This window comes from Doryrhamphus excisus, linkage group LG13 (genome assembly GCF_037039965.1).
Source record: "Doryrhamphus excisus strain RoL-2023G ecotype Guam linkage group LG13, RoL_Dexc_Guam_v1.1, whole genome shotgun sequence".
Lineage (NCBI taxonomy): Eukaryota > Metazoa > Chordata > Actinopteri > Syngnathiformes > Syngnathidae > Doryrhamphus > Doryrhamphus excisus.
Window position 1 is genome coordinate 4,859,068 of NC_136369.1, and position 144,179 is coordinate 5,003,246.

At 43.8% G+C, this 144,179-nt stretch overlaps 1 protein-coding gene across 12 annotated transcripts; it reads left to right on the plus strand.

Moving 5' to 3' along the window:
* Window positions 1–8,022: 8,022 nt before the first annotated feature.
* Window positions 8,023–72,131, plus strand: trip4 (thyroid hormone receptor interactor 4). Of its 12 annotated transcripts, none has more exons than XR_013629696.1 (14): window positions 8,024–8,224; window positions 17,201–17,382; window positions 17,453–17,583; window positions 20,886–21,101; window positions 21,183–21,261; window positions 27,226–27,331; window positions 27,423–27,638; window positions 27,730–27,853; window positions 41,277–41,470; window positions 41,581–41,705; window positions 44,696–44,787; window positions 48,241–48,343; window positions 49,960–50,058; window positions 65,262–66,570. XR_013629696.1 is itself a non-coding variant. In XM_078795799.1 (14 exons), exons 1-13 carry the CDS (start codon window positions 8,145–8,147, stop codon window positions 65,324–65,326), a joined length of 1,713 nt encoding a protein of 570 aa, XP_078651925.1. In that variant the 5' UTR covers window positions 8,025–8,144; the 3' UTR covers window positions 65,327–65,371; window positions 71,724–71,837. The 12 variants fall into 12 exon arrangements, 11 of the variants coding, with proteins under 11 accessions (XP_078651923.1, XP_078651928.1, XP_057945727.2 ...); XM_078795799.1 differs by lacking the exon at window positions 49,960–50,058 and adding an exon at window positions 71,724–71,837 and having other exon boundaries at window positions 8,025–8,224; window positions 65,262–65,371; XM_078795800.1 differs by lacking the exon at window positions 49,960–50,058 and adding an exon at window positions 71,727–71,810 and having other exon boundaries at window positions 8,025–8,224; window positions 65,262–65,371.
* Window positions 72,132–144,179: the final 72,048 nt, after the last annotated feature.

Here is a 144,179-nt window from a genome sequence, read left to right on the forward strand (position 1 = left end):
CAGCCACCACGGCGCAGCAACCCCAAGCCACCACCGTAGACTTCAGGCCACCAGCAGCGCGGACCCCACTGCCTGGAGGCTCGCGAATGCCCTCTCAAGGGCACGTTGGTGCCCGCGACCCAGGCCAGATCGAGGGAGGTAGCGCCAACCGTGTCCCTAGTGCAAGCCCTGGCGTCAGCTGGTTCCAGCGGGACCCCCAGGAAGGCTAGGCAGACCAGACCAAAATATCCTGCCAGCGGCCAATCGCAGGGGTAGGCAGAAGGCTCTCCGGTCCAGCCCGCTACGCTTGTGTGTGTAATGATGGTATTGTGTAGATTGTGCAATTAAAAATAGGCCTGCCCCCATAGGGCTGCCCCCGAGGCAGCTCCTACAACTGCCATAACAGCAGGGACCGCACCCCGGCAACACATCAGTCACCATGGCAGCCCAGGGCACCACAGAGACTGCAGGAGAACCGGGACCCGCATGGGGCAGAGCACAACCACGCCCCCAGGGCACGTGCCAAGAGTGCCAGGGCGGGACAGAGACACCCACACCACACAGCAGAGCCCACAAGAAAAACGACACCCCAACAGCCGTAAAAAGTGAAAGCCCCACCCTCCGCCCCAGCGCCGGCCCGTCTCCACCACATCTCCCATCCGCCCACCGACCCGCCGAGTAGGACACCCTGGAGGCGTTTACGTAACAAACCCTTTACATAAGGGTTACATAACAAACATCATATCAGTTCGCAGACACACACACACTCCCGAGTGGCACTTCAGGAGCCTCTCCTCGGGATTACACAGTTTGCATGACGAAAGAAACACTTCACCTCTTTGCAATGCACCCTTGCAATGCGGGAATTCGGAGCGGAGTTACAAGTTACAAGTTAGAGTTTTGTAATCCGCAAAAATGAATTCCGTAACAGATACTCGCTACTAACGAGTATCTGACTCATCACGTTATGAAAGTTTCCTTTCACAGCAGCAATTTTTTTTACTGGCAATTAACATGGTTTGACCCTCGGCCCACACCACAGTTTGATTAGTTTTGATTGAAGCACGGTAACCAGCCACAAGCTGGAACAAATATTCAGCAGAAATGGAAGTAAGAAAATAGTATTTTGATTGGTAAAGTTAGCATCAAAGCCCTGGCAGATGGCTCTTGTAGTAAGACCAAAGTTATTTGTTATTTACTGTCGCTGTGTTTGATGCCAGAGACTGGAGCAGTGCAAGTATTGTTTTTATTGTCATACACAGTGGTACCTTGGCATAAGAGTGTCCCAACCAGTGTTTTTGACATTTTCACATGTCTCTGTTGATTTTTGCATTGAACTGACAGCTAAAATTGGAGTTACAGCTACTATTGACAAGCTGTCAATGTGATGATCGTGGCTGAAGTCCAGTGTTGTGCGAGCATTAGCAATTTAGCACACGATTATGAACATTGCACTCAAAGTCATCAAATCTTACCTTTCGGGATTCCAACATAGTATCAGCATTTGGGAGAAAGTATGAGGTGATAAAAAAGGGGAAAATACAACCAATTACATCCATACAAATTTCTGTGCATCAGAGGTGCATGGGTGCGTTCAATGAGCGTCAAAACAGTAGGACAAATTGCAGCCTATATTAAACATTCAAAAAATGTGGGATTTCTAATTAATAGTTACGTTATTGTAATAAAATAATATGTACTAAAATATAATGATTAGTTTCTATGTATTTTAATGTGTTTTAAAGGAGTAATTAAATGACATTGACTTTGCAATTGTGATGAAATGTTTTATGACTATTACCCAGTGTTTTAGGTATTTTCAATTGTATTATTTTCTTTTTTTGTATACTATTTTCTTTAATCTCTGTGATTACTTTGATAATGAGTTTGTGCACAGTATCATAAGTTGATCATTGTTTTTCTTCACTAAAAGGTTAAACTTGTTTTTTGTATCTCTGTTCGGCGCATCAGACAAAGGAAAGGCCTGGCTTCTGCCTCTCAGCGACTGTTTTGCTTGGTTAAATCACTACAGGGGTCACAGTCCTCAGCCTCGCTGGGAAAGTCTATTCCAGGGTGCTGGAGAGAAGGGTACGACCGTTGGTCGAACCTTTGCTACAAGAGGTCCTGGTCGCAAAACTTTGGACCAGCTCTACACCCTCACGAGGGTGCTTGAGGGTGCATGGGAGTTTGCCCAACCGGCGTACGTGTGCTTTGTAGACTTGGAAAAGGCATTTGACCATGTCACCCATGGCGTCCTTTGGGGGGTGTTCTGGAAGAATTGGTCACACGCTATTACGTGCTATCCGGTACTTGTACAAACGGGGCCGGAGCTTAGTTTGCATTGCCAGTAGTAAGTCGAGCCAGTTTACGGTAAACGTTGGCCTCCGCTAAGGCAGCCCTTTGTCACCGATTCTGCTCATAATTGTCATGGACAGAATTTCTAGGTGCAGCCAAGGTGTTGAGGTGTCATGTTCAAACTCCTGTGACACTTGTAAAAACACTTAATTACAGAAGGGACAGAAACAAAATTCAAAGTTTCTCGCAGCGAGAAGAGTGAAACAACATACTCAGTGACATGCCGCTCCACTCTGAATATGCCATTCATGCTCCTCTCTTTTTACTTTCTTTAGGAGGCCCCTAATACATTGTTGTGCAACTCTAAGGGGAGGGGCAAGCAAGCAGTTTCGCAAACTGTACTTGTTGTCTCTGTGTGTGTGTGTGTATGTGAGAGTAATTACTTTTTGTGCATGTGTTCTTATCTTGGCACATTTTTCCATGATGAACAGGAACATCTTCAAGGTCACTGCTGGCGCTCCTAGGCACTTCCAAGACCAGTGGCGCTGGGAGTAGCTGTTCAGGGTCAAAGAATGTTCCTGCTTCAAAACACTCAAAACTCTCTTTCTATTGTCTAAGCAAACGGATATAAGGGTGATAACTAACACCATAATAAGTGTATTTGCATTTAATTCTAACATTAACTAGCACTATAATAATTGTATTTACATTTTATTCTAACATGAGGGAGTCCGGTTGGGGGGCTTTAGGTGCTTTAGTGGTGCTGATGGCCTCTTCGGGCTGCGACCTTCAGCGTTCACTGGGACGGTTTGCATCTGAGTGTGAAGCTTCTGGGATTCAGCACCTCCAAATCAGAGGCCATGAATCTCAGTCGGATAAGGGTGGAGTGCTCCCTCTGGGTTGGGAATGGTGGAGTTTAAGTATCTCGGGGTCTTGTTCATGAGTGAGGGAAGGTGGGAGGGTGAGGTCGACAGACGGATCGGCGCAGCCTCTGCAGTAATGTGGGTCGCTGTACCGGACTGTCGTGGTGAAAAGACAGTTGAGCCGGAAGGCAAAGCTCTCAATTTATCAGTCAATCTATGTTCCCACCCTCACCTATGGTCATGAGCTCTGGAAGAATGAGATCGCGGATACAGGCGGCTGAAATGAGTTTCCTCCATAGGGTAGCTGGACTCACCCTAAGAGATAGGGAGGGGCTCAGAGTAGAGCCGCTTCTCCTTCACATCGAGAGGAGTCAGTTGAGGTGGCTCAGGCATCTAGTTTGGATGCCTTCTGGACGCCTCCCTGGCGAGGAGGGAATATGTCCACGGCCGGCCTGGGAACACCTTGGTGTCCTCCCGGTGGAGCTGGAGGAGGTGGCCGGGGACCGTGAAGTCTGGGCTTCCCTACTGAGACTGTTGTCCCCGCGACATAAGTGGAGAAAAATGGATGGATGAGTTAAACGCTAACTTCATAAGGGTGTTATGGTTGCTAAAGCAGACCTATTATGTTTTTCCCACCTTTCTGACCTATAAAGGTTGTTTTGTTAAACGATACCAAAGTTTCCGATAAGGAGGTTTTGGCATTTGATAGTGAGCCCTGCAAACATTTTCGTAATGGCTCTGAACGCTCGGTTTCAGTTTTTTCTAAAACCGGCTTGCACTGTGGGCCAGATACGCTGAAGGCCTTTCCACCCCCAAGATCTGCTTCTCTCTCTACGGTGTTAGCAATGTCTTCCAGGAAATGTTTTTGTTCAGGTGTAAGGGAAAGCTAAATTTGTTCAGGTTTTTCCTGAAGAGGCACACATCAGGGGAAAGTGGTTGCAGTTTCTGATTTCCTGCCAGCAAGAGAGAAATCTTTTTATTTTTCAACGGCATTTCAAACGGGACTGTTCATGAACATGGGCCCTTAGACACTCAGTTCTGGGGGGGGGGGGGTGGGTCTGGGCAGGTATGGGACCCACCATTGCTCAGCTTCCCTCCATTTTTAATTACTCCATATAATACATACACACACATACACCACACATCGGCCAGCCCTTTGGTGCAGGCCTGTTTTTAATTGCACGATCTACACAATACCATCATTACACATGCAGGCGTGGCGGGCTGGACCGGAGAGCTTTCTGCCTACCCCCGCGATTGGTCCGAGGCTGCTGGGGCGTGGCAGCTCGCTCGGGGTGCCCTGGGCTACAGGATGTTTTTGTCTGGTTTGCCTAGCCTTCCTGGAGGTCCCGCTGGAACCAGCTGACGCTGGGGCTTACCCTGGGGTACCGTGCCCTTGAGGGGGGCATTCAGCAGTCTCCGGGCAGTGGGGTCCATGCTGGTGACCTGAAGTCTGCGGTGGTGGCCTGGGATTGCTGCGCTGTGGTGGCTGCTGTGGGGACCGGGCTGTGTGTTGGGATGGGGCCTGATCTCGCTCGTGGGGACCTGGGTGGCCTGTGTGGGTGGGGGCATGTGCCTCGGAGTCGGCCTGCTGGGGGGACAATAGATTGTCCTTGAACCCAAGTAAAACTAAAATCATGCTGTTTGGTAACAGCAGAAAGGACACGTACCAGCAAATACAAATAGACGGTGTAGATATTGAAAGGGTGAAGAAAAGTGAATTTCTGGGGATCACTATAGATGAAAATATGAGCTGGAAACCTCATATTACAAATATACGACATAAGGTGGCCAGAAATATTTCAATATTGAACAAAGCAATTCTCAATCAGAAATCACTCCACACTCTTTATTGCTCTCTGGTTCTACCATATCTTACTTATTGTGTGGAAATATGGGGTAATAACTATAAATGCAATCTTCACTCGCTAAATGTACTGCAAAAAAGGTCAGTAAGGATAATTCATAATGCCGCCTACAGAGAACATACTAACTCCTTATTTCTAAAATCACAAATACTTCAACTTGCTGATATAGTTCATCTTCAAACAGCTAAAATAATGCATAAGGCTAAAAATAACTAATTAGCTAAAAATGTCATCCAATACTTATCTACAAGAGAGGAGAAATATGATCTCAGGGAAGAACTACATTTGTGTCCTAACACTTATATGTTAGGACTATGTTAAAAAGCCATAGCATTTCAGTATGTGGAATCAAACTATGGAATGGATTGAGTAAGGACCTCAAACAATACACAACGATGAGCGAATTCAAGAAACAGTACAAGCAGTTGATGTTTGCTAAATACAAGGATGAAGAGTTTTGAACCAGTCATAATGTGCTATATGTATCACTATATTGACACTTACTATGGTACCCATTATGTCATTGAGTGGTCATTTCACCTCTACTTCAGTACGTGACAAAAATAAAATAAAAAAAACAAAACTATATTAGGAAAGCAGGAAGTGAACACAGGTAACAGTTACTGGTTGTAAAAGTACCAAATAGAGGGGTAGGATTTAATAAGCTTGTGCCCACAGGTGTGTGGCCCTCGATGCCCTTCTGCCCTAGTGGGGTGTGGTCTCCCGCCGGTCTCGGGGGTGTGGCTCTCATCTGGCCTGCTGGCGCCCTGTTGCTGGTTGGGATTGCTTCTCAATGGCCCTTTGCTGGTCTCTCCGGGGGGAGGCTTCGGGAGTGGGTCTTGGGGAGTCGGCCCTGGCTTTACCCGCACCCACGGGGCCGGTGGATCTCTAGCGGTGAGGGCTTGACCTGGCTGCGCGGGGCGGGGTTTACTGGGTGATAGAAGGCAGTCTCTCTTTCTCAGTGACAATTACACATTCACACACACGCATTCACGCATATGAGCACACTTACACACATATATATGAATATGCACACCAACAGAAGTACACACCTCCATATGGGCACTCACAGCACATGGGTGCTTCTCTACACAATCTACCATCTTATCCTTGATGTCTTTATGCTATTGGTATGCTATTATTACAGTAATAATGATGTCAAGCAGTGAGATTTTAATTACTGCAACTGTATGCTGTTTACTATCACGGTTCATGTCTTCATTGTTACTATTGCCACTGGTAAGTTTGACTGTTTCATTTCAGTGATATCATCTCCATTGTGACATTGTGCTAATAGTCTTTTTCCACCACAATGAGGGGCTCAACTCAAGTTTTTTTTTTAAAACACGGGCAATCCCCCAAACAACGTGTAATGACCATAATTCTACTACCGATGTTGTAGAAATGTTTGAGGTCATACACGGTAAGTCAGGGGTTGTTCCGAACCACTTCATTTATTGGGGGAATCTTCCAGTATGAAATGATAAATTGTAAAAATGAAGCTGGCTTGTCCAAATGTGCTTTAGCATCCCTCAAGCGACTCAGTTTGTGGCATGTGTGCTGTTACGGCCCTGGGGGCTGTTGTCTAGGAAGAGAGGGACACGCAACATAAAGGGACGGACATGATGGACGATTAAATTTGGCTGTTTTTATATTATAAACAATCTACGTCTGATGCTTGGCAACAGACGGAACACAAACTCAAAAGGCCAACACGGCCAAGGTCCTCCAAATAATAAGGAGAATGCAAGTGTAATATTCTCATGGAATATTTTGAAATCTACACATTGACTGCCTTGTGATACCACCTAGTGTCCGTCCTGTAAAGTACTTGTGATTGGTAGATACAACGGACTATGGGGCGGGTCTTCCGTTACAGGTTAGTTTAGTGAAGTTCACCTTCCTGTTAGCATGTGTGCCGCAGCCTGAAATAAATAAGTATCTACTTATACATGTTGTCATCCTGCACTTGCTTGTACACATTGTACAACACAAGACAGCGAGCAAGGCTCGGCAGGTGCGGCACGCACTTGGAGTCGTGGAGAGTGTGTGTCGAAGGAGTGAGAGAGAGAGCGCGACGTCACCTTTGCTGCTTTATCCTCTGGCTCGGCCCCTGGCTGGCCAATCCGGACCTGCAAAGAAATTAGGGGGCCGGGCCGCACGCGCATGGCACGTAACATGCACAGAAAAGGCTTCTTCCATGACTCTCCCAGAATAAGTGAAAAGTTGAATGATGCACAGTGACACCATCTGCAGCAAGATCATGTTGCAGGTCTTTGGAGCTGGTCTGTGGGTTGAGTTTGATTGTTCTCACCATCCTTCTCTGAAAGGAAATCTCTGACCTACCTTTTGTATCTTGCCTCTAAACCATGATGTTAAACAATCTTTGCGCTCAGGTTATTTGAATATTGAATATTGCTACTCTTCACAGAAGATGCAAAGAGGAGAACAACTTGCAATTGGCCACCTCAAATACCCTCGCTCATTATTGGCTTCACCTTGTGTATGTAGGCAAGGGTCAGTGAGCTTACCAAACAAATTTTGTGTTCCAATAATTAGGGCTAAAGGTATTCAATTCAATAAAACAACAAGGGTGCCCAAATTTAAGGCACCTGCCTACTTTTGTTTAAATAACTATTCCACACTTTCTGTAAATCCTCTAAACTTCATTTCACTTCTCAACTATAGTTTTTGTATGCTATATGATATATTTACTGAAATTGCTGATCCCAACAACCGGTGAGTTGTGTAAGTTGTGTGCAAGAAGTGCTGGTGTCCCCTTTCAACTGTAGTGCGCAGTTGCGTTGTGCAGTATTGTTCAATCACATGTGATAATGCAATAAAGATGATGGCTACCGCCTAAACCCACGCAAGTCGTGCAATCTGTAATGCACATTATTTTACAGAATATGCCAACGTGTCTATTTTTCAAAGTCATACCTTATATCGTGTGATTAATTGGCGTTTTAAAATGTATCGGAACGAATCTTATGTTAGAGCAGTTTCGTCAGGAAGACATTCTTTGCAGCACCAGAGTTTTCCGTGTGTTGGTCTGTTATGCAACCGTCTGGCAACAAAGCCATGCTACGAGATATAACGAACAAGCTACCTTGACGTGAATTCATTTTTTGTGTTTAAAATGTCAGACCATTTGCTGCAGTGGTGCTTGGAGCAGTTACAGCGCAACTTTGATTTGGAGGCATCCGAAGACATTGTCAAGTAAGAAAGCGATAAGCTGTATTTTTTCCTGTGAAAATGTAGTTTACAGCAAGTGTTTATGGCACTGGCTTGGTAGGCCAGAACTGTGATAAAAGAAAATATCGACAATATTTTAATATAGTTGTTTCTCTTAGCGATTTTCTTTTTTGTACAATCTTACTGTATTAGCAAGTCGGTTGGTTAGAGTATAGTATATAACAATTACCATAGTTTTTGTTCATACAGTTCATCACTCAATGACAACAGGAAATGACAACAGGCTTTCTAAGAAATGTCCTGGTTCACTTAGAATTGGTATTGAAACAGTCGTTCTTTTTTATGCTGTCCATGCTTGATCATGCTACACTGCAGTGTTACAGAACCTCTATTTTAGCAATGAAAAAATATGACAGTGAGCGTGTGTGCTCTGTTGGAGAGTCCTTGCGGATGTCTTTAAAATGCATTTTTTCACATCTTATCGGTTTATTTTCATTTGTACACATGTTTGCCAGGTAGGTTACTTCTTCATCTACCATTTTGTATTGCATTTATATTGAGTGTTGGACCACACATCATGTCAATTGGTGCTTGGAAAATGAAGTAGAACTTTTCACACTTATGGACTGGATCTATGGAAGAAGATTCATTTACTGTTAATTTACTTCAACATCTACCTGCAGATGAAATTTCATTAAAATTGAATTGGCAGTTTTGTTTTATATTTTTTTTTTCTACCTGGAAATACTAAGAAACTGATATTTGGAGCCGTTATTCATTTGCAGTTGTTCGTGTAAAAATGCTGAGTAATACAAACACTTAACTTGGTTTACGGGGCTTAAAGTATTCCTGCACCCTGCTGGATCTCCAGCCCCTCTCCCCCAAACTGCTATTGTCCAATCCTATGATTATGCTGCGTTCAAGACAACTCGAGCAGCTAAATTTATGAAACCGGGGGAAGACGTCTTAGGGAGGGATGGAGGAAAAGGGAGGAGATGGCAAACCATTCCGGAGTTGGTGCCAGAAGTTACGGGAGCCAGGTGTATGTTTTTGTGTGCTGTGCTCCAAGAAGGTAGTGTACACGATAAGGGTGGTATTCGGAATGGCACGAATAATGACTTTTTTTAGGAATAATTAATTTGAACTAGGGCTGCACGATATTGGTAATTATTGCGATATGGGTGTCTAATTTTTCGATAACGATATTATTTCGATATCTTTTTCTTCCCCCCCAAAAATATAATATACATGAATCATATTTTTTTTAAAATCTATCTAAAAAACAGAAAACAAGCAATTAAGCTCACAACTCAACTACTTTCAAATGTAAAAGAACTAATGTTTACATTTATGTTGACCTAAAGTCTTGCCCAAAGTTGCTTATTCTATTATTTTGCAGACAAACTAAAAATGACTCAAGCATTTAAAACGCTGCATTTACTTGCATTAAAACACATGAATATGTTCATGTGTATTTTTCATGCAAACTGGAAACAATTTGATGCAAAAACCTTAACATCTACATTCAGTTTTTGTACCTGGAAAAATACTATGTGCAGTCTGCAAACATTTTGAAGCAGGAGCTTTGCCGTTTTGTTCCTATAATATAAACATTTTTAAACTTCCCATTCACCAAATTGTACACAATCATGGATAAATTATTTGACCAGTCTTGTTTCTTCAGTTTATTGCTGAATTTTAATACCTGGTACAACCATAGGTGCATTTGTTTGGACAGATATGATGATGATAAAAATAGCTTATAAGAGTTTAATTTAAGTAATGATATCTAGCAACCTCCATGACGTTCTTACATCGATAGCCATAGCATTATACTGGCAAAAAGGAAAGTTTGATGAGCTATTCGTGTTGTGCCACACCGTGTCATAAGTTGCCATTTACCCAGTAAGGCTCATATAGGACTCACTGGTTGAACTGGACTACATGTCGGTGGTGCTAGCATAAAAATCCACTTCACCAGGTTCTGCCTTTAAGGACCTCACACATTTTACATCTCAGCAATAGCGACTTGGGAGAACTATGTTCGTGATGGCACCTGATATCTTTGGTAAACTCCTTTACCAGTTCCAATAAGCCCTCTTTACACACAACATGAACGGAGCGTTTACATCTGGCGATACATCGGGTAATGGCTGTAGTTAAAAACTTTGTGTCGCTTCGAAGTTTTGTCATAATATGTGACAGAAGCGAAACTTTCATTAATGCTCATTTCAGAATTTGCCTTTGGTTTACCTGCAGTTTTAGATTACACACTGTGAAACCTGACAAGTTAGTTGAACTCAAATGGTTTGAGGAAACCGATTGCCTTAAATCAGGGGTGCTCACACTTTTTCAGCATGCGAGCTACTTTTAAAATGACCGAGTCAAAATGATCTACCCACTACAAAAATGCAAAACATCTATTTATTTTCAAATGTATTGAGGATTATTTGTACGTACAATGTATGTTGATGTACCTTACATAACCAAATGAGCCAATATTGCAAAACACACATAATTAACTATTAACATTTTTTGTAATTACCTGAGTTTACTTTGATGACTGAATTGAATCAGCCAGGGATGCAAAGTCCGGACGGTAGCTGCTGATAGCCAGGTTAGCCAGGCAAACGCACTTCGAAAAAGACATTGTGAAAAAAAAAGTCCACCTCCCATTCCGTATGGAAGTGATATGTTTTTGCCTTTTTACTTGGTCCAGCTACTTCACTCATTTTAGTGACCATAAACTTTAGCGAGGGCTTAAAATCTGACGCAATTCGCCGACTAGCTTAGCACTTTGCATCGTTGTTTACGCATGAGCGGTGACCTAAAGGTAAAAATTCAGTTGTCATCTGACTGGTTGTCCTGTATGTCAATCAAGTAACGGGGATGGATGATAGGCTGACATCGTAAGTTCTGCTGCACTTAGAGACGTTGTTTGATTTGATTGGTCACCTGAAAGGCAACCAGGGCTCGACAATAACGATGTACCGATGGCCTGGGGCAAGTTAAAACAAAATTCGGGCAAGTAAATCTAATCAGTGATATTCCCGTCGGACAAGTGCACTTTGGCATGCCATACTGCCAAGAGTTTTTTTTAAAGCGGTTCTTGTTGGGTGTTGGTAAAACACGGACTGCGTAATTCCGGTAGTAATTTGCAAAGCAATCCTTGCAATGGACCAATCAGAATCGTTTATTTAGACCGCGGTCCGTAATCCACAATCCGTGTTTTACCCACACCCGTTGTTCGCGATCAACCAATCAGCGATCGTTTGACTACGAAAACATCCATCATGGCGTCGCTGTCAACATCGTCTAATTCTGAAGGAAACAGCAAAAAGTGATGAACCAGTGCCTCCAAAACAAGTATTTTATTAGCGGCAAATCAAATGATGGCACAGGTGAGTGAATCACAATGCTGTGACAATTTGAAGTGGTCACAATGAAACACCACTGATTAGATCCAATACCAAGTGCTGATTTTGCACAAGCTACAAAATCTAGCGCTTCCATTTCTCTGTGTGTTTTTCTCACCTTTGCTTCACAAATTATTGTTTGATCATTGAGCATTTTTTTCTGGATTAAAAACACATTACTAGTACACAAATGTGTCTATTCAATAATGTTTCATTGTGGTGCACAACTTATAAATATCACTGCTTACTACGACTACGATGTGTAAGGTATTATTTATTTTATTATTTTATTTATTTGAGATTCTCATGTGATGCCACAAAAAATTACATGATATCATTATGGCAGTCTTTTCATTTTACATGGGGCAAGTTCGGGCAAGTAGTTCTCACCTTAAGGATTCCCTATGGGCAAGTCATTTTGGTTTTTAATATAGAGCCCTGGCAACATTCAGTTGTCATCTGAATGGCTGCCCTTTATATCAATCAAGTGACGGCATTGATGCTAGGATGATATTTTTTTAATGTCACGCTGCGATCGACCAGTACCACCTCCGCGATCAACCGGTAGATCGCGATCAACTTAATGAGCACCCCTGCCTTAAATCATTTAAGTTTATTAACTCAAACATTATAAGTAGAACATTGTTTTTCAGTTAAGTCAAAGCAACCCTTATTGTTTAAGCTACAAAGACTCAATTTAAAGTTAGAATTACTAAAGCTAAATAAATAATTCAGATAGTATCGTTTCAGTACTAGAAACTCAAACATGTCTCATTAACTCTAATGGTATAAACTTAATGTTTTGCAGTAGTGATTACTCACTTCATTTAAGGAAACCGAATGCCTTAAACTGTTTAAGTTATATGAACACAAATGAGACAATTATTTAAAACAAATTTGTCATTTATTTAAAAACAATACAAGCATTATTTATTGAACATTGTTCAATAGGCTGTTTAAGTCTACAAGACTTTAAGAATTAAGGGAGGCAGCAACACACTTAAAATGCAAAATCAAGCAGAAAAAAACTGCTTGATTTCTCACCCTCAAAAGTATGCTGATCCACACAAAACTACCAAACTGAGTAATTCTATATTACTAAAGACATTTCCAGAAATTTCAATGCTTTTCTATGTTACCTTGTGTAGACTTCTCAACTGAAATTACAAGACCATATTTTCAAGAATACAAACTTGAAACTCAAACATACAACTTAGATTGTTGTCACAACGAGACTGACGATGGAAGTTTGAAAATGTAGAAATGTACTGAAATATCTTTTTTCAAATTGGAAAAGCATAATATTCAAAACAACAGCTACTCAACGCTACGCTTGATTCAACATACAGGTACAGCTTTTACCAAGTTAGCTCATTTTTTTTAAGGCCTGCAACTTTGGTTTCAGCTACTTTCTACCATCATCAAGGTTTAAGAGGACAACCTGGATAAACTCAAAAAACCCATTCAGCTTCTCAGGGTAGTTCAATGGAGAGCATAAATCAGTCCAAATAAATTTGCAACTGCATCAGGCCAAGATCTGTAAGACATTACAACCTGACCCTCGAGGACGATGGACACATGGTGTGTTTCAAAAGGTATTCCAGTTGGCACCTCATCCTCACTGACCACAGTCAGCAGAGCCACTGCTTTACCGTGGGGTGCCTCTTCATCCTGAAGCTTACATCTGCTTCAAGACAGGATTTCTGTAAGGATTTTATTTCTTAGAATATGTGATTACCAATGACATGTGATCAACTTTGATTAAAGAAATCCCAAATTTATATGAGAAAAATACCTGGCAAGTTTTGAAGACACCAGAAGAATCCTCCTTTAGGTACAGCGGGAGGCCGGCCAGGGCAGCTGTCCTCGCTGCAGTAATGTTGTTCTTGTCATAAAGTACACAAAAAGGACAACATGTGAACATGTGAAGTTAGACTGAATGCAATAATCAGATTTTATCATTGATTTATTGTATGGGAGTAGTTGTACCTGGTCGCCATATAAGAGCTTGTAACCTTTCACCGAAACTTCAGATTTTCTTCATTTGGTAGAGCTTTAAAAGCTGAGGTGTGTGCTTGTCGAGTGCAGCAAAGAAGGAGTAGCGAAGACTCTGATTGGTGATGTGATGGAATTCACAGTAATGGAATACAAAAAGAGACTGGCTTTTTTTTTTTACCCATTACACAATGAAAAAGTCCTGCATCTCAATTTTAAACTTATGATGGACTTATGTAGACAAAATAGACAGTTATTTTTACATTACATGTGCTCTTATATTTTTACCCACCTGGGCTTTACAGAAGAGTGCAGGCCATCTTGCAACAACATCAACCATGGGAGGGTCTGAATGTACTATTTCTTCCCGTCTCAGTGCGAAGGTCTGCTGCATATGTCGATGAATGAGAACCATATCTTTCTCCATGGACATCTTCTTAAACTGCTCCACCATCTCGAGTCTCTGTGTCTCCAGTGTGTCCTTAGTCTGTCCTTGAGGGTAATCTGAAAGAAAGTTGAAGACGCAAGTCATAGGTCAAGTTCAACATGTATTTAACGTCATATATTAACTAACATTAGCTACGACGAACGTTTGCTAGCGATACCAGTGAACAACTTCATTTATCAGGCAACATTTTTATTTGGCAATGTGACACGGTTTGGAGTTTTCTGTTCTGAGATATGTTAATTGGCTAACTTACCCTTAAAAGCGAACGTAAGCAAAGGGTGAACGACAAAGCGGGGGGACATAGACAAGACATCAAGGTCCATTCGCCGCTGGCGAAATGAAGAGGTCGTTTCAGATCGCCTTCTGATTTCTTGATAAAACTGAAATAATTCAGCTGTGCTCCCCATGTGGGTACCGTGCTGCTGAAGATGTGAGGTTGAACAGGTGCAAACAGGTTCCAGCAGGTTTCACAAAACTCGCTCAAAAATTTAAATCAAATCAGAGAAGATGAGTTTATCTAACTAAATAGGTTTGTTAACATCTACTTGAAACCTTCTGTAACTTTAAATGCACTAAAAATGAAAGAGTTATTAAAACAATTATCGTTTAAGTATATTCATTTTAAGTAAGTGAGTGTAATGTTTTTCAAGAATCAAGTCTAATTAACTTAAGTGGTTTAAAAATATGTGCTATTAGGTTTTACAGTGCAAATACACATCGTAAAGGCCCTTGTTGTTGTGTTGTAGGTGGCTGTGGAGATGTGTCGTGTTTCCCCTCGATGGAGCCACTGTTTTACGGCATGACTTGCAAATAACTTCGTCCTGTGTTGTAAAACCAAAGTAGTCCCAAATTCCGGCGGTGTAGTGTCTTTTAGGAACAAGCTGCTCTCTGCTTTGGTCTCCATCCATATCTTTGTTAAACCTTCAGGTCCTCCGCCGAGAACGAGAGAATGGCTCGCTCTGGCCAATAGAAAAGCGGCATCTTAAGGCTGCGCTCGTATAAAGTAGCACGGGATTGGCCAAAGTGTGCATGGAAGAAATGTGTTGCTTATGCCTTCATTAAATAGAATTTATCGCGCATCTTTTTGATATGGATAGGTTGCAGATATCGCGATGACGATATCGTGCAGGCCTAATTTGAACAAATACTTGTTAAATGTGAATGAGTGACTGGGTGTTCAGCAGTCAGGGGCGGGCAGACTGCTCTGTGTTGCTCTGTCCCCGCCCCTGACTGCTGAACACCCATTCACCCAGTCACTCATTCGCTGATCCGGGCATGTACTGCGGTCTCATGAAGAAACGCAACTTTCTAATGTTTTAATTGTTCCCGAATACAAACATTTTAGTATCACAACATTTAACAAGTTGCGGAGGAGGAGACAGAGGAGGCTGAAGTTAGTTGCATCCATATTTTGCTTTGTAAACACACCACCTTTCACCTGAGTTTCAGATGCTGTTTTCAACTATCATTAATAGTGGAGCTTGACCGGTAGATTATTCTGTTGCGCTGGGAGGCGCTGCATTTACTTCTGCGGTTGGTCATTCTTCTGCTCGCTCTGTTAGCATTAGGTCGGTAACGTTAAGGGTGTTGACAGTGTAACGTTGACATTGGCTTTAAACGGTTGAGTAAGTAAGGCTTGTGAACATGTGTAGAATTGTATGTACTTTTGGGTGGTATTTGGTAAGTTTAAGTTTGTGCTGGTTCTTGTCACCGAAATGGTTCCCATGAAGAACTTGATTGTAATTCAGAACTGTCTCTGTGAATATTTCCAGGTCCTGATTTTCAAAGAGGTGCCAGTCTGTGGATTGGAAGCAGTCCTGTAATTCACTTAAAAGTTGTTATAGTCTTTGTTGCAGGGAAAGATGGTCTGACTGTCCGAGGTGGGGCAGGGGCATTGCTCTGTATCCGTGTTTGATGTTGGAGTATACTTGATCTGGAGTCCTTTCCCTCTTGTTGGGCATTTAACATGCTGGTAGAACTTTGGGAGTACAGTCTTAAGATCTGTTCTATTGAAGTCGCCAGCAATGATGTGGACACCCTCGGCGGGGCCTGTTGTTGTGCATTGATGGTGTTTAGCAGGAGAAAGAGTGCCGTGTTAGCGTTAGCGTCTGGGGGGATATAAACGGCAGTGACGATCACCACTGTGATCTCTCTTGGCAGAAAGTAAGCCCAGCATATCACGGACATGTACCAGTTTTCATGCACGTAAATACAGAGTCCCCCACCTCTCTCTTTTTCCCTGAGTCCGCAGTCCGATCCCAGTGATCCCCACGCTAGTGTCGGGGATCTTTGAAGTGAACCATGTTTCCGTGATGATGAGGGCACAATAATCCCGAACGTAGCGGTTTCCAACGAGCTGTACTTCAAGGTCATCCGTCTTGTAGGTGAGAGACCTGGCGTTGTATCTGGTGAGATACAACCTCGGGAGGGGTGGTTTGTGTGGTTGTTGCTTTAGCTTTAGCTTTAGCCGTAAGCCGGCTCTACAACCTCACTTCTGCTTCCTCTCCCTCCTTCGTTTGCGCCACTTCCCAGACCCGACAACAATCCACAGGGAGTCCGGCGGTCCAGCTAGTTCGCATGGGATGTTGTGGCTGGTATTAAAGTCGAAACAGGCATTTTATGTCGGTATCCAATGTCTATCAGGTCGGCTGTAGTGGTGTATAGCCGAGGCGGTGAAGCAAAAAGTCCACAAATAAACATATAGTAGTTGTAGAAACACACACTGAATAGGAGAGCCATGAGCCGCTGCGTCTGAGCGCACCGCCATCTTGGAAAAAAAAAAATATATATTGATGGAAGAATTATTGCAGTAGTTGTGAGCTGTAGAGTTTTTCATGTAGCTTTCATGCAAACACACACTAGTCTCCATTAGATACATTCTTCCCATTGCTCATGCATAGTTTGCTGAGCGTGTAGAAAAAAAAAAAAGGTCAGATGAACACATGTTATGGTACGCTAACCAGCCTCCACCTTGGTGAGTTTCCTTCCAATAAATCAAGCGAAATGAGTTTTTTTTTGTGCTCTCTCTAAATCACACATGTTTTTGTGTCACTTGAATTTGATAATCTTTTTAAATAATACAAAGTATGAGCAACCCCCCCCCCCCCCCCCCAAAAAAAAAGATAACATGTTGTTTTTTAGATACATTATTTCCATTGAAAAAGCTGAGGAGATTGAGGAGTATGTGGGCGACCTACTCCAGGGCACAGATGGACGAAAAGGACAATTCATTCAAGAGTTCCTCTGCAGATGGAAGAAGACTCAAAGACAGGCAGGAGATACTTCTGGGCTTTTTCTGTTGAAAGAGTCAACATCAACAGCAGGTGGGAAGGCTTTTGGAGAATGGCAAAGCATTTCTAAACTTGTCCATTTACAATATTCTTCTTGAATTAGACTCACAGGACATAACCAAGGACTTCCAAAAGAAGTCTAAACGTAAGGGTCGGAACAAACAGGAGGTATGGACTGTGAGTCAAACAGAACCCGAGCCAGAGGCAGTCAAAACCCCCATTGATGTTATGAAGGTGAGTTCACAACAGGCTCAGTTTTTTCTTGATCTAATACAGAGGTGGGCAAACTGCGGCCGGCCAAGTGTTTGAGTCCGGCCCGGCAGTAGCTTCTATATAAAAGCTTGTATTTAAAAATGTAACATACTGGGAAGATGATTTGTAAGTAACAGTCAGTCAATCTGAGACAACCTTTTGATGGTTTAAGTAGCTTTTCTAATGCAGCGATCCAGACTACCTCACCTATGGTGCCAACTAACACAAGTCAACAACTATGTGACACACAACTTAACTTTCCCACTGCACACTCTGGGAAGCAAAAAAAGAAAAAGAAAAAAGGATTGACGTTCACATACTCTTTAACAGTCAGTGTTTTATTGTTCATAGTTCATATTATATATATCACATACACTACTCACAAAAAGTTAGGGATATTTGGCTTTCAGATGACATCTTCATCATCATGAAGGAGAAGGATGGACTGGTGATTTCCTCATCTCAAACAAATTATTGGAACAAAAGGTAACAACAATGGTAGTTACACCACAACAAAAAAATCCAACGTCTCCATCATCATCAGCAGCTTGACAACAATGTCTCATGTTGTTCACAAGGCAACCTACTGTCTGCTGAGGCATGGCATCCCACTTTTCTTGAAGGGCAGCCCTCAGTTCTTTGAGGTACTGGGGTGCAGGGCTTCGAGCCTCTACACGGCGACTCAGCTGATCCCACAGGTTTTCAGTGGCATTCAGGTCTGGACAAAGTGCAGGCCATTCCATTTGAGGCACACCAGTCTCCAACAGCGGTTCCCTGATGATGCCACCTTGATGAGAAGGAGCATTGTCGTCCAAGAAGAGGAAATTAGGCCTGTGTTGTTCATGTAGGGGCACAATCACTGGATTAATGGTGTTATTCAGGTAGTATGGGCTTGTCACAAAGTATAGGGCAGTTCTGTACCAGCTGGACACCCCTGCCCACTCTGTAACACCACCACCACCAAAAGCTCGCCTGGTGACAACAGTGGCTGATGCATAGTGCTCTCACTGACATCTTTAACATCGTTGTCGGCCATAATTTCTGCTCAATGTGAATCAAATTTAATCAGATAACAGCACTGAGGTCCACTGGTCCCTCGTCCAGCGTAAATGCTCCCTGTCACATGCGAGACGATGATGCCTGTGCCTGATGGTGTGGTCAGGTACCGTGCAGGTCGTCTAGCTTGCAGACCACGCTAATGTAAACGATTTTGGATGGTCTGACGTGACACTTGTATGCCTCTCACCTCCCTTAAACGTGCCTGGAGTTGAGCTTGTTGGCTTTCATCATCCAGTTTCTCAGGGCAGTGTTTACAATGTAGCGGTCATCAGCACGGGATGTGGCCAAAGGACGTCTACGCCTTTCTGTGATTCTTCCAGTCTCTCGATATCTTTGTTGCAACCTGCTGATGACACTCTGTGACACTCAAAGCTCAGTGGCCACTCCCATCAGAGAACGTCCTGTTTGAAGCATCCCAATGGCAAGAGACTATTGATCCATTGTTAGGTGTTGTCTTGGTCCCATTATGGTTTCACACTTAACAGTTGGACGTGTGCATTCAAAAGCTTAGAGAAGGTCACATTAAGTTCACCTGTAAAGGTTTTAATGCATTTTAGGCTTGTCCTGAAATTTCACCCAAAAGCCGAATATCCCTAACTTTTTGTGGGTAGTGTATCTTTTACTCAGGTACATTCCGGGTGTCTTATTCATGAAAAAAAGCACATACAGCAAATTGTATGTTCACGTTTACAGATAAAATAAGACTTATAATTCCAGGTGGACTGAATTATACAGTTCTATGGAAACGTTTGAGCAGCCCTGATCATTTTCAAGATTTTCCTTTTATAACATTGTTTTTTCGGAACAGCAATCCACCCATTTTCTATGACGCTTATCTATACTAGGGTCGCGGGTATGCTGGAGCCTATCCCAGCTGTCTTCGGACGAGAGGTGGGGTACAACCTGGACGAGTCGCCAGCCAATCGCAGGGCACATATAGACAAACAGTCACACTCACATTCATACTTATGGGCAATTTGGAGTTTACAATTAACAATGTGCATGTTTTTGGAATGTGGGAGGAAACCGGAGTACCCGGAGAAAAACATGCAAACTCCACACAAGAGATACCAAGTGGAGAATCTAACCTAGGTCTTCCAAATCTCCTGACTGTGTTTTAACCACTAGATCACCGTGCGGCCCCTCAGATCAGCAAATTCAGTTAAATATATCATATAGCATAAAAACACAGTAATAATTGAGAATATAATGAAGTTAACAAGATTTACAGAAACTGTGCAATAATTACCTAAGCAAAAGTAGGCAGGCGCATACATTTGGGCACCCCAACAGTACATCAATATATAGTAGATCCTCCTTTTGCAGCCACAACAGCCTCTAAACGCTTTCTATAGCTTACAATAAGGGTCCGGTTTCTGGTTGAAGGTATTTTTGACCATCCTTCTTTACAAAACATCTCAGTTTTAGTCAGTACAATTTGAGCAATGTTTAGGGTCATTGCTTTGTAGTATCCAGTCCCGGCTCAACTTCAACTCGGTCACTGATTCTTGACTATAGTTAGCAATAATCTGCTGATACTGACTGGAGTCCATGCAGCCTTCAACTTCAACAAGCTTTCCAGTACCTGCACTGGCCACACAGCCCCAAAGCATGATGGAACCACCACCAAATGTTACTGAATGTTTGTCTTGAAATGCTGTGTTCTTCTTCTGCCATGCATACCACCACTTGTTATGTTCAAATAACTCAATTTTAGTTTATTCAGTCCACAGCACCCTATTCCAAAATGTGCTTGAGCATACCTCAAGCGACTCTTTGCGTCATGTGCGCAAAAAAATCTTCTGCCGCATTACTCTCCCATACAGCATCTCCTTGTGCAAAGTGTGCTGTATAGTTGAACAATGCACAATGACACCATCTGCACCAAGATCATGTTGTAGGTTTTTGTAGCTGGGTTGTCTGTTGTCTGTGGGTTGAGTTTGAATGTTCTCACCATCTTTTGCCTGTTTATCTGAGATTTTTTTTCTTGGCCTGCCTTAACTAGAAATTGCTTCTCCGAACAACCAATGATTTATAAAGGAAAATCTTGAAAATTATCAGGAGTGCCCAAACTTTTTCATACGACTGTAAGTGTGAAATAGTGTGCATGCATCAGATATATAGTCTTCCCCCCTCTCCCTCACCCCATTTTGTTGCCTGTGAATCAAAATGTTTGTCTAACGTGTATTTTAATGACATTGCATTATTACCTTTCTTAACTACAGGTTCAAGAAAATAGTGCTTATTTAACAAAGAAGAAAAACAAGTTTACAAGCCTATATTGCAAAGAGGGACAGGACAAGCTGACGGTGATTCTCCCTGGCCGACATAGCTGTGAGTGCCTGGCTCAGAAGCACAGACTTATCAACAACTGCATCAGCTGTGGTCGCATTGTATGTGAGCAAGAAGGATCTGGGCCCTGCCTCTTTTGCAGTAAACTGGTAATAGAGTTTTATTAATCAATTTATTTTTACAATTAAATTGAAAGCCAATCGTTACTTATATGTTTTTTGCATCTCCAGGTTTGCACCAAAGAGGAGGAGGAGATCCTACTGCGTGACTCAAACAAAAGTCAGAAATTAAGAAAGAAGCTGATGGGAGGTGAGAATCAGTAATTAGTGGTATTCCAAGTAAAGCATAAAAATTGAACCATCATTTGAATCAGTTCAGGAGTTGGATTACAGTTGGGTTGGACATCATTTGAATTTCAGCGAATACGATTCGGATTGCAATTCCTTGTTTTGATTCCAGTTGCTAACAATTCCGATTCTTAGGTAGGGCCTTAAAAGTTTGCATGGTTTAAATGATTGCTTCAACCAAAGTTCTTGAATGAAATGAATGTCTCCAGGGTTGTTCGTTCATTCATTTTCTACCGCTTATCCTCACGAGGGTCGTGGGGGTGCTGGAGCCTATCCAATCACAGGGTACATACAGACAAACAACCATTCACACTCACATTTATACCTATGGACAATTTGGAGTCGCCAATTAACTAGCATGTTTGAATGTGGGAGCAAACCGGAGTACCCGAGAAAACCCACGCATGCATGGGCAAGACGTGCAATCCACACAGAGATGGCCGAGGGTGGGATATAACTCTTTGCTGTGAGGCCTACGCGCTAACCACTCAAGTGCCGTGTTTTTCATTCATTCATTCATTCATTCATTTTCTACCATTTATGCTCACAAGTTTTGTGGGGATGCTGGAGCCTATCCCAGCTGTCTTAAAATAAAATTATAACTCAGTATTATAAATTATTTAGCTTTAAATTTCTCACAGGTCTATTTTCAACCAGTATATATTGAAAATATTATATATATATATAATATAATATGTACATATATATATACATATATATATTAGGGTGCATCAAATTTGAATGGGAAATTTTAATTTGATAATATCAATTTGGCTGGCATTTTATTTTTTTCTAATGAACATAAAAATGTTTTGAGGAAACCCATTGAGATTTAGGGGTGCCACCTCACACATAAACTTTTGTAAAATTTCGGAAAATGTGCAATTTCTAGTCTAATTGCCAAAAAGTTGACCTGGAAATGTTGAGTACAATGAACTTCTATACAGCATACATCAGGATTATCAAAGTAAATATATCATTTTTCTCTTTGGTTTGGGTATTCCTCAGAATTCAACTTTCAAGATTCTCCATTCATTTGTTCTATTGACAAAATGAATGGCGGTAAATGGGACATGTTCACATGGCCTTACCCTGAATTTTATGTAGCAGTGATGGATATTTGACATACATATAAAGTTTAAACACTTTGTTTTTTATTTTATTTGTATTTTATTGTAAACACAAGGCGCAATAGTAACACATTTAAATAACAAACTCTCTCTACTGGCAAACTCACTAGAAACTCACAGGGATAAGAACATTAACTAAACTTCAAACTTAATTGCTCAGTCTATTGTGCCAGAGTCCTCTCCACTGAGGAACATCACAAGGGAGAGATTAAATCTGAACTGAACCTCACCAGTGCATCTAACCCCAGATTTTTCATCCCACCTGCCACCCAGGAGTAACCCTCCTATTCAGGGATCAGCTTGCGTTTGCAGCGACGAATGTTTGGCTGTTGGCTGTGGTCATGTTCAACTACCTGCAGCACATTCTGCAGGTGCTTCTCCTTCCTGGCCATTGCGACAAATTCGGATGTGAGTTTGACGCCACGCTCGGCACAGTCATTCACCACATTCATCACACAGACATTGACCGGACTTATTTTGAACGCAGAATTGATAGCCCATTCTATTCTCGATCAGCTGTTGCATAGGAGGCAGAGAATATGAGGCATCAGTAATACTGTCTACTCTATATTACTGTTGTTGATGTTAGGCTAATGCTCAGCTTACTGTCATTAGCAAACTGTAGCTAGCTGATGTTAGCTACAGTAGAGGCAGTGAGCACTAAATACCTATAAATATGACTACAAATCATTCAAATTACAAAGACAAAACCACAACAAAAACATCAAAGATCACTGCAGTTCTTGAGTTGGAGTCTTTGCTGACCTCAAATCTCCATGGCAACCAGTGAGCACTGTTCACCCCTTTATTCCACAAAAACAGATGTACAGTGCAACCGGAAAGTATTCACAGCGCTTCACTTTTTCTACATTTTGTCATGTTACAGCCTCATTCCAAACTGTATTAAATTAATCTCTTACCTCAAAATACTCCATTATGACAATGTGAAAAAAGTTTTTTTTGACATGTTTTGAATTTATTAAAAATAGAAAACAAAAAAATCACATTTACATAAGTATTCACAGCCTTTGCTTAATACTTTGTTGATCCACCTTTGGCAGCAATTACAGCCTCAAGTCTTTTTGAATATGATCCAACAAGTTTAGCACACCTATCTTTAGGCAGTTTTGCCCATTCTTCTTTGCAATAAGTCTCAAGCTCCATCAGGTTGGATGGGAGACGTCTGTGCACAGCCATTTTCAGATCTCTCCAGAGATGTTCGATCGGATTCAAGTCTGGACTCTGGCTGGGCCACTCCAGGACATTCACGGAGTGGTTTTGAAGCCAATCTTTTGAGATCTTGGCTGTGTGCTAATGTCTACTGTCTATATGGTCAAGGTACATGACCAGTCTACTGAGGTCAAGAGCGCTCTGGAGCAGGTTTTCATCCAGGATATCTCTATATATTGCTGCATTCATTTTCCTTCTATCCTGACTAGTCTGCCAGTTCCTGCTGCTGAAAAACATCCCCACAGCATGATGCTGCCACCACCATGCTTCACTGTAGGGATGGTATTGGCCTGGTGATGAGCAGTGCCTGGTGTCCTCCAAACATGGCGCCTGGAATTCACACCAAAGAGTTCAATCTTTGTCTCATCAGACCAGAGAATTTTGTTTCTCATGGTCTGAGAGTCATTCAGGTGCTTTTTGGCAAATTCCAGACAGGCTGCCATGTTCCTTTTACTAAGGAGTGGCTTTCGTCTGGCCACTCTACCATACAGGCCTGATTGGTGGATTGCTGCAGAGATGGTTGTCCTTCTGGAAGGCTCTCCTCTCTCCACAGAGGAACGCTGGAGCTCTGACAGAGTGACCATCGGGGCCTTGGTCACCTCCCTGACTAAGGCCCTTCTTCCCCGATCGCTCAGTTTAGAAGGCCGGCCAGCTCTAGGAAGAGTCCTGGTGGTTCCAAACGTCTTCCATTTATGAATAATGGAGGCCACTGTGCTCATTGTGACCTTCAAAGCAGCAGAAATTTTTCTGTATCCTTCCCCAGATTTGTGCCTCAAGACAATCCTGTCTCGCAGGTCTACAGACAGTTCTTTTGACTTCATGCTTGGTGTTTGTGCTCTGACATGCACAGTCAACTGTGGGACCTTATATAGACAGTTATTATATTTCCAAATCATGTCCAATCAACTGAATTTACTGCAGGTGGACTCCAATTAAGCTGTAGAAAGATCTCAAGGATGATCAGTGGAAAAAAGATGCACCTGAGCTCAATTTTGAGCTTCATGGCAAAGGCTGTGAATACTTATGTAAATGTGATTTTTTTGTTTTCTATTTTTAATGAATTCAAAACATGTCAAAAAAACTTTTTTCACATTGTCATAATGGAGTATTTTGTGTAGAATTTTGAGGTAAGAGATTAATTTAATTCAGTTTGGAATGAGGCTGTAACATGACAAAATGTAGAAAAAGTGAAGCGCTGTGAATACTTTCCGGGTGCACTGTATGGTGGCACCCCTAAATAATCATGTATTGGAAAAATATTTTGTATGTGTTGTTTCCACTTATATTGGAACACTTTTAGTACCCAATTTTCTGGTTGGTTAAGCAGCTGGGGGCCTTGTTAATCAATTTCAGCTGTATTGGTGTTCATAGAATTAACAACAGGTCCACTTCAGTGGCAACAATTAGAAAACCCCCAAAACAGAACTGGATTTACATGTGGAGGTCATTTCAAGTTTCTCCCTCTTGATCTTTTTTGGCTGGTTTTCCACTAGTGCTGATTTTGGCTTGCATAATCATCTCTACTGGCAGTATGAAGCCATTCCTTAACCCTACAGAAGTTGCACAGGTTGCCCAACTTCTCCAGGATGGCACATCCACACATGCTGCAGCAAGAAGGTTTAATGTGTCTCCCAGCACAATCTCCAGAACATGGAGGAGATTTCAGGAGACTGGTGGTTATTCTCGGAGAGCTGGACAGGGTCGTAGAAGGTCCTCAACCCCACAGCAGGACTGATACCTGCTCCTTTGTGCAAGACGGAACAGGCTGAGCACTGCTCGTGCCCTACAGAATTACCTCCAGAGGACCACTGGTGTGAATGTGTCTACCCAAACAATCAGGAACAGACTTCATGAAGGTGGCCTGAGGGCCCAACGTCCTGTAGTGGGCCCTGTGCTCAGTGCCCAGCACCGTGGAGCTCCACTGGCATTTGCTCAAGAACACCAGAATTGGCAAGTCCGCCACTGGCGCCCTGTACTTTTCACACACGAGAGCAGGTTCACCCTGAGCACCTGTGATAGAAGTGAAAGAGTCTGGAGAAGACAAGGAGAACATTATGCTGCCTGCAACGTCGTTCAACATGACAGACCTCTACTGCCTAGGAAATGGTGCTCTGACTGCCATAAGGTATCGAGATGAAATCCTTGAACCCATTGTCAGACCCTACGCTGGTGCAGTAGGTCCTGGTTTCATCCCAATGCATGACAATGCCCGGCCTCACGTGGCAAGAGTACGCAGGCAGTACCTGGAGGTTGGAGGAATTGAAACAATTGAATGGCCTTCACGATCCCCTGACTTAAACCCAATAGAACATCTCTGGGACATTATGTTTGGGTCCATTAGGCGCCGCCAGGTTGCTCCTCAGACTGTACAAGAGCTCAGGGATGCCCTCACACAGATCTGGGAGGAAATGCCACAAGACACGATCCGTCGTCTCATTAGGAGCATGCCGCGACGTTGTCAAGCATGCATACAAGCTCGTGGGGGCCACACAAGATACAGAAAAGCATTTTGAGTTGCAGAAATTAAGTTTTGGAACAAATGGACTGGCCTGCCACATCTTCATTTCACTCTGATTTTATGGTGTCTACACAATTGAGCCCTCTGTAGGCTGAAAACTTTTATTTCCATTAAAAGACTTGGCATCCTTTTGTTCCTAAGACTGCCCTGTCATTATTTGTATAGATATCCAACTTCACATTGAGATCTGATGTATCTAATGTGTTTCTTTAAAGTGCTCCTTTAATTTTTGTGAGCAGTGTATATATATATTGAAAAAAGCCATTGAACTAGAATGTATATGTTTTGAAGTCTCTTTCCATAGAACATGTTCACAAATGATTTTATTTTTGAAAATCTCATGAAAAAAAAAATACACAGCACGTGTTGGTGAGTATTTTATGGTGCTGAATAGACAAAGTGTAACTGTTACTGAGTTCCTGTTAACCTGTGTGCAGAATATCAAACAAGTGCGGCGAATGGACTAACACTTCACGGGGTCTGCCTACTTGCTGGCTCAAGCTAGTGTTAATGTCACATCGTTTGTCTATGAAAAAGTACACAGCCTTATTTTAGCTGGATATTTGAGTATATGTACATTTTTTGCTGCTTTGTTGGCGCAAGATTAATGCAATTTATTGTTTTATTTAACTGACTGGTTGGAAGAAGTCCAGCGTAGCGCGTGAAAAACAAAATACTCTGTACACGGGAATTCCGCGGTGTTTAATCTTGTTAAGAGTGCAGCCTCTTTTGCATTATATGATGGTGTTGCGAATGTTGCACTGCGCCAAATGTGTTTTTATTTTTATTTTTTATACAGAATTTCAGGCAAACTTTTGAGCACTGTCGCACACTGTCCACGGTTGAAATGGATGAACACAAATGCTTCCTGCCACTTATTTGTTGGTGTTCACCGTCTTCTATGTTGGGGCCGGTCAATCATCGGAAATGGGAATCAAAATAAAATTATAAAAACACCAATGATTCTGGGAGAATTGGACTGTTAGTCTCGGTTCCCATTGATGCTTGATGCCCAACCCTACATGTGAATGTATTTTTTTTGGGACAGATTGTGGCGAAAGGGATTACCCGGCACTTCAAGAATCTAAGATGAAGGCTGGCTTGGAGAAGGCTGTCCAGCACAAAGAAAAACTATTAGAATATGACAGAAATAGGTACGCTTTACTAAGTGACTCATTTGATGTTTAACAACCATGCTAATGTTTCAAAGAGCATTTCACATATCATTTTTGCTTGTATTTTCAGTGTGAAGAGAACTCAGGTATTAGATGACGAGTCAGACTACTTTGCGACTGAATCCAACCAGTGGTTGTCTGCTACTGAGCGAGATAAACTCAGAAAAAAGGAAGAGGAGCTGAGAGAGCTTCGTCATGCATCTCGTAAAGACCGAAAGATCACCTTGGACTTTGCTGGCAGACAAGTAATTGAGGAGAGAAGCAACCTGAACAATTACTACAACGAGTGAGCAAGATGATATGCCATCATCTCATGGTGTAATGGTGTATGCCTATACCCTATGCCTATAACCTACTATTTTATATTAATTATGCAGATTAGATGAGACCCTCAAAGCAATGAACTCTACTCTACAATTCCCTGTGTATTCTGAACGACAAGGTGGAAAACAGAGCCTCAGAGAACTGCTCAACCCAAACATAAAGCAAAGTGCACCAGAAGTAAGTCACTTTTTACATACTGCACTCACCTCTGTGTTCGTCTCTTGGTTTGAGCATCTAATCCAGTAGTTACAGTCACGTACCCCTTCAGACATTTGACATGAAGCCATTTACCCCCTACTGCTGCACACTTTAAAACCTTATTATGTAAATTAACTTGAAATATTGACGATAATTCATTGTTTCATTCATTTTATAGTAATTCCGGGTAAAAATGTGCATTTTGCATGGTGACATTAGGACGTCTAAATAGATACTTTATCATCCTACATACCTTTTTTCCACTCTGATGTTGGCATCATTCCCTTTGAATCTATTTCATTTGAATGATTTCATTTGAGCTTCACTTTTTTTCCCACTCAGGATGGCTACGGTTTAAGTCTGTATATTAATTTCATCACAAATTGAAGGGAAAGTCGATATAAATTAAATCTTCAAGATGAAATGAGTCTTAATGCATAAAGTAATCATTCAGACTTATTTGTTGATATAATGCACACAGAATAGATGGGAATAACGGCATTTAAATAAACGGCGTTATGGCATTAAAAAACTTTGTCCATGTCTTGTGTGAGTAACTCAAACCTACAGAAACCTAATGGTACGGGGGAGGGAGTGTAGCAGTAGTTACTAGTAGTAAATGCAATAGTTACTTTTACTGGTAACTAGTTACTTTTGTATTGGAGAATCTCACTTTATTTGAGAAGTAACTAGTAACTATAACTAATTACTTTTTTAAAGTAACGTGCCCAACACTGATTGCATGGCATTGAAAAAAAGGTGGCGTCTTATTGTAGACTGACAGATGATGCAAATGCACTTTGAAAATGACATTGTGAAAAAGAAGTCCTCCTCCCACTCCGTATGGTAGTGGTAGGTCTTTGGCTTTTTACTTGGTCCAGCTTTTCCACTTATTTTTATCCCCTTTCTTACTCGCTAGCTTGCTTGAGTTTTGCAGTACTTCGCAGTTGTATGCGCATGCGCATGTGCAGTGACGCGTGCGTCAGAGATATGTGTTTTGTATTTTTATTAGGTGGTAGATCATTTTGACGTGGTCATGTCATAAGTAGCTCTCAGGCTGAAAAAGTGTGTGCACCCCTGCCCTATGGCAATTGAGATACCCCACTTTGGGAACCACTGAGTTAATTTCTGAGTTAAAATTTTTTTTTGTCATGCATGATAAAAGAAACACTTCCTACTTTCCACTTTAATTTTGTACTGCATGGGAATCCAGAGTGGAGTTTTGCGTACCGCCATCTTTCAAATTGTGGCGGTCAAGTTATTCGTTACGGGCTGCCTCATTTAAATTACTTAGTGGGAAACACTGCCTTGGTTTTTCCTAAAAGTGGACCTGCCAATTTTTAACCCTTTGTATTGAGTTGGATAATCACCACAGAAAGCTTTCTATATCTTCCAGAATCTGCACCTATTCTGCGGTATTTCATGGTTCCCGCATGGTTTCATGGTTTTCTTTTGTGCCCCTAACTTCATAGGAGTTGATAAACGGTATAAGAGTTGATAATAAATGATGATTTGTCTTTTAAAATGTCCACTTTTGACATACAGCCATATATGTTGGATCCGAATCCGATCCAGAAGTAGAGACTGGGCAGTCCAAAGTTTCTCTAGAAAAGGGGTTGTTTCGAAGATGTCTCTCAATAGTAGATAGCTTTAGCATGTGGTTTTCTACAGAATCAGTAACGTGGAATGTGTTTTGCGAGACTGTGTCACTTTAGAAATTGTAAAAAAAAATGTGGCTTTCCTTTATGAGCCACATTGCTAGCAACGTAAATAGAGAAGGAGAGCATGGGGAAGCTTGGGGGGCTGCGGCGCTTGTCTGGCTTATAGCCACGCCCTTATACAGAGGGGACAACAATGAATTAGATACACTTGCCGATTTTCCCGCTTGCAAAGCATGTAGAGGTCTGTAATTTGTATCAAAAGTGCTCTTCAACTGTGAGGGGTGGAATCTAAAACAAAAATCCAGAAAATCACATTGTATGATTTTTACAGATTGATTACAGATATCAGACGTTGCCTGTAGTGTTCTTCACAAGGTTTGCTCACACTGCAGCAGGGATTTTGGCCCACTCCTCGATATGCTTTGGGTCGTTGTCGTTCTGGAAGACCCAGCCACCACCCATCTTCAGGGCTCTTACTGAAGGAAGGAGGTTGTCGGATTTGGCGATACATGGCCCCCATTCATCCTCCCCTCAATACGGTGTCATCCCATTCCCCTTCAGAGAAAAGCATCCCCCATGATGTTTCCACCTCTGTGTTTCACAGTTGGGATGGTGTTCTCCTTCCTCTAAATACAGCAAGTCGAGTTTAGACCAGAAAGTTACATTTTTTACTCCTCCAACCACGTGACCTTCTCCCATTCCTCCTTTGGATCACCAAGATGGACACTGGCAAACTTCAGACGGGCCTGGACATGCACTGGCTTGAGCAGTGGGACCTTGCGTGCGCTGTAGGATTTTAATTTCTTTGGGACTATGGTCCCAGCTCTCTTCAGGTCATTGACCAGGTCCTGCCGTGTGGTTCTGGGCTGATCCTTCACCAACCTCATGATCACTGATGCCCATGGAGCCCCAGAACGAAGGAGATTGACCGTCATCTTGAACTTCTTCCATTTTATAATAATCACTCCAACGGTTGTTACCTTCTCACCAAGCTGCTTGCTTATTTTCCTGTAGCCCATCCCCACCTTGTACAGGTTTACAATTTTATCCCTAATGTCCTTAAACAGCTCTTTGGTCTTGGCCATTGTGGAGAGGCTGGAGTTTGTTTGTTTGAGCATGTCGTTTATACAGGTAACAAGTTCAAACTGGTGCTGTTAATAGAGGTAATGAGGCTTATGCAGCTAAGGGCTTCTTAAAACAGGTCTGTGAGAGCTGAAATTTTCACTGGTTGGTAGGTGATCAAATACTAATTTCATGCACGTAAATGCAAATGTATTATTTAAAAATCATGCAATGTGATTTTCTGGAATTTTGTTTTAGATTCCGTCCCTCACAGTTGAAGAGCACTTATGATACTAATTACAGACATCTACATACAGCAAAATCAGCAAAATCGGCACTGTCTCAAAGGTGTTTTACCACACCTTCTGAAACGAGTATTTTGAGCCAGCCCAACCGTCTTTCAACCTCCTTCCAAATGCACAAACCTCATTATCTGAAACTTTGGCATTGTTTAACACGAGAACACAACATTCTAACTACATTTATACAGTAGGTCAGAAAACCTATGTTTTTTTAATGTAAGCAATTGTCTCCATGTTTCCAACTTAATTGAGCTTGCATGTTGGCAGAGTACTCACTTTGCAGCGATACTATCTAATGAAAAATGAACAAACAATAAATCTCCAACACACCACTAGTACTTTTTTGAACCACCTCTGGCTTTTATAACAGCTTGCAGTCTCTGAGGCATAGACTTTACGAGTGACAAACAGTGTTCTTCATCAATCTGGCTCCAACTTTCTCTGATTGCTGTTCCCAGATCAGCTTTGCAGATTGCAGCCTTGTCATGAACCATTTTCTTCAGTTTCCACTACAAATTTTCAATTGGATTGAGATCCGGACTATTTGCAGGCCATGACATTGACCTTACATGTCTTTCTTCAAGGAAAGTTGTCACAGTTTTTGCTCTATGGCAAGATACATTATCATCTTGAAAAATGATGTCATCATCCCCAAACATCCTTTCAATTGATGGAATAAGAGAAGTGTCCAACATGTCAACATAAACTTTTATTGAAGATGTAATGACAGCCATCTCCCCAGTGCCTTTACCTGACATGCAGCCCCTGACTGTGGAAATTTGCAGGTTTTCTTCAGGCAGTCGTCTTCATAAATCTCATTGGAACGGCACCAAACAAAAGTTCCAGCATCATCCCCTTACCTAATGCAGATTCCCGATTTGTCACTGAATACGACTTTCATCCAGTCATCCACAGTCCACGATTGCTTTTCCTTAGCCCATTGAAGTCTTGTTTGTTTTCTGTTGGTGGTTAATGATGGCTTTCTTTTAGCTTTTCTGTATGTAAATCCCATTTCCTTTAGACCGTTTCTTACAGTTCGGTCACAGACATTGACTCCACTTTCTGCCCATTTGTTCCTCATTTGTTTTGTTGTGCATTTTCTGTTTTCAAGACATATTGCGTTAAGTTTTCTGTCTTGACCCTTGATGTCTTCCTTGGTCTGCCAGTATGCTTGCCTTCCCATGTTGTTTGTACTTGGTCCAGATTTTAGACACAGCTGACTGTGAACAACCAACATCCGTGATGATTTACCTTCATTAAGAAGTTTGATAATCCTCTCCTTTGTTTCAATTGACATATCTTGTGTTGGAGCCATGATTAATGTCAGTCCTCATGGTACAACAGCTCTCCAAGGTGTGAGCACTCTTTCTTAACTGCAAACTAATGAGCAGATTTAATCTGATGCAGGTGTTCGTTTTGGAAATAGAAATTTACAGGGTGATTCCATAATTTTTTCCTCAGAATTGAGTGATTCCATATTGTTTTCCTAGTGCTTGATCTAAAAAATGTGTTTTTGACAATAACTTTTTTTCTTGATTTCTTTTAGTGTTTCTTAAAGCCAGAAAGTTGCAGTTTTAAATGACTTTAGCTTTGTGGCATTTCATCCTCCAAGACTGGTGATTCCATAATTTTTGCCAGGGGTTGTATTATTATGGACTGGCCCAGTAGCCAGCCCATAGACTGCTACTAGCAGTAGCAGTCTATGGGCTGGCTACTGAGCCAGCCCATATTGTTATTGCTGTTTAGTTATTATTATTCCGTATATCTTAATCTTCCCTTTTTTGCGCGCGTAATGCGGCCAAAACCGCAAGAAGGACCCCCACACATGTTACACCGCCGGAATCGTGGCGCTCGGGACTACAGCGGTATTTAGTTTTTGGAACATTTTGTGTAACCATGGCGACGCTATTAACCGAAACGTTAAAAAATGGGCCACTAGATTAGGTATACCCTTTCTATTTTTAGAACAGCACATGGCAGAGAAAAACTGAGAATTTACAGACATTTCACAGCCTTGTAGCTCAGCCATACGGCCGCGCAGAAACGTGATTGATGGCTAATTTTTTAGATAAACTTCTGAACTCTCTGTGTGGCTAAATGCTAATTGCTAGCATGTTAGCATGTTAACAATTAAGCTAATTTACTCATGTCTAAAGGCAAATACACACATGACATCATGTGGGGAGGTTATAGGACAACCTTGGCACTTTCTAAACTTGAGGCTCTCTTGCTAGGTGCTAGCATGATGACTGTTAGCATGTTAGCATTTAAGCTAATTTACTCATGTCTAAAGGCAAATACACACATGGCATGATGTTGGGAGGTTATAGGACAACCTTGGCACTTTCTAAACTAGAGGCTTTCTTGCTAGGTGCTAGTATAATGACTGTTAGCATGTTAGCGTTTAAGCTAATTTACTCATGTCTAAAGGCAAATACACACATGGCATGATGCAGGAAGGTTATAGGACAACCTCGGCAGTTTCTGAACTTGAAGCCCTCTTGCTAGGTGCTAGCATGGTAGCCGTTAGCATGTTAGCATTTAAGCTAATTTACTCATGTCTAAAGGATAATACACACATGGCATGGTGTAGGGAGGTTATAGGACAACCTTGGCACTTTCTAACCTCGAGGCTCTCTTGCTAGGAGCTAGCATGACTGTTAGCATGTTAGCATTTAAGCTAATTTACTCATGTCTAAAGCCAAATGCACACATTGTATGATGTAGGGAGGTTATAGGACAACCATGGTACGTTCTAAACTTGAGGCCCTCTTGCTAGGTGCTAGCATGATGACTGTTAGCATGTTAGCATTTAAGCTAAATTACTCATGTTTAAAGGCAAATACACCCATGGCATGATGCAGGGAGGTTATAGGACAACCATGGCACTTTCTAAACTTGGGAATTTCTTGCTAGGTGCTAGCATGTTAGCCGTTAGCATGTCAGCATTTTAGCTAATTTACTCATGTCTAAAGGCAAATACACACATGGCATGATGTAGGGAGGTTATAGGACAACCTTGGCACTTTCCAAACTTGAGGCCCTCTTGCTAGGTGCTAGCATGACGACTGTTAGCATGTTAGCATTTAAGCTAATTTACTCATGTTTAAAGGCAAATACACCCATGGCATGATGCAGGGAGGTTATAGGACAACCTTGGCACTTTCTTAAGTTGAGGCTCTCTTGCTAGGTGCTAGCATGGTAGCCGTTAGCATGTTAGCATTTAAGCTAATTTACTCATGTCTAAAGGCATATAAACACATGGCATGATGTAGGGAGGTTATAGGATAACTTTGGCACTTTCTAAAGTTGAGGCTCTCTTGCTAGGTGCTAGCATGATGACTGTTCCCATGTTAGCATTTAAGCTAATTTACTCACGTTTAAAGGCAAATGCACACATGGCATGATGTAGGGAGGTTATAGGACAACCTTGGCACTTTCTAAACTTGAGGCTCTCTTGCTAGGTGCTAGCATGGTAGCCGTTAGCATGTTAGCATTTAAGCTAATTTACTCACATTTAAAGGCATATACACACATGGCATGATGTAGGGAGGTTATAGGACAACCTTGGCAGTTTCTAAACTTGAGGCCCTCTTGCTAGGTGCTAGCATGTTAGCCGTTAGCATGTCAGCATTTTAGCTAATTTACTCATGTCTAAATGCAAATACACACATGGCATGATGTAGGGAGGTTATAGGACAACCTTGGCAGTTTCTAAACTTGAGGCTGTCTCGCTAGGTGCTAGCATGTTAGCCGTTAGCATGTTAGCATTTAAGCTAATTTGCTCATGTCTAAAGGCAAATACACACATGGCATGATGTAGGGGGGTTATAGGACAACCTTGGCACTTTCTAAACTTGGGACTCTCTTATTAGGTGCTAGCATGATGACGGTTAGCACGTTAGCATTTAAGCTAATTTGCTCATGTTTTAAAGGCAAATACACACATGCATGATGCAGGGACGTTATAGGACATACTTGGCAGTTTCTAAACTTGAGGCTGTCTTGCTAGGTGCTAGCATGTTAGCCGTTAGCATGTTAGCATTTAAGCTAATTTACTCATGTCTAAATGCAAATAGACACATGGCATGATGTAGGGAGGTTATAGCACAACCTTGGCCCTTTCTAAACGTGGGACTCTCTTGCTAGGATCTAGCATGATGACCGTTAGCATGTTAGCATTTAAGCTAATTTGCTCATGTTTAAAGGCAAATACACACATGCATGATGCAGGGACGTTATAGGACATCCTTGGCAGTTTCTAAACTTGAGGCTGTCTTGCTAGGTGCTAGCATGTTAGCCGTTAGCATGTTAGCATTTAAGCTAATTTACTCATGTCTAAAGGCAAATACACACATGGCATGATGTAGGGAGGTTATAGGACAACCTTGGCAGTTTCTAAACTTGAAACCCTCTTGCTAGTTGCTAGCATGGTAGCCGTTAGCATGTTAGCATTTAAGCTAATTTTCTTATGTCTACAGGCAAATTCACACATGGCATGATGTAGGGAGGTTATAGGACAACCTTGGCACTTTCTAAACTTGAGGCTCTCTTGCTAGGTGCTAGCATGATGACTGTTAGCATGTTAGCATTTAAGCTACTTTGCTCATGTTTAAAGGCAAATACACACATGCATGATGCGGGGACGTTATAGGACATCCTTGGCACTTTCTAAACTTGAGGCTCTCTTGCTAGGTGCTAGCATAATGACTGTTAGCATGTTAGCATTTAAGCTAATTTACTCACGTTTAAAGGCAAATACACACATGCACACTGGTCCAGATTCACGAAAAAGTCGATCAAAACTAATTTTTGAGTGAATTCATTGTAAATCAGCATGAAAATGATCTATAAGCAAAAACATGACCGTATCTCTTCATTTTACCTCAAAAACCGAAAATAACGAATGACTTTAGTTGGCCAACTTTCACAAAAACACTGACTTGTACCAAAACTTTATAAGTCACATCATAAAACACACTGAAAGTTGGTAACTTAACGCCTTCCACTTCACATCATATCACACACTAAAAGTTTATCCCCCGCGACCTGAAAGACAACCACCACCATCACCCAGGGTCTACAGCTCTACCGATGGAGCTCGAAGGAGGGCCAGGACCTCTGGCGGAAACTGGTCCGTGGCCTTGTTCGTCTGAGTCTTCAGCTTCCGCATCCGGAGGGGGCTGATCAAGGGGTCAGAACTCTCAAGAAGACGGTGGAACAGGTCGGTGTTCGACTGAACCCGGGACATCTGGCGCAAATGGTGCTCCCGGATGGCCTTGAAGTCCTTGTTTCTTGCTTCTTGGGCTTCCTCTGACATCGCCCCCAGGGGAAGGAGCATGCCGGCGGAGACAGCGGGAGCATGGATCAGGAGCTTGTGGACCGACTGTGGCATCCTGAACCACCCATATAGGCTGACCAACATCCTGGCCGTCTCAACCGCGTACACGCCGAACCGCTCCTCGTCGAGGTTGAAGTTGGAGGACGCAGCGCGGAGGAGGTGGCTGAAGCGGCGGATCAGGGTGGAATCAAGGCCCAGAATGTCCGCAGACGTTTCGTGCTCCAAGAAGAAGCGGCGGGCAGAGTTCCCATCGTTGGTTGTTCCAGATCCGCCAGGAAGGGGTTGGTCGATTAGGAGCCCCAAACGCTGACGAAACTCGGTCTTGATCCGCTGCTTCTGTTCCTTGACAATCCGCTGCTTCTCCTCTCCACGGGCCTGCCACTCGCAGAACGGGAGTCTGTATGCGATGTGAAGGAGCATCTCCATCGACCGGATCCAGCAGTGGAGGGTGGAGATTCCGTGCTGGGTCCGGTCTCCAGTGGGCCGGGCCAGAACTCCGTCGATATCGTTCATCTCGGTAGGCTTGGCCAGGCAGATGCTGCAGACCTGTTGCGACCGGATGTCCTGGATGGCGTTGTGGACCTTGCCGTCAATCATGGTTAATGCCATGTCGTGGCGGACGGAGATGGTGGCGTCGTTGGTGAGTTGGACGGTTGACGGCGTGAGTGACTCCACCTCCTGCTTGAGTTGGACGTAGGTGGAGGTGGTCAACTCCCTGGACTCCTTTTCGAAGATGAAGCTGATCGGACGACAGAAGAAAGTGGAGTTTGGCTTCGGGTTTGCCCAGATCACTCGGCCATCCTCGGTCCGGAGCCGCAGAGGGACCATACTCGCCAGGAACATGGTAGAGTCGTCGACGTCCGTTGACTGTCGATGGCGGTAGACTTGTTGACCGGTAGCACCGTCAAACCCGTACTTAGAGGTCAGGATCAAGGAGCCTTGAGCTGCCGACGATTGGATGACCGACGCCTGGAGCGTGCACAGCCTTGACGCCGTGTGGTCAACCAACTGCTGCACGGGGACAGAAGCGCCACGGTCGTCGACAGCAACTCCAGCCGGATGGCATCGTTTCTTGGCATCCAATACGAAGTTGTACGGCGGGAAGATGTCGGCGACGTGGTCCTTCGATGTCTCACGGACCACTTGGTACGCAGCTCGCGTCATGTTGGTGTTGAAGAGCAACACGAGAGCTTCGTCGGCCGACAGCATTTTCGGAAGCGATGGAGGGGGTGCGCGGTACGATGCCTGCACCACTGTAGGGTCCGGGCCATCTGCTGCCATCACTTTCTTGATGATGTCGGCTTCGGTGTGCCTCCCCTCCTTCCTCAGAGTCATCTGAGACGCGTACGCCAGCTGCTCGCCGGTAAATCCTTGGTCGAGGAGCTGGGACACGCTGCGGCGCCGGGTGGGGGAGGAGACGAGGGAGAAGGCAGCCGGCATCTGCGACGGTCGTCCGCCCCTGCGGCCATCCATCGTGTTGTCCTGCTCGGGAGCTGGAGGTTCCAGGCTCGCCACTGGAACAGATTCGCGAAGCCAGACTTCATGTTTGTTGAGCATCTTCGCGAATGACCGTCGAATTCCTGGAGCATCCCAGCGTTGAAGTATCATCTTCCGTTGATAAAGAACGACGTCCCGGATGACGGATCGGTCAGGCACACGTCCAGGAGGAACCGAGAGACACAGGAACTCGACACCAGCTTTCAATGCCGCGTCCGACATCAGGAAACCGGCTCCCAGCATCGCCTCCAGAAGCCCCCGACGGGTGGGGGACGTCATCTCATGGAGTGGATATGAAACGGGAAAATCCAGTTTACTCCTAAAGTTGCAAAAAGTGGCAAAACCTTTTCCAACCAAGTAAAGAGTGATGTCGTAGGTATCACATGATGTTGATTTGAGTCTGTGCTTGGCCCTTCTTCTGTATTATATGACCCATTGAACAAACACTAAATGACTGCTCGACAACATGTGATTCAAACCAAAGGGAATTCTCCCAGTATTGGCTCAAAAGGAGAAACGACCACCTGGTTGGGCAGTTGCCATCCTTGGGTGACTGGAGGTACCACAAAAACTTGGAAACACGCACGTTCACTAGTGAGCACAAGTGCCCAACATTTCACTTGCTGGGAAGCGGTACAAAGAGGAAACTGAAAACCTTACTTTTGAACGCGCACTGCTCCTAATCAGGGGGCTCGGGGACCAAAGTAAAAGCACACCCCAGTTCCTCATGAACTAAAAAAAGGAAAAATACCCCTTTTTTCGAAAATCGGAGAGATCAGTTTTGATCGACTTTTTCGTGATTCTGGACCAGTGTGACATGGCATGATGTGGGGAGGTTATGGGACAACCTCGGCAGTTTCTAAACTTGAGGCCCTCTTGTTAGGTGCTAGCATGGTAGCCGTTAGCATATTAATATTTAAGCTAATTTACTCATGTCTACAGGCAAATACACACATGGCATGGTGTAGGGATGTTACAGGACAACCTTGGCACTTTCTAAACTTGAGGCTCTCTTGCTAGGTGCTAGCATGATAACTGTTAGCATGTTAGCATTTAAGGTAATTTACTCATGTTTAAAGGCAAATACATACATGGCATGATACAGGGAGGTTATAGGACAACCTTGGCAGTTTCTAAACTTGAGGCCCTCTTACTAGGTGCTGGCATGGTAGCCGTTAGCATGTTAGCATTTGAGCTAATTTACTCACATTTAAAGGCCAATACACACATGGCATGATGTAGGGAGGTTATAGGACAACCTTGGCACTTTCTAAACTTGAGACTCTCTTGCTTGGTGCTAGCATGATGACTGTTAGCATGTTAGCATTTTAGCCAATTTACTCAAGTTTAAAGGCAAATACACACATGGCATGATGCAGGAAGATTATAGGACAACCTTGGCAGTTTCTGAACTTGAGGCCCTCTTGCTTGGTGCTAGCATGGTAGCCGTTAGCATGTTAGCATTTAAGCTAATTTACTCATGTCTAAAGGCAAATACACACATGGCATGATGTAGGGAGGTTATAGGACAACCTTGGCAGTTTCTAAACTTGAGGCCCTCTTGCTAGGTGCTACCGTGGTAGCCGTTAGCATGCTAGCATTTAAGCTAATTTACTCATGTCAAAAGGCAAATACACACATGGCATGATGCAGGGAGGTTATAGGACAACCTTGGCACTTTCTAAACTTGAGGCCCTCTTGCTAGGTGCTAGCATAATGATTGTTAGCATGTTAGCATTTCAGCTAATTTACTCACGTGTAAAGGCAAATACACACATGACATGATGTGGGGAGGTTATAGGACAACCTTGGCAGTTTCTAAACTTGAGGCTGTCTTGCTTTGTGCTAGCATGTTAGGCGTTAGCATGTTAGCATTTAAGCTAATTGACTCATGTCTAAAGGCAAATACACACATGGCATGATGTAGGGAGGTTACAGGACAACCTTGGCACTTTTTCAACTTGATGCTCTCTTGCTAGGTGCTAGCATGATGACTGTTAGCTTGTTAGCATTTAAGCTAATTTACTCACATTTAAAGGCAAATACACACATGGCATGATGTAGGGAGGTTATAGGACAACCTTGGCACTTTTTAAACTTCAGGCTCTCTTGCTAGGTGCTAGCATGATACTGTTAGCATGTTACAATTTAAGCTAAATTGCTCATGTTTAAAGGCAAATACACACATGGCATGATGTAGGGAGGTTATAGGACAACCTTGGCACTTTCTAAAGTTGAGGCGCTCTTGCTAGGTGCTAGCATGATGACTGTTAGCATGTTAGCATTTAAGCTAATTTACTAACATTTAAAGGCAAATACACACATGGCAGGATGTAGGGAGGTTATAGGACAACCTTGGCACTTTCTAAACTTGAGGGCCTCTTGCTAGGTGCTAGCATGATGACTGTTAGCAATTTAGCATTTAAGCTAATTTACTCTATTCTAAAGGCAAATACACACGTGTAGGGAGGTTATAGGACAACCTTGGCACTTTTTAAACTTGAGGCTCTCTTGCTAGGTGCTAGCATGATAACTGTTAGCATGTTAGCATTTAAGCTAATTTACTCATGTCTAAAGGCAAATACACACATGGCATGATGTAGGGAGGTTATAGGACAACCTTGGCACTTTCTAAACTTGAGGCCCTCTTGCTAGGTGCTAGCATGGTAGCCGTTAGCATGTTAGCATTTAAGCTACTTTACTCATGTCTAATGGATAATACACACATGGCATGATGTAGGGAGGTTATAGGACAACCTTGGCACTTTCTAAACTTGAGGCTCTCTTGCTAGGTGCTAGCATGACGACTGTTAGCATGTTAGCATTTAAGCTAATTTATTCATGTCTACAGGCAAATAGACACATGGCTTGATGTAGGGAGGTTATAGGACAACCTTGGCACTTTCTAAACTTGAGGCTCTCTTGCTAGGTGCTAGCATGGTAGCCGTTAGCATGTTAGCATTTAAGCTAATTTACTCATGTCTACAGGCAAATACACACATGGCAAGGTGTAGGGATGTTACAGGACAACCTTGGCACTTTCTAAACTTGAGACTCTCTTGCTAGGTGCTAGCATGATGACTGTTAGCATGCTAGCATTTTAGCTAATTTACTCATGTGTAAAGGCAAATACACACGTGGCATGATGTGGGGACACTGTAGGACTGCCCCAAACTTTTCAGGACCTGAGGCTGTTTTCCTACGTGTTAGCACGGTAGCCGTTAGCATGTTAGCATTTTAGCTACTTTACTCAAGTTTAAAGGCAAATACACACTTGATGTGTGATGCATGATGTGGGGACACTATGGGACTGCATCAACCTTTTCCGTACTTGAGGCTTTCTTGCTAGGTGCTACCGCGGTAGCCGTTGGCACACCGGGCCCGAGGTTCACAGCACAGGTGGCCAGTCCATCAAAATTTCCGCGGGAATTTTCTAGTTCTCCCCTTAATGTTACACACATGACACCATATGCTATTCTGTATGTGTTTATGTAACACTGATTTTGCAATAATTATCTACATTTTGTTTATATTTGTAGTGGGTAGATGTACTTAGCGATGCGAACAACAGAAGGAACATGCAGGAAGGACAGAGTTTGGCACAGGACAAAAACGAAGATCAACGGTCCCGTTTGCGGCTCCAAGACAAAGAATTGCAAGAGATGACTGATGGAGGCTGGTGTCTCAGCATGCACCAACCATGGGCATCACTCCTTGTCAAAGGCATCAAGAGGTTAAGAAGTTCACACATTGAAAGTCATAACTTTATATATATCCAGTAGTCATAAATACATATTGATAATGTTTGTGCAGCTTATGAAATGAAGAACTGTTTGTGTATAGAGTCGAGGGGCGGACTTGGTACACAGCCCACCGTGGCCGTCTTTGGATTTCTGCTGCAGCCAAGAAGCCCACCCCTCAGGAGATTGCTGAGGTGGAGGCCATGTACCGCTGCATCTACCAAAAAGGTACACTTGAATAATTGAAGCCGTAAGGTTTGAATGTACTTTTTCCTCCTCACTATATAATTCAATCCAAATGGTGGAAAAACTGAATAGAAGGGGATTGAAAGATACAGACTTTTTCCTGCTTTTTCAGCGTTTTTTATCTCAGCGATAATATTTTAATATGGCCAAAAGGGCTACATTAGCAAATGCTTTAAGCCAATTTCACCTCCACGTATGTGCTCATTAATCTCCAACTATGAGAAAAGAAAGATGAGTTTATGAATTGTATTGACAATAAATCAGACGGAGTTGCTTTCAGCGCTCTGTGCCAATGTCTTTTCACCCAACCACCGCGCTTGCAGTCTTCAGTGATGTGTGTGATAACAGCTGAGAATTGTGTCTTTCGCTGAGGTGGTAGTCTTTCATTTTGTTGCCCATATCAGACTGCTGACCCCAGCTGTTGCCAGCTGATTTATCTTTGTGTTGCTTACTGCCCTTTCACCTACATAAATCAGTGTTCATTTGTTCAGCGAAAGGTCGAACAAAGCATTATTTATTTAACTTACTGGTAGTCACTCACTCAGTTTAAAGATTATAATGTACTTATATTATAAGTCAATCAATAAATGAGTTGTTCTAAAATTGACTTTTTTTGTGTGTCACGTACCGGAGTACGGGGTGATATGACCATACAATGACATAATGGGTACTAGGGATCGACGCTATGTTTTTTTTTCCGGCCGATGCCGTACCGATTTTTTTCATCACCCTTAGCCGATGGCCGATTTTGCTTGGCCGAAATTTGTGGCCAATACTGCTTTTGCTCCCTCAATTTATATAAAAAATTACAATGATAACAAATATTACAGGTCTCGTTTATACAAATATTTATTGAAATGTACACACTGAACACAATAGGATTCTGCTTTCTTAAACACACATTTAAACAATCATTCATTCATTTTCTACCGCTTTTTCCTCATGAGGGTCGCGGGGGTGCTGGAGCCTATCCCAGCTGTCTTTGGGCGAGAGGCGGTGTACACCCTGGACTGGTCCACATTTAAACAGCATTATCAATTTTAAAAGCAGTAAATATTCAACCATGTGCAAAACATTTCTGAATTGATTATGTGATGCATTCCATTGTAACCTGATGCATGTTCAAATAAAATCAAACCATTACCTTTACAGTGAAGAAAATAAGTATTTGAACACCCTGCTATTTTGCTATTTCTCCCACTTAGAAATCATGGAGGGGTCTGAAATTTTCATCGTAGGTGCATGTCCACTGTGAGAGAGATAAACTAAAAAGAAAAATCCAGAAATCACAATGCATGATTTTTTAACAATTTATTTGTGTGATACAGCTGCAAATAAGTATTTGAACACCTGTGTATCATCTAGAATTCTGACCCTGAAAGACCTGTTAGTCTGCCCATTAGAAGTCCACCTGCACTCCATGTATCATCCTGAATCAGATGCACCTGTTTGAGGTCGTTAGCTGCATAAAGACACCTGTCCACCCCATACAATCAGTAAGACTTTAACTTGTAACATGGCGAAGACCAAAGAGCTGTCCAAAGACACCAGAGACAAAATTGTACACCTCCACAAGGCTGGAAAGGGCTACGGAGCAATTACCAAGCAGCTTGGTGAAAACAGGTCCACTGTTGGAGCTATCATTAGAAAATGGAAGAAGCTAAACATGACGGTCAATCTCAATCGGAGTGGAGCCCCATGCAAGATATCACCTCGTGGGGTCTCAATGATTCTAAGAAAGGTGAGGAATCAGCCCAGAACTACACGACAGGACTTGGTCAATGACCTGAAAAGAGCTGGGACCACCGTTTCCAAGGTTACTGTAGGTAATACACTAAGACGTCATGATGTGAAATCATGCATGGCACGAAAGGTTCCCCTGCTTAAACCAGCACATGTCAAGGCCCGTCTTAAGTTTGCATATGACCATTTGGATGATACAGAGGAGTCATGGGAGAAAGTTTTATGGTCAGATGAGACCAAAATAGAACTTTTTGGTCATAATTCCAATAAGCGTGTTTGGAGGAAGAAGAATGAAGAGTACAATCCGAAGAACACCATCCCTACTGTGAAGCATGGGGGTGGTAGCATCATGCTTTGGGGGTGTTTTTCTGCACATGGGACAGGACGAGTGCACTGCATTAAAGAGAGGATGACTGGGGCCGTGTATTGTGAGATTTTGGGGAACAACCTCCTTCCCTCTGTCAGAGCATTGAAGATGGGTCGTGGCTGGGTCTTCCAACACGACAACGACCCGAAGCACACAGCCAGGAAAACCAAGGAGTGGCTCCGTAAGAAGCATATCAAGGTTCTAGCATGGCCCAGCCAGTCTCCAGACCTGAACCCAATCGAAAATCTTTGGAGGGAGCTCAAACTCCGTGTTTCTCAGCGACAGCCCAGAAACCTGACTGATCTAGAGAAGATCTGTGTGGAGGAGTGGGCCAAGATCCCTCCTGCAGTGTGTGCAAACCTGGTGAAAAACTACAGGAAACGTTTGACCTCTGTAATAGCAAACAAAGGCTACTGTACCAAATATTAACATTCATTTTCTCAGGTGTTCAAATACTTATTAGCAGCTGTATCACACAAATAAATTGTTAAAAACTCATGCATTGTGATTTCTGGATTTTTCTTTTTAGTTTATCTCTCTCACAGTGGACATGCACCTACGATGAAAATTTCAGACCCCTCCATGATTTCTAAGTGGGAGAAATAGCAAAATAGCAGGGTGTTCAAATACTTATTTTCTTCACTGTACAATCATTTCCAGAGTGCCTGTATTTTAAGGGGCTCAAAACATAGTTCAAATTACTGGTAAAATACTGTATATACAACAGGGACCAAGGTTAGACCAGAAAAAATTTTAAAAAAATAGCTACCACTGTGAATGACAGTATTTGATATTGTTAAATTGCTAGATGATACTTGTACTTATTCACGTTGGTGCTGCGTTTCCCTTTTTGTCTGTGCAGAGCCCACGTTTCCTTCTACCTACCCTACTGGCTGCCTGTTGGGCTGTGTCAATGTCAGTGATTGCCTTTCTCAGGAGGAGTTCAAAGAGCAGGTTCGTGACACATTCTTTTAAAAGCTTGCTTTTGTTTAAACTCTTGTCTTTGTTTGACAACAGTGGTACAGGTGTGTAATTTCACTTTGCAATACAATGAAAAATCCCAGAGAGTGCCTCTTAAAATACAGTATTTACATATTTCTTAGCCTTGGGGTAATGGGGTGAACAACCACATTTGTGGACATTGCATAATTTACCGGTATTTAGTATATTATCCATTACCCTTCCATCTGTTTTTTTGCATATATTAGTTATGTGTCTTTCTGATTTTCTTGCACTGTTGATGCTATATCTTTTTCTGCCAAAAGAGGTCAGGCTGCACCTCTTCATCAGTAACAATGACGGTGTAGTTCCACCCCACACAGTACACACCATATCATTCAATCTGACACTAAATCAAGGAGTATCGCAGTTAACAAAATGTAGTGCATACCATGCATTATCAAAAGTGAATTGTTTGCTACATAATGACTCTGATGAGATATACAGTTCTAGTCTGGGTTGTCTTTATACATACTACGTATGTTGTGGCAGCAGTCATGCTTCCTCACAAAATTTCCTCCATGAACATGTAAAATCCAGTCTGAGACAAACTTAAATGAGGACTCTTTCTCATCTCCAAGTCATCTCATGAATACAATATCAATAGCTCATTTGTTGCCAAGGTATAACACTACCGCTCCCTCTGAGCTCAGCAGGCCCTTAATCGGCATATACAAAAATCAGCTTCTAACACACGGCTTAAAGTATTCTGACACCGTGCTGGATCTCCGGCGTTTCAAAATGACGGGGAAAAAAAAGAATCTGCCGGACCCAGAAAAACAAACTCATTGTAGCCATGCAGGAGGGCTCTGAATGCAGCAACAACCCCCCCCAAAGCACTACTGTCCAATCTACTCTACTCTATGCTCTACTATTATGCTGCGTTCAACACAACTCGTGGAAAGGTGTATGTATGGCTATATATGTATGTATGTGTATGTATATATACAGTGCATCCGGAAAGTATCAGTCTCAAGCTCCATCAGGTTGGATGGGAGACGTCTGTTTTCAGATCTCTCCAGAGATGTTCGATCGGATTCAAGTCTGGACTCTGGCTGGGCCACTCCAGGACATTCACGGAGTGGTTCTGAAGCCAATCTTTTGAGATCTTGGCTGTGTGCTAATGTCTACTATCAATTTGGTCAAGGTGCATGTCAGAGCACAAACACCAAGCATGAAGTCAAAAGAACTGTCTGTAGACCTGCGAGACAGGATTGTCTTGAGACACAAATCTGGGGAAGGATACAGAAAAATGTCTGCTGCTTTGAAGGTCCCAATGAGCACATTGGCCTCCATTATTCGTAAATGGAAGACGTTTGGAACCACCAGGACTCTTCCTAGAGCTGGCCGGCCTTCTAAACTGAGCGATCGGGGAAGAAGGGCCTTAGTCAGGGAGGTGACCAAGGCCCCGATGGTCACTCTGTCAGAGCTCCAGCGTTCCTCTGTGGAGAGAGGAGAGCCTTCCAGAAGGACAACCATCTCTGCAGCAATCCACCAATCAGGCCGGTATGATAGAGTGGCCAGACGAAAGCCACTCCTTAGTAAAAGGAACATGGCAGGCCGTCTGGAATTTGCCAAAAAGCACCTGAATGACTCTCAGACCATGAGAAACAAAATTCTCTGGTCTGATGGCTTTCGTCTGGCCACTCTACCATACAGGCCTGATTGGTGGATTGCTGCAGAGATGGTTGTCCTTCTGGAAGGCTCTCCTCTCTCCACAGAGGAACGCTGGAGCTCTGACAGAGTGACCATCAGGGCCTTGGTCACCTCCCTGACTAAGGCCCTTCTTCCCCGATCGCTCAGTTTAGAAGGCCGGCCAGCTCTAGGAAGAGTCCTGGTGGTTCCAAACGTCTTCCATTTACGAATAATGGAGGCCACTGTGCTCATTGGGACCTTCAAAGCAGCAGAAATTTTTCTGTATCCTTCCCCAGATTTGTGCCTCAAGACAATCCTGTCTCGCAGGTCTACAGACAGTTCTTTTGACTTCATGCTTGGTGTTTGTGCTCTGACATGCACAGTCAACTGTGGGACCTTATATAGACAGTTATTATATTTCCAAATCATGTCCAATCAACTGAATTTACTGCAGGCGGACTCCAATTAAGCTGTAGAAAGATCTCAAGGATGATCAGTGGAAAAAAGATGCACCTGAGCTCAATTTTGAGCTTCATGGCAAAGGCTGTGAATACTTATGTAAATGTGATTTTTTTATTTTCTATTTTTAATAATTTAAAAAAAAAGTAAAAAAAAAAACTTTTTCACATTGTCATAATGGAGTATTTTGTGTAGAATTTTGAGGTAAGAGATTAATTTAATACAATTTGGAATGAGGCTGTAACATGACAAAATGTAGAAAAAGTGAAGCGCTGTGAATACTTTCCGGATGCACTGTAATAACAGACACAAAAGAAGATAAGTAATAATAATAAATAATAATAATAATAATAATAATGTGGAGAATAAATAGATAGAATAGACACCAATTATGAACAACATAATGTAAAGTGCAGCGTGAACAGTAAATTGCCCAAATAATTTAAATAAATAATAATAATGTAAGTAAATTAATACAATTTGGAATGAGGCTGTAACATGACAAAATGTGGAAAAAGTGAAGCCCTGTGAATACTTCCCGGATGCACTGTATATGTATATGTGTATATGTTTATATATGTATATATATGTGTGTATATATATGTATATATGTATATTTATATATATGTATGTAGTATGTATGTGTGTGTATGTGTGTGTATATATATATATATATATATATATATATGTGTGTGTGTGTGTGTGTGTGTGTGTGTTTGTATGTGTGTGTGCATGTGTGTGTGTGTGTGTATATGTGTGTGTATATACATGTGTGTGTATATATATGTGTGTGTGTGTATTAGGGTGCATCAAAAACACAATTATTTAATTTTGATATGGCTGTGTACTAAAAGTGTTCCAATATATGTAGAAACAACACATACAAAATATTTTTCCAATACATGATTACTTAGGGGGGCCACCATACATCTGTTTTTGTGGAATAAAGTGAACAGTGCTCACTGGTCGCCATGGAGAACTCTCAGGTGATCTTTAGGTTTTTTTTGGTATTTTATACTCCTATTACATATTACTACCAAATTTGTGGTTTTGTCTTTGTAATCTGAATGATTTGTATATATACACACACGTGTGTGTGTGTAAATTGTGATGGAAAAAATACGGTAAATACTCAATCGGCACCCCAATAAAACCTGACCCAGACCTTGTTTTGAGATCTTTTTTTGGGGAATGACTGTAGTACGGTGATATAGTCCATGACAAGAATTCACAATCTATAAACTATGTCGAATGGTCATGCTTGGTCAGTGGGATGCTTAATGATTTTTACCCCATGTCTGTCCTTCCCCACAGTTCCCGAGTGCATGTGAGGAGTCTGCATCGCCATTTGTCTTTGTCTGCTCCAGTCCTCAGGAGCTCCTGGTAAAATTCCCAATGAAGGGGAAGCACAAAATTTGTAAGTCCTCCTTTGAATATTAAGACAAAATGCGTGCATTGGAATAGCCTCAGACACCATTACATCATAATTTTGTTCATTGTCTATGCTCACTTACACAAATACATTAAATGAGCATGCAAAATGTTGAATGTTCACCAGAGGTCTTCATAACTGTTTTGCAACTGGTATACACAAAGCATTATCTTGCAATCTCCAAGACAGATCTGTAAATATGATTTTGTGTCTGGTTTCCTGGGGACAAGCTGTGTGTGAAATGTTGCTGTGTCGAGTGATTTATAATAGTACCCACACATGCTAGTATCTCTCCAAATTCAGTACACTCTCACATTTCTTAAAGGGTTTTTCCACTTTTCTGACCTATGAATGTAGTTGGAATGTTGTATTATTGTGTTTATTTTTTGTTGTATTATTGCAAAAATCTAAAAAGCTGTCTGTGCGAATTTTTGTGCATAGCTACTCTATAAGAGACCACAACTCAATACAAAGGGTCGAAAAATGAGAATAATAGGTCCCCTTTCCACCACCTCTGTGATGTAGTGTAAGAGGATTTCATTCCAACCAGTGCAGCTCTGGTGGATTCCATGCCCATGGTTATGACAATGCTACATGATTCTCACACAAATTATTGACACTTGGAATACAAACACTTGGATATTTTCACTTTGTGGTGCCAGCTATTTAGACAGTAATGGCTGTGTGCCAAGTTATTTTCAGAGGGCAGTAAATCAGTACTGCTTTCCAAGTTGTGCACTGACTTGTCTAAGTTTTAACCGAGTTTAATATCTACTGTATTGTCCCTTGAGAGGCTGTAACAAAATGCTTGCTGAAATCCACTTCTACTGTCAGGTTTAAAACCCAGACGCTTGTAAAACACAGCCTGTACAAAGGAAGACACAGAGAGTTGAGTTTCTTTTTACTTGCAAGGAGAGTGATGGAGACTGCACAGTTACAATCCTCCTACCAACTCTGAGACAGTCTCATTTCTCCATGCCTTTTATTCTGTTAGGAACGCCCTAGTTACATGACGTTTCAACTGCTAAGGGGAAGGGTGCGTTTAACTATTCCAGTTGAAACCGGTTCTTTTGTACAACATGTTATTCACAGTGTGTAGGTATCTCATGCTTGGCATGTGATCCTCTGGGGACACTCACACACACACACACACACACCCTGAGCTCACATCTACTTCTGACCCGTGCAGCTATTCCCTCTCAAGGGTGCGATAAAACTGCTGAGAGAACGTCCTGTTTTCTCTAATCATGATGTACACCACATGTGCAAGTGACACAGCATTAATCTTACTTTGCTATGTGAGTGATATGAAATGTATGTAGGTTATAAGAATATAGTAAAAATAGAATAACTTTATGTACAATTCTTCCAACATCTACCTTGGCTCCCGCTGCTGCAGTTTTTTGCAGTTAATGTTTTGAGATCCTCAAAAGACCTTACAGCGATTGTTTATGTGGTTTGGCCTCTTTATAGATTGATGAATAGTCAGCATTTAAAGGGGATATATTATGCAAATTGTCCTGCTCTTTATATTGAGTTGTGGACTCCTATGGAGTTACATAAATGGCGATTTATCTTTTTAAAATGTCCGCTTTTATCAGACAACCATATGTGTTGGATGCCAAATCCGATCTGGATGTAGAGACTGGACAGTCCGCAGTTTCTCAAGAAAAGAGGTTTCTTCAAGACGTCTCTCAATGGTAATTAGTATAGTTTTTAGCCTTAGGTTTTCTACAGCATCAGTAAGGTGTAATGTTTGTTGCGGGACTACCAGTGTTTAAAAAAACTTGGGTACAACCACTGATTGCAACCTCGCTCCCTGTATGCACACTTTATAATGCTACACAATCACTTTTGCTCAATGACCTCCACCCAAATAAACACTTTTTAACAGCATTGCTAGCATTGTAAACACAGAAGCACAGCTGGAGGGAGGGCAGAGAGTGTATCCGGCCAACAGCCAAGCACATAAGGAAGCCCGCTCATCTGTGACATCACAAAAGGCCTTGGCAAAGGTTAAACATTTTTGCATTTGCTTTTTTATATTTTCAAATGAATTGGCCATAACGAGAATCACTAAGCACTCAAACCCATCCACTGCGAGAATGTGGCGACTTGAAGAGGACCATATGTTTTTAATTTGAAACACAATATGCAATCATTTTTTGTATTCAAACAAAGGTTGGGCGATATTTTTCATACACAGGTATTGATTCTTCCAATGACACGAAAGTGACTTATAGTCAAGTTAATTTTGTTTTTTATATAGTGCATTCTAGATCGACAAGTCTTTATTGCAGGTCTGAATGTACTGTAGCGGCAACTAACCTTCCTTTGTCGCTTCCTCTTGCAGGGCATAAAGTTTCTGACTCGTGCTTGCCGTAGCTCCGCTTCTCATAGTCCAATATAACACACAAAAAGCTGAGGTGAAAATACCAATAAAATAGCTGATTTATTTCACCTTCAGTCCTTTTGATGCACAACAAGAATAGCAAAAATGCAAAAACAATAAGGATCAAGTTTTTCCATGTCAATACAAACGCTATAATACACAGTAACACGGTGTCACGGTATCACGGTCAGAAAAGTTGTTGTTCCGTGCCTTGCTTGACCTTCCAAAAAACCCCAAAACTTTTAGGACAGCTACTTTACGTTTATGACCTAAATCTAAAGCAGGACTGCTAATGGAGCCCAGATTAATCATTATTTACAAAATACCTTATTTAACAGCAAAATATCAATACACTATTCAGTAATTCAGAAGACCCATATGAGCAAGAACGAGAGGAGACCGGGATACCGGGGCCTCACCCTGGAGCCAGGCCCGGGGGAGGGGCTCGCAGGCGCCTGGTGGTCGGGCCTTCACCCGTGGAGCCCGGCCGGGCCCAGCCCGAAGAAGCCACACGGGATCTCCCCCTCATAGACCCACCACCTACGGGGGCAAGCATAAGGGTCCGGTGCAATGTGTGTTGGGTGGCGGTCAAGGGCGGGTGCGTAGGCGACCTGGTCTTCGGTGGCCAAATCTGGTTCTTGGGACATGGAATGTCACTTCGCTGGTGGGGAAGGAACCTGAACTTGTGCGAGAGGTTGAGACATTCCGACTAGACATAGTCGGACTCACCTCGACCCACAGTTTGGGTTCCGGAACCAAACTCATCGAGAGGGGCTGGACCTTGTTCTACTCTGGAGTTGCTGCAGGGGAGAGGCGGCGAGCTAGTGTGGGCTTATTAATAGCCCCCCGGCTTGGTGCCTGTCATTTGTGCGTACGCACCAAATGGCAGTTCGGAGTACCCGGCCTTCTTGGAGTCCATCAGAGGGGTGCTGGAGAGCACCCCAGCTGGTGACTCCGTCGTTCTACTGGGAGACTTCAACGCCCATGTGGGCAATGACAGTGTGACCTGGAGGGGCGTGATTGGGAGGAACGGCCTCCCTGATCTGAACCCGTGCGGTGTGATGTTATTGGACTTCTGTGCGAACCACAGTTTGTCCATAACTAACACCATGTTTGAACATAGGGATGTCCATAAGTGCACTTGGCACCAGGACACCCTAGGCCGCAGGTCTATGATCGACTTTGTAGTCGTATCATCAGACCTGCGTCCGCATGTTCTGGACACACGGGTGAAGAGAAGGGCTGAGCTGTCAACTGATCACCACCTGGTGGTGAGTTGGATTAGATGGCGGGGGAGGATGCTGGACAGACCTGGTAGACCCAAACGAGTAGTGAGGGTGTGCTGGGAACGTCTGGCAGAGTCTCCCGTTCGTCGAGTCTTCAACTCTCACCTCCGGCAGAGCTTCACCTGCATCCCGGGGGAGGACCGGGATATTGAGTCCGAATGGGCCATATTCCGTGCCTCCATTGCTGAGGCAGCTGACCGGAGCTCCTATCGAGCCTTGATGGCTTGTGGGACTCCGGAAGCAGCTGACAGGTACCGTCAGGCCAAACGGTTTGCGGCTTCGGCGGTTGTCGAGGCAAAAACTCGGGTGTGGGAGGAATTCGGTGAGGACATGGAGCACGACTTTCGGTCGGCCTCAAAGAGGTTCTGGCAAACCATCCGGCGCCTCAGAAAAGAGAAGCAGTGCCCAGTCCACACTGTTTACAGTGGAGACGGGGGCCTGCTGACCTCGACTGGGGATGTAGTCGGGCGGTGGAAGGAATACTTTGAGGCCCTTCTCAATCCCACTGACATACCTTCCATAGAGGAAGCAGAGTCTGAGGACACATACGTGGACAGTGCCATCACTGTGGCTGAGGTATCTGGGGTCGTTAAGACGCTCCTCAGTGGCAAAGCTCCGGGGGTGGACAAGTTCCGCCCAGAATTCCTCAAGGCTCTGGATGTTGAGGGACTGTCTTGGCTGACACGTCTCTTCAACATTGCATGGAAGTCGGGAACAGTACCTTTGGATTGGCAGACCGGGGTGGTGGTCCCCCTTTTCAAGAAGGGTGACCGGAGGGTGTGTTCCAACTATAGGGGGATCACACTCCTCAGCCTCCCTGGGAAAGTCTATTCCAGGGTGCTGGAGAGAAGGGTACGACCGTTGGCCGAACCTCTGATACAGGAGGTCCAATGCGGTTTTCGTCCTGGTCATGGAACACTGGACCAGCTCTACACCCTCACGAGGGTGCTTGAGGGTGCATGGGAGTTTGCCCAACCAGTCTACATGTGCTTTGTGGACCTGGAAAAGGCATTCGACCGTGTCCCTCGTGGCGTCCTTTGGGGGGTGCTCCGGGAGTACGGGATTGGTGGTGCGCTACTACGTGCTATCCGGTCCTTGTACAAACGGGGCAGGAGTCTGGTTCGCATTGCCAGTAGTAAGTCGAGCCTGTTTCCGGTAAACGTTGGCCTCCGCCAAGGCTGCCCTTTGTCACCGATTCTGTTCACAATTTTCATGGACAGAATTTCTAGGCGCAGCCAAGGTGTTGAGGGAATCCAGTTCGAGGGCCTTAGAATCTCATCTCTGCTATTTGCAGATGATGTGGTTCTTATGGCTTCTTCGGGCTGCGACCTTCAGCGTTTACTGGGACGGTTTGCATCTGAGTGTGAAGCTTCTGGGATGAGACTCAGTACCTCCAAATCAGAGGCCATGGTTCTCAGTCGGAAAAGGGTGGAGTGCTCCCTCCGGGTTGGGAATGAGGTCCTGCCCCAGGTGGAGGAGTTTAAGTATCTCGGGGTCTTGTTCACGAGTGAGGGAAAGTGGGAGCGTGAGGTCGACAGACGGATCGGTGCAGCCTCGGCAGTTATGCGGTCGCAGTACCGGACCGTCGTGGTGAAAAGAGAGCTGAGTCGGAGGGCAAAGCTCTCAATTTACCGGTCGATCTATGTTCCCACCCTCACCTATGGTCATGAGCTTTGGGTCATGACCGAAAGAATGAGATCGCGGATACAGGCGGCTGAAAGGAGTTTCCTCCGTAGGGTAGCTGGACTCACCCTAAGAGATAGGGTGAGGAGCTCAGCCATCCGGGAGGGGCTCAGAGTAGAGCCGCTTCTCCTTCACATCGAGAGGAGTCAGTTGAGGTGGCTCGGGCATCTAGTCCGGATGCCTCCCGGACGCCTCCCTGGTGAGGTGTTCCGGGCATGCCCAGCCGGGAAAAGGCCCCGGGGCAGACCTAGTACACGCTGGAGGGACTATGTCTCACAGCTGGCCTGGGAACGCCTTGGTGTCCTCCCGGTGGAGCTGGAGGAGTTGGCCGGGGACCGGGAAGTCTGGGCTTCCCTTCTAAGACTGCTGCCCCCGCGACCCGGACCCGGATAAGCGGAGGAAAATGGATGGATGGATGGATATTCAGTAATGCAAACTAGTATTGTGGAATAAATTATTTACAAAAAAACACACTTTATAAACACATGACCTTTGTCTGTATTTTTCTGTGGCTCGAACATACCAGCCCCTAATTGTCTTTGGTCGCTACAAAACAATTACCCATTTACAATTCTTAGAGCCATGAACAAACATTTATCAAAAACTTTCAATAATGTCCATTGTTGGGTAGATCATATCACACCAGGAAAAAAAACTCCAAACTCCATTGCAGGTATGGTGTTGTGAAAGTCAAAAAAGGAGGTTGGTTGGGAGTCAGAGGTTACCAGCACATGACTCATCGGTGCAGATGAGTCTTTACCACTGTCTTGTGAATGACATGTAAAAACAAAAACTACATGTCACCTTCCACCAACAAACAAAGCTTTGATCACTGAGCACAGGAACTCACTGGAGCCGGTCTTCACGCGAGCCTGGCGAACCTGTCCTAATCACCTCAATTACACAACCCACTATCCAGGAATTTCAGGGAACTGAGTCGTTTACAATGAAGACATCTTCTTCATTATTATTCCTCTTTGAGCAGGACCACTTTTGCCTTTTCTTCAGGTCTGGCAAATACTCTTTGGTCCAGCGTCGCCAAAACAAGTCTGCCAAATATTGGACTTAGCGCCATCCATGTCTTGAGTATGTGTCGGTCCGGTCAAATAATCCAGGACTGATGATGTCTTGGACTTCATCAGCAATAGATCATTGGGGGTTAAGGCCTCAAGGTCATTTGGATCAGTAGAGACTCTTGAGATGGCCTCAACTTCACACAGGAGTGTATGTAATCCTTCTTCATCTACTGTTTGTTGGTTTAAGATGGAACTGAGAACTTTTCTTATCGTCCGTATCTGCCTTTCCCATACTCCTCCAAAATGTGAAGCAGCAGGTGGGTTGAAGATCCAGTTTTTTCCTTACATGGTACTTTGATTTTTGATTTTGATTTTTTTTGTTATCCAAAGCCTGGATTGCTTCTAGGAGCTCTCTTTCAGCACTCACAAAGTTTGTTCCATTATCAGAACGCATCAACTTGACTTGTCCTCTTCTTGCCACAAGCCTTCAGAGCGCATGAATACAAGAGTCTGTATCCAAAGAATTTGCCACTTCAATGTGCACAGCTCTCACTGTTAGGCAAGTGGAAATCACACCGTACCTTTTTTTGTGGTTCTACCTCTTGATTTCGAATGGACCAAAGTAGTCCACACCAACACTTGAGAACGGTGCAATCAGGTGCAAGTCTTTCACTGGGAAGATCTGCCATAATTTGACTTTCTGGTTTTCTTTGCTGACGTCTGCATGTTACACATCATGACAGAACCTTGTGAACAGCTGCATGGGATCTCAATATCCAGTACTTCTGCCGTACCTTTGACAAGACATGATTTCTGCCACTGTGTCCAAGTTCTTCATGAACATGCTTGAGGATAAGGGGAGTGATATGTAGATCCTTGGCCAAAATTACCAGATGCTTTGATTCCTCTTGCATTGCTGATCTGTTCAACCTGCTGTTCTGTTCTTGAGCTTTAACTGTTAAGTTTGGTACTCTCTTAGTGTTGGACATTTGCCTTTGCACCATATTAATTGAGTTGCCTCAAGCCTTTCAACACAATCCGCCGACTTTGTAGCTGCTTATTTTGCTGGGGTTGTCAAACCTTGAACTGTATCCCCAAGACATGAGACCACAGACAAAACTGAGCCTCATTTTGACTTGTTTTAAGGACATTACATCAAAATTAGATCATCCTCTAGTGTTGATAATATTAGTGTGATTTAGTTGTCAGCACATTCAACTATGCATTTAATAAGAATATTTCATTCATTCAGATTTCAGCGGTGCTCCTCCGAACTGTCGAAGCTCTGCTGTCCTCGTTTGCTTTTTATTAAGTGAAGTGGAGAGTAAAACATGTGACAAGGAGAGAAACAGTTCGTGATTACATCGTAGATAGGGTTAGTTACAGTTGAGACAGTTTAGTTTGCTTCCTGTTTCACTTCCCAGCTAGAAGGTGCTGAATATGAGTCTGGGCCTTTTACTTTTCCTGTTTCAATAAGGGTCACGGCTCGGGCGAGGTTCGCACCCTTCAAAATATGTATCTTTGGTTTGGTCAAATCGCTATCTGAATGTAGCACATTTCTTCTAACAGGGTGGTGCTCAGGTGCTCATAAATTTTCATAACAACATGTCTTGACAATACAATGGTGTAGTCCCATAACATACATTGGACTCTTCACACGTGTGTTAGTTTCATGACATAATGATATACTGGAGTCTGAGTACATTTGTTGGTTACATGAGAAACTTATATAGTGAGAGTTCACACAATAAACCGATATACTGGAGTATCTTAAATTTCTTTCACACATGTGCACACATGTTCACACATCTGATTTTGTCATGTCAGTGTGAACAGCAACTGAGGCCTCATTTGTATGTGGATAGAAATCCAATACGTACACACGTGGACAAAATTGTTGGTACCCCTCAGTTAAAGAAAGAAAATCCCACAATTCTCAGTGAAATCACTTACTTACAAAAGTAACAATATATAAAAATGTATTGAGAAGTAAACAATCAAAATCTGCCATCACTTTTGAATTGTTGATTAACATAATTATTTTAAAAAAACAAATTAATGAAACAGGATGGTACCCCTAACTTAATATTTTGTTGAACAACCTTTTGAGGAGATCACTGCAATTAAACAATTTCTGTAATGTGTCGATGAGCCTTCTGCACCTGTCAACAGGTATTTTGGCCCACTCCTCATGAGCAAACTGCTCATGCCTCAGGTTAGACGGGTGTCATGGCATGTTTCAGCTCCTTCCACAGACGTTCAATGGGATTCAGATCTGGGATCATAGAGGACCACTTCAGAATAGTCCAACGCTTTTATCTTAGCCATTCTTGGGTGCTTTTGGCTGTGTTTCGGATCGTTGTCCTGTTGAAAGACCCATGACCTGCGACTGAGATCAAGCTGTCTGACACTAGGCAGCACATTTCTCCCCAGAATGCCTTGATAGTCTCGAGATTTCATTGTACCTTGCACAACTTCAAGACACCCTATGCCAGATGCAGAAAAGCAGCCCCAAAACTTAACCGAGCCTCCACCATGTTTCACAGTAGGGACAGTAGGGCTCAGTAGGGTTCTTTTCTTCGTATGTTTGATTTTTCAGTCTATGAACATACAGTTGATGTGCCTTACCAAAAAGAGAACATTCTCCCAGAAGCTCTGTGGCTTGTCAACATGCATTTTTGCAAATTCCATTCTCAGTTTTTTATGATTAGCTTTCAACAACGGTGTCCTCTCCCATGAAGTCCACTTTGACTCAAACAACAACCAATGGTGCGATCTGACACTGATATACCATTGGCCTTGGAGTTCACCTTTAATTTCTTTGGAGATTGTTCTGGGCTCTTTGGATACAATTTGAACTATCCGTCTCTATTTGTCATCAATTTTCCTGTTGCGGCCACGTCCAGGGAGGCTACTGTCCCGTGGACCTTAGACTTCTGAATAATATATGCCACTGTTGTCACAGGAACTTCAAGCTGCTTAGAGATGGTCTTATAGCCTTTACCTTTCAGATGTGTGTCTATAATTGTCTTTCGAATGTCCTGGGACAATTCTTGCCTTCGCTTTCTGTTGTCCATGTTCAGTGTGGTACACACCACGTCATCAAACAGCACAGTGACTATTTGTCCCCCTTTAAATAGGCAGACTGACTCATTGTGAGTTTGAAGACACCTATGATGTCAATTAAAGGACACACCGGAGATAATCATATGACTCTGGTCAAATTGTTTTCAATCTTTTGAAGAGGTTCCATCATTTTACTTGATAAAAAAATCCTAAAGTAAGAGTTCTATACCTACAAGTAAACTGGATCTTTAAGCTGAAAATTCTCATTTTAAGAATGAAATACTTCATACCAATAAAAATTAAAATATGATTAAAATAAGCAAAAATGAAATGTCATATTAGTGCAACATGAATATGCAGTATGCTGAAAGTCACTGATCTTGAAATAAGCCCAAATTCATCTTCAAAGTAGGCCAAAAGCCTGTTTCCAGGAATATACAGGTACATTTTATGTCATGCTATTAAAATCACAACCAACCAGCTCATTTGATGAGATAGTAAATGGTCTTTTCACTTGAAGTCACCTCCAAGGCACTCAAAGCGCTTTGACACAGTTAGCACATTTACCTACTGATGACCCAGCATTAGGCCCAACTGGAGCTCCACTAACTTGGCCAAAGATACTGTACTTCTATGTGATCACAGGAGGACCAAACCTCCAACTTCCAGGTTGGGAGTCGACCACTCTACCGCCTGAACCACACCACCCCATCATCAGTATTTATTTTCTTGAAGCAGTTGCCAATCGGATTTCTGAAATAATGATCAGAAATATAACCATCAAAATGGTGATTAAAAAATAACATGGATAAACATAACAACGGGCCCTCCTTCCTTGCATTTTGCAAACATCGACTGCTTGTATTGTTTCTTGAATTCGGTCATCCTTGTGCATTGTCTAAGTTCCTTACTCAATCCATTCCATAGTTTGATTCCACATGATAAAATGCTATGGCTTTTTAACATTGTTCTCGCACTTAAGTGTTTCAAAAGATCATATTTGTCCCTTCTTGTAGAAAAGTATGCAAACATAGAAACTCCTCAAGTTTTCCCGATCTCCTGACTGTGTGGCCAACATGCCAGCCACTCTGTCACTTTGCAGTTGATCATCGTCTCAATCGCCGTTGATTCGTGGAAAAGCACCCGTGAGTCTTCCTGCAATTGCCAGTGTGTTACAGCTACAAAAAGACAAGACATTACAAAAACGATAGCAAATGCAGAGCCCTGCAACTACTGTATGTTCATATCCCTAATGAATGTAGAATACCAAAAGCCTTCTGTACTGCTATCCTGTGGTAATACCCACAGGGTTGCATCAGGGGCTTCTTGCTTGAGTTTGCTGCCCTTTCAGTTAAATGAGCACTTATACTTCCGCAAATGGTACGGTATGCTAATGACCATAGCTGATAGAGATTACCTTTACACCCATTACAGTCTGTAAAAACAGCTTCAGAGAGACCAAGAGATGCAGAGTGGCTGTTTCTTCCTCAGGGACATGCATGGTTAATACTGCTCCCAACCCCCTTGCAAACACAAGTCTCAAAAAGCACCTCCTCTAGCCACTTGTTAATTCACAATTCGCTCACTTTCAAGCACGGAAAGGGAATGTAAATTAGGTGTGAAAAACGACAAACTGAGAGTCCAAGCAGTGTTTTTTTTACTTCTCTCTTGCTGCTGTCCTCTAGCTATACACATCCACTTCTCTTGGTTTTACATTCTAAACTCCATTTGCTCCTCATTTGTGTGCAAATAAAGATGTGTTATGCTCCTCGAAAGTAATTACCGACAGCTGCCAACTTGAAAAATATTTACAATGAAATAAAACTGGAAATAATCCACAAAGGTAGAGATATTGCAGTAACATAGCCATGTTCAACCCTAAGGATAAGTGGTATACAAAATGGATAGATGGATGGATGGATGGATGGACAGCAGTGTACAAGTGACGGAACAAGCAAACAGGCTGAAACACAAATGCAATACCTGGGGATTTCTTCCCTAGGTTTCACTGGGGTTACATTACCATCAGAGGATGAAGAAAATCCAAGGTGCCTGGATGAGCATTTCTGTTCAAGAGTTTGTTGCATGGAGAAAAGCTGTGCTCTTATTATGGCCTTCTTCTCGAGCAATGTCCAAGCAATGCAGCAATCAATGGGAAATGATCAGCCATCCCATCAATGGGCCAACCTTTTATGTTTCACAAGAGCGCCACTCCTGTCGTCCCATCTCTAACCATTTCTTTCTCCTTCACAAGTCCCCCTGTTTGTCCTCAGCAGCTTCAGAATCATTAACAATATTCATCCTTACCTGTGTACTGACCTTGCTTGTGATTGTAAAGCAGCAGTCTTATGGGGCTTGCATGCTGAGCAAGCCCATATTGTTATTGCTGTTTAGTTATTATTCCGTATATCTTAATCTTCCCATTTTTGCGCGCGTAATGTGGCCAAAACCGCTAGAAGGACCCCCACACGTTACACCGCCAGAAACGTGGCGCTCGGGACTAGAGCGGTATTTAGTTTTTGGAACGTTTTGTGTAACCATGGCGACGCTATTAACCAAAATGTTCAAAAATGGGCCACTAGATTAGGTTCACTTTGTGCTATTTTTAGAACAGCACATGCCAGAGAAAAAAACGAGAATTTACAGACTTTTCACAGCCTTGTAGCTCAGCCATACGGCCACATAGAAACGTGATTAATGACTCATTTTTTAGATAAACTTCTCAACTCTCTCTGTGTCTAATTAGTTTTTTCGTCGGATGTTTAGTTTTCGCTCTATCTTCGTCAGAAGGAGGTGTGCGCAGGGCCATCGTCTCCCACTCTGACTTCCACTCTGGCAGGGGAGGCGAAAAGATAACTTTTGCAAACAACTCCTCTTCCTGGCCACACCGTTTTAGCTAGCTTGATTTAATGTGGTGAAAACGTAGGAATTCTTGTCCCCGTTCCAAAAATGTCACTCTTATGTCTGAGAGATGTACGGATTGCCTTCTGGGCCCTCAGAAGCGAGAAGAGCGCAAACATTTCTCCCATTCACTCCAATGTTAAAGACGCCGTCTTTTTTTTCTCCAAATCTTGAATTTTCTATGTTTTCGACATGTCCTCTTGCGGTCGTTTCTCAAACGATATGCAAAACGAGCAGATCTATGCGAAGCCCCGACCCTCGGGCCGCTCACGGTCATCTCGTGATACAGTGATACTTGATACAGTAATAAGCTGTGTTATCATCATGTCAGGAATCGATAGTTCAGTATCGACCCGCATGTCACACACTCTCTGCTCTTTAGTCCATGACAAGGCAAGTGCTGCTTTCAATTGGAAAACAACACATGACATGTACAGACACCACAGCAGTGCCTGGAAACTTTCATAACTTGAAGCTCTGTTGCTAGGTGCTAGCATGATGACTGTTAGCATGTTAGCATTTATGCAAATTTACTCATGTCTAAAGGCAAATACACACATGGCATGATGCAGGAAGGTTATCCGCCAACCTTGGCAGTTTCTAAACTTGAGGCCCTCTTGTTAGGTGCTAGCATGGTAGCCGTTAGCATGTTAGCATTTAAGCTAATTCACTCATGTGTAAAGGCAAATACCCACATGGCATGATGTAGGGAAGTTATAGGACAACTTTGGCACTTTCTAAACTTGAGGCTCTCTTGCTAGGTGCTAGCACGATGACTGTTAGCATGTTAGCATTTAAGCGAATTTACTCATGTTTAAAGGCAACTACACACATGTCATGATGTGGGGACACTGTGTGACTGCTTTAACACTTTTGGGACTTGAAGCTATCTTGCTAGGTGCTATCATGGTAGCCGTTAGCATGTTAACATTTAAGCTAATTTACTCATGTCCAAAGGAAAATACACACATGGTATGATGTGGGACACTATGGGACTGCCGCAAACTTTTGGGACCTGAGGCTGTCTTGCTAGATGCTACCATGCTAACTCTTAGCATGTTAGCATTGTGGCTAATTTACTCATTTATAAAGCCAAATACACACATGACATGATGTCGGGACACTATGGGACCACCTGAACACTTTTGGGACATGGTACCTACTTGCTAGATGCTACCAAGCTTGCTCTCAGCATGTTAGCATTTTAGCTAATTTGCCGCTCTCTAAAGGCAAATACACATTTGGCATGACGTGGGGACGCTATGGGACTGACTCTTCGCTTTTGAGACTCTGTGCTTTCTTTTTAGCCGCTACAATGCTAACTGTTAGCATGTTGGCATTTCAGCATGTCAGCTTTGTTGCTCAGTTCCTCGTCTAATGTACGCACGGCATTGCTCGGCGGCGTGGCACAGCAGACACCAAGGCCCGAGGTTCACAGCACAGGTGGCAAGCCCATCAAAATTTCCGTGGGAATTTTCTAGTGTATTTTAATGTTGTTTCATGTTGGTTATAAAACACAATGCTATGAATACCATAATTTTTCTTTTTTTACTCTTTGTACATTTTAGCATAGCTCTCAAGTTTTGCATTTTGGTGCATTTTGCCAATTTCAGTTTTTAATACATTTATCCCTCACCACATCGCGCTTCAAATTTTGAGGCCTATTATTGGTCAAACAATATGCAGGTAGTACATCAACAATCTCACAATTTATTCCTACATTCTGTGGGGGAATGAAAATTTTCCCCCCTGGAGGATTTAGATAGCGGCATAAGAAAGGAATACAGAAGATAATGGACCTGTATAAAGATATGACGCCTTGCTCGTTTTACTCCTTGTATCAGAGAATCCAAATTCTCAGAAAGCATGTTTTCAAATATATACAGTTATAAAGCTACATATTACATATAATACATATAATATTACATACAATATTATATTACATATAATTCATTGGTCAACAGGGGCTGTATCTCTAAATATTATCACTTATAGCACTGAAACAACCATAGATAAACTAAAAGCCTGGAATGCAGAACTGCAGAAGGATATTGGAGGGGAAGGACCAGGAAGCCTGTTTAAAGGCACAAAAATAAGCTATCAATACAAGGTTTAGACTACTACAATATAAATGGCTGATGATAATCAGTATAATAATATACTGCATATTATACGGTCGTGTGCAACCATATTCCAGCAAATATTCCAGATACATGTGAGAATGGAACTGCCCTTTATCAATCAAACATGTTCTGGAAGGATGACTTGAAATGTTTGGCGAGAATGTTGACAATGAATGTACCCCTGAGTGCTAGATTGTGCATACTTGGAATATACCCAAAGGACTTTATTTATATGTTAAATAAAAGAACATATACTGGACTTTGGACTTTTGCAGGCTAGAAGAGCTATTGCACTTTGTTGGATCAATATGGATACTCTGACGTTGGGACTGGGGCAGAAACTGCAGGATTTATAGGATTAATATATAATTTCTCGGGTAATTTCTAGGGTAAAGAGAAAGATTTCTATAAATTTTGGGAACCATATACACACAACACATTAAAAATTAAAATTTAAGAATGTTAAGTGCGCCTTATCGTCGTGAAAATACGGTACATCATACAGTAAAGTCTCGTTATATCGATATTCTCGGGAGTCAGAAAAAATACAGATATAACCGGACTATCCATATATCCGATCCTGCGCCGAACTGCATTAAAAGTGGGCGGATCTTTGATATGGCATGTAATTTTCTCCTTGAGTTCATGGATTGCGTATCTAGCATGCTTTTGTGCTACAATAAATTTTGTACTACAGTAAATAAAAATAAACTTACGCTGTAGTGATAGGTTACCGGGACATAATTCACCCCGGAACTATCGATAGGGAAGGTGTTGCCACCCGGAGGGGTAGGCGCGAGGGACGGGGGTTTTCCGCTTCCTGTTGTGGCTTTCATGTCTTTCATGCCTTTACGTAGCAAGAGTGTGCAAGTTAATTTTGGCAAGAAAAATAAAGTTTAAAAAAAAAGTTTTAAAAAATAAAAAATCCTCCCTTGATTTAAGCTGCTTTTGTATCGATATAAGCAGACCAAATTGGCTGGCGGGAGATGAAAAGGGCACCGTAGTAACCGGATTATCATAATATATACATACATAATGTACTAATCGTAACTAATTATATCATAAAAGACTAGAAATTTGACGGGAAATGAAAATAGTATCGTAATAAGTAGTAATTCGTTATAACCGATATCGATATAACGAGACTTTACTGTATTAATTAGGCTTCATGCCCCTTTCCACCAACAAGGTTAAACACACGTTGACAAAATTGTTGGTATCCCTTAGTTAAAGAAAGAAAATCCCACAATTCTGACTGAAATCACTTGAAACTTACAAAAGTAACAATAAATAATCTGTGAAAAATTGTTTGCCCCTTACTGATTTATTTTGTCACATTTAAATGTTTCAGATCATTAAAGAAATTAGTCAATGACAACACAACTGAACACAAAATGCACAAAAAGTTTTTAAATTCACAATCAAATTTGGTAAATTGATGCAGCCCTAAATCAAAATGTACGCCCACCCCTGTTCTAAATTATGCATATTATAGCAAAATGTTTGTATTATTCATTGTGTTTTATTATTTAATTGGGACAAAAAGGTCAGATTGTGTTTGGTCAAAAACCCCAAATCTAAGCAAGACTGCTTTCTTTGCCATTCCAGATGATTCTGTCAATTAGGTATTGGAGTCATTGCTGAGACGTATGAATTGAGTCCTCCGAGCTCGTGGAAATCACACACAATATTAATTATTCTTACCAAGGCACCACAACTTTATATGGTCTGATGTTTTTCTGGCATTTTTGCAATGTCAGTAGAAAATTCTACCGTACGCGACAAAACATTTGTCCAAGCACAATCTGACCTTTCTACCTTAATTAAAGGATAAAACTCAATGAATGCTACAAGACTTTAAACATAATAAACATAATCTTTTGCGGCTTTTGCCGTTCTTACAAGCTATTTCTGAATCCAAATGAGCAACTAAAAGTGAAGTTGTCATTTATTGTTCCGACAGTTTGGATAAGTGACAATACTTTGGTCAGGCACGATACTTTGTGATAACTGGACCTTATTTGTTGTAGCAGTCCAACCGTACATCCTTCCATGAACAAGCAGTGCCAATAGCAGTAAAGGAAAACACCTTTCCTCACGCTCAGGAGGGTGGCTTTTCCAGCCATGATATAGCAAATGGTTCTTTGTATTTCTGGTGTATGTTACCAGTGAATGGATACAAATATTACCAGATTAAAAGACATGCCACCAACAAAGACCATATTCTAATCTCTTACAGCTTTGGATTAAAGAGTCTCATTGACCTTTTCGCTCTCTCTTTCTCTTCTCAGCTCATCTCATTCCCCTCTACTCAAGGCCACCTCTAATCAGCAGGCCTTGAGCTCTCAGAAAGGTCACTCTGTCCCTTTGATGGTGTTTTGATTAATCTCTTCCTCTCCCCTCCCACACTTCCCTTTCACCCCAATTCTCTCACAGGGAAGCTGGAGAGTCACTACCACCAGGGTGCCAAGAAGGGGCTGGTCGCTTCCACCGCTGACTGACGTCTCAAGAAACACACCAGTGGGCCTAAATTGGATAATTCAGTGGTACCTTGGTTTTCATTATTAAGTTTCCAACAGTCAGACGAAAACTGAAATGTATGTTTTACCTTTATTGAAGGGGATGACGAGAAAGAAGGGGTATCCACACAAACAACTTGTCAACATCTTTTTTTGATTAGCACCTTTACACTTTTTGCAACATTAGCTTCTTCATTTCTTCTTTCTTCAGGCACACGGACACCATCTTTGTATTTCCTTCTTGAATTTAAAAGCCTTTCTCACCTTCTTGATCACATTGGTGGCACCATAGGGAGTTATTTAGCAGTCACACACAATAAAAAAAATGCATGTGAGTCAGCAATGCATTGGGTGCTTTGTTTAGAAGACACAGAACACAGATACTGAACAGGCTAGTTTTCTACATGCAATATATGAGAATTTCGGGAACATTTGGGTGAAAATTGTCATCAAAAAACAAATTATATGAAACTGGAACATTTAAAAACTGGTTTTGACTGTAAATGATTTTATAGCAGAAAAGCTAATCTATTATGTTGATCCAGCTCCTTAAAGAAATTACCCCCTCCTCATATCACATTACCCTACGAACTACTAAGGCCACATTTTTCAATTACAGGTTTTTATGCTTTTAAATGGCAAACGGTTTGAGCAGGTGCATGAAACATTCTTGGCTCCTATTGCCAAGATGACATTACAGTTTGTTCATTTTAGGCATAGACAACATTATCACATCACATGTAGATGGGTCTGGTGACTTATAGATTGCACTTTTGCAATTCCTTTCTACGGTTAATTGTTATTATGCATTTACTCACTCGTGTTAGAATGTGTACACTCTGTTTGAGTGATAAATGTTCAATCTACAGTTGGTGTCTTGTAGAGGTGAGCGATACGATCCTGTACCAAGTAAATACAGGGCCATTATCGCCTGCATTTACTTGAACCTTTTTCTCTTGAAAAAGGTTCAATCATCCAATCATCCAATACCAAAGGTTACCAAAGGTTCAATCATCCAATACTCTTGTATTGGATGATTGAGGCAAACAAGCCAAAATATTTGTATCATCACATATCTTTACACTTTTTGCATAGAATTTAACAATGTTTAATGCAACAATTCCCTGGTTTACAGCGTTCTAACTTTTGTGGTTACATACTGAAGGATTTTCTGTGTGTTTGTCTCCTATTCTTTGTGTCTCATGTGTGTTTGTCTCCTATTTTTTGTGTCTCACTCACATAACTATGCACTACATTTAATCAAGTAGAACCAAGCAGCCTTGGGCAAATCACAGGACACATAATCACTTTCAGGCACATACAGTTCCGAAACTCTCCCACACATCCACAATTTTGACTAACAACAGATAATGGGAGAACATGACGTCGGCAGCCGCGGCCTGTCGATAACGGCTGGCTCCACCGCTTCACCCCGCCCACCCTGCGTTGGTGAGAAGACGTCGGCTGAGGAGAGGAGGGGGTCCACCTGTGATGCGCCAGAGATCTGCCGACATTTCTTAGCATAATAAAAGCCGGGCAGGGACAGTTAGCTGTACTCATTTGTTCTGACCTGTAAAGTAAAGCCTACGTCTCTGCAGGTGTTAGGGGAAGACTTATGAGCCCGGAGCTCCGTGTAATCTGACTGGTCTGAGAGTAAACCATATAACTGACAAGTTCGTTGTCATCTCTTGCCTCCAACACGACACCCACAGGAATCACTGACCTAAGAACAGAAGGTCAAATTCCAACAATTTGGCGCCCAACGTGGTTGGAGGGGGAGTTGTGTTGTGTGGTTTGGTCTTACTTTCGGCTGCAGTTCGATGCTCTGGGCTTCCACTACAGGCACGCCTCTACAAATAAAAAGGTAAGCAGAAACCTGTTTATTCAAATTCTGCTATTGGTCAATAACAAATTTGGTGGAAACCTGGTAGCATTGTGTCTGTAATTATTGTCTCGCGGGAATATTACGCTAGCAGGTGTGTTGACATATTGTGTGTTTTGTGACATTATTGTGAAGTTTTGAGAAAACCGGTGTGTGTTCCAGTATACTGCGTGGTCCGGGACCACTAAGGGTCGGCGTACCCAATTGGGTGGAGGGCCGTAAATGTAATGCTCCATTCCGCTCCAGTGAAGGGCAGTACACCAGCAGGCGGTGAGGGGAACACTTCACATGGATGCTTAAAGAGACAACTGATAACTTTCATTATTGCTCAACATCCTAGCAACTATCAGTTTTGTATTTGTTTTTTGTTTTAATTGTTGTAGGAATAGAATGGAAGGTGAGTTTGACTGAGAATGTGAGGAGTGGGAAATGTGTGGGGGTCCCCCTAGGTTGTCAGAAAGTGAGTTGTTTGGTTTTGTGGAAGGTCAGGTTATGAGTGGCTTGGTAAGTCAGGATAAGAATAAAGATAAACAGATGGTATGTAAGACATGGGAAGTGTGTGATGGACAGAGTTGGGATAATATTGTGAAGGTTCAGAGTAAGTTCAGATGGGAGGAGGAAAAGATGAAAGAATAGACAGGTGGAGGAGAAAATTGAGCAGGCGTCATTCTGGCAGAAGTCAGAACTTAAAAAGACGCTGAAAAAATTGGAACATTCCAGGCGAATGATTCATTCCATGGGGATGGCAAGCTTGGCTTTGGCCGCCCCGTACATGACGCGGGAAAAACATCGGCACCCCCGCCCGATCCAAACCCTCCCAGTGGAGTCTATCCTACTCTAAGATTCCAGGGATAAGTTGACATTGATGGGGAGGAGTTAAATAGACACGTTCCGACCCTACAACAAGCAAGGCGCCATCCCTCAACAGACATGGGCGACCCCGTGCCACAAGTTGGCGACCCGTGGAGACTGGCGGTGCGACTTTCTGCACGGTTGCGGCGCAAAACATGTCCCTTATAGATTCGGCCAGACACAGTAAAAGCGTATCTAAGATTTTAAAACGAATTGACATGTCTAATGTGTTGCCAGAAGGCAGTACCAGGCGCCGATACACTGCTGAGACGGATTACGGCAGGCGCCAGCCGGCGACGTCTACGGCGGAACGGGATACCCAATCGGAAGATATAATATCCCTAACGCCGACTTCACCAGCCCCTGTGAGACGAGACAACACGGGCTCGATCTAAAACAGTTATGCCTTTAAAAGTTGACGTGGCAGGCCAGCAAACAGAATACACACCTTTTACCATAACAGACATTGACAGCATGTGTCGTAAGTTGCCTCCACTAGCCCGTGGAGCAGACCCATGGATCAATGAGGTATTGCGCCTTACAGCTGGCCTCAGTTTGGCCTGGGGAGACGTCCGCTGTCTGTGACCACACTGTTTCGAGCAGCAGTGCTCGCTGTAATGCCCTCATCAGTGGCTAATAAATTAAAAGATGTTCGTAATCTGTCAGTCGAAACAGAAAAATCATACAAAGCGATCTTGTTACACCACATGAGCAGGCACCGTGAGGAGGAGTACGAAAAAGATAAAACAAAAGGATTTAGCAGCACAACTATTGAAATTACAATTGGCTAAAGAACGAGAATTCGCCTCTGATAAAAAGAAAGATAAAAACATAATGTGGCAGGGGCGTGGTGGCATGTCTAACCGAGGTGGGAGAAGGGGTGGACCGTCTCAGGGCTACACTGGCTGTTTCATGTGCGGAGCTCCTGACCACTGGGCACGGGATTGCCTCACCTGCACTGGACAGTGGCCACCATCAGGACCACCGCAGTCGCTCCCACAACAACAGCAGCAGCAACCATGGGCTCATCAACCACAAGGCATGCAGTCACGAGGAGGCTCACGTGGGCGGAGCGGCCCATTCCACCGACCTCAGCAACAGCAACGGCTTCTCTACTACCCCCTGCTGGTCAATACTACTAAGACCAGGACGGCGGTGCCAACTGGTCTGAACTTGCTTGGACGTGACATATTGACTGCTTCTAATGCTACTATTTTGTGCACAGACTCTGGTTTAACCTTGACGTTGCCAGATGGCACGACAGTGGACTGCAACAACCAAAGTACAGGAGGACAATACCTGCTCAAAGAACTGCCGGCAACCACAACAGCCGACATTTATTGGTGCCTTCTGACTCGGACTTCGTCACCGAGCAGTGTGGTGTCAGTCTATGTGACGTGGAAACCATGGATCCTGTCCAAGGCCACGTATATGCCTCCCACCACCCCGTTACATTGCACATTGTTCTACGACACACGACAGGATATGACATATCAGGAAGAATTTGAAGACATTGAAGGTGTGTAGTGGTGGTTAAATTCTTCTCGTTTTTTCGCAGGTCCTGAGGGGGTGGTGGCCAGCGTCTATTTTGTTAAGTTGGAACAGGCCTGGTACAAAGGCACACCTGTTTCGGCGCCACACATCTCTTTGGCTGTGGCCCAAGGACATGAACAACGGTCCTTGGGTCCCATGGTGAAACGGTTGTTGGCAGCTAAAGACTGGAAGCCGCTCCCTGAGGTACCGCAGGTACAAGACTCTCCCTCGAAATCGGCGTATCGTGTGGTGTGCCAATGCACAGACGTGTCCGTTGTTCAACATCGCTTGATTGACAGGTACGAGCTAAAAACACTGACAGATCACAAACTCTCCAGACCCATGTTGGACACCATCCCGGAGGGGGTGTGTCCAATAGTCCATTTGACGTAGGCTTTTGTGAGTTGAAAGTATTTTGTTTTCACCTATCATGGCCAACGGTTCCAGTACAGGCACATACAAAAAGCTACAATGCCCCAAGGTTTCAAGAACAGCCCTGGTTTGTTCAATCATCATTTGCGCCAGGTGTTGTCAGTTTTGCAGCTTCCCGATGGATGGACGATCTCCTCTTCACCACTGACTCTGCTGATTGTTGTTTGCAGGCCACGGAAGCCGTGCTCCTGTGCCTGTACGAATTGGGTTTCAAAGTCTCACACAAAAAGCTACAATGCTGCAGGAAAACTGTCACCTTTCTGGGTCGTGTTCTCTCAGCTGCTCGCTACGCCATGTTGGACGCCCATCGTGCGTCCATCCTCAGACATCCCAAGCCTTCCATGGTGGGTGAAATGCTTTCCTTTTTGTGACTGTGTGGTTACAGTCGACAGTACATCCCCTGCTACGCGGAACGCACTGCACCCTTGCGCGCGTTGCGTGCCAAGGGCTCTACGCATGCTCACGCCAGGCTGGACTGGGACTCGGAGACTTCACAAGCCTTCGTGACCCTAGTTCAGTCGCTGGCCTCCGCCTCTGCTCTGGCTGAGCAGACAACCGCTGTGTAATGAGTACACAGCGGGGGTCGCGACTCATCCGAAAGACCGCCCTGCCCCGGAGGATGTCTCATCTCTTACGTCGCATTGGATGCAGCCCGTGAGGGGGGAGGTGGTGAAGATGCCGCTGCCCTTGGCGATATCCCGAGCCCTGGGGGCTCCTCCTCCCCAACCAACAACTGAGGCGATTTCTGGATTAACTAACGCACACACACACACACACACACACACACTGATAGTTCAGCCCCTGATTACACTGATACCGCACAACATTAATGCAAGCGGCAAACTATATTACATACCACTTATCATAAGCTTCCTGGCTTTGTTTTGACATTTTTGTTATTAGCTATACCCCTTTATCTCACTCTGTGTTCTGTTCCAGACAAATATAAATTAGTCAATCAGATTGCGGCAGGTTTTAAGTCAATTATCTCTTGGATCACCGTTAATAAAAATGTTGATTGCATCAATTATGTGCATTACAATCTACAGCGCCTCTCCAATCAAACCGAAGAAGGCTTCAAGGCGGTAAGTGAACAGTTGCGGGCCACGTCTTTGATGTCCTTTCAAAATCGTATCGCTCTCGATATGTTATTGGCAGAAAAACATGGCGTGTGTGCAATGATTGGTACGGACTGTTGCACTTTCATCCCAAACAATACGGCACCGGGTGGTCGTTTGTCTCGTGCAATTGAATAAGCTTTGAATAAACCCATGAAATCACGTCGGTGTGGACATCAGCCCGTGGGGACTCGTTGATGAGCTACTTTGGTAAGGGGAAAGCGTTGGCCTCCGGCATTATTATTGCAGTTTTAGTGTTTCTTGTTTTGGCTGGTCTTTTCGTTTGTTCGTTGTCAGTTTGCTGTTGTCTCCCGTGTTCCAAGTGCCTTTTCCAGCTCATCCTGTCCAGGGTGATGGCGGCCAATGGGCGAGGTCAATACCAGTTGGCCCACCTGCATCCACCGCTCCCACAGGGTGACCGGGTGCTTCTTCCCTAACTCTGATCCGGTATTTCACCTTTTGGCCTCTGTTGAGGCCATGAGGGGGAATGAAGGATTTTCTGTGTGTTTGTCTCCTATTTTTTGTGTCTCACTCATATAACTATGCACTACATTTAATCAAGTAGAACCAAGCAGCCTTGGGCAAATCACAGGACACATAATCGCTTTCAGGCACATACAGTTCCGAAACTCTCCCACACATCCACAATATTGACTAACAACAGATAACGGGAGAACATGACGCCGGCAGCCGCGGCCTGTCGATAACGGCTGGCTCCACCGCTCCACCCCGCCCGCCCTGCGTTGGTGAGAAGACGTCGGCCGAGGAGAGGAGGGGGTCCACCTGTGAGGCGCCAGAGATCTACCGACATTTCTTAGCATAATAAAAGCCGGGCAGGGACAGTTAGCTGTACTCATTTGTTCTGACCTGTAAAGTAAAGCCTACATCTCTGCAGGTGTTAGGGGAAGACTTGTGAGCCCGGAGCTCCGTGTAATCGGACTGGTCTGAGAGTAAACCATATAACTGACAAGTTCGTTGTCATCTCTTGCCTCCAACACGACACCCACAGGAATCACTGACCTAAGAACAGGAGGTCAAATTCCAACAATACGCAATGTTAATTATTAATACAGCAATTTCACAATCTTCATTAAGTAGGATTTCTTAATTATATCAAATCAATCAAATATTTTTGTAGTTACGAGCAAAGAGAACCTGTTTACAACCTTCAAAATATGTTGGGTTTTTTTACATTAATGGAGCCCTTGAGACATTAAATAACACTCACTTAATCCCCATTGTGACTCCTAAAAATGGAGAGGTCTGGTGGCAGCATGCAAAAGTGAAATAAGATGAACATTGGCTGCATGTCCAGTCCAAGCTGCTGAAAGGCAACGACCATCATGAAGGATAAAGATGGTATTCTGGAACATGTTTATGATCTTCTACGATGAAATGGACAGTGATAACAGCATAAATGGCAGAATGGTCACCTCTCACTTCTTGTAACACCCCCCACTGTGCAAGACACCTACGGGATGAAAGTAAGGAAATGGTTTCTTTTGTTGTGTTTCGTGTAAGGTGGAAGTGTTTTAGGAGGTAGTTTAGGTTTAATAATACAATTTAGGAGTGCTTTTTGGGACGTGGCACACATGTGCCCTAAATGGAGCCAAATTGCAGCCCACAGCGTGCTTTATACACCTTATCACGACGAGCCAAACACTTTCTCTCATTTTCCCTCTACCTCCACAGCAGTGCATCTCAGCCAGGTAAAACAAGTTCACATATCCACTTGGAATGGACCACCTGACACCTTCCGTTGGCTCGCAGTGGCCCGCCATAATGTCCTTTGCTTCAAAATGCTTTTCGGAGCGAACACAGTGCATTTGCCAACAATGCTTATGTGTGCCGGGCAATGAATCACACCACACCAAAAGTGCCCAGAACACGCTTGGAACGCCTTCCCAGCGCGAGTGGAGTGCATGTGCTATATATGGAGAAAGTTTTCACCACACAGCCTATAGCAGAGGTAGGGAACCTATGGCTCGGGAGCCAGGTAGGGCTCTTTTGATGACTGTATCTGGCTCTCAAGCATTTCTTACCACAATAAAAATTTATTTTTGCTAACATTTTAAAGTAAACATTACAGAAATGACTGTTAAAAATAATATTACAAATCAACAACTTTTTTATGCAGTTTAATTCGTCCATCTATTTTCTACTGCAATATGGCCGACCATATCTATCTTTCCTGATATTTTCCAGGTCAAACACCAAAACTCGATTATTACTGGGTAATGCTGTAGTCTACCTCGGTCATTGAGATGTCAACATGTAAATATAAACTTTTCTCCTTTAGTCAAATAGTTACCTAGCTAAAGCTGCAGAACCAAGCCTTCTGGCAAAGATGGCCAAAAGAATGAAATATACTGAGTATGGTGCAAAACTATGCAGCAGCAGAAGTTATATTAATGGCAACAAGTATTTGATTTATTATTAGACACTGCGCTGCTCACGAAAGTGTGCTGGCCACACCCCATTGGTGTGGGGTAGTGTGCCTGGTCTACACAATTAGAGCCCATTATCTAAAACTGTTGGTCTTACATAAAAATGCACACATTTTATTGCATTCAATGTTTAAAAAAATGTATATGGCTCTCACAGATACACATTTTAAAATATCTGGCCTTCATGGCTCTCTTAGCCAAAAAGGTTCCCGACCCCTGGCCTATAGCGTGCTTGAAATGCATTATCAGAGCGAGTGAAACACTTTGTCTCATTTTCGCTCTAACTCCACAGCGGTGCTTAAACATCCTTTGCTCAAAAATTTTTTCAGAGTGAATAAAGTGCATTCTTGAACAATGGTTGTGTGTGCCAAGCAATAAAGCACATCACACTAAATGTGTTCCATAAGTGCCAAAACGCCATTCGGAGGCCTTCTCTGAGCGAGTGGAGTGCTTTTTTGGACGTGGCACACATGTGCCATTTATGGAGAAAATTTAAACCACAACGCCTATAGCTTGCTTGAAATACATTATCACAGCGAGAGAAACACTTTGTCTCATTTTTGCTCTAACTCCACAGCGGTGTTTGTCAGCCACGTGAAACTGCTGCAAATATGACGGGATGCGAAGCGGCGTCAGGCACATTTGGAATGAGCCTCCTGGCACCTTCCGCTGCCTCACAATGACCCGCCGTATCATCCTTTGCTCACAATGTGTTTGAGAGCGAAAAAAGTGCATTTTCGAACAATGGTTGTGTGTGCCAAGCAATAAAGCACATCACACTAAATGTGTTCCATAAGTGCCAAAACGCTCTTCGGATATCTTCTCTGAGCGAGTGGAGTGCTTTTTTGGACGTGGCACACATGTGCCATATATGGAGAAAATTTTGACCACAAAGCCTATAGCTTGCTTGAAATACATTATACAGCGACAGAAACACTTTGTCTCATTTTCACTCTAACTCCACAGCGGTGCTTGTCAGCCACGTGAAACTGCTGCAACTATGACGGGATGCGAAGCTGTGTCAGGCACACTTGGAATGAGCCTTTTGGCACCTTCCGCTGGCTCACAATGACGCGCCGTATCATCCTTTGCTCACAATTTTTTTCAGAGTGAATAAAGTGCATTTGCGAACAATGGTTGTGTGTGTGCCAAGAAATAAAGCACATCACACTAAATGTGTTCCATAAGTGCCAAAACGCTCTTCGGAAGCCTTCTCTGAGCGAGTGGAATGCTTTTTTGGACGTGGCACACATGTGCCATATATTGAAAAAAATTTTACCACAAAGCCTATAGCTTGCTTGAAATACATTATCACAGCGAGTGAAACACTTTGTCTCATTTTCTCTTTAACTCCACAGCGGTGCTTGTCAGCAACGTGAAACTGCTGCAACTATAAGAGCAAGCGAAGCTGCATCAGGCACACTTGGAATGGTTCTCCTGGCACCTTCCGCTGGCTCGCAGTGAGCCACCTTAATATCCTTTGCTCACAATTTTTTTCAGAGTGAATAAAGTGCATTTGAGAACAATGGTTGTGTATGTCCAGCAATAAAGCACATCACACTAAATGTGTTCCATAAGTGCCAAAACACTCTTCCGAGGCCTTCTCTGAGCGAGTGGAGTGCTTTTTTGGACGTGGCACACATGTGCCATATTTGGAGAAAATTTTTACCACAAAGCCTATAAGCACTCAGAACTCAGAACGCAGGCTGCTGCAGGACAAACAAGGCCTCTCTAATCAGCTGCGTGTACAGACAGTGGTGAATCGTGAGCCAGTGAAACACTTTCTCATTTTCGCTCTATCTTCACCAGCGGTGCTTGTGCACGTGAAACTGCTGCATCTATGACTGGATGTGATGCTGCGAAAGGCACCCTTGGAATGAGCCTTCTGGCACCTTCCGCTGGCTCGTAGTGAGCCGCCGTAACATCCTTTGCTCACAATTTTTTTCAGAGTGGAAAAAGTGCATTTGCGAAAAATGGTTGTGTGTGCAGCGCTATTACGCACATCACACTAAATGTGTTCCATAAGTGCCAAAAAATACCACAAAGTGGGCATGAGATGGAAGTAGGCGAGTTATGTGGGTCCAATATGGGTAATTTGACATGAGCACCACATGAAAAACCCATGTGGCCAACTCCATGGGTCCCATAGGTGATCTAAGTGGGCAGAGTGGGCATGGGTCAGGACTGGGTATCATTTATTGGGCCCCACATTGTTGCTTCACCTGTGGCCCACATGGTTAACCCACGTGGGCATCCCATGTGGGCCCTGTAAGTGACAAGAGTGGATAAGTGGACATTGGCTGGAAGTGGGTAGGTTTTGTGGGCTTCATACGGTTTTAGTAACATGGGTCCTATATAGGAAGCCCATGTGGGCTGATCACATGGGTCCCATAGGGGATATGAGTCCACAAAGTGGGCATGAGATGGAAGTAGGCAAGTTATATGGGTCCCATATGCGTAACTTGACATGAGCCCTTCATGAAAAACCCATGTGGGCCAACTCCATGGGTCCCATAGGTGATATAAGTGGGCAGAGTGGGCATGGGTCAGGACTGGGTATCATTTCTTTGGCCCCACATTGTTGCTTCACCTGTGGCCCACATGGTTAACCCACGTGGGCATCCCATGTGGGCCCTGTAAGTGACAAGAGTGGATAAGTGGACATTGGCTGGAAGTGGGAAGGTTTTGTGGGCCTCATACGGTTTTAGTAACATGGGTCCTATATAGGAAGCCCATGTGGGCTGATCACATGGGTCCCATAGGGGATATGAGTCCACAAAGTGGGCATGAGATGGAAGTAGGCAAGTTATATGGGTCCCATATGCGTAACTTGACATGAGCCCCACATGAAAAACCCATGTGGGCAAACTCCATGGGTCTCATAACTGATATAAGTGGGCAGAGTGGGCATGGGTCAGGACTGGGTATCATTTCTTGGGCCCCACATTGTTCCTTCACCTTGGTTAACCCATACAGGCTCCCCATGCGGGCCCTGTAAGTGACAAGAGTGGGCTAAGTGGATATCGGCTTGAAGTAGGCAGGTTTGTGCAGGCCCCATATGGTTTCAGTAACACGGGTCCCACAAAGGAAGCCCATCGGGGCTGACCATATGGGACCTATAAGGGATATGTGTCCACAAAGTGGGCATGAGATGGAACTATAGATGTAAATAGATGGATTTGTATTTTTTACAATTATGCTAACTTAAGTTTGCAAAAATTGTGTCAAATTTTAAATGGCTGCAGTTCGGGCCCTCGAACACCTGGTCCCAAAGTTTGGGCACACACTCTTGGCCCCAGGATTTAGCAAACGACTATCCTCTTTTTTTTTAATAACAAAAGTGTCTCGGACTTAAACACTCCTACAAGACGCAACCTCAGAAGTGAATTTTGAGACTTAAGGATTCTGGAGGGCTGAGGCTGGCATATTTCAATTAATCCACACTTGCTTCAGGGCAGGTGTAATTTATAGTAGGCTGTGTTAAATTCTCACCTTGATCCCAAATATAAATTCTCCAGTGCTCGTTCCTGTGGCCAGAGTGCAAGCTTGGACTGCCTTCTTCCACCTCCAAAAAATCTCTGCCCATCACTGTCCAATTCAGAATCAAAATCCCGGTTAATGATTTGTTACCTGCTGCATTAAGGACTGCAATGCCTTCTTCACCCGGCTCCCTGCCAAACTCAACAGACTGCAAGTTATTCAGAACTCAGCTACATACAAATTGTTTGACGCATCTCCCCTATTCTCATCCAGCTTCAATGGCTCCCAGTACAATACAGTATCCACTATACGGAAAAAAAAACAGCCCCTTCCACAACCACTATTACACGTAGGTGCCCGAGCCTTCAGCTATCGGCACCCAGACTACACCTCCCCAAACAATCAGACTCCATCACAACATGTGCCATATATGGAGAAAATTTTTACCCCAAAGCCTATAGGTTGCTTGAAATACATTATCACAGCGAGAGAAACACATTTTCTCATTTTAGCTATAACTCCACAGCAATGCTTCTCAGCCACCTGAAACTGTTGCAGATAGAACGGGATGCGTCAGGCACACTTGGAAAGAGTCTCCTGGCACCTTCCGCTTTCTCACAATGACACGCCGCGTATTATGCTTTGCTCAAAATGAGTTTGAGAGCGAATAAAGTGCATTTTCGAACAATGGTTGTGTGTGCCAAGCAATAAAGCACATCTCACTAAATGTGTTCCATAAGTGCCAAAACCCTTAACCTAACCCTAACCCTAACCCTAACCATAACCCTAACCCTAACCCTAACCCTAACCCTAACCTTAACCCTAACCCTAAGCCTAACCCTAACCCTAACCCTAACCCTAACCCTAACTCTAAACCCTAACCCTAACCCTAACCCTAGCCCTTCTTCTCTGAGCGAGTAAAGTGCTTTTTTGGACGTGGCACACATGTGCCATATATGGAGAAAGTTTTTTACCCCAAAGCCTATAGGTTGCTTGAAATACATTATCACAGCGAGAGAAACACATTTTCTCATTTTAGCTGTAACTACACAGCAATGCTTCTCAGCCACCTGAAACTGTTGCAGATAGAACGGGATGCGAAGCTGCTTCAGGCACACTTGGAATAATCCTCCTGGCACCTTCCGCTGCCTCACAATGACACGCCGTATTATGCTTTGCTCAAAATTTGTTTGAGAGCGAATAAAGTGCATTTTCGAACAATGGTTGTGTGTGCCAAGCAATAAAGCACATCACACTAAATGTGTTCCATAATGCCAAAACGCGCTTCGGAGGCCTTCTCTGAGCGAGTGGAGTGCTTTTTTGGACGTGGCACACATGTGCCATATATGGAGAAAATTTTTACCACAAAGCCTATAGGTTGCTTGAAATACATTATCACAGCGAGAGAAACACATTTTCTCATTTTAGCGGTAACTCCACAGCAATGCTTTTCAGCCACCTGAAACTGTTGCCGATAGAACGGGATGCGAAGCTGCGTCAGGCACATTTAGAATGAGCCTCCTGGCACCTTCCGCTGCCTCACAATGACACGCCGTATAATGCTTTGCTCAAAATGTGTTTGAGAGCGAATAAAGTGCATTTTCGAAAAATGGTTGTGTGTGCCCAGCAATAAAGCACATCTCACTAAATGTGTTCCATAAGTGCCAAAACCCTAACCCTAACCCTTAACCTAACCCTAACCCTAACCCTAACCCTAACCCTAACCCTAACTCTAAACCCTAACCCTAACCCTAGCCCTTCTTCTCTGAGCGAGTAAAGTGCTTTTTTGGACGTGGCACACATGTGCCATATATGGAGAATTTTTTTACCACAAAGCCTATAGGTTGCTTGAAATACATTATCACAGCGAGAGAAACACATTTTCTCATTTTAGCTGTAACTCCACAGCAGTGCTTCTCAGCCACCTGAAACTGTTGCAGATAGAACGGGATGTGAAGCTGCGTCAGGCACACTTGAAATAATCCTCCTGGCACCTTCCGCTGGCTCACAATGACAAGCCGTATCATGCTTTGCGCAAAATGTGTTTGAGAGCGAATAAAGTGCATTTGCGAACAATGGATGTGTGTGCCAAGCAATAAAGCACATCACACTAAATGTGTTCCATAAGTGCCAAAACGCGCTTCGGAGGCCTTCTCTTAGCGAGTGGAGTGCTTTTTTGGACGTGGCACACATGTGCCATATTTGGAGAAAATGTTTACCACAAAGCCTATAGGTTGCTTGAAATACATTATCACAGCGAGAGAAACACATTTTCTCATTTTAGTTGTAACCCCACAGCAGTGCTTCACAGCCACCTGAAACTGTTGCAGATAGAACGGGATGCGAAGCTGCGTCAGGCACATTTAGAATGAGCCTCCTGGCACCTTCCGCTGCCTCACAATGACACGCCGTATTATGCTTTGCTCAAAATATGTTTGAGAGTGAATAAAGTGCATTTTCGAACAATGGTTGTGTGTGCCAAGCAATAAAGCACATCTCACTAAATTTGTTCCATAAGTGCCAAAACCCTAACCCTAACCCTTAACCTAACCCTAACCCTAACCCTAACCCTAACCCTAACCCTAACCCTAACCCTAACCCTAACCCTAACCCTAACCCTAACCCTAACCCTAACCCTAACCCTAACTCTAAACCCTAACCCTAACCCTAACCCTAGCCCTTCTTCTCTGAGCGAGTGGAGTGCTTTTTTGGACGTGGCACACATGTGCCATATATGGAGAAAATTTTTGCCACAAAGCCTATAGGTTGCTTGAAATACATTATCACAGCGAGAGAAACACATTTTCTCAATTTAGTTGTAACTCCACAGCAGTGCTTCTCAGCCACCTGAAACTGTTGCAGATAGAACGGGATGCGAAGCTGCGTCAGGCACATTTAGAATGAGCCTCCTGGCACCTTCCGCTGCCTCAAAATGACACGCCGTATTATGCTTTGCTCAAAATGTGTTTGAGAGCGAATAAAGTGCATTTTCGAACAATGGTTGTGTGTGCGAAGCAATAAAGCAGATCACACTACATGTGTTCCATAAGTGCCAAAACGCGCTTAGGAGGCCTTCTCTTAGCGAGTGGAGTGCTTTTTTGGATGTGGCACACATGTGCCATATATGGAGAAAATGTTTACCACAAAGCCTATACGTTGCTTGAAATACATTATCACAGCGAGAGAAACACATTTTCTCATTTTAGCTGTAACTCCACAGCAATGCTTCTCAGGCACCTGAAACTGTTGCAGATAGAACGGGATGCGAAGCTGCGTCAGGCACACTTGGAATAATCCTCATGGCACCTTCCGCTTGCCCACAATGACAAGCCATATCATGCTTTGCGCACAATGTGTTTGAGAGCGAATAAAGTGCATTTTCGAACAATGGATGTGTGTGCCAAGCAATAAAGCACATCACACTAAATGTGTTCCATAAGTGCCAAAACGCGCTTCGGAGGCCTTCTCTGAGCGAGTGGAGTGCTTTTTGGACGTGGCACACATGTGCCATATATGGAGAAAATTTTTACCACAAGGCTATAGGTTGCTTGAAATACATTATCACAGCGAGAGAAACACATTTTCTCATTTTAGTTGTAACCCCACAGCAGTGCTTCACAGCCACCTGAAACTGTTGCAGATAGAACGGGATGCGAAGCTGCGTCAGGCACACTTGGAATAATCCTCCTGGCACCTTCCGCTTGCCCACAATGACAAGCCGTATCATGCTTTGCGCACAATGTGTTTGAGAGCGAATAAAGTGCATTTTCGAACAATGGTTGTGTGTGCCAAGCAATAAAGCACATCACACTAAATGTGTTCCATAAGGGCCAAAACACGCTTCGGAGGCCTTCTCTGAGCGAATAAAGTGCATTTTCGAACAATGGTTGTGTGTGCCAAGCAATAAAGCACATCTCACTAAATGTGTTCCATAAGTGCCAAAACCCTAACCCTAACCCTTAACCGAACCCTAACCCTATCCCTAACCCTAACCCTAACCCTAACCCTAACCCTAACCCTAACCTTAACCCTAACCCTAACCCTAACCCTAACCCTAACCCTAACCCTAACCTTAACCCTAAACCTAACCCTAATCCTAACCCTAACCCTAACTCTAAACCCTAACCTTAACCCTAACCCTAACCCTAGCCCTTCTTCTCTGAGCGAGTAAAGTGCTTTTTTGGACGTGGCACACATGTGCCATATATGGAGAAATTTTTTACCACAAAGCTATAGGTTGCTTGAAATACATTATCACAGCGAGAGAAACACATTTTCTCATTTTAGTTGAAACCCCACAGCAGTGCTTCACAGCCACCTGAAACTGTTGCAGATAGAACGGGATGCGAAGCTGCGTCAGGCACATTTAGAATGAGCCTCCTGGCACCTTCCGCTGCCTCACAATGACACGCCGTATTATGCTTTGCTCAAAATATGTTTTGAGAGCGAATAAAGTGCATTTTTGAACAATGTATGTGTGTGCCAAGCAATAAAGCACATCTCACTAAATGTGTTCCATAAGTGCCAAAACCCTAACCCTAACCCTTAACCTAACCCTAACCCTATCCCTAAGCCTAACCCTAACCCTAACCCTAACCCTAACCCTAACCCTAACCCTAACCCTAACTCTAACCCTAACCTTAACCCTAATCCTAACTCTAAACCCTAACCCTAACCCTAACCCTAGCCCTTCTTCTCTGAGCGAGTAAAGTGCTTTTTTGGACGTGGCACACATGTGCCATATATGGAGAACATTTTTACCACAAAGCCTATAGGTTGCTTGAAATACATTATCACAGCGAGAGAAACAAATATTCTCATTTTAGCTGTAACTCCACAGCAATGCTCCCCATCCAACTGAAACTGTTGCAGATAGAACGGGATGCGAAGCTGCGTCAGGCACACTTGGAATGAGCCTCCTGGCACCTTCCGCTGCCTCACAATGACAAGCTGTATCATGCTTTGCGCAAAATGTGTTTGAGAGCGAATAAAGTGCATTTTCGAACAATAGATGTGTGTGCCAAGCAATAGAGCACATCACACTAAATGTGTTCCATAAGTTCCAAAACGCGCTTCGGAGGCCTTCTCTGAGCGAGTGGAGTGCTTTTTGGACGTGGCACACATGTGCCATATAAGGAGAAAATTTTTACCAAAAGGCTATAGGTTGCTTGAAATACATTATCACAGCGAGAGAAACACATTTTCTCATTTTAGTTGAAACCCCACAGCAGTGCTCCTCAGCCAACTGAAAAAGTTGCAGATAAAACGGGATGCGATGCTGCGTCAGCCACACTTGGAATGAGCCTCGGCACCTTCCGCTGCCTCACAATGACACGCTGTATTATGCTTTGCTCAAAATGTGTTTGAGAGCGAATAAAGTGCATTTTCGAACAATGGTTGTGTGCCAAGCAATAAAGCACATCACACTAAATGTGTTCCATAAGTGCCAAAATGCGCTTCGGAGGCCTTCTCTGAGCGAGTGGAGTGCTTTTTCGGACGTGGCACACATGTGCCATATATGGAGAAATTTTTTACCACAAAGCCTATAGGTTGCTTGAAATACATTATCACAGCGAGAGAAACAAATTTTCTCATTTTAGCTGTAACTCCATAGCAATGCTTCCCAGCCATCTGAAACTGTTGCAGATAGAACAGGATGGAAGCTGCGTCAGGCACACTTGGAATAATCCTCCTGGCACCTTCCGCTGGCCCACAATGACAAGCCGTATCATGCTTTGCGCAAAATGTGTTTGAGAGCGAATAAAGTGCACTTTCGAACAATGGATGTGTGTGCCAAGCAATAAAGCACATCACACTAAATGTGTTCCATAAGTGCCAAAACGCGCTTCGGAGGCCTTATCTGAGCGAGTGGAGTGCTTTTTTGGACCTGGCACACATGTGCCATATATGGAGAAATTTTTTATCACAAGGCTATAGGTTGCTTGAAATACATTATCACAGCGAGAGAAACACATTTTCTCATTTTAGTTGTAACCCCAAAGCAGTGCTTCACAGCCACCTGAAACTGTTGCAGATAGAACGGGATGCGAAGCTGCGTCAGGCACATTTCGAATGAGCCTCCTGGCACCTTCCGCTGCCTCACAATGACACGCCGTATTATGCTTTGCTCAAAATGTGTTTGAGAGCGAATAAAGTGCATTTTCGAACAATGGATGTGTGTGCCAAGCAATAAAGCACATCTCACTAAATGTGTTCCATAAGTGCCAAAACGCGCTTCGGAGGCCTTCTCTGAGCGAGTGGAGTGCTTTTTTGGACGTGGCACACATGTGCCATATATGGAGAACATTTTTACCACAAAGCCTATAGGTTGCTTGAAATACATTATCAAAGCGAGAGAAACACATTTTTTCATTTTAGTTGTAACTCCACAGCAGTGCTTCTCAGCCACCTGAAACTGTTGCAGCTAGAACAGGATGCGAAGCTGCGTCAGACACATTCAGAATGTGCCTCCTGGCACCTTCCGTTGCCTCAAAATGACCTGCCGTATTATGCTTTGCTCAAAATGTGTTTGACAGCGAATAAAGTGCATTTTTGAACAATGGTTGTGTGTGCCAAGCAATAAAGCACATCTCACGAAATGTGTTCCATAAGTGCCAAAACCCTAACCCTAACCTTAACCTAACCCTAACCCTAACCCTAACCCTAACCCTATCCCTATCCCTATCCCTATCCCTAAGCCTAACCCTAACTCTAAACCCTAACCCTAACCCTAACCCTAGCCCTTCTTCTCTGAGCGAGTAAAGTGCTTTTTTGGACGTGACACACATGTGCCATATATGGAGAAATTTTTTACCACAAAGCCTATAGGTTGCTTGAAATACATTATCACAACGAGAGAAACAAATATTCTCATTTTAGCTGTAACTCCACAGCAATGCTTCCCAGCCACCAGAAATTGTTGCAGATAGAACGGGATGCGAAGCTGCGTCAGGCACACTTGCAAAGAGCCTCCTGGCACCTTCCGCTGCCTCACAATGACACGCTGTATTATGCTTTGCTCAAAATGTGTTTGAGAGCGAATAAAGTGCATTTTCGAACAATGGTTGTGTGTGCCAAGCAATAAAGCACATCTCACTAAATGTGTTCCATAAGTGCCAAAACGCGCTTCGGAGGCCTTCTCTGTGCGAGTGGAGTGCTTTTTTGGACGTGGCACACATGTGCCATATATGGAGAAAATTTTTGCCACAAGGCCTAGAGGTTGCTTGAAATACATTATCACAGCGAGAGAAACACATTTTCTCATTGTAGCTGTAACTCCACAGCAATGCTTCTCAGCCACCTGAAACTGTTGCAGATAGAACGGGATGCGAAGCTGCGTCAGGCACACTTGGAATAATCCTCCTGGCACCTTCCGCTGCCTCACAATGTATTATGCTTTGCTCAAAATGTGTTTGAGAGCGAATAAAGTGCATTTTCGAACAATGGTTGTGTATGCCAAGCAATAAAGCACATCACACTAAATGTGTTCCATAAGTGCCAAAACGAGCTTCGGAGGCCTTCTCTGAGCGAGTTGAGTGCTTTTTTGGACGTGGCACACATGTGCCATATATGGAGAAATTTTTTACCACAAAGCCTATAGGTTGCTTGAAATACATTATCACAGCGAGAGAAACACATTTTCTCATTTTAGTTGTAACTCTACAGCAGTGCTCCTCAGCCAACTGAAACTGTTGCAGATAGAACGGGATGCGACGCTGCGTCAGGCACACTTGGAATGAGCCTCCTGGCACCTTCCGCTGCCTCACAATGACACGCTGTATTATGCTTTGCTCAAAATGTGTTTGAGAGCGAATAAAGTGCATTTTCGAACAATGGTTGTGTGTGCCAAGCAATAAAGCACATCACACTAAATGTGTTCCATAAGGGCCAAAACGCGCTTCGGAGGCCTTCTCTGAGCGAGTAAAGTGCTTTTTTGGACGTGGCACACATGTGCCATATATGGAGAAAATTTTTGCCACAAAGCCTATAGGTTGCTTGAATTACATTATCACAGCGAGAGAAACACATTTTCTCATTTTAGTTGTAACTCCACAGCAGTGCTTCTCAGCCACCTGAAACTGTTGCAGATAGAACGGGATGCGAAGCTGCGTCAGGCACACTTGGAATGAGCCTCCTGGCACCTTCCGCTGCCTCAAAATGACACGCCGTATTATGCTTTGCTCAAAACGTGTTTGAGAGCGAATAAAGTGCATTTTCGAACAATGGTTGTGTGTGCCAAGCAATAAAGCACATCTCACTAAATGTGTTCCATAAGTGCCAAAACCCTAACCCTAACCCGAAACCTAACCCTAACCCTAACCCTAACCCTAAACCCTAACCCTAGCTCTAAACCCTAACCCTAACCGTAACCCTAGCCCTTCTTCTCTGAGCGAGTAAAGTGCATTTTTGGACGTGGCACACATGTGCCATATATGGAGAACATTTTTACCACAAAGCCTATAGGTTGCTTGAAATACATTATCACAGCGAGAGAAACAAATATTCTCATTTTAGCTGTAACTCAACAGCAATGCTTTCCAGCCACCTGAAACTGTTGCAGATAGAACGGGATGCGAAGCTGCGTCAGGCACACTTGGAATGAGCCTCCTGGCACCTTCCGCTGCCTCACAATGACACGCTGTATTATGCTTCGCTCAAAATGTGTTTGAGATCGAATAAAGTGCATTTTCGAACAATGGTTGTGTTTGCCAAGCAATAAAGCACATCACACTAAATGTGTTCCATAAGTGCCAAAACGCGCTTCGGAGGCCTTCTCTGAGCGAGTGGAGTGCTTTTTTGGACGTGGCACACATGTGCCATATATGGAGAACATTTTTACCACAAAGCCTATAGGTTGCTTGAAATACATTATCACAGCGAGAGAAACAAATATTCTCATTTTAGCTGTAACTCCACAGCAATGCTTTCCAGCCACCTGAAACTGTTGCAGATAGAACGGGATGCGAAGCTGCGTCAGGCACACTTGGAATGAGCCTCCTGGCACCTTCCGCTGCCTCACAATGACACACTGTATTAGGCTTTGCTCAAAATGTGTTTGAGAGCCAATAAAGTGCATTTTCGAACAATGGTTGTGTGTGCCCAGCAATAAAGCACATCTCACTAAATGTGTTCCATAAGTGCCAAAACCCTAACCCTAACCCTTAACCTAACCCTAACCCTAACCCTAACCCTAAACCCTAACCCTAACTCTAAACCCTAACCCTAACCGTAACCCTAGCCCTTCTTCTCTGAGCGACTAAAGTGATTTTTTGGACGTGGCACACATGTGCCATATATGGAGAACATTTTTACCACAAAGCCTATAGGTTGCTTGAAATACATTATCACAGCGAGAGAAACAAATATTCTCATTTTAGCTGTAACTCAATAGCAATGCTTTCCAGCCACCTGAAACTGTTGCAGATAGAACGGGATGCGAAGCTGCGTCAGGCACACTTGGAATGAGCCTCCTGGCACCTTCCGCTGCCTCAAAATGACACGCCGTATTATGCTTTGCTCAAAACGTGTTTGAGAGCGAATAAAGTGCATTTTTGAACAATGGTTGTGTGTGCCAAGCAATAAAGCACATCTCACTAAATGTGTTCCATGAGTGCCAAAACCCTAACCCTAACCCTTAACCTAACCCTAACCCTAACCCTAACCCTAACCCTAACCCTAACCCTAACTCTAAACCCTAACCCTAACCGTAACCCTAGCCCTTCTTCTCTGAGCGAGTAAAGTGCTTTTTTGGACGTGGCACACATGTGCCATATATGGAGAACATTTTTACCACAAAGCCTATAGGTTGCTTGAAATACATTATCACAGCGAGAGAAACAAATATTCTCATTTTAGCTGTAACTCCACAGCAATGCTTTCCAGCCACCTAAAATGTTGCAGATAGAACGGGATGCGAAGCTGCGTCAGACACACTTAGAATGAGCCTCCTGGCACCTTCCGCTGCCTCAAAATGACACGCCGTATTATGCTTTGCTCAAAACGTGTTTGAGAGCGAATAAAGTGCATTTTTGAACAATGGTTGTGTGTGCCAAGCAATAAAGCACATCTCACTAAATGTGTTCCATAAGTGCCAAAACACGCTTCGGAGGCCTTCTCTGAGCGAGTGGAGTGCTTTTTTGGACGTGGCACACATGTGCCATATATGGAGAAAATTTTTGCCACAAGGCCTATAGGTTGCTTGAAATACATTATCACAGCGAGAGAAACACATTTTCTCATTTTAGTTGTAACTCCACAGCAGTGCTTCCCAGCCACCTGAAACTGTTGCAGATAGAACGGGATGCGAAGCTGCGTCAGGCACACTTGGAATGAGCCTCCTGGCACTTTCCGCTGCCTCAAAATGACACGCCGTATTATGCTTTGCTCAAAATGTGTTTGAGAGCGAATAAAGTGCATTTTCGAACAATGGTTGTGTGTGCCAAGCAATAAAGCACATCTCACTAAATGTGTTCCATAAGTGCCAAAACCCTAACCCTAACCCTTAACCTAACCCTAACCCTAACCCTAACCCTAACCCTAACCCTAACCCTAACCCTAACCCTAACCCTAACCCTAACCCTAACCCTAACCCTAAACCCTAACCCTAACCCTAACTCTAAACCCTAACCCTAACCGTAACCCTAGCCCTTCTTCTCTGAGCGAGTAAAGTGCTTTTTTGGACGTGGCACACATGTGCCATATATGGAGAACATTTTTACCACAAAGCCTATAGGTTGATTGAAATACATTATCACAGCGAGAGAAACAAATATTCTCATTTTAGCTGTAACTCCACAGCAATGCTTTCCAGCCACCTGAAACTGTTGCAGATAGAACGGGATGCGAAGCTGCGTCAGGCACACTTTGGAATGAGCCTCCTGGCACCTTCCGCTGCCTCACAATGACACGCTGTATTATGCTTTGCTCAAAATGTGTTTGAAAGCGAATAAAGTGCATTTTCGAACAATGGTTGTGTTTGCCAAGCAATAAAGCACATCACACTAAATGTGTTCCATAAGTGCCAAAACGCGCTTCGGAGACCTTCTCTGAGCGAGTGGAGTGCTTTTGGACGTGGCACACATGTGCCATATATGGAGAAAATTTTTGCCACAAGGCCTTTAGGTTGCTTGAAATACATTTTCAAAGCGAGAGAAACACATTTTCTCATTTTAGTTGTAACTCCACAGCAGTGCTTCTCAGCCACCTGAAACTGTTGCAGATAGAACGGGATGCGAAGCTGCGTCAAGCACATTTAGAATGAGCCTCCTGGCACCTTCCGTTGCCTCAAAATGACACGCCGTATTATGCTTTGCTCAAAATGTGTTTGAGAGCGAATAAATGCATTTTCGAACAATGGTTGTGTGTGCGAAACAATAAAGCACATCTCACTAAATGTGTTCCATAAGTGCCAAAACACGCTTCGGAGGCCTTCTCTGAGCGAGTGGAGTGCTTTTTTGGACGTGGCACACATGTGCCATATATGGAGAAATTTTTTACCACAAAGCCTATAGGTTGCTTGAAATACATTATCACAGCGAGAGAAACACATTTTCTCATTTTAGTTGTAACTCCACAGCAGTGCTACTCAGCCACCTGAAACTGTTGCAGATAGAACGGGATGCGAAGCTGCGTCAGGCACACTTGGAATGAGCCTCCTGGCACCTTCCGCTGCCTCAAAATGACACGCTGTATTATGCTTTGCTCAAAATGTGTTTGAGAGCGAATAAAGTGCATTTTCGAACAATGGTTGTGTGTGCCAAGCAATAAAGCACATGACACTAAATGTGTTCCATAAGTGCCAAAACGCGCTTCGGAGGCCTTCTCTGAGCGAGTGGAGTGCTTTTTTGGACGTGGCACACATGTGCCATATATGGAGAAAATTTTTGTCACAAGGCCTATAGGTTGCTTGAATACATTTTCAAAGCGAGAGAAACACATTTTCTCATTTTATTTGTAACTCCACAGCAGTGCTTCTCAGCCACCTGAAACTGTTGCAGATAGAACGGGATGCGAAGCTGCGTCAAGCACATTTAGAATGAGCCTCCCGGCACCTTCCGTTGCCTCAAAATGACACGCCGTATTATGCTTTGCTCAAAATGTGTTTGAGAGCGAATAAAGTGCATTTTCGAACAATGGTTGTGTGTGCCAAGCAATAAAGCACATCTCACTAAATGTGTTCCATAAGTGCCAAAACCCTAACCCTAACCCTTAACCTAACCCTAACCCTAACCCTAACCCTAACCCTAACCCTAACCCTAACCCTAACCCTAAACCCTAACCCTAACCCTAACTCTAAACCCTAACCCTAACCGTAACCCTAGCCCTTCTTCTCTGAGCGAATAAAGTGCTTTTTTGGACGTGGCACACATGTGCCATATATGGAGAACATTTTTACCACAAAGCCTATAGGTTGATTGAAATACATTATCACAGCGAGAGAAACAAATATTCTCATTTTAGCTGTAACTCCACAGCAATGCTTTCCAGCCACCTGAAACTGTTGCAGATAGAACGGGATGCGAAGCTGCGTCAGGCACACTTTGGAATGAGCCTCCTGGCACCTTCCGCTGCCTCACAATGACACGCTGTATTATGCTTTGCTCAAAATGTGTTTGAAAGCGAATAAAGTGCATTTTCGAACAATGGTTGTGTTTGCCAAGCAATAAAGCACATGACACTAAATGTGTTCCATAAGTGCCAAAACACGCTTCGGAGGCCTTCTCTGAGCGAGTGGAGTGCTTTTTTGGACGTGGCACACATGTGCCATATATGGAGAAAATTTTTGCCACAAGGCCTATAGGTTGCTTGAAATACATTTTCAAAGCGAGAGAAACACATTTTCTCATTTTAGTTGTAACTCCACAGCAGTGCTTCTCAGCCACCTGAAACTGTTGCAGATAGAACGGGATGCGAAGCTGCGTCAAGCACATTCAGAATGAGCCTCCCGGCACCTTCCGTTGCCTCAAAATGACACGCCGTATTATGCTTTGCTCAAAATGTGTTTGAGAGCGAATAAAGTGCATTTTCGAACAATGGTTGTGTGTGCCAAGCAATAAAGCACATCTCACTAAATGTGTTCCATAAGTGCCAAAACCCTAACCCTAACCCTTAACCTAACCCTAACCCTAACCCTAACCCTAACCCTAACCCTAACCCTAACCCTAACCCTAACCCTAACCCTAAACCCTAACCCTAACCCTAACCCTAACTCTAAACCCTAACCCTAACCGTAACCCTAGCCCTTCTTCTCTGACCGAGTAAAGTGCTTTTTTGGACGTGGCACACATGTGCCATATATGGAGAACATTTTTACCACAAAGCCTATAGGTTGATTGAAATACATTATCACAGCGAGAGAAACAAATATTCTCATTTTAGCTGTAACTCCACAGCAATGCTTTCCAGCCACCTGAAACTGTTGCAGATAGAACGGGATGCGAAGCTGCGTCAGGCACACTATGGAATGAGCCTCCTGGCACCTTCCGCTGCCTCACAATGACACGCTGTATTATGCTTTGCTCAAAATGTGTTTGAAAGCGAATAAAGTGCATTTTCGAACAATGGTTGTGTTTGCCAAGCAATAAAGCACATCACACTAAATGTGTTCCATAAGTGCCAAAACGCGCTTCGGAGACCTTCTCTGAGCGAGTGGAGTGCTTTTGGACGTGGCACACATGTGCCATATATGGAGAAAATTTTTGCCACAAGGCCTTTAGGTTGCTTGAAATACATTTTCAAAGCGAGAGAAACACATTTTCTCATTTTAGTTGTAACTCCACAGCAGTGCTTCTCAGCCACCTGAAACTGTTGCAGATAGAACGGGATGCGAAGCTGCGTCAAGCACATTTAGAATGAGCCTCCTGGCACCTTCCGTTGCCTCAAAATGACACGCCGTATTATGCTTTGCTCAAAATGTGTTTGAGAGCGAATAAATGCATTTTCGAACAATGGTTGTGTGTGCGAAACGATAAAGCACATCACACTAAATGTGTTCCATAAGTGCCAAAACACGCTTCGGAGGCCTTCTCTGAGCGAGTGGAGTGCTTTTTTGGACGTGGCACACATGTGCCATATATGGAGAAATTTTTTACCACAAAGCCTATAGGTTGCTTGAAATACATTATCACAGCGAGAGAAACACATTTTCTCATTTTAGTTGTAACTCCACAGCAGTGCTACTCAGCCACCTGAAACTGTTGCAGATAGAACGGGATGCGAAGCTGCGTCAAGCACACTTGGAATGAGCCTCCTGGCACCTTCCGCTGCCTCAAAATGACACGCCGTATTATGCTTTGCTCAAAACGTGTTTGAGAGCGAATAAAGTGCATTTTCGAACAATGGTTGTGTGTGCCAAGCAATAAAGCACATCTCACTAAATGTGTTCCATGAGTGCCAAAACCCTAACCCTAACCCTTAACCTAACCCTAACCCTAACCCTAACCCTAACCCTAACCCTAACCCTAACCCTAACTCTAAACCCTAACCCTAACCGTAACCCTAGCCCTTCTTCTCTGAGCGAGTAAAGTGCTTTTTTGGACGTGGCACACATGTGCCATATATGGAGAACATTTTTACCACAAAGCCTATATGTTGCTTGAAATACATTATCACAGCGAGAGAAACAAATATTCTCATTTTAGCTGTAACTCCACAGCAATGCTTTCCAGCCACCTAAAACTGTTGCAGATAGAACGGGATGCGAAGCTGCGTCAGGCACACTTGGAATGAGCCTCCTGGCACCTTCCGCTGCCTCAAAATGACACCGCCGTATTATGCTTTGCTCAAAACGTGTTTGAGAGCGAATAAAGTGCATTTTCGAACAATGGTTGTGTGTGCCAAGCAATAAAGCACATCTCACTAAATGTGTTCCATGAGTGCCAAAACCCTAACCCTAACCCTTAACGTAACCCTAACCCTAACCCTAACCCTAATCCTAACCCTAACCCTAACCCTAACCCTAACCCTAACCCTAACCCTAACCCTAACCCTAACCCTAAACCCTAACCCTAACCCTAACCCTAACTCTAAACCCTAACCCTAACCGTAACCCTAGCCCTTCTTCTTTGAGCGAGTAAAGTGCTTTTTTGGACGTGGCACACATGTGCCATATATGGAGAACATTTTTACCACAAAGCCTATAGGTTGCTTGAAATACATTATCACAGCGAGAGAAACAAGTATTCTCATTTTAGCTGTAACTCCACAGCAATGTTTTCCAGCCACCTGAAACTGTTGCAGATAGAACGGGATGCGAAGCTGCGTCAGGCACACTTGGAATGAGCCTCCTGGCACCTTCCGCTGCCTCACAATGACACGCTGTATTATGGTTTGCTCAAAATGTGTTTGAGAGCGAATAAAGTGCATTTTCGAACAATGGTTGTGTGTGCCAAGCAATAAAGCACATGACACTAAATGTGTTCCATAAGTGCCAAAACGCGCTTCGGAGGCCTTCTCTGAGCGAGTGGAGTGCTTTTTTGGACGTGGCACACATGTGCCATATATGGAGAAAATTTTTGTCACAAGGCCTATAGGTTGCTTGAATACATTTTCAAAGCGAGAGAAACACATTTTCTCATTTTATTTGTAACTCCACAGCAGTGCTTCTCAGCCACCTGAAACTGTTGCAGATAGAACGGGATGCGAAGCTGCGTCAAGCACATTTAGAATGAGCCTCCCGGCACCTTCCGTTGCCTCAAAATGACACGCCGTATTATGCTTTGCTCAAAATGTGTTTGAGAGCGAATAAAGTGCATTTTCGAACAATGGTTGTGTGTGCCAAGCAATAAAGCACATCTCACTAAATGTGTTCCATAAGTGCCAAAACCCTAACCCTAACCCTTAACCTAACCCTAACCCTAACCCTAACCCTAACCCTAACCCTAACCCTAACCCTAACCCTAACCCTAACCCTAAACCCTAACCCTAACCCTAACTCTAAACCCTAACCCTAACCGTAACCCTAGCCCTTCTTCTCTGACCGAGTAAAGTGCTTTTTTGGACGTGGCACACATGTGCCATATATGGAGAACATTTTTACCACAAAGCCTATAGGTTGATTGAAATACATTATCACAGCGAGAGAAACAAATATTCTCATTTTAGCTGTAACTCCACAGCAATGCTTTCCAGCCACCTGAAACTGTTGCAGATAGAACGGGATGCGAAGCTGCGTCAGGCACACTATGGAATGAGCCTCCTGGCACCTTCCGCTGCCTCACAATGACACGCTGTATTATGCTTTGCTCAAAATGTGTTTGAAAGCGAATAAAGTGCATTTTCGAACAATGGTTGTGTTTGCCAAGCAATAAAGCACATCACACTAAATGTGTTCCATAAGTGCCAAAACGCGCTTCGGAGACCTTCTCTGAGCGAGTGGAGTGCTTTTGGACGTGGCACACATGTGCCATATATGGAGAAAATTTTTGCCACAAGGCCTTTAGGTTGCTTGAAATACATTTTCAAAGCGAGAGAAACACATTTTCTCATTTTAGTTGTAACTCCACAGCAGTGCTTCTCAGCCACCTGAAACTGTTGCAGATAGAACGGGATGCGAAGCTGCGTCAAGCACATTTAGAATGAGCCTCCTGGCACCTTCCGTTGCCTCAAAATGACACGCCGTATTATGCTTTGCTCAAAATGTGTTTGAGAGCGAATAAATGCATTTTCGAACAATGGTTGTGTGTGCGAAACGATAAAGCACATCACACTAAATGTGTTCCATAAGTGCCAAAACACGCTTCGGAGGCCTTCTCTGAGCGAGTGGAGTGCTTTTTTGGACGTGGCACACATGTGCCATATATGGAGAAATTTTTTACCACAAAGCCTATAGGTTGCTTGAAATACATTATCACAGCGAGAGAAACACATTTTCTCATTTTAGTTGTAACTCCACAGCAGTGCTACTCAGCCACCTGAAACTGTTGCAGATAGAACGGGATGCGAAGCTGCGTCAAGCACACTTGGAATGAGCCTCCTGGCACCTTCCGCTGCCTCAAAATGACACGCCGTATTATGCTTTGCTCAAAACGTGTTTGAGAGCGAATAAAGTGCATTTTCGAACAATGGTTGTGTGTGCCAAGCAATAAAGCACATCTCACTAAATGTGTTCCATGAGTGCCAAAACCCTAACCCTAACCCTTAACCTAACCCTAACCCTAACCCTAACCCTAACCCTAACTCTAAACCCTAACCCTAACCGTAACCCTAGCCCTTCTTCTCTGAGCGAGTAAAGTGCTTTTTTGGACGTGGCACACATGTGCCATATATGGAGAACATTTTTACCACAAAGCCTATATGTTGCTTGAAATACATTATCACAGCGAGAGAAACAAATATTCTCATTTTAGCTGTAACTCCACAGCAATGCTTTCCAGCCACCTAAAACTGTTGCAGATAGAACGGGATGCGAAGCTGCGTCAGGCACACTTGGAATGAGCCTCCTGGCACCTTCCGCTGCCTCAAAATGACACCGCCGTATTATGCTTTGCTCAAAACGTGTTTGAGAGCGAATAAAGTGCATTTTCGAACAATGGTTGTGTGTGCCAAGCAATAAAGCACATCTCACTAAATGTGTTCCATGAGTGCCAAAACCCTAACCCTAACCCTTAACGTAACCCTAACCCTAACCCTAACCCTAACCCTAACCCTAACCCTAACCCTAAACCCTAACCCTAACCCTAACTCTAAACCCTAACCCTAACCCTAACCGTAACCCTAGCCCTTCTTCTCTGAGGGAGTAAAGTGCTTTTTTGGACGTGGCACACATGTGCCATATATGGAGAACATTTTTACCACAAAGCCTATAGGTTGCTTGAAATACATTATCACAGCGAGAGACACAAATATTCTCATTTTAGCTGTAACTCCACAGCAATGCTTTCCAGCCACCTAAAACTGTTGCAGATAGAACGGGATGCGAAGCTGCGTCAGACACACTTGGAATGAGCCTCCTGGCACCTTCCGCTGCCTCAAAATGACACGCCGTATTATGCTTTGCTCAAAACGTGTTTGAGAGCGAATAAAGTGCATTTTTGAACAATGGTTGTGTGTGCCAAGCAATAAAGCACATCTCACGAAATGTGTTCCATAAGTGCCAAAACCCTAACCCTAACCCTAACCTTAACCTAACCCTAACCCTATCCCTAACCCTAACCCTAAACCTAACCCTAACCCTAACCCTAACCCTAACCCTAACCCTAACCCTAACCCTAACTCTAAACCCTAACCCTAACCCTAACCCTAACCCTAACCCTAACCCTAACCCTAACCCTAACCCTAACTCTAAACCCTAACCCTAACCGTAACCCTAGCCCTTCTTCTCTGAGCGAGTAAAATGCTTTTTTGGACGTGGCAGACATGTGCGATTTTTTTTTACCACAAAGCCTATAGGTTGCTTGAAATACATTATCACAACGAGAGAAACAAATATTCTCATTTTAGCTGTAACTCCACAGCAATGCTTTCCAGCCACCTGAAACTGTTGCAGATAGAACGGGATGCGGAGCTGCGTCAAGCACACTTGAAATAATCCTCCTGGGACCTTCCGCTTGCCCACAATGACAAGCCGTATCATGCTTTGCGCACAATGTGTTTGAGAGCGAGTAAAGTGCATTTTCGAACAATGGATGTGTGTGCCAAGCAATAAAGCACATCACACTAAATGTGTTTAATAAGTGCCAAAACGCGCTTCGGAGGCCTTCTCTGAGAGAGTGGAGTGCTTTTTTGGACGTGGCACACATGTGCCATATATGGAGAAATTTTTTTACCACAAAGCCTATAGGTTGCTTGAAATACATTATGAAAGCGAGAGAAACACATTTTCTCATTTTAGTTGTAACTCCACAGCAGTGCTTCTCAGCCACCTGAAACGGTTGCAGATAGAACAGGATGCGAAGCTGCGTCAGGCACATTTAGAATGAGCCTCCTGGCACCTTCCGTTGCCTCAAAATGACACGCCGTATTATATTTGCTCAAAATGTGTTTGACAGCGAATAAAGTGCATTTTCGAACAAAGGTTGTGTGTGCAGGGCAATAAAGCACATCTCACAAAATGTGTTCCATAAGTGCCAAAACCCTAACCCTAACCCTAACCCTAACCTTAACCTAACCCTAACCCTAACCCTATCCCTAACCCTAACCCTAACCCTAACCCTAACCCTAACCCTATAACCCTAACCCTAACCCTAACTCTAAACCCTAACCCTAACCCTAACCCTAACCCTAGCCCTTCTTCTCTGAGCGAGTGGAGTGCTTTTTTGGACGTGGCACACATGTGCCATATATGGAGAAATTTTTTACCACAAAGCCTATAGGTTGCTTGAAATACATTATCACAGCGAGAGAAACACATTTTCTCATTTTTTAGTTGTAACTCCAAGCAATGCTTCTCAGCCACCTGAAACTGTTGCAGATAGAACGGGAGGCGAAGCTGCGTCAGGCACATTTAGAATAAGCCTCCAGGCACCTTCCGCTGCCTCAAAATGACTCGCCGTATTATGCTTTGCTCAAAATGTGTTTGAGAGCGAATAAAGTGCATTTTCGAACAATGGTTGTGTGTGCGAAGCAATAAAGCACATCACACTAAATGTGTTCCATAAGTGCCAAAACGCGCTTCGGAGGCCTTCTCTTAGCGAGCGGAGAGCTTTTTTGGACGTGGCACACATGTGCCATATATGGAGAAAATGTTTACCACAAAGCCTATAGGTTGCTTGAAATACATTATCACAGCGAGAGAAACACATTTTCTCATTTTAGTTGTAACTCCACAGCAGTGCTTCTCAGCCACCTGAAACTGTTGCAGATAGAACAGGATGCGAAGCTGCGTCAGGCACACTTAGAATGAGCCTCCTGGCACCTTCCGCTGCCTCAAAATGACACGCCGTATTATGCTTTGCTCAAAACGTGTTTGAGAGCGAATAAAGTGCATTTTCGAACAATGGTTGTGTGTGCCAAGCAATAAAGCACATCTCACTAAATGTGTTCCATAAGTGCCAAAACCCTAACCCTAACCCTTAACCTAACCCTAACCCTAACCCTAACCCTAACCCTAACCCTAACCCTAACCCTAACCCTAACCCTAACTCTAAACCCTAAACCCTAACCCTAACCCGAACCCTAACCGTAACCTTAACTCTAAACCCTAATCCTAACCGTAACCCTAGCCCTTCTTCTCTGAGCGAGTAAAGTGCTTTTTTGGACGTGGCACACATGTGCCATATATGGAGAACATTTTTACCACAAACCCTATAGGTTGCTTGAAATTCATTATCACAGCGAGAGAAACAAATATTCTCATTTTAGCTGTAACTCCACAGTAATGCTTTCCAGCCACCTGAAACTGTTGCAGATAGAACGGGATGCGAAGCTGCGTCAGGCACACTTGGAATGAGCCTCCTGGCACCTTCCAGTGCCTCACAATGACACGCTGAATTATGCTTTGCTCAAAATGTGTTTGAGAGCGAATAAAGTGCATTTTCGAACAATGGTTGTGTGCGCCAAGCAATAAAGCACATGACACTAAATGTGTTCCATAAGTGCCAAAACGCGCTTCGGAGGCCTTCTCTGAGCGAGTGGAGTGCTTTTTTGGACGTGGCACACATGTGCCATATATGGAGAAAATTTTTGCCACAAGGCCTATAGGTTGCTTGAAATACATTTTCAAAGCGAGAGAAACACATTTTCTCATTTTAGTTGTAACTCCACAGCAGTGCTTCTCAGCCACCTGAAACTGTTGCAGATAGAACGGGATGCGAAGCTGCGTCAGGCACATTTTGAATGAGCCTCCTGGCACCTTCCGTTGCCTCAAAATGACACGCCGTATTATCTTTGCTCAAAATGTGTTTGACAGCGAATAAAGTGCATTTTCGAACAATGGTTGTGTGTGCCAAGCAATAAAGCACATCTCACGAAATGTGTTCCATAAGTGCCAAAACCCTAACCCTAACCTTAACCTAACCCTAACACCATCCCTAACCCTAACCCTAACCCTATCCCTAACCCTAACCCTAACCCTAACCCTAACCCTAACCCTAACCCTAACCCTAACCCTAACCCTAACCCTAACCCTAACCCTAACCCTAACCCTAACCCTAACCCTAACCCTAACCCTAACCCTAACTCTAAACCCTAACCCTAACCCTAACCCTAGCCCTTCTTCTCTTAGCGAGTAAAGTGCTTTTTTGGACGTGGCACACATGTGCCATATATGGAGAATTTTTTTTACCACAAAGCCTATAGGTTGCTTGAAATACATTATCACAACGAGAGAAACAAATATTCTCATTTTAGCTGTAACTCCACAGCAATGCTTCCCAGCCACCTGAAACTGGTGCAGATAGAACGGGATGCGAAGCTGCGTCAGGCACACTTGGAACGAGCCTCCTGGCACCTTCCGCTGCCTCACAATGACACGCTGTATTATGCTTTGCTCAAAATGTGTTTGAGGGCGAATAAAGTGCATTTTCGAACAATGGTTGTGTGCAGAGCAATAAAGCACATCACACTAAATGTGTTCCATAAGTGCCAAAACGCGCTTCGTAGGCCTTCTCTGAGAGAGTGGAGTGCTTTTTTGGACGTGGCACACATGTGCCATATATGGAGAAATTTTTACCACAAAGCCTATAGGTTGCTTGAAATACATTATCAAAGCGAGAGAAACACATTTTTTCATTTTAGTTGTAACTCCACAGCAGTGCTTCTCAGCCACCTGAAACTGTTGCAGATAGAACGGGATGCGAAGCTGCGTCAGGCACATTTAGAATGAGCCTCCTGGCACCTTCCGCTGCCTCAAAATGACACGCCGTATTATGCTTTGCTCAAAATGTGTTTGAGAGCGAATAAAGTGCATTTTCGAACAATGGTTGTGTGTGCGAAGCAATAAAGCAGATCACACTACATGTGTTCCATAAGTGCCAAAACCCTAACCCTAACCTTAACCTAACCCTAACACCATCCCTAACCCTAACCCTAACCCTAACCCAAACCCTATCCCTAACCCTAACCCTAACCCTAACCCTAACCCTAACCCTAACCCTAACCCTAACCCTAACTCTAAACCCTAACCCTAACCCTAACCCTAACCCTAACCCTAACCCTAGCCCTTCTTCTCTGAGAGAGTGGAGTGCTTTTTTGGACGTGGCACACATGTGCCATATATGGAGAAATTTTTTTACCACAAAGCCTATAGGTTGCTTGAAATACATTATGAAAGCGAGAGAAACACATTTTCTCATTTTAGTTGTAACTCCACAGTAGTGCTTCTCAGCCACCTGAAACGGTTGCAGATAGAACAGGATGCGAAGCTGCGTCAGGCACACTTGGAATGAGCCTCCTGGCACCGCTGCCTCAAAATGACACGCCGTATTATGCTTTGCTCAAAACGTGTTTGAGAGCGAATAAAGTGCATTTTCGAACAATGGTTGTGTGTGCCAAGCAATAAAGCACATCTCACGAAATGTGTTCCATAAGTGCCAAAACGCGCTTCGGAGGCCTTCTCTGAGCGAGTGGAGTGCTTTTTCGGACGTGGCACACATGTGCCATATATGGAGAAAATTTTTACCACAAAGCCTATAGGTTGCTTGAAATACATTATCAAAGCTAGAGAAACACATTTTCTATTTTTAGTTGTAACTCCACAGTAGTGCTTCTCAGCCACCTGAAACGGTTGCAGATAGAACAGGATGCGAAGCTGCGTCAGGCACACTTGGAATGAGCCTCCTGGCACCGCTGCCTCAAAATGACACGCCGTATTATGCTTTGCTCAAAACGTGTTTGAGAGCGAATAAAGTGCATTTTCGAACAATGGTTGTGTGTGCCAAGCAATAAAGCACATCTCACGAAATGTGTTCCATAAGTGCCAAAACCCTAACCCTAACCCTAACCTTAACCTAACCCTACCCCTATCCCTAACCCTAACCCTAACCCTAACCCTAAACCTAACCCTAACCCTAACCCTAACCCTACCCTAACCCTAACCCTAACCCTAACCCTAACCCTAACCCTAACCCTAACCCTAACCCTAACCCTAACCCTAACCCTAACTCTAAACCCTAACCCTAACCCTAACCCTAACCCTAACCCTAACTCTAAACCCTAACCCTAACCGTAACCCTAGCCCTTCTTCTCTGAGCGAGTAAAATGCTTTTTTGGACGTGGCAGACATGTGCGATTTTTTTTTACCACAAAGCCTATAGGTTGCTTGAAATACATTATCACAACGAGAGAAACAAATATTCTCATTTTAGCTGTAACTCCACAGCAATGCTTTCCAGCCACCTGAAACTGTTGCAGATAGAACGGGATGCGAAGCTGCGTCAGGCACACTTGGAACGAGCCTCCGGGCACCTTCCGCTGCCTCACAATGACACGCTGTATTATGCTTTGCTCAAAATGTGTTTGAGGGCAAATAAAGTGCATTTTCGAACAATGGTTGTGTGCCAAGCAATAAAGCACATGTCACTAAATGTGTTCCATAAGTGCCAAAACGCGCTTCGGAGGCCTTCTCTGAGAGAGTGGAGTGCTTTTTTGGACGTGGCACACATGTGCCATATATGGAGAAAATTTTTACCACAAAGCCTATAGGTTGCTTGAAATACATTATCAAAGCGAGAGAAACACATTTTCTCATTTTAGCTGTAACTCCACAGCAGTGCTTCTCAGCCACCTGAAACTGTTGCAGATAGAACGGGATGCAAAGCTGCGTCAGGCACATTTAGAATGAGCCTCCTGGCACGTTCCATTGCCTCAAAATGACACGCCGTATTATGCTTTGCTCAAAATGTGTTTGAGAGCGAATAAAGTGCATTTTCGAACAATGGATGTGTGTGCCAAGCAATAAAGCACATCACACTAAATGTGTTCCATAAGTGCCAAAACGCGCTTCGGAGGCCTTCTCTGAGCGAGTGGAGTGCTTTTTTGGACGTGGCACACATGTGCCATATATGGAGAAAATGTTTACCACAAAGCCTATAGGTTGCTTGAAAAACATTATCACAGCGAGAGAAACACATTTTCTCATTTTAGCTGTAACTCCACAGCAATGCTTGTCAGTCACCTGAAACTGTTGCAGATAGAACGGGATGCGGAGCTGCGTCAGGCACACTTGAAATAATCCTCCTGGGACCTTCCGCTTGCCCACAATGACAAGCCGTATCATGCTTTGCGCACAATGTGTTTGAGAGCGAGTAAAGTGCATTTTCGAACAATGGATGTGTGTGCCAAGCAATAAAGCACATCACACTAAATGTGTTTAATAAGTGCCAAAACGCGCTTCGGAGGCCTTCTCTGAGAGAGTGGAGTGCTTTTTTGGACGTGGCACACATGTGCCATATATGGAGAAATTTTTTTACCACAAAGCCTATAGGTTGCTTGAAATACATTATGAAAGCGAGAGAAACACATTTTCTCATTTTAGTTGTAACTCCACAGCAGTGCTTCTCAGCCACCTGAAACTGTTGCAGATAGAACGGGATGCAAAGCTGCGTCAGGCACATTTAGAATGAGCCTCCTGGCACGTTCCATTGCCTCAAAATGACACGCCGTATTATGCTTTGCTCAAAATGTGTTTGAGAGCGAATAAAGTGCATTTTCGAACAATGGATGTGTGTGCCAAGCAATAAAGCACATCACACTAAATGTGTTCCATAAGTGCCAAAACGCGCTTCGGAGGCCTTCTCTGAGCGAGTGGAGTGCTTTTTCGGACGTGGCACACATGTGCCATATATGGAGAAAATTTTTACCACAAAGCCTATAGGTTGGTTGAAATACATTATCAAAGCTAGAGAAACACATTTTCTCATTTTAGTTGTAACTCCACAGCAGTGCTTCTCAGCCACCTGAAACGGTTGCAGATAGAACAGGATGCGAAGCTGCGTCAGGCACATTTAGAATGAGCCTCCTGGCACCTTCCGTTGCCTCAAAATGACACGCCGTATTATATTTGCTCAAAATGTGTTTGACAGCGAATAAAGTGCATTTTCGAACAAAGGTTGTGTGTGCCAAGCAATAAAGCACATCTCACAAAATGTGTTCCATAAGTGCCAAAACCCTAACCCTAACCCTAACCCTAACCCTAACCTTAACCTAACCCGAACCCTATCCCTAACCCTAACCCTAACCCTAACCCTAACCCTAACCCTAACCCTAACCCTAACCCTAACCCTAACCCTAACCCTATAACCCTAACCCTAACCCTAACTCTAAACCCTAACCCTACCCTAACCCTAGCCCTTCTTCTCTGAGCGAGTGGAGTGCTTTTTTGGACGTGGCACACATGTGCCATATATGGAGAAATTTTTTACCACAAAGCCTATAGGTTGCTTGAAATACATTATCACAGCGAGAGAAACACATTTTGTCATTTTAGTTGTAACTCCACAGCAGTGCTTCTCAGCCAGCTGAAACTGTTGCAGATAGAACAGGATGCGAAGCTGCGTCAGGCACACTTAGAATGAGCCTCCTGGCACCTTCCGTTGCCTCAAAATGACACGCCGTATTATATTTGCTCAAAATGTGTTTGACAGCGAATAAAGTGCATTTTCGAACAAAGGTTGTGTGTGCCAAGCAATAAAGCACATCTCACAAAATGTGTTCCATAAGTGCCAAAACCCTAACCCTAACCCTAACCCTAACCCTAACCTTAACCTAACCCGAACCCTATCCCTAACCCTAACCCTAACCCTAACCCTAACCCTAACCCTAACCCTAACCCTAACCCTAACCCTAACCCTAACCCTATAACCCTAACCCTAACCCTAACCCTACCCTAACCCTAGCCCTTCTTCTCTGAGCGAGTGGAGTGCTTTTTTGGACGTGGCACACATGTGCCATATATGGAGAAATTTTTTACCACAAAGCCTATAGGTTGCTTGAAATACATTATCACAGCGAGAGAAACACATTTTCTCATTTTAGTTGTAACTCCACAGCAGTGCTTCTCAGCCAGCTGAAACTGTTGCAGATAGAACAGGATGCGAAGCTGCGTCAGGCACACTTGGAATGAGCCTCCTGGCACCTTCCGCTGCCTCAAAATGACACGCCGTATTATGCTTTGCTCAAAACGTGTTTGACAGCGAATAAAGTGCATTTTCGAACAATGGTTGTGTGTGCCAAGCAATAAAGCACATCTCACTAAATGTGTTCCATAAGTGCCAAAACCCTAACCCTAACCCTTAACCTAACCCTAACCCTAACCCTAACCCTAACCCTAACCCTAACCCTAACCCTAACCCTAACCCTAACCCTAACCCTAACCCTAACCCTAACCCTAACTCTAAACCCTAACCCTAACCCTAACCCGAACCCTAACCGTAACCCTAGCCCTTCTTCTCTGAGCGAGTAAAGTGCTTTTTTGGACGTGGCACACATGTGCCATATATGGAGAACATTTTTACCACAAAGCCTATAGGTTGCTTGAAATTCATTATCACAGCGAGAGAAACAAATATTCTCATTTTAGCTGTAACTCCACAGCAATGCTTTCCAGCCACCTGAAACTGTTGCAGATAGAACGGGATCCGAAGCTGCGTCAGGCACACTTGGAATGAGCCTCCTGGCACCTTCCACTGCCTCACAATGACACGCTCTATTATGCTTTGCTCAAAATGTGTTTGAGAGCGAATAAAGTGCATTTTCGAACAATGGTTGTGTGTGCCAAGCATAAAGCACATGACACTAAATGTGTTCCATAAGTGCCAAAACGCGCTTCGGAGGCCTTCTCTGAGCGAGTGGAGTGCTTTTTTGGACGTGGCACACATGTGCCATATATGGAGAAAATTTTTGCCACAAGGCCTATAGGTTGCTTGAAATACATTTTCAAAGCGAGAGAAACACATTTTCTCATTTTAGTTGTAACTCCACAGCAGTGCTTCTCAGCCACCTGAAACTGTTGCAGATAGAACGGGATGCGAAGCTGCGTCAGGCACATTTAAAATAAGCCTCCAGGCACCTTCCGTTGCCTCAAAATGACACGCCGTATTATGCTTTGCTCAAAATGTGTTTGAGAGCGAATAAAGTGCATTTTCGAAAAATGGATGTGTGCCAAGCAATAAAGCACATCACACTAAATGTGTTCCATAAGTGCCAAAACGCGCTTCCGAGGCCTTCTCTGAGCGAGTGGAGTGCTTTTTTGGACGTGGCACACATGTGCCATATATGGAGAAAATGTTTACCACAAAGCCTATAGGTTGCTTGAAATACATTATCACAGCGAGAGAAACACATTTTCTCATTTTAGCTGTAACTCCACAGCAATGCTTCTCAGTCATCTGAAACTGTTGCAGATAGAACGGGATGCGGAGTTGCGTCAGGCACACTTGAAATAATCCTCCTGGCACCTTCCGCTTGCCCACAATGACAAGCCGTATCATGCTTTGCGCACAATGTGTTTGAGAGGGAGTAAAGTGCATTTTCGAACAATGGATGTGTGTGCCAAGCAATAAAGCACATCGCACTAAAGGTGTTCCATAAGTGCCAAAACGCGCTTCGGAGGCCTTCTCTGAGGGAGTGGAGTGCTTTTTTGGACGTGGCACACATGTGCCATATATGGAGAAAAATTTTACCACAAAGCCTATAGGTTGCTTGAAATACATTATCAAAGCTAGAGAAACACATTTTCTCATTTTAGTTGTAACTCCACAGCAGTGCTTCCCAGCCACCTGAAACTGTTGCAGATAGAACAGGATGCGAAGCTGCGTCACGCACATTTAGAATGAGCCTCCTGGCACCTTCCGTTGCCTCAAAATGACACGCCGTATTATCTTTGCTCAAAATGTGTTTGACAGCGAATAAAGTGCATTTTCGAACAATGGTTGTGTGTGCCAAGCAATAAAGCACATCTCACGAAATGTGTTCCATAAGTGCCAAAACGCGCTTCGGAGGCCTTCTCTGAGCGAGTGGAGTGCTTTTTCGGACGTGGCACACATGTGCCATATATGGAGAAAATTTTTACCACAAAGCCTATAGGTTGCTTGAAATACATTATCAAAGCTAGAGAAACACATTTTCTATTTTTAGTTGTAACTCCACAGTAGTGCTTCTCAGCCACCTGAAACGGTTGCAGATAGAACAGGATGCGAAGCTGCGTCAGGCACACTTGGAATGAGCCTCCTGGCACCGCTGCCTCAAAATGACACGCCGTATTATGCTTTGCTCAAAACGTGTTTGAGAGCGAATAAAGTGCATTTTCGAACAATGGTTGTGTGTGCCAAGCAATAAAGCACATCTCACGAAATGTGTTCCATAAGTGCCAAAACCCTAACCCTAACCCTAACCTTAACCTAACCCTAACCCTAACCCTAAACCTAACCCTAACCCTAACCCTAACCCTAACCCTAACCCTAACCCTAACCCTAACCCTAACCCTAACTCTAAACCCTAACCCTAACCCTAACCCTAACCCTAACCCTAACCCTAACCCTAACTCTAAACCCTAACCCTAACCGTAACCCTAGCCCTTCTTCTCTGAGCGAGTAAAATGCTTTTTTGGACGTGGCAGACATGTGCGATTTTTTTTTACCACAAAGCCTATAGGTTGCTTGAAATACATTATCACAACGAGAGAAACAAATATTCTCATTTTAGCTGTAACTCCACAGCAATGCTTTCCAACCACCTGAAACTGTTGCAGATAGAACGGGATGCGAAGCTGCGTCAGGCACACTTGGAACGAGCCTCCGGGCACCTTCCGCTGCCTCACAATGACACGCTGTATTATAAAGTGCATTTTCGAACAATGGATGTGTGTGCCAAGCAATAAAGCACATCACACTAAATGTGTTCCATAAGTGCCAAAACGCGCTTCGGAGGCCTTCTCTGAGCGAGTGGAGTGCTTTTTCGGACGTGGCACACATGTGCCATATATGGAGAAAATTTTTACCACAAAGCCTATAGGTTGGTTGAAATACATTATCAAAGCTAGAGAAACACATTTTCTCATTTTAGTTGTAACTCCACAGCAGTGCTTCTCAGCCACCTGAAACGGTTGCAGATAGAACAGGATGCGAAGCTGCGTCAGGCACATTTAGAATGAGCCTCCTGGCACCTTCCGTTGCCTCAAAATGACACGCCGTATTATATTTGCTCAAAATGTGTTTGACAGCGAATAAAGTGCATTTTCGAACAAAGGTTGTGTGTGCCAAGCAATAAAGCACATCTCACAAAATGTGTTCCATAAGTGCCAAAACCCTAACCCTAACCCTAACCCTAACCTTGACCTAACCCGAACCCTATCCCTAACCCTAACCCTAACCCTAACCCTAACCCTAACCCTAACCCTATAACCCTAACCCTAACCCTAACTCTAAACGCTAACCCTACCCTAACCCTAGCCCTTCTTCTCTGAGCGAGTGGAGTGCTTTTTTGGACGTGGCACACATGTGCCATATATGGAGAAATTTTTTAACACAAAGCCTATAGGTTGCTTGAAATACATTATCACAGCGAGAGAAACACATTTTCTCATTTTAGTTGTAACTCCACAGCAGTGCTTCTCAGCCACCTGAAACTGTTGCAGATAGAACGGGAGGCGGAGTTGCGTCAGGCACACTTAAAATAAGCCTCCTGGCACCTTCCGTTGCCTCAAAATGACACGCCGTATTATGCTTTGCTCAAAATGTGTTTGACAGCGAATAAAGTGCATTTTCGAACAATGGTTGTGTGCGAAGCAATAAAGCACATCACACTAAATGTGTTCCATAAGTGCCAAAACACGCTTCGGAGGCCTTCTCTGAGAGAGTGGAGTGCTTTTTTGGACGTGGCACACATGTGCCATATATAGAGATATTTTTTACCACAAAGCCTATAGGTTGCTTGAAATACATTATCAAAGCGAGAGAAACACATTTTCTCATTTTAGTTGTAACTCCAAAGCAGTGCTTCTCAGCCACCTGAAACTGTTGCAGATAGAACGGGATGCGAAGCTGCGTCAGGCACATTTAGAATAAGCCTCCAGGCACCTTCCGCTGCCTCAAAATGACACGCCGTATTATGCTTTGCTCAAAATGTGTTTGAGAGCGAATAAAGTGCATTTTCGAACAATGGTTGTGTGTGGGAAGCAATAAAGCACATCACACTAAATGTGTTCCATAAGTGCCAAAACGCGCTTCGGAGGCCTTCTCTTAGCGAGCGGAGAGCTTTTTTGGACGTGGCACACATGTGCCATATATGGAGAAAATGTTTACCACAAAGCCTATAGGTTGCTTGAAATACATTATCACAGCGAGAGAAACACATTTTCTCATTTTAGCTGTAACTCTACAGCAATGCTTCTCAGTCATCTGAAACTGTTGCAGATAGAACGGGATGCGGAGCTGCGTCAGGCACACTTGGAATAATCCTCCTGGCACCTTCCGCTTGCCCACAATGACAAGCCGTATCATGCTTTGTGCACAATGTGTTTGAAAGGGAGTAAAGTGCATTTTCGAACAATGGATGTGTGTGCCAAGCAATAAAGCACATCACACTAAATGTGTTCCATAAGTGCCAAAACGCGCTTCGGAGGCCTTCTCTCAGCGAGTGGAGTGCTTTTTTGGACGTGGCACACATGTGCCATATATAGAGAAATTTTTTACCACAAAGCCTATAGGTTGCTTGAAATACATTATCAAAGCGAGAGAAACACATTTTCTCATTTTAGTTGTAACTCCACAGCAGTGCTTCTCAGCCACCTGAAACTGTTGCAGATAGAACGGGATGCGAAGCTGCGTCAGGCACATTTAGAATAAGCCTCCAGGCACCTTCCGCTGCCTCAAAATGACACGCCGTATTATGCTTTGCTCAAAATGTGTTTGAGAGCGAATAAAGTGCATTTTCGAACAATGGTTGTGTGTGGGAAGCAATAAAGCACATCACACTAAATGTGTTCCATAAGTGCCAAAACGCGCTTCGGAGGCCTTCTCTTAGCGAGCGGAGAGCTTTTTTGGACGTGGCACACATGTGCCATATATGGAGAAAATGTTTACCACAAAGCCTATAGGTTGCTTGAAATACATTATCACAGCGAGAGAAACACATTTTCTCATTTTAGCTGTAACTCTACAGCAATGCTTCTCAGTCATCTGAAACTGTTGCAGATAGAACGGGATGCGGAGCTGCGTCAGGCACACTTGGAATAATCCTCCTGGCACCTTCCGCTTGCCCACAATGACAAGCCGTATCATGCTTTGTGCACAATGTGTTTGAAAGGGAGTAAAGTGCATTTTCGAACAATGGATGTGTGTGCCAAGCAATAAAAGCACATCACACTAAATGTGTTCCATAAGTGCCAAAACGCGCTTCGGAGGCCTTCTCTCAGCGAGTGGAGTGCTTTTTTGGACGTGGCACACATGTGCCATATATGGAGAAAATGTTTACCACAAAGCCTATAGGTTGCTTGAAATACATTATCACAGCGGGAGAAACACATTTTCTCATTTTAGCTGTAACTCTACAGCAATGCTTCTCAGTCATCTGAAACTGTTGCAGATAGAACGGGATGCGGAGCTGCGTCAGGCACACTTGGAATAATCATCCTGGCACCTTCCGCTTGCCCACAATGACAAGCCGTATCATGCTTTGTGCACAATGTGTTTGAGAGGGAGTAAAGTGCATTTTCGAACAATGGATGTGTGTGCCAAGCAATAAAGCACATCACACTAAATGTGTTCCATAAGTGCCAAAACGCGCTTCGGAGGCCTTCTCTGAGCGAGTGGAGTGCTTTTTCGGACGTGGCACACATGTGCCATATATGGAGAAAATTTTTACCACAAAGCCTATAGGTTGGTTGAAATACATTATCAAAGCTAGAGAAACACATTTTCTCATTTTAGTTGTAACTCCACAGCAGTGCTTCTCAGCCACCTGAAACGGTTGCAGATAGAACAGGATGCGAAGCTGCGTCAGGCACATTTAGAATGAGCCTCCTGGCACCTTCCGCTGCCTCAAAATGACACGCCGTATTATATTTGCTCAAAATGTGTTTGACAGCGAATAAAGTGCATTTTCGAACAAAGGTTGTGTGTGCCAAGCAATAAAGCACATCTCACAAAATGTGTTCCATAAGTGCCAAAACCCTAACCCTAACCCTAACCCTAACCTTGACCTAACCCGAACCCTATCCCTAACCCTAACCCTAACCCTAACCCTAACCCTAACCCTAACCCTAACCCTAACCCTAACCCTATAACCCTAACCCTAACCCTAACTCTAAACCCTAACCCTACCCTAACCCTAGCCCTTCTTCTCTGAGCGAGTGGAGTGCTTTTTTGGACGTGGCACACATGTGCCATATATGGAGAAATTTTTTAACACAAAGCCTATAGGTTGCTTGAAATACATTATCACAGCGAGAGAAACACATTTTCTCATTTTAGTTGTAACTCCACAGCAGTGCTTCTCAGCCACCTGAAACTGTTGCAGATAGAACGGGAGGCGGAGTTGCGTCAGGCACACTTAAAATAATCCTCCTGGCACCTTCCGCTTGCCCACAATGACAAGCCGTATCATGCTTTGCGCACAATGTGTTTGAGAGGGAGTAAAGTGCATTTTCGAACAATGGATGTGTGTGCCAAGCAATAAAGCACATCACACTAAATGTGTTCCATAAGTGCCAAAACGCGCTTCGGAGGCCTTCTCTGAGAGAGTGGAGTGCTTTTTTGGATGTGGCACACATGTGCCATATATGGAGAAAAATTTTACCACAAAGCCTATAAGTTGCTTGAAATACATTATCAAAGCGAGAGAAACACATTTTTTCATTTTAGTTGTAACTCCACAGCAGTGCTTCTCAGCCACCTGAAACTGTTGCAGCTAGAACAGGATGCGAAGCTGCGTCAGACACATTTAGAATGTGCCTCCTGGCACCTTCCGTTGCCTCAAAATGACACGCCGTATTATGCTTTGCTCAAAATGTGTTTGACAGCGAATAAAGTGCATTTTCGAACAATGGTTGTGTGCGAAGCAATAAAGCACATCACACTAAATGTGTTCCATAAGTGCCAAAACACGCTTCGGAGGCCTTCTCTGAGAGAGTGGAGTGCTTTTTTGGACGTGGCACACATGTGCCATATATAGAGATATTTTTTACCACAAAGCCTATAGGTTGCTTGAAATACATTATCAAAGCGAGAGAAACACATTTTCTCATTTTAGTTGTAACTCCACAGCAGTGCTTCTCAGCCACCTGAAACTGTTGCAGATAGAACGGGATGCGAAGCTGCGTCAGGCACATTTAGAATAAGCCTCCAGGCACCTTCCGCTGCCTCAAAATGACACGCCGTATTATGCTTTGCTCAAAATGTGTTTGAGAGCGAATAAAGTGCATTTTCGAACAATGGTTGTGTGTGGGAAGCAATAAAGCACATCACACTAAATGTGTTCCATAAGTGCCAAAACGCGCTTCGGAGGCCTTCTCTTAGCGAGCGGAGAGCTTTTTTGGACGTGGCACACATGTGCCATATATGGAGAAAATGTTTACCACAAAGCCTATAGGTTGCTTGAAATACATTATCACAGCGAGAGAAACACATTTTCTCATTTTAGCTGTAACTCTACAGCAATGCTTCTCAGTCATCTGAAACTCTTGCAGATAGAACGGGATGCGGAGCTGCGTCAGGCACACTTGGAATAATCCTCCTGGCACCTTCCGCTTGCCCACAATGACAAGCCGTATCATGCTTTGTGCACAATGTGTTTGAAAGGGAGTAAAGTGCATTTTCGAACAATGGATGTGTGTGCCAAGCAATAAAGCACATCACACTAAATGTGTTCCATAAGTGCCAAAACGCGCTTCGGAGGCCTTCTCTCAGCGAGTGGAGTGCTTTTTTGGACGTGGCACACATGTGCCATATATGGAGAAAATGTTTACCACAAAGCCTATAGGTTGCTTGAAATACATTATCACAGCGGGAGAAACACATTTTCTCATTTTAGCTGTAACTCTACAGCAATGCTTCTCAGTCATCTGAAACTGTTGCAGATAGAACGGGATGCGGAGCTGCGTCAGGCACACTTGGAATAATCATCCTGGCACCTTCCGCTTGCCCACAATGACAAGCCGTATCATGCTTTGTGCACAATGTGTTTGAGAGGGAGTAAAGTGCATTTTCGAACAATGGATGTGTGTGCCAAGCAATAAAGCACATCACACTAAATGTGTTCCATAAGTGCCAAAACGCGCTTCGGAGGCCTTCTCTCAGCGAGTGGAGTGCTTTTTTGGACGTGGCACACATGTGCCATATATGGAGAAAATTTTTACCTCAAAGCCTATAGGTTGCTTGAAATACATTATCAAAGCGAGAGAAACACATTTTCTCATTTTAGCTGTAACTCCACAGCAGTGCTCCTCAGCCAACTGAAACTGTTGCAGATAGAACGGGATGCGAAGCTGCGTCAGGCACACTTGGAATAATCCTCCTGGCACCTTCCGCTGGCCCACAATGACAAGCCGTATCACGCTTTGCGCAAAATTTATTTGAGAGTGAATACAGTGCATTTTCGAACAATGGATGTGTGTGCCAATAAAGCACATCACACTAAATGTGTTCCATAAGTGCCAAAACGCGCTTCGGAGGCCCTCTCTAGCGAGTGGAGCTCTTTTTTGGACGTGGCACATATGTGCCATATATGGAGAAAATTTTTACCACAAAGCCTATAGGTTGCTTGAAATACATTATCACAGCGAGAGAAACACATTTTCTCATTTTAGCTGTAACTCCACAGCAGTGCTTCTCAGCCAACTGAAACTGTTGCAGATAGAATGGGATGCGAAGCTGCGTCAGGCACATTTAGAATGAGCCTCCTGGCACCTTCCGCTGCCTCACAATGACACGCCGTATTATGCTTTGCTCAAAATGTGTTTGAGAGCGAATAAAGTGCATTTTCGAACAATGGTTGTGTGTGCCAAGCAATAAAGCACATCTCACTAAATGTGTTCTATAAGTGCCAAAACCCTAACCCTAACCCTTAACCTAACCCTAACCCTAACCCTAACCCTAACCCTAACCCTAACCCTAAACCTAACCCTAACTCTAAACCCTAACCCTAACCCTAACCATAACCATAACCCTAGCCCTTCTTCTCTGAGCGAGTAAAGTGCTTTTTTGGACGAGGCACACATGTGCCATATATGGAGAATTTTTTTTACCACAAAGCCTATAGGTTGCTTGAAATACATTACCACAGCGAGAGAAACACATTTTCTCATTTTAGCTGTAACTCCACAGCAGTGCTTCTCAGCCACCTGAAACTATTGCAGATAGTACGGGATGCGAAACTGTGTCAGGCACACTTGAAATGATCCTCCTGGCACGTTCCATTGCCTCAAAATGACACGCCGTATTATGCTTTGCTCAAAATGTGTTTGAGAGCGAATAAAGTGCATTTTCGAACAATGGATGTGTGTGCCAAGCAATAAAGCACATCACACTAAATGTGTTCCATAAGTGCCAAAACGCGCTTCGGAGGCCTTCTCTGAGCGAGTGGAGTGCTTTTTCGGACGTGGCACACATGTGCCATATATGGAGAAAATTTTTACCACAAAGCCTATAGGTTGGTTGAAATACATTATCAAAGCTAGAGAAACACATTTTCTCATTTTAGTTGTAACTCCACAGCAGTGCTTCTCAGCCACCTGAAACGGTTGCAGATAGAACAGGATGCGAAGCTGCGTCAGGCACATTTAGAATGAGCCTCCTGGCACCTTCCGTTGCCTCAAAATGACACGCCGTATTATATTTGCTCAAAATGTGTTTGACAGCGAATAAAGTGCATTTTCGAACAAAGGTTGTGTGTGCCAAGCAATAAAGCACATCTCACAAAATGTGTTCCATAAGTGCCAAAACCCTAACCCTAACCCTAACCCTAACCTTAACCTAACCCGAACCCTATCCCTAACCCTAACCCTAACCCTAACCCTAACCCTAACCCTAACCCTATAACCCTAACCCTAACCCTAACTCTAAACCCTAACCCTACCCTAACCCTAGCCCTTCTTCTCTGAGCGAGTGGAGTGCTTTTTTGGACGTGGCACACATGTGCCATATATGGAGAAATTTTTTACCACAAAGCCTATAGGTTGCTTGAAATACATTATCACAGCGAGAGAAACACATTTTCTCATTTTAGTTGTAACTCCACAGCAGTGCTTCTCAGCCAGCTGAAACTGTTGCAGATAGAACAGGATGCGAAGCTGCGTCAGGCACACTTGGAATGAGCCTCCTGGCACCTTCCGCTGCCTCAAAATGACACGCCGTATTATGCTTTGCTCAAAACGTGTTTGAGAGCGAATAAAGTGCATTTTCGAACAATGGTTGTGTGTGCCAAGCAATAAAGCACATCTCACTAAATGTGTTCCATAAGTGCCAAAACCCTAACCCTAACCCTTAACCTAACCCTAACCCTAACCCTAACCCTAACCCTAACCCTAACCCTAACCCTAACCCTAACCCTAACCCTAACCCTAACCCTAACCCTAACTCTAAACCCTAACCCTAACCCTAACCCGAACCCTAACCGTAACCTTAACTCTAAACCCTAATCCTAACCGTAACCCTAGCCCTTCTTCTCTGAGCGAGTAAAGTGCTTTTTTGGACGTGGCACACATGTGCCATATATGGAGAAAATTTTTGCCACAAGGCCTATAGGTTGCTTGAAATACATTTTCAAAGCGAGAGAAACACATTTTCTCATTTTAGTTGTAACTCCACAGCAGTGCTTCTCAGCCACCTGAAACTGTTGCAGATAGAACGGGATGCGAAGCTGCGTCAGGCACATTTAAAATAAGCCTCCAGGCACCTTCCGTTGCCTCAAAATGACACGCCGTATTATGCTTTGCTCAAAATGTGTTTGAGAGCGAATAAAGTGCATTTTCGAAAAATGGATGTGTGCCAAGCAATAAAGCACATCACACTAAATGTGTTCCATAAGTGCCAAAACGCGCTTCGGAGGCCTTCTCTGAGCGAGTGGAGTGCTTTTTTGGACGTGGCACACATGTGCCATATATGGAGAAAATGTTTACCACAAAGCCTATAGGTTGCTTGAAATACATTATCACAGCGAGAGAAACACATTTTCTCATTTTAGCTGTAACTCCACAGCAATGCTTCTCAGTCATCTGAAACTGTTGCAGATAGAACGGGATGCGGAGTTGCGTCAGGCACACTTGAAATAATCCTCCTGGCACCTTCCGCTTGCCCACAATGACAAGCCGTATCATGCTTTGCGCACAATGTGTTTGAGAGGGAGTAAAGTGCATTTTCGAACAATGGATGTGTGTGCCAAGCAATAAAGCACATCGCACTAAAGGTGTTCCATAAGTGCCAAAACGCGCTTCGGAGGCCTTCTCTGAGAGAGTGGAGTGCTTTTTTGGACGTGGCACACATGTGCCATATATGGAGAAAAATTTTACCACAAAGCCTATAGGTTGCTTGAAATACATTATCAAAGCTAGAGAAACACATTTTCTCATTTTAGTTGTAACTCCACAGCAGTGCTTCCCAGCCACCTGAAACTGTTGCAGATAGAACAGGATGCGAAGCTGCGTCACGCACATTTAGAATGAGCCTCCTGGCACCTTCCGTTGCCTCAAAATGACACGCCGTATTATCTTTGCTCAAAATGTGTTTGACAGCGAATAAAGTGCATTTTCGAACAATGGTTGTGTGTGCCAAGCAATAAAGCACATCTCACGAAATGTGTTCCATAAGTGCCAAAACGCGCTTCGGAGGCCTTCTCTGAGCGAGTGGAGTGCTTTTTCGGACGTGGCACACATGTGCCATATATGGAGAAAATTTTTACCACAAAGCCTATAGGTTGCTTGAAATACATTATCAAAGCTAGAGAAACACATTTTCTATTTTTAGTTGTAACTCCACAGTAGTGCTTCTCAGCCACCTGAAACGGTTGCAGATAGAACAGGATGCGAAGCTGCGTCAGGCACACTTGGAATGAGCCTCCTGGCACCGCTGCCTCAAAATGACACGCCGTATTATGCTTTGCTCAAAACGTGTTTGAGAGCGAATAAAGTGCATTTTCGAACAATGGTTGTGTGTGCCAAGCAATAAAGCACATCTCACGAAATGTGTTCCATAAGTGCCAAAACGCGCTTCGGAGGCCTTCTCTGAGCGAGTGGAGTGCTTTTTCGGACGTGGCACACATGTGCCATATATGGAGAAAATTTTTACCACAAAGCCTATAGGTTGCTTGAAATACATTATCAAAGCTAGAGAAACACATTTTCTATTTTTAGTTGTAACTCCACAGTAGTGCTTCTCAGCCACCTGAAACGGTTGCAGATAGAACAGGATGCGAAGCTGCGTCAGGCACACTTGGAATGAGCCTCCTGGCACCGCTGCCTCAAAATGACACGCCGTATTATGCTTTGCTCAAAACGTGTTTGAGAGCGAATAAAGTGCATTTTCGAACAATGGTTGTGTGTGCCAAGCAATAAAGCACATCTCACGAAATGTGTTCCATAAGTGCCAAAACCCTATCCCTAACCCTAACCCTAAACCTAACCCTAACCCTAACCCTAACCCTAACCCTAACCCTAACCCTAACCCTAACCCTAACCCTAACTCTAAACCCTAACCCTAACCCTAACCCTAACCCTAACCCTAACCCTAACCCTAACTCTAAACCCTAACCCTAACCGTAACCCTAGCCCTTCTTCTCTGAGCGAGTAAAATGCTTTTTTGGACGTGGCAGACATGTGCGATTTTTTTTTACCACAATGCCTATAGGTTGCTTGAAATACATTATCACAACGAGAGAAACAAATATTCTCATTTTAGCTGTAACTCCACAGCAATGCTTTCCAGCCACCTGAAACTGTTGCAGATAGAACGGGATGCGAAGCTGCGTCAGGCACACTTGGAACGAGCCTCCGGGCACCTTCCGCTGCCTCACAATGACACGCTGTATTATAAAGTGCATTTTCGAACAATGGATGTGTGTGCCAAGCAATAAAGCACATCACACTAAATGTGTTCCATAAGTGCCAAAACGCGCTTCGGAGGCCTTCTCTGAGCGAGTGGAGTGCTTTTTCGGACGTGGCACACATGTGCCATATATGGAGAAAATTTTTACCACAAAGCCTATAGGTTGGTTGAAATACATTATCAAAGCTAGATAAACACATTTTCTCATTTTAGTTGTAACTCCACAGCAGTGCTTCTCAGCCACCTGAAACGGTTGCAGATAGAACAGGATGCGAAGCTGCGTCAGGCACATTTAGAATGAGCCTCCTGGCACCTTCCGTTGCCTCAAAATGACACGCCGTATTATATTTGCTCAAAATGTGTTTGACAGCGAATAAAGTGCATTTTCGAACAAAGGTTGTGTGTGCCAAGCAATAAAGCACATCTCACAAAATGTGTTCCATAAGTGCCAAAACCCTAACCCTAACCCTAACCCTAACCTTAACCTAACCCGAACCCTATCCCTAACCCTAACCCTAACCCTAACCCTAACCCTAACCCTAACCCTAACCCTAACCCTAACCCTAACCCTATAACCCTAACCCTAACCCTAACTCTAAACCCTAACCCTACCCTAACCCTAGCCCTTCTTCTCTGAGCGAGTGGAGTGCTTTTTTGGACGTGGCACACATGTGCCATATATGGAGAAAATTTTTGTCACAAGGCCTATAGGTTGCTTGAATACATTTTCAAAGCGAGAGAAACACATTTTCTCATTTTATTTGTAACTCCACAGCAGTGCTTCTCAGCCACCTGAAACTGTTGCAGATAGAACGGGATGCGAAGCTGCGTCAAGCACATTTAGAATGAGCCTCCCGGCACCTTCCGTTGCCTCAAAATGACACGCCGTATTATGCTTTGCTCAAAATGTGTTTGAGAGCGAATAAAGTGCATTTTCGAACAATGGTTGTGATTGCCAAGCAATAAAGCACATCTCACTAAATGTGTTCCATAAGTGCCAAAACCCTAACCCTAACCCTTAACCTAACCCTAACCCTAACCCTAACCCTAACCCTAACCCTAACCCTAACCCTAACCCTAACCCTAACCCTAACCCTAACCCTAACCCTAAACCCTAACCCTAACCCTAACTCTAAACCCTAACCCTAACCGTAACCCTAGCCCTTCTTCTCTGAGCAAGTAAAGTGCTTTTTTGGACGTGGCACACATGTGCCATATATGGAGAACATTTTTACCACAAAGCCTATAGGTTGCTTGAAATACATTATCACAGCGAGAGAAACAAATATTCTCATTTTAGCTGTAACTCCACAGCAATGCTTTCCAGCCACCTGAAAATGTTGCAGATAGAACGGGATGCGAAGCTGCGTCAGGCACACTTGGAATGAGCCTCCTGGCACCTTCCGCTGCCTCACAATGACACGCTGTATTATGCTTTGCTCAAAATGTGTTTGAGAGCGAATAAAGTGCATTTTCGAACAATGGTTGTGTGTGCCAAGCAATAAAGCACATGACACTAAATGTGTTCCATAAGTGCCAAAATGCGCTTCGGAGGCCTTCTCTGAGCGAGTGGAGTGCTTTTTTGGACGTGGCACACATGTGCCATATATGGAGAAAATTTTTGCCACAAGGCCTATAGGTTGCTTGAAATACATTTTCAAAGCGAGAGAAACACATTTTCTCATTTTAGTTGTAACTCCACAATAGTGCTTCTCAGCCACCTGAAACTGTTGCAGATAGAACGGGATGCAAAGCTGCGTCAAGCACATTTAGAATGAGCCTCCTGGCACCTTCCGCTGCCTCACAATGACACGCCGTATTATGCTTTGCTCAAATTGTGTCTGAGAGCGAATAAAGTGCATTTTCGAACAATGGTTGTGTTTGCCAAGCAATAAAGCACATCACACTAAATGTGTTCCATAAGTGCCAAAACGCGCTTTGGAGACCTTCTCTGAGCGAGTGGAGTGCTTTTTTGGACGTGGCACACATGTGCCATATATGGAGAAAATTTTTGCCACAAGGCCTATATGTTGCTTGAAATACATTTTCAAAGCGAGAGAAACACATTTTCTCATTTTAGTTGTAACTCCACAGCAGTGCTTCTCAGCCACCTGAAACTGTTGCAGATAGAACGGGATGCGAAGCTGCGTCAAGCACATTCAGAATGAGCCTCCTGGCACCTTCCGTTGCCTCAAAATGACACGCCGTATTATGCTTTGCTCAAAATGTGTTTGAGAGCGAATAAATATATTTTCGAACAATGGTTGTGTGTGCGAAGCAATAAAGCACATCACACTAAATGTGTTCCATAAGTGCCAAAACACGCTTCGGAGGCCTTCTCTGAGCGAGTGGAGTGCTTTTTTGGACGTGGCACACATGTGCCATATATGGAGAAATTTTTTACCACAAAGCCTATAGGTTGCTTGAAATACATTATCACAGCGAGAGAAACACATTTTCTCATTTTAGTTGTAACTCCACAGCAGTGCTACTCAGCCACCTGAAACTATTGCAGATAGAACGGGATGCGAAGCTGCGTCAGGCACACTTGGAATGAGCCTCCTGGCACCTTCCGCTGCCTCAAAATGACACGCTGTATTATGCTTTGCTCAAAATGTGTTTGAGAGCGAATAAAGTGCATTTTCGAACAATGGTTGTGTGTGCCAAGCAATAAAGCACATGACACTAAATGTGTTCCATAAGTGCAAAAACGCGCTTCGGAGGCCTTCTCTGAGCGAGTGGAGTGCTTTTTTGGACGTGGCACACATGTGCCATATATGGAGAAAATTTTTGTCACAAGGCCTATAGGTTGCTTGAATACATTTTCAAAGCGAGAGAAACACATTTTCTCATTTTATTTGTAACTCCACAGCAGTGCTTCTCAGCCACCTGAAACTGTTGCAGATAGAACGGGATGCGAAGCTGCGTCAAGCACATTTAGAATGAGCCTCCCGGCACCTTCCGTTGCCTCAAAATGACACGCCGTATTATGCTTTGCTCAAAATGTGTTTGAGAGCGAATAAAGTGCATTTTCGAACAATGGTTGTGTGTGCCAAGCAATAATGCACATCATACTAAATGTGTTCCATAAGTGCCAAAACGCTCTTCTCTGAGCGAGTGGAGTGCTTTTTTGGACGTGGCACACATGTGCCATATATGGAGAAAATTTTTACCACAAAGCCTACATGTTGCTTGAAATACATTATCACAGCGAGAGAAACAAATATTCTCATTTTAGCTGTAACTCCACAGCAATGCTTTCCAGCCACCTGAAACTGTTGCAGATAGAACGGGATGCGAATCTGCGTCAGGCACACTTGTAATGAGTCTCCTGGCACCTTCCGCTGCCTCACAATGACACGCTGTATTATGCTTTGCTCAAAATCTGTTTGAGAGCGAATAAAGTGCATTTTCGAACAACGGTTGTGTTTGCCATGCAATAAAGTACATCACACTAAATGTGTTCCATAAGTGCCAAAACACGCTTCGGAGGCCTTCTCTGAGCGAGTGGAGTGCTTTTTTGGACGTGGCACACATGTGCCATATATGGAGAACATTTTTACCACAAAGCCTATATGTTGCTTGAAATACATTATCACAGCGAAAGAAACAAATATTCTCATTTTACTGTAACTCCACAGCAATGCTTTCCAGCCACCTGAAACTGTTGCAGATAGAACGGGATGTGAAGCTGCGTCAGGCACACTTGGAATGAGCCTCCTGGGACCTTCCGCTGCCTCACAATGACACGCTGTATTATGCTTTGCTCAAAACGTGTTTGAGAGCGAATAAAGTGCATTTTCGAACAATGGTTGTGTGTGCGAAGCAATAAAGCACATCACACTAAATGTGTTCCATAAGTGCCAAAACACGCTTCGGAGGCCTTCTCTGAGCCAGTGGAGTGCTTTTTTGGACGTGGCACACATGTGCCATATATGGAGAAATTTTTTACCACAAAGCCTATAGGTTGCTTGAAATACATTATCACAGCGAGAGAAACACATTTTCTCATTTTAGTTGTAACTCCACAGCAGTGCTTCTCAGCCACCTGAAACTGGTGCAGATAGAACGGGATGCGAAGCTGCGTCAGGCACACTTGGAATGAGCCTCCTGGCACCTTCCGCAGCCTCAAAATGACACGCCGTATTATGCTTTGCTCAAAACGTGTTTGAGAGCGAATAAAGTGCATTTTCGAACAATGGTTGTGTGTGCCAAGCAATAAAGCACATCTCACTAAATGTGTTCCATAAGTGCCAAAACCCTAACCCTAACCCTAACCCTTAACCTAACCCTAACCCTAACCCTAACCCTAACCCTAACCCTAACCCTAACCCTAACCCTAACCCTAACCCTAACCCTAACCCTAACCCTAACCCTAACCCTAAACCCTAACCCTAACTCTACACCCTAACCCTAACCGTAACCGTAACCGTAACCCTAGCCCTTCTTCTCTGAGCAAGTAAAGTGCTTTTTTGGACGTGGCACACATGTGCCATATATGGAGAACATTTTTACCACAAAGCCTATAGGTTGCTTGAAATACATTATCACAGCGAGAGAAACAAATATTCTCATTTTAGCTGTAACTGCACAGCAATGCTTTCCAGCCACCTGAAACTGTTGCAGATAGAACGGGATGCGAAGCTGCGTCAGGCACACTTGGAATGAGCCTCCTGGCACCTTCCGCTGCCTCACAATGACACGCTGTATTATGCTTTGCTCAAAATGTGTTTGAGAGCGAATAAAGTGCATTTTCGAACAATGGTTGTGTGTGCCAAGCAATAAAGCACATGACACTAAATGTGTTCCATAAGTGCCAAAATGCGCTTCGGAGGCCTTCTCTGAGCGAGTGGAGTGCTTTTTTGGACGTGGCACACATGTGCCATATATGGAGAAAATTTTTGCCACAAGGCCTATAGGTTGCTTGAAATACATTTTCAAAGCGAGAGAAACACATTTTCTCATTTTAGTTGTAACTCCACAATAGTGCTTCTCAGCCACCTGAAACTGTTGCAGATAGAACGGGATGCAAAGCTGCGTCAAGCACATTTAGAATGAGCCTCCTGGCACCTTCCGCTGCCTCACAATGACACGCCGTATTATGCTTTGCTCAAATTGTGTTTGAGAGCGAATAAAGTGCATTTTCGAACAATGGTTGTGTTTGCCAAGCAATAAAGCACATCACACTAAATGTGTTCCATAAGTGCCAAAACGCGCTTCGGAGACCTTCTCTGAGCGAGTGGAGTGCTTTTTTGGACGTGGCACACATGTGCCATATATGGAGAAAATTTTTGCCACAAGGCCTATATGTTGCTTGAAATACATTTTCAAAGCGAGAGAAACACATTTTCTCATTTTAGTTGTAACTCCACAGCAGTGCTTCTCAGCCACCTGAAACTGTTGCAGATAGAACGGGATGCGAAGCTGCGTCAAGCACATTCAGAATGAGCCTCCTGGCACCTTCCGTTGCCTCAAAATGACACGCCGTATTATGCTTTGCTCAAAATGTGTTTGAGAGCGAATAAATATATTTTCGAACAATGGTTGTGTGTGCGAAGCAATAAAGCACATCACACTAAATGTGTTCCATAAGTGCCAAAACACGCTTCGGAGGCCTTCTCTGAGCGAGTGGAGTGCTTTTTTGGACGTGGCACACATGTGCCATATATGGAGAAATTTTTTACCACAAAGCCTATAGGTTGCTTGAAATACATTATCACAGCGAGAGAAACACATTTTCTCATTTTAGTTGTAACTCCACAGCAGTGCTACTCAGCCACCTGAAACTGTTGCAGATAGAACGGGATGCGAAGCTGCGTCAGGCACACTTGGAATGAGCCTCCTGGCACCTTCCGCTGCCTCAAAATGACACGCTGTATTATGCTTTGCTCAAAATGTGTTTGAGAGCGAATAAAGTGCATTTTCGAACAATGGTTGTGTGTGCCAAGCAATAAAGCACATGACACTAAATGTGTTCCATAAGTGCAAAAACGCGCTTCGGAGGCCTTCTCTGAGCGAGTGGAGTGCTTTTTTGGACGTGGCACACATGTGCCATATATGGAGAAAATTTTTGTCACAAGGCCTATAGGTTGCTTGAATACATTTTCAAAGCGAGAGAAACACATTTTCTCATTTTATTTGTAACTCCACAGCAGTGCTTCTCAGCCACCTGAAACTGTTGCAGATAGAACGGGATGCGAAGCTGCGTCAAGCACATTTAGAATGAGCCTCCCGGCACCTTCCGTTGCCTCAAAATGACACGCCGTATTATGCTTTGCTCAAAATGTGTTTGAGAGCGAATAAAGTGCATTTTCGAACAATGGTTGTGTGTGCCAAGCAATAATGCACATCATACTAAATGTGTTCCATAAGTGCCAAAACGCTCTTCTCTGAGCGAGTGGAGTGCTTTTTTGGACGTGGCACACATGTGCCATATATGGAGAAAATTTTTACCACAAAGCCTACATGTTGCTTGAAATACATTATCACAGCGAGAGAAACAAATATTCTCATTTTAGCTGTAACTCCACAGCAATGCTTTCCAGCCACCTGAAACTGTTGCAGATAGAACGGGATGCGAATCTGCGTCAGGCACACTTGTAATGAGTCTCCTGGCACCTTCCGCTGCCTCACAATGACACGCTGTATTATGCTTTGCTCAAAATCTGTTTGAGAGCGAATAAAGTGCATTTTCGAACAACGGTTGTGTTTGCCATGCAATAAAGTACATCACACTAAATGTGTTCCATAAGTGCCAAAACACGCTTCGGAGGCCTTCTCTGAGCCAGTGGAGTGCTTTTTTGGACGTGGCCCACATGTGCCATATATGGAGAAATTTTTTACCACAAAGCCTATAGGTTGCTTGAAATACATTATCACAGCGAGAGAAACACATTTTCTCATTTTAGTTGTAACTCCACAGCAGTGCTTCTCAGCCACCTGAAACTGGTGCAGATAGAACGGGATGCGAAGCTGCGTCAGGCACACTTGGAATGAGCCTCCTGGCACCTTCCGCAGCCTCAAAATGACACGCCGTATTATGCTTTGCTCAAAACGTGTTTGAGAGCGAATAAAGTGCATTTTCGAACAATGGTTGTGTGTGCCAAGCAATAAAGCACATCTCACTAAATGTGTTCCATAAGTGCCAAAACCCTAACCCTAACCCTAACCCTTAACCTAACCCTAACCCTAACCCTAACCCTAACCCTAACCCTAACCCTAACCCTAAACCCTAACCCTAACTCTACACCCTAACCCTAACCGTAACCGTAACCCTAGCCCTTCTTCTCTGAGCAAGTAAAGTGCTTTTTTGGACGTGGCACACATGTGCCATATATGGAGAACATTTTTACCACAAAGCCTATATGTTGCTTGAAATACATTATCACAGCGAAAGAAACAAATATTCTCATTTTACTGTAACTCCACAGCAATGCTTTCCAGCCACCTGAAACTGTTGCAGATAGAACGGGATGCGAAGCTGCGTCAGGCACACTTGGAATGAGCCTCCTGGGACCTTCCGCTGCCTCACAATGACACGCTGTATTATGCTTTGCTCAAAACGTGTTTGAGAGCGAATAAAGTGCATTTTCGAACAATGGTTGTGTGTGCGAAGCAATAAAGCACATCACACTAAATGTGTTCCATAAGTGCCAAAACACGCTTCGGAGGCCTTCTCTGAGCCAGTGGAGTGCTTTTTTGGACGTGGCACACATGTGCCATATATGGAGAAATTTTTTACCACAAAGCCTATAGGTTGCTTGAAATACATTATCACAGCGAGAGAAACACATTTTCTCATTTTAGTTGTAACTCCACAGCAGTGCTTCTCAGCCACCTGAAACTGGTGCAGATAGAACGGGATGCGAAGCTGCGTCAGGCACACTTGGAATGAGCCTCCTGGCACCTTCCGCAGCCTCAAAATGACACGCCGTATTATGCTTTGCTCAAAACGTGTTTGAGAGCGAATAAAGTGCATTTTCGAACAATGGTTGTGTGTGCCAAGCAATAAAGCACATCTCACTAAATGTGTTCCATAAGTGCCAAAACCCTAACCCTAACCCTTAACCTAACCCTAACCCTAACCCTAACCCTAACCCTAACCCTAACCCTAACCCTAACCCTAACCCTAAACCCTAACCCTAACTCTACACCCTAACCCTAACCGTAACCGTAACCCTAGCCCTTCTTCTCTGAGCAAGTAAAGTGCTTTTTTGGACGTGGCACACATGTGCCATATATGGAGAACATTTTTACCACAAAGCCTATAGGTTGCTTGAAATACATTATCACAGCGAGAGAAACAAATATTCTCATTTTAGCTGTAACTGCACAGCAATGCTTTCCAGCCACCTGAAAATGTTGCAGATAGAACGGGATGCGAAGCTGCGTCAGGCACACTTGGAATGAGCCTCCTGGCACCTTCCGCTGCCTCACAATGACACGCTGTATTATGCTTTGCTCAAAATGTGTTTGAGAGCGAATAAAGTGCATTTTCGAACAATGGTTGTGTGTGCCAAGCAATAAAGCACATGACACTAAATGTGTTCCATAAGTGCCAAAACGCGCTTCGGAGGCCTTCTCTGAGCGAGTGGAGTGCTTTTTTGGACCTGGCACACATGTGCCATATATGGAGAAAATTTTTGCCACAAGGCCTATAGGTTGCTTGAAATACATTTTCTAAGCGAGAGAAACACATTTTCTCGTTTTAGTTGTAACTCCACAATAGTGCTTCTCAGCCACCTGAAACTGTTGCAGATAGAACGGGATGCAAAGCTGCGTCAAGCACATTTAGAATGAGCCTCCTGGCACCTTCCGCTGCCTCACAATGACACGCCGTATTATGCTTTGCTCAAATTGTGTTTGAGAGCGAATAAAGTGCATTTTCGAAAAATGGTTGTGTGTGCCAAGCAATAAAGCACATCTCACTAAATGTGTTCCATAAGTGCCAAAACCCTATCCCTAACCCTTAACCTAACCCTAACCCTAACCCTAACCCTAACCCTAACCCTGACCCTAAACCCTAACCCTAACCCTAACCCTAACTCTAAACCCTAACCCTAACCGTAACCCTAGCCCTTCTTCTCTGAGCGACTAAAGTGCTTTTTTGGACGTGGCACACATGTGCCATATATGGAGAACATTTTTACCACAAAGCCTATAGGTTGCTTGAAATACATTATCACAGCGAGAGAAACAAATATTCTCATTTTAGCTGTAACTCCACAGCAATGCTTTCCAGCCACCTGAAACTGTTGCAGATAGAACGGGATGCGAAGCTGCGTCAGGCACACTTTGGAATGAGCCTCCTGGCACCTTCCGCTGCCTCACAATGACACGCTGTATTATGCTTTGCTCAAAATGTGTTTGAAAGCCAATAAAGTGCATTTTCGAACAATGGTTGTGTTTGCCAAGCAATAAAGCACATCACACTAAATGTGTTCCATAAGTGCCAAAACGCGCTTCGGAGACCTTCTCTGAGCGAGTGGAGTGCTTTTTTGGACGTGGCACACATGTGCCATATATGGAGAAAATTTTTGCCACAAGGCCTATATGTTGCTTGAAATACATTTTCAAAGCGAGAGAAACACATTTTCTCATTTTAGTTGTAACTCCACAGCAGTGCTTCTCAGCCACCTGAAACTGTTGCAGATAGAACGGGATGCGAAGCTGCGTCAAGCACATTCAGAATGAGCCTCCTGGCACCTTCCGTTGCCTCAAAATGACACGCCGTATTATGCTTTGCTCAAAATGTGTTTGAGAGCGAATAAATATATTTTCGAACAATGGTTGTGTGTGCGAAGCAATAAAGCACATCACACTAAATGTGTTCCATAAGTGCCAAAACACGCTTCGGAGGCCTTCTCTGAGCGAGTGGAGTGCTTTTTTGGACGTGGCACACATGTGCCATATATGGAGAAAATTTTTACCACAAAGCCTACATGTTGCTTGAAATACATTATCACAGCGAGAGAAACAAATATTCTCATTTTAGCTGTAACTCCACAGCAATGCTTTCCAGCCACCTGAAACTGTTGCAGATAGAACGGGATGCGAATCTGCGTCAGGCACACTTGTAATGAGCCTCCTGGCACCTTCCGCTGCCTCACAATGACACGCTGTATTATGCTTTGCTCAAAATCTGTTTGAGAGCGAATAAAGTGCATTTTCGAACAACGGTTGTGTTTGCCATGCAATAAAGTACATCACACTAAATGTGTTCCATAAGTGCCAAAACACGCTTCGGAGGCCTTCTCTGAGCGAGTGGAGTGCTTTTTTGGACGTGGCACACATGTGCCATATATGGAGAACATTTTTACCACAAAGCCTATATGTTGCTTGAAATACATTATCACAGCGAAAGAAACAAATATTCTCATTTTACTGTAACTCCACAGCAATGCTTTCCAGCCACCTGAAACTGTTGCAGATAGAACGGGATGCGAAGCTGCGTCAGGCACACTTGGAATGAGCCTCCTGGGACCTTCCGCTGCCTCACAATGACACGCTGTATTATGCTTTGCTCAAAACGTGTTTGAGAGCGAATAAAGTGCATTTTCGAACAATGGTTGTGTGTGCGAAGCAATAAAGCACATCACACTAAATGTGTTCCATAAGTGCCAAAACGCGCTTCGGAGGCCTTCTCTGAGCGAGTGGAGTGCTTTTTTGGACCTGGCACACATGTGCCATATATGGAGAAAATTTTTGCCACAAGGCCTATAGGTTGCTTGAAATACATTTTCTAAGCGAGAGAAACACATTTTCTCGTTTTAGTTGTAACTCCACAATAGTGCTTCTCAGCCACCTGAAACTGTTGCAGATAGAACGGGATGCAAAGCTGCGTCAAGCACATTTAGAATGAGCCTCCTGGCACCTTCCGCTGCCTCACAATGACACGCCGTATTATGCTTTGCTCAAATTGTGTTTGAGAGCGAATAAAGTGCATTTTCGAAAAATGGTTGTGTGTGCCAAGCAATAAAGCACATCTCACTAAATGTGTTCCATAAGTGCCAAAACCCTATCCCTAACCCTTAACCTAACCCTAACCCTAACCCTAACCCTAACCCTAACCCTGACCCTAAACCCTAACCCTAACCCTAACCCTAACTCTAAACCCTAACCCTAACCGTAACCCTAGCCCTTCTTCTCTGAGCGACTAAAGTGCTTTTTTGGACGTGGCACACATGTGCCATATATGGAGAACATTTTTACCACAAAGCCTATAGGTTGCTTGAAATACATTATCACAGCGAGAGAAACAAATATTCTCATTTTAGCTGTAACTCCACAGCAATGCTTTCCAGCCACCTGAAACTGTTGCAGATAGAACGGGATGCGAAGCTGCGTCAGGCACACTTTGGAATGAGCCTCCTGGCACCTTCCGCTGCCTCACAATGACACGCTGTATTATGCTTTGCTCAAAATGTGTTTGAAAGCCAATAAAGTGCATTTTCGAACAATGGTTGTGTTTGCCAAGCAATAAAGCACATCACACTAAATGTGTTCCATAAGTGCCAAAACGCGCTTCGGAGACCTTCTCTGAGCGAGTGGAGTGCTTTTTTGGACGTGGCACACATGTGCCATATATGGAGAAAATTTTTGCCACAAGGCCTATATGTTGCTTGAAATACATTTTCAAAGCGAGAGAAACACATTTTCTCATTTTAGTTGTAACTCCACAGCAGTGCTTCTCAGCCACCTGAAACTGTTGCAGATAGAACGGGATGCGAAGCTGCGTCAAGCACATTCAGAAAGAGCCTCCTGGCACCTTCCGTTGCCTCAAAATGACACGCCGTATTATGCTTTGCTCAAAATGTGTTTGAGAGCGAATAAATATATTTTCGAACAATGGTTGTGTGTGCGAAGCAATAAAGCACATCACACTAAATGTGTTCCATAAGTGCCAAAACACGCTTCGGAGGCCTTCTCTGAGCGAGTGGAGTGCTTTTTTGGACGTGGCACACATGTGCCATATATGGAGAAAATTTTTACCACAAAGCCTACATGTTGCTTGAAATACATTATCACAGCGAGAGAAACAAATATTCTCATTTTAGCTGTAACTCCACAGCAATGCTTTCCAGCCACCTGAAACTGTTGCAGATAGAACGGGATGCGAATCTGCGTCAGGCACACTTGTAATGAGCCTCCTGGCACCTTCCGCTGCCTCACAATGACACGCTGTATTATGCTTTGCTCAAAATCTGTTTGAGAGCGAATAAAGTGCATTTTCGAACAACGGTTGTGTTTGCCATGCAATAAAGTACATCACACTAAATGTGTTCCATAAGTGCCAAAACACGCTTCGGAGGCCTTCTCTGAGCGAGTGGAGTGCTTTTTTGGACGTGGCACACATGTGCCATATATGGAGAACATTTTTACCACAAAGCCTATATGTTGCTTGAAATACATTATCACAGCGAAAGAAACAAATATTCTCATTTTACTGTAACTCCACAGCAATGCTTTCCAGCCACCTGAAACTGTTGCAGATAGAACGGGATGCGAAGCTGCGTCAGGCACACTTGGAATGAGCCTCCTGGGACCTTCCGCTGCCTCACAATGACACGCTGTATTATGCTTTGCTCAAAACGTGTTTGAGAGCGAATAAAGTGCATTTTCGAACAATGGTTGTGTGTGCGAAGCAATAAAGCACATCACACTAAATGTGTTCCATAAGTGCCAAAACACGCTTCGGAGGCCTTCTCTGAGCCAGTGGAGTGCTTTTTTGGACGTGGCACACATGTGCCATATATGGAGAAATTTTTTACCACAAAGCCTATAGGTTGCTTGAAATACATTATCACAGCGAGAGAAACACATTTTCTCATTTTAGTTGTAACTCCACAGCAGTGCTTCTCAGCCACCTGAAACTGTTGCAGATAGAACGGGATGCGAAGCTGCGTTAGGCACACTTGGAATGAGCCTCCTGGCACCTTCCGCTGCCTCAAAATGACACGCCGTATTATGCTTTGATAAAACGTGTTTGAGAGCGAATAAAGTGCATTTTCGAACAATGGTTGTGTGTGCCAAGCAATAAAGCACATCTCACTAAATGTGTTCCATAAGTGCCAAAACCCTAACCCTAACCCTTAACCTAACCCTAACCCTAACCCTAACCCTATCCCTAACCCTAAGCCTAACCCTAACCCTAACCCTAACCCTAACCCTAACCCTAACCCTAACCCTAACCCTAACCCTAACTCTAAACCCTAACCGTAACCCTAGCCCTTCTTCTCTGAGCGAGTAAAGTGCTTTTTTGGACGTGGCACACATGTGCCATATATGGAGAACATTTTTACCACAAAGCCTATAGGTTGCTTGAAATACATTATCACAGCGAGAGAAACAAATATTCTCATTTTAGCTGTAACTCCACAGCAATGCTTTCCAGCCACCTAAAACTGTTGCAGATAGAACGGGATGCGAAGCTGCGTCAGACACACTTGGAATGAGCTTCCTGGCACCTTCCGCTGCCTCAAAATGACACGCCGTATTATGCTTTGCTCAAAACGTGTTTGAGAGCGAATAAAGTGCATTTTTGAACAATGGTTGTGTGTGCCAAGCAATAAAGCACATCTCACTAAATGTGTTCCATAAGTGCCAAAACCCTAACCCTAACCCTTAACCTAACCCTAACCCTAACCCTAACCCTAACCCTAACCCTAACCCTAACCCTAACCCTAACCCTAACCCTAACCCTAACCCTAAACCCTAACCCTAACCCTAACTCTAAACCCTAACCCTAACCGTAACCCTAGCCCTTCTTCTTTGAGCGAGTAAAGTGCTTTTTTGGACGTGGCACACATGTGCCATATATGGAGAACATTTTTACCACAAAGCCTATAGGTTGCTTGAAATACATTATCACAGCGAGAGACACAAATATTCTCATTTTAGCTGTAACTCCACAGCAATGCTTTCCAGCCACCTAAAACTGTTGCAGATAGAACGGGATGCGAAGCTGCGTCAGGCACACTTAGAATGAGCCTCCTGGCACCTTCCGCTGCCTCAAAATGACACCGCCGTATTATGCTTTGCTCAAAACGTGTTTGAGAGCGAATAAAGTGCATTTTCGAACAATGGTTGTGTGTGCCAAGCAATAAAGCACATCTCACTAAATGTGTTCCATGAGTGCCAAAACCCTAACCCTAACCCTTAACGTAACCCTAACCCTAACCCTAACCCTAACCCTAACCCTAACCCTAACCCTAAACCCTAACCCTAACCCTAACTCTAAACCCTAACCCTAAACGTAACCCTAGCCCTTCTTCTTTGAGCGAGTAAAGTGCTTTTTTGGACGTGGCACACATGTGCCATATATGGAGAACATTTTTACCACAAAGCCTATAGGTTGCTTGAAATACATTATCACAGCGAGAGACACAAATATTCTCATTTTAGCTGTAACTCCACAGCAATGCTTTCCAGCCACCTAAAACTGTTGCAGATAGAACGGGATGCGAAGCTGCGTCAGGCACACTTGGAATGAGCCTCCTGGCACCTTCCGCTGCCTCAAAATGACACCGCCGTATTATGCTTTGCTCAAAACGTGTTTGAGAGCGAATAAAGTGCATTTTCGAACAATGGTTGTGTGTGCCAAGCAATAAAGCACATCTCACTAAATGTGTTCCATGAGTGCCAAAACCCTAACCCTAACCCTTAACGTAACCCTAACCCTAACCCTAACCCTAACCCTAACCCTAACCCTAACCCTAACCCTAACCCTAACCCTAACCCTAACCCTAAACCCTAACCCTAACCCCAACTCTAAACCCTAACCCTAACCGTAACCCTAGCCCTTCTTCTCTGAGCGAGTAAAGTGCTTTTTTGGACGTGGCACACATGTGCCATATATGGAGAACATTTTTACCACAAAGCCTATAGGTTGCTTGAAATACATTGTCACAGCGAGAGAAACAAATATTCTCATTTTAGCTGTAACTCCACAGCAATGCTTTCCAGCCACCTAAAACTGTTGCAGATAGAACGGGATGCGAAGCTGCGTCAGACACACTTGGAATGAGCCTCCTGGCACCTTCCGCTGCCTCAAAATGACACGCCGTATTATGCTTTGCTCAAAACGTGTTTGAGAGCGAATAAAGTGCATTTTTGAACAATGGTTGTGTGTGCCAAGCAATAAAGCACATCTCACTAAATGTGTTCCATAAGTGCCAAAACCCTAACCCTAACCCTTAACCTAACCCTAACCCTAACCCTAACCCTAACCCTAACCCTAACCCTAACCCTAACCCTAACCCTAACCCTAACCCTAACCCTAACCCTAACCCTAACCCTAACCCTAACCCTAACCCTAAACCCTAACCCTAACCCTAACTCTAAACACTAACCCTAACCGTAACCCTAGCCCTTCTTCTTTGAGCGAGTAAAGTGCTTTTTTGGACGTGGCACACATGTGCCATATATGGAGAACATTTTTACCACAAAGCCTATATGTTGCTTGAAATACATTATCACAGCGAGAGAAACAAATATTCTCATTTTAGCTGTAACTCCACAGCAATGCTTTCCAGCCACCTGAAACTGTTGCAGATAGAACGGGATGCGAATCTGCGTCAGGCACACTTGGAATGAGCCTCCTGGCACCTTCCGCTGCCTCAAAATGACACGCCGTATTATGCTTTGATAAAACGTGTTTGAGAGCGAATAAAGTGCATTTTCGAACAATGGTTGTGTGTGCCAAGCAATAAAGCACATCTCACTAAATGTGTTCCATAAGTGCCAAAACCCTAACCCTAACCCTTAACCTAACCCTAACCCTAACCCTAACCCTAACGCTATCCCTAACCCTAAGCCTAACCCTAACCCTAAGCCTAACCCTAACCCTAACCCTAACCCTAACCCTAACCCTAACCCTAACTCTAAACCCTAACCCTAACCGTAACCCTAGCCCTTCTTCTCTGAGCGAGTAAAGTGCTTTTTTGGACGTGGCACACATGTGCCATATATGGAGAACATTTTTACCACAAAGCCTATAGGTTGCTTGAAATACATTATCACAGCGAGAGAAACAAATATTCTCATTTTAGCTGTAACTCCACAGCAATGCTTTCCAGCCACCTAAAACTGTTGCAGATAGAACGGGATGCGAAGCTGCGTCAGACACACTTGGAATGAGCTTCCTGGCACCTTCCGCTGCCTCAAAATGACACGCCGTATTATGCTTTGCTCAAAACGTGTTTGAGAGCGAATAAAGTGCATTTTTGAACAATGGTTGTGTGTGCCAAGCAATAAAGCACATCTCACTAAATGTGTTCCATAAGTGCCAAAACCCTAACCCTAACCCTTAACCTAACCCTAACCCTAACCCTAACCCTAAACCCTAACCCTAACTCTAAACCCTAACCCTAACCGTAACCCTAGCCCTTCTTCTTTGAGCGAGTAAAGTGCTTTTTTGGACGTGGCACACATGTGCCATATATGGAGAACATTTTTACCACAAAGCCTATAGGTTGCTTGAAATACATTATCACAGCGAGAGACACAAATATTCTCATTTTAGCTGTAACTCCACAGCAATGCTTTCCAGCCACCTAAAACTGTTGCAGATAGAACGGGATGCGAAGCTGCGTCAGGCACACTTGGAATGAGCCTCCTGGCACCTTCCGCTGCCTCAAAATGACACCGCCGTATTATGCTTTGCTCAAAACGTGTTTGAGAGCGAATAAAGTGCATTTTCGAACAATGGTTGTGTGTGCCAAGCAATAAAGCACATCTCACTAAATGTGTTCCATGAGTGCCAAAACCCTAACCCTAACCCTTAACGTAACCCTAACCCTAACCCTAACCCTAACCCTAACCCTAACCCTAACCCTAACCCTAAACCCTAACCCTAACCCTAACTCTAAACCCTAACCCTAACCGTAACCCTAGCCCTTCTTCTCTGAGCGAGTAAAGTGCTTTTTTGGACGTGGCACACATGTGCCATATATGGAGAACATTTTTACCACAAAGCCTATAGGTTGCTTGAAATACATTGTCACAGCGAGAGAAACAAATATTCTCATTTTAGCTGTAACTCCACAGCAATGCTTTCCAGCCACCTAAAACGGTTGCAGATAGAACGGGATGCGAAGCTGCGTCAGACACACTTGGAATGAGCCTCCTGGCACCTTCCGCTGCCTCAAAATGACACGCCGTATTATGCTTTGCTCAAAACGTGTTTGAGAGCGAATAAAGTGCATTTTTGAACAATGGTTGTGTGTGCCAAGCAATAAAGCACATCTCACTAAATGTGTTCCATAAGTGCCAAAACCCTAACCCTAACCCTTAACCTAACCCTAACCCTAACCCTAACCCTAACCCTAACCCTAACCCTAACCCTAACCCTAACCCTAACCCTAAACCCTAACCCTAACCCTAACTCTAAACCCTAACCCTAACCGTAACCCTAGCCCTTCTTCTTTGAGCGAGTAAAGTGCTTTTTTGGACGTGGCACACATGTGCCATATATGGAGAACATTTTTACCACAAAGCCTATATGTTGCTTGAAATACATTATCACAGCGAGAGAAACAAATATTCTCATTTTAGCTGTAACTCCACAGCAATGCTTTCCAGCCACCTGAAACTGTTGCAGATAGAACGGGATGCGAATCTGCGTCAGGCACACTTGGAATGAGCCTCCTGGCACCTTCCGCTGCCTCACAATGACACGCCGTATTATGCTTTGATAAAACGTGTTTGAGAGCGAATAAAGTGCATTTTCGAACAATGGTTGTGTGTGCCAAGCAATAAAGCACATCTCACTAAATGTGTTCCATAAGTGCCAAAACCCTAACCCTAGCCCTTAACCTAACCCTAACCCTAACCCTAACCCTAACCCTAACCCTATCCCTAACCCTAAGCCTAACCCTAACCCTAACCCTAACCCTAACCCTAACCCTAACCCTAACCCTAACCCTAACCCTAACTCTAAACCCTAACCCTAACCGTAACCCTAGCCCTTCTTCTCTGAGCGAGTAAAGTGCTTTTTTGGACGTGGCACACATGTGCCATATATGGAGAACATTTTTACCACAAAGCCTATAGGTTGCTTGAAATACATTATCACAGCGAGAGAAACAAATATTCTCATTTTAGCTGTAACTCCACAGCAATGCTTTCCAGCCACCTAAAACTGTTGCAGATAGAACGGGATGCGAAGCTGCGTCAGACACACTTGGAATGAGCTTCCTGGCACCTTCCGCTGCCTCAAAATGACACGCCGTATTATGCTTTGCTCAAAACGTGTTTGAGAGCGAATAAAGTGCATTTTTGAACAATGGTTGTGTGTGCCAAGCAATAAAGCACATCTCACTAAATGTGTTCCATAAGTGCCAAAACCCTAACCCTAACCCTTAACCTAACCCTAACCCTAACCCTAACCCTAACCCTAAACCCTAACCCTAACCCTAACTCTAAACCCTAACCCTAACCGTAACCCTAGCCCTTCTTCTTTGAGCGAGTAAAGTGCTTTTTTGGACGTGGCACACATGTGCCATATATGGAGAACATTTTTACCACAAAGCCTATAGGTTGCTTGAAATACATTATCACAGCGAGAGACACAAATATTCTCATTTTAGCTGTAACTCCACAGCAATGCTTTCCAGCCACCTAAAACTGTTGCAGATAGAACGGGATGCGAAGCTGCGTCAGGCACACTTGGAATGAGCCTCCTGGCACCTTCCGCTGCCTCAAAATGACACCGCCGTATTATGCTTTGCTCAAAACGTGTTTGAGAGCGAATAAAGTGCATTTTCGAACAATGGTTGTGTGTGCCAAGCAATAAAGCACATCTCACTAAATGTGTTCCATGAGTGCCAAAACCCTAACCCTAACCCTTAACGTAACCCTAACCCTAACCCTAACCCTAACCCTAACCCTAACCCTAACCCTAACCCTAACCCTAACCCTAAACCCTAACCCTAACCCTAACTCTAAACCCTAACCCTAACCGTAACCCTAGCCCTTCTTCTCTGAGCGAGTAAAGTGCTTTTTTGGACGTGGCACACATGTGCCATATATGGAGAACATTTTTACCACAAAGCCTATAGGTTGCTTGAAATACATTGTCACAGCGAGAGAAACAAATATTCTCATTTTAGCTGTAACTCCACAGCAATGCTTTCCAGCCACCTAAAACTGTTGCAGATAGAACGGGATGCGAAGCTGCGTCAGACACACTTGGAATGAGCCTCCTGGCACCTTCCGCTGCCTCAAAATGACACGCCGTATTATGCTTTGCTCAAAACGTGTTTGAGAGCGAATAAAGTGCATTTTTGAACAATGGTTGTGTGTGCCAAGCAATAAAGCACATCTCACTAAATGTGTTCCATAAGTGCCAAAACCCTAACCCTAACCCTTAACCTAACCCTAACCCTAACCCTAACCCTAACCCTAACCCTAACCCTAACCCTAACCCTAACCCTAACCCTAACCCTAACCCTAACCCTAACCCTAACCCTAACCCTAACCCTAAACCCTAACCCTAACCCTAACTCTAAACCCTAACCCTAACCGTAACCCTAGCCCTTCTTCTTTGAGCGAGTAAAGTGCTTTTTTGGACGTGGCACACATGTGCCATATATGGAGAACATTTTTACCACAAAGCCTATATGTTGCTTGAAATACATTATCACAGCGAGAGAAACAAATATTCTCATTTTAGCTGTAACTCCACAGCAATGCTTTCCAGCCACCTGAAACTGTTGCAGATAGAACGGGATGCGAATCTGCGTCAGGCACACTTGGAATGAGCCTCCTGGCACCTTCCGCTGCCTCACAATGACACGCTGTATTATGCTTTGCTCAAAATGTGTTTGAGAGCGAATAAATATATTTTCGAACAATGGTTGTGTGTGCGAAGCAATAAAGCACATCACACTAAATGTGTTCCATAAGTGCCAAAACACGCTTCGGAGGCCTTCTCTGAGCGAGTGGAGTGCTTTTTTGGACGTGGCACACATGTGCCATATATGGAGAAATTTTTTACCACAAAGCCTATAGGTTGCTTGAAATACATTATAACAGCGAGAGAAACACATTTTCTTATTTTAGTTGTAACTCCACAGCAGTGCTTCTCAGCCACCTGAAACTGTTGCAGATAGAACGGGATGCGAAGCTGCGTTAGGCACACTTGGAATGAGCCTCCTGGCACCTTCCGCTGCCTCAAAATGACACGCCGTATTATGCTTTGATAAAACGTGTTTGAGAGCGAATAAAGTGCATTTTCGAACAATGGTTGTGTGTGCCAAGCAATAAAGCACATCTCACTAAATGTGTTCCATAAGTGCCAAAACCCTAACCCTAACCCTTAACCTAACCCTAACCCTAACCCTAACCCTAACGCTATCCCTAACCCTAAGCCTAACCCTAACCCTAACCCTAACCCTAACCCTAACCCTAACCCTAACCCTAACCCTAACTCTAAACCCTAACCCTAACCGTAACCCTAGCCCTTCTTCTCTGAGCGAGTAAAGTGCTTTTTTGGACGTGGCACACATGTGCCATATATGGAGAACATTTTTACCACAAAGCCTATAGGTTGCTTGAAATACATTATCACAGCGAGAGAAACAAATATTCTCATTTTAGCTGTAACTCCACAGCAATGCTTTCCAGCCACCTAAAACTGTTGCAGATAGAACGGGATGCGAAGCTGCGTCAGACACACTTGGAATGAGCTTCCTGGCACCTTCCGCTGCCTCAAAATGACACGCCGTATTATGCTTTGCTCAAAACGTGTTTGAGAGCGAATAAAGTGCATTTTTGAACAATGGTTGTGTGTGCCAAGCAATAAAGCACATCTCACTAAATGTGTTCCATAAGTGCCAAAACCCTAACCCTAACCCTTAACCTAACCCTAACCCTAACCCTAACCCTAACCCTAACCCTAACCCTAACCCTAACCCTAACCCTAACCCTAACCCTAAACCCTAACCCTAACCCTAACTCTAAACCCTAACCCTAACCGTAACCCTAGCCCTTCTTCTTTGAGCGAGTAAAGTGCTTTTTTGGACGTGGCACACATGTGCCATATATGGAGAACATTTTTACCACAAAGCCTATATGTTGCTTGAAATACATTATCACAGCGAGAGAAACAAATATTCTCATTTTAGCTGTAACTCCACAGCAATGCTTTCCAGCCACCTGAAACTGTTGCAGATAGAACGGGATGCGAATCTGCGTCAGGCACACTTGGAATGAGCCTCCTGGCACCTTCCGCTGCCTCACAATGACACGCTGTATTATGCTTTGCTCAAAATGTGTTTGAGAGCGAATAAATATATTTTCGAACAATGGTTGTGTGTGCGAAGCAATAAAGCACATCACACTAAATGTGTTCCATAAGTGCCAAAACACGCTTCGGAGGCCTTCTCTGAGCGAGTGGAGTGCTTTTTTGGACGTGGCACACATGTGCCATATATGGAGAAATTTTTTACCACAAAGCCTATAGGTTGCTTGAAATACATTATAACAGCGAGAGAAACACATTTTCTTATTTTAGTTGTAACTCCACAGCAGTGCTTCTCAGCCACCTGAAACTGTTGCAGATAGAACGGGATGCGAAGCTGCGTTAGGCACACTTGGAATGAGCCTCCTGGCACCTTCCGCTGCCTCAAAATGACACGCCGTATTATGCTTTGATAAAACGTGTTTGAGAGCGAATAAAGTGCATTTTCGAACAATGGTTGTGTGTGCCAAGCAATAAAGCACATCTCACTAAATGTGTTCCATAAGTGCCAAAACCCTAACCCTAACCCTTAACCTAACCCTAACCCTAACCCTAACCCTAACGCTATCCCTAACCCTAAGCCTAACCCTAACCCTAACCCTAACCCTAACCCTAACCCTAACCCTAACCCTAACCCTAACCCTAACTCTAAACCCTAACCCTAACCGTAACCCTAGCCCTTCTTCTCTGAGCGAGTAAAGTGCTTTTTTGGACGTGGCACACATGTGCCATATATGGAGAACATTTTTACCACAAAGCCTATAGGTTGCTTGAAATACATTATCACAGCGAGAGAAACAAATATTCTCATTTTAGCTGTAACTCCACAGCAATGCTTTCCAGCCACCTAAAACTGTTGCAGATAGAACGGGATGCGAAGCTGCGTCAGACACACTTGGAATGAGCTTCCTGGCACCTTCCGCTGCCTCAAAATGACACGCCGTATTATGCTTTGCTCAAAACGTGTTTGAGAGCGAATAAAGTGCATTTTTGAACAATGGTTGTGTGTGCCAAGCAATAAAGCACATCTCACTAAATGTGTTCCATAAGTGCCAAAACCCTAACCCTAACCCTTAACCTAACCCTAACCCTAACCCTAACCCTAACCCTAACCCTAACCCTAACCCTAACCCTAACCCTAACCCTAACCCTAACCCTAACCCTAACCCTAACCCTAACCCTAACCCTAAACCCTAACCCTAACCCTAACTCTAAACCCTAACCCTAACCGTAACCCTAGCCCTTCTTCTTTGAGCGAGTAAAGTGCTTTTTTGGACGTGGCACACATGTGCCATATATGGAGAACATTTTTACCACAAAGCCTATATGTTGCTTGAAATACATTATCACAGCGAGAGAAACAAATATTCTCATTTTAGCTGTAACTCCACAGCAATGCTTTCCAGCCACCTGAAACTGTTGCAGATAGAACGGGATGCGAATCTGCGTCAGGCACACTTGGAATGAGCCTCCTGGCACCTTCCGCTGCCTCACAATGACACGCTGTATTATGCTTTGCTCAAAATGTGTTTGAGAGCGAATAAATATATTTTCGAACAATGGTTGTGTGTGCGAAGCAATAAAGCACATCACACTAAATGTGTTCCATAAGTGCCAAAACACGCTTCGGAGGCCTTCTCTGAGCGAGTGGAGTGCTTTTTTGGACGTGGCACACATGTACCATATATGGAGAAATTTTTTACCACAAAGCCTATAGGTTGCTTGAAATACATTATCACAGCGAGAGAAACACATTTTCTTATTTTAGTTGTAACTCCACAGCAGTGCTTCTCAGCCACCTGAAACTGTTGCAGATAGAACGGGATGCGAAGCTGCGTTAGGCACACTTGGAATGAGCCTCCTGGCACCTTCCGCTGCCTCAAAATGACACGCCGTATTATGCTTTGATAAAACGTGTTTGAGAGCGAATAAAGTGCATTTTCGAACAATGGTTGTGTGTGCCAAGCAATAAAGCACATCTCACTAAATGTGTTCCATAAGTGCCAAAACCCTAACCCTAACCCTTAACCTAACCCTAACCCTAACCCTAACCCTAACGCTATCCCTAACCCTAACCCTAACCCTAACCCTAACCCTAACCCTAACCCTAACCCTAACCCTAACCCTAACCCTAACCCTAACCCTAACTCTAAACCCTAACCCTAACCGTAACCCTAGCCCTTCTTCTCTGAGCGAGTAAAGTGCTTTTTTGGACGTGGCACACATGTGCCATATATGGAGAACATTTTTACCACAAAGCCTATAGGTTGCTTGAAATACATTATCACAGCGAGAGAAACAAATATTCTCATTTTAGCTGTAACTCCACAGCAATGCTTTCCAGCCACCTAAAACTGTTGCAGATAGAACGGGATGCGAAGCTGCGTCAGACACACTTGGAATGAGCTTCCTGGCACCTTCCGCTGCCTCAAAATGACACGCCGTATTATGCTTTGCTCAAAACGTGTTTGAGAGCGAATAAAGTGCATTTTTGAACAATGGTTGTGTGTGCCAAGCAATAAAGCACATCTCTCTAAATGTGTTCCATAAGTGCCAAAACCCTAACCCTAACCCTTAACCTAACCCTAACCCTAACCCTAACCCTAACCCTAAACCCTAACCCTAACCCTAACTCTAAACCCTAACCCTAACCGTAACCCTAGCCCTTCTTCTTTGAGCGAGTAAAGTGCTTTTTTGGACGTGGCACACATGTGCCATATATGGAGAACATTTTTACCACAAAGCCTATAGGTTGCTTGAAATACATTATCACCGCGAGAGACACAAATATTCTCATTTTAGCTGTAACTCCACAGCAATGCTTTCCAGCCACCTAAAACTGTTGCAGATAGAACGGGATGCGAAGCTGCGTCAGGCACACTTGGAATGAGCCTCCTGGCACCTTCCGCTGCCTCAAAATGACACCGCCGTATTATGCTTTGCTCAAAACGTGTTTGAGAGCGAATAAAGTGCATTTTCGAACAATGGTTGTGTGTGCCAAGCAATAAAGCACATCTCACTAAATGTGTTCCATGAGTGCCAAAACCCTAACCCTAACCCTTAACGTAACCCTAACCCTAACCCTAACCCTAACCCTAACCCTAACCCTAACCCTAACCCTAACCCTAACCCTAAACCCTAACCCTAACCCTAACTCTAAACCCTAACCCTAACCGTAACCCTAGCCCTTCTTCTCTGAGCGAGTAAAGTGCTTTTTTGGACGTGGCACACATGTGCCATATATGGAGAACATTTTTACCACAAAGCCTATAGGTTGCTTGAAATACATTGTCACAGCGAGAGAAACAAATATTCTCATTTTAGCTGTAACTCCACAGCAATGCTTTCCAGCCACCTAAAACTGTTGCAGATAGAACGGGATGCGAAGCTGCGTCAGACACACTTGGAATGAGCCTCCTGGCACCTTCCGCTGCCTCAAAATGACACGCCGTATTATGCTTTGCTCAAAACGTGTTTGAGAGCGAATAAAGTGCATTTTTGAACAATGGTTGTGTGTGCCAAGCAATAAAGCACATCTCACTAAATGTGTTCCATAAGTGCCAAAACCCTAACCCTAACCCTTAACCTAACCCTAACCCTAACCCTAACCCTAACCCTAACCCTAACCCTAACCCTAACCCTAACCCTAACCCTAACCCTAACCCTAACCCTAACCCTAAACCCTAACCCTAACCCTAACTCTAAACCCTAACCCTAACCGTAACCCTAGCCCTTCTTCTTTGAGCGAGTAAAGTGCTTTTTTGGACGTGGCACACATGTGCCATATATGGAGAACATTTTTACCACAAAGCCTATATGTTGCTTGAAATACATTATCACAGCGAGAGAAACAAATATTCTCATTTTAGCTGTAACTCCACAGCAATGCTTTCCAGCCACCTGAAACTGTTGCAGATAGAACGGGATGCGAATCTGCGTCAGGCACACTTGGAATGAGCCTCCTGGCACCTTCCGCTGCCTCACAATGACACGCTGTATTATGCTTTGCTCAAAATGTGTTTGAGAGCGAATAAATATATTTTCGAACAATGGTTGTGTGTGCGAAGCAATAAAGCACATCACACTAAATGTGTTCCATAAGTGCCAAAACACGCTTCGGAGGCCTTCTCTGAGCGAGTGGAGTGCTTTTTTGGACGTGGCACACATGTACCATATATGGAGAAATTTTTTACCACAAAGCCTATAGGTTGCTTGAAATACATTATCACAGCGAGAGAAACACATTTTCTTATTTTAGTTGTAACTCCACAGCAGTGCTTCTCAGCCACCTGAAACTGTTGCAGATAGAACGGGATGCGAAGCTGCGTTAGGCACACTTGGAATGAGCCTCCTGGCACCTTCCGCTGCCTCAAAATGACACGCCGTATTATGCTTTGATAAAACGTGTTTGAGAGCGAATAAAGTGCATTTTCGAACAATGGTTGTGTGTGCCAAGCAATAAAGCACATCTCACTAAATGTGTTCCATAAGTGCCAAAACCCTAACCCTAACCCTTAACCTAACCCTAACCCTAACCCTAACCCTAACGCTATCCCTAACCCTAAGCCTAACCCTAACCCTAACCCTAACCCTAACCCTAACCCTAACCCTAACCCTAACCCTAACCCTAACCCTAACTCTAAACCCTAACCCTAACCGTAACCCTAGCCCTTCTTCTCTGAGCGAGTAAAGTGCTTTTTTGGACGTGGCACACATGTGCCATATATGGAGAACATTTTTACCACAAAGCCTATAGGTTGCTTGAAATACATTATCACAGCGAGAGAAACAAATATTCTCATTTTAGCTGTAACTCCACAGCAATGCTTTCCAGCCACCTAAAACTGTTGCAGATAGAACGGGATGCGAAGCTGCGTCAGACACACTTGGAATGAGCTTCCTGGCACCTTCCGCTGCCTCAAAATGACACGCCGTATTATGCTTTGCTCAAAACGTGTTTGAGAGCGAATAAAGTGCATTTTTGAACAATGGTTGTGTGTGCCAAGCAATAAAGCACATCTCACTAAATGTGTTCCATAAGTGCCAAAACCCTAACCCTAACCCTTAACCTAACCCTAACCCTAACCCTAACCCTAACCCTAACCCTAAACCCTAACCCTAACCCTAACTCTAAACCCTAACCCTAACCGTAACCCTAGCCCTTCTTCTTTGAGCGAGTAAAGTGCTTTTTTGGACGTGGCACACATGTGCCATATATGGAGAACATTTTTACCACAAAGCCTATAGGTTGCTTGAAATACATTATCACCGCGAGAGACACAAATATTCTCATTTTAGCTGTAACTCCACAGCAATGCTTTCCAGCCACCTAAAACTGTTGCAGATAGAACGGGATGCAAAGCTGCGTCAGGCACACTTGGAATGAGCCTCCTGGCACCTTCCGCTGCCTCAAAATGACACCGCCGTATTATGCTTTGCTCAAAACGTGTTTGAGAGCGAATAAAGTGCATTTTCGAACAATGGTTGTGTGTGCCAAGCAATAAAGCACATCTCACTAAATGTGTTCCATGAGTGCCAAAACCCTAACCCTAACCCTTAACGTAACCCTAACCCTAACCCTAACCCTAACCCTAACCCTAACCCTAACCCTAACCCTAACCCTAACCCTAACCCTAAACCCTAACCCTAACCCTAACTCTAAACCCTAACCCTAACCGTAACCCTAGCCCTTCTTCTCTGAGCGAGTAAAGTGCTTTTTTGGACGTGGCACACATGTGCCATATATGGAGAACATTTTTACCACAAAGCCTATAGGTTGCTTGAAATACATTGTCACAGCGAGAGAAACAAATATTCTCATTTTAGCTGTAACTCCACAGCAATGCTTTCCAGCCACCTAAAACTGTTGCAGATAGAACGGGATGCGAAGCTGCGTCAGACACACTTGGAATGAGCCTCCTGGCACCTTCCGCTGCCTCAAAATGACACGCCGTATTATGCTTTGCTCAAAACGTGTTTGAGAGCGAATAAAGTGCATTTTTGAACAATGGTTGTGTGTGCCAAGCAATAAAGCACATCTCACTAAATGTGTTCCATAAGTGCCAAAACCCTAACCCTAACCCTTAACCTAACCCTAACCCTAACCCTAACCCTAACCCTAACCCTAACCCTAACCCTAACCCTAACCCTAACCCTAACCCTAAACCCTAACCCTAACCCTAACTCTAAACCCTAACCCTAACCGTAACCCTAGCCCTTCTTCTTTGAGCGAGTAAAGTGCTTTTTTGGACGTGGCACACATGTGCCATATATGGAGAACATTTTTACCACAAAGCCTATATGTTGCTTGAAATACATTATCACAGCGAGAGAAACAAATATTCTCATTTTAGCTGTAACTCCACAGCAATGCTTTCCAGCCACCTGAAACTGTTGCAGATAGAACGGGATGCGAATCTGCGTCAGGCACACTTGGAATGAGCCTCCTGGCACCTTCCGCTGCCTCACAATGACACGCTGTATTATGCTTTGCTCAAAATGTGTTTGAGAGCGAATAAATATATTTTCGAACAATGGTTGTGTGTGCGAAGCAATAAAGCACATCACACTAAATGTGTTCCATAAGTGCCAAAACACGCTTCGGAGGCCTTCTCTGAGCGAGTGGAGTGCTTTTTTGGACGTGGCACACATGTGCCATATATGGAGAAATTTTTTACCACAAAGCCTATAGGTTGCTTGAAATACATTATCACAGCGAGAGAAACACATTTTCTTATTTTAGTTGTAACTCCACAGCAGTGCTTCTCAGCCACCTGAAACTGTTGCAGATAGAACGGGATGCGAAGCTGCGTTAGGCACACTTGGAATGAGCCTCCTGGCACCTTCCGCTGCCTCAAAATGACACGCCGTATTATGCTTTGATAAAACGTGTTTGAGAGCGAATAAAGTGCATTTTCGAACAATGGTTGTGTGTGCCAAGCAAT

Coding starts and splice junctions, on each gene's coding strand:
- trip4 (XM_078795797.1), top strand. CDS start 8,145: ATGTCAGACCATTTGCTGCAGTGGTGCTTGGAGCAGTTACAGCGCAAC. Junction 21,262..27,225: donor AAGAAAGAAGCTGATGGGAG/GTGAGAATCAGT, acceptor TTTTTGGGACAG/ATTGTGGCGAAAGGGATTAC. Junction 27,332..27,422: donor TTAGAATATGACAGAAATAG/GTACGCTTTACT, acceptor TTGTATTTTCAG/TGTGAAGAGAACTCAGGTAT.